Source organism: Peromyscus eremicus, chromosome 4 (assembly GCF_949786415.1).
Source record: "Peromyscus eremicus chromosome 4, PerEre_H2_v1, whole genome shotgun sequence".
NCBI lineage: Eukaryota > Metazoa > Chordata > Mammalia > Rodentia > Cricetidae > Peromyscus > Peromyscus eremicus.
In genome coordinates, this window is record NC_081419.1 from 77201202 (window position 1) to 77323097 (window position 121896).

General features: G+C 43.4%; 1 protein-coding gene across 1 annotated transcript; it reads left to right on the plus strand.

Moving 5' to 3' along the window:
* The first annotated feature begins 22618 nt into the window (after positions 1-22618).
* On the plus strand, positions 22619-120381 carry Pamr1 (peptidase domain containing associated with muscle regeneration 1). Its single transcript, XM_059261006.1, has 11 exons — positions 22619-22822; positions 53018-53194; positions 60044-60172; positions 76953-77067; positions 79121-79338; positions 83191-83298; positions 110812-111024; positions 112700-112766; positions 115787-116019; positions 117437-117729; positions 119346-120381. Exons 1-11 carry the CDS (start codon positions 22750-22752, stop codon positions 119880-119882), a joined length of 2163 nt encoding a protein of 720 aa, XP_059116989.1. The 5' UTR covers positions 22619-22749; the 3' UTR covers positions 119883-120381.
* Positions 120382-121896: the final 1515 nt, after the last annotated feature.

Below are 121896 nucleotides of genomic sequence, written 5' to 3' on the forward strand. Positions count from 1 at the left end.
TTGGGGTCTGTGATTAGGATTCTGGGATCCAAAGAAAGCCAGAATGGAGTCACTGCCTGGCTTTGTTTTACAGAGGCCATAGGAGAAACTGGGAAAGATGTGATCATCATTACAAAATCTAGGACGTACTGTTGGGGTTTTATAGGGTTAAAGTGGTCTAGATACATTGAGAAGAATGCTGAACCTGGTTTTCTTTTCCTTTATTATTATATTGTCATTATCTTTTTTTTGTGTGTGTGATGTGTGAGTGTAGGTACAAGCATGCCACAGTGTGTATGTAAGCAGCTAGAAGACAACTATGTGGAGTCAGTTCTCTCTTTTCATCTTTATGTGAATATAACTCCCAAAGTGGAACTCAGTGGTTAGGCTTGGGTAGGAAGTACCTTTGCCCAATGAGCCATTTCACCAACCCTGAGTCTGTATTTCTGACCCCATGAAATCTACGCAAAGTCTCGGTTTCCACTCTTAATCATCACCACAAGTTTCAGCCTGTGCCCTTCAGTTTCACCATGACTTACCTTGGACCTGCACTTGACCTCCTCCTCCTGGGAGTTGCAGAGATAAATCTGTGACTTCTTGGATGGTGAGCCAAGACTTCTGTCTGGCTGTGGCCCAGCACTGACACAACCCCTGAGCCCAGCAGGGCAGAGGCAGCAGCTTCACCACAGCCTGGAACAGGGTTGAGGTGCTCTGGTTGTGGAAAGAACGTGCAACCTAAGGCAAGAAAGAGAAGGGAATTATATCCCTCCTTCTGGAGTTTTCCCTGACTCCTTAGTTCTCACTCGATGTTGGCCACACATATAGTCACCTTGGACCATGATTATGTTTTATTATCTTTAAAAAAGTGTGTGTGTGTGTGTGTGTGTGTGTGTGTGTGTGTGTGTGTGTGTGTAGACGTGCATGCACCACAGCGCTTGTAGGGGTCACCTGACAACTAGCAAGGAATCACTTCTCTCCTTCCACTGTGAGGGTCCTGAGGATTGAACTCAAGTAATCAGGCTTGGTGGCAGATGTCATTAACCACTGACCCGTCTTGTCAGCTGCTACTGTGATGATGATGAGCATGATCATGATGAAGATGAGGATGAGGATTTTAAAGCTTGCTCCTACCACCATTTTTTTTTTATTTAATTGCCACAGGGAAAATCTAGATCTCCATAATTTTAAAAGTTGCCCTGGTGGTTGAATGTACCACCACAGTTCCGTTAACATCAGGTCTCTCGGACAGGCTGACAAAGGGCCTCAGCTCTGGCTGGCTTTTTTGGGGTTACTTGGGACAAATCAGAGCTTCTTTGAGCTTCCTTTATTTTTTCCTTGGTAAAATCATGTAAAACCAGAAAAGCACCACTCCTGGAGATGGCTGATGGGCCAGGTGCATGATGCTTGCAGTGGGTCCCTAACATCCCTCAAAGGCCCATGTATTAAAAGGTTGGTCCCTTGATTCTAGTGAGAGGTTGTGGAAACTTCAAGTATGGCCTAGTGGGAGGTTTTAGGTCATGGGGGCATGCCTTTAGAGGGTATAGTGGAACCTCTCCCAGCCCCTGTCCCCCTTTCTTCCTAGATAAGAGGTGGATGGGCTCCTCTCACCACTTGCAGAAGGGCAATGGGGCCCAGTGACCATAGTGTAATGGCTAGTGATAATTGTCAACGCCATACAATCTAGAGTCATTGGAAGGGCATTGGAAGTCATGTCTGTGAGGGATTATCTTGATTACATTAGTTGAGGTGGGAAGACCCATTGAACCATTTCCTGACTGGAGTCCTGGACTGATTAAGGATCTGGGATGCAATACCCATGTGTTCCTTGCTGTCTGCTTTCTTGATGAGGGGATGTAACCAGCTACTTCAAGCTCCTGTACCCTTGCCTTCTTGCCCATGGTGGACTGTTACCTGAAACTGTTTCTCCCTTAAGTTGTCCTTATCATGCTATTATTCTTCATAGCAACAGACAAGAAACTAAGACACATAGACTGAAACCTTTGAAGCCATGAACCAAAGTGAATCTTGCCCCTTTATAAGCTGATTATCTTGAGTGTTTATGACAATAACAGAGAGCTGACTAACATGGCGTCCAGACACCAACATCAACTGTTATTTTTCTTCTTATGCTTGTAAGATGGTACTGCCCTCCACCTCCACCTTTGAAATGCAGTTACTTTAATATGAGTTAGACAATCTGAAGAAACATAGAATGAGGAGAAAGGCACAGGGCTAAAGTTTTAAAGAGATGATTACATAGAATAAGTTTGTAGAGACCCCACCTACATTTTCTATGCCCAATTTTTTTTTTTTTTTAAATGGGTAGGATATGAGTCCAGCCAAAGTGCTTCAGGACCAAGCATGTGGTCTAGGAAGATGGAGGGAGAATTATTCCAGAAAATTTTCCTTTCATAAATATCTTCAATACCATTATGCAGTAAGATTTTCCATAGCCTCCCTCTGTGGTGTGTTCTTTGCTCTCTGGCAGCACAGTGTTTCTGGAGGTCTTGGGTGGTCTTTGCCTGCAAAAACTCCCCATCACAACAGCTCGCCTCATTTCTTGTGAATGTGAGTCAAAGGGCTGATGACATCCAGCATGGCCAGGACATGAGTCCTCCCGGTCACAGTCAGGTCTGCAGGGAACTCTGTCCCCTATTCCTGATATTGCAAAGCTGGTATGCAGGGCACAGAGGAGATGCCAGCAGAGGATAGAAAAGCTGATACAAACTCATCCCCACTCTAGGAAAAACAGCTCACCAACACTCTTCATAATGAAGAGAATGACATGTCTCTCGCAAAGGAGTCAAAGAAACAGGCTGAAACACAGTCCACACAGAGGCCCCAACAACCCAGTCGGGATGGGAGAAGTCAGAGCTCTCACCTCAGTGATGATGCAGTTCCAACCCGAAGGCTCTCATGTCACCTTTTCCTAGAGCCCAGCTTGCCACTCAGATGGGACACAAGCAACCTTGTCAAAGATGAGCAATGAATGTGGTATGGCAAAGAGCCTGGCAGCAATTCAATTTCCCAACACGAATGCCATTTTAAGATGCAGATGCACTACAATTATCCCCAGACTTTTAAAATGCCGTGGGAGCACCTGGAAATTCTATGCATTGAGTCACTCAGTTCAGCAAACATCAGTGGTCTCAATCAGCATCTATTTATCCTTCTTCACCACTAATAAGTTACAGGGTAGAACCCCCCCCCAAAAAAAAAAACCTGTAGGCGTTGATTGGTGATTGGATGCTTCCAACACAGGCAACTTTATGTAGCATGAATCAACTGGGGAAAGTAGCTGTGTGGATTTAATGGTGTGTTCTGGTGAAGTGAATGAGCAATTCACCATATAAAGAAGCTTTATTGCCACATGAAAAAGAGAACCATAGTGGCTTGGTATTAATTATTAACAATTATAAAAATATTATGACTTCAACATTAATTTTATTGTCTCCATTAAACTTTATTTAATGGTGGCTAATCATTTCTCCTGACCCAACCTGGCCGTAACACAGTGAGGGAAACAAGAAATGTCAGGTGCTTAACACCGTGTCAAACCCTGAGAGCAGACAAGAAATGATGGCCTTTATTTCATAATGGTGAAATTTTAATTCTCCCCAAAGACAAAGATATTGGAAGAAAAAAACCAGAAATTTTTTCCAAGGAGAAGATAAGGATGGTGCTCCCCAGATGACTGTTCTTCTGATTATGCTTCTAGCCATGAACTTCACATTTTGATACTGACTACTGACACTGGGTTTTTCTTTGTTTGTTTGGCCTCAATATGTATTCCAGACTGGTCCTGAGGTTGCTATGTAGCCCAGGATGTTCTTCCTTCTTCCTGCCTCAGTCTCTCTAATGCTGTGGATACAGGTGTGTGCCACCATATCTGCTGAAACTTACTTTTGATTGGTTTTGTCTTTCCTTGAAGGAACAATAATACCACTAATATTAACAGCCACTACTTTTACTTCTATTTTGTGTGTATGTGAATGGTGTATGTAGGTGTGTTCCTATGGGTGAACATGCACACATGTGCACATGCTTGTGGAGGCCAGATGTTGTGGGATGTCTTTCTGTATGCTGTAAATATGTTTTATTATCATTGGTTAATAACCAAGCTGCTTTGGCCTATAGTGAGGCAGGATATAGCCAGGTTGGGAATCCAAGCAGAGATACAGGGAGAAGAAGGGTGGAGCCAAGAGCAGATGCCAGCGAGCTGCCCAAGAAGCAAGATGTGAAAGTACCAGTAAGCCATTGGCCACATGGTGATACATAGATTAATAGAAATGAGTTAATTTAAGATATAAGAGCTAGCTAGTAATAAGCCTGAGCCATAGATTATTTTATAAGTTGCTGCGGGACAGAGAAAAGGCTCCAGCTACAGCCAGAGGTCAGCCTTGGGTATCATTCCATAGTTGCTGTCCACCCTGGATTTTGAGACTGTCTCTCATAGGTTGACCCAGAGCTCTTCAATCCAGTTGCCTGCCCCTGCCCCTGCCTTCCCAGTGCTGGGGTTACAAATTGGTGGCCCTATGCATGGATTCTGGGGATTGAATTTGGGTCTTTATGCTTGTGTGGCAGGTACTTTCCTGAGTAAGATACCTCACCAGCCCTGTAATTATTAATTCTAGATGCTTTAGTGATAGTATAGTTAGTGTTGACATGAGTTGATTATGCTTACAAAGCCCCCTGCCTTTGCTAACAGCTACATTTTCCTTCAGAGAACTACTCTCCCCTCTTGGACCTGACCTTGATTTTATGTCAAAGCATACACCTTCCTCTGAAGAGAGACTCAAAGTTGGTATCCAGGTGCAGCTAATTCGTCCTGATAACAGCATGTTGATAACATCCTTCCTTTCCATCAGTGATATGTCTCGGCTTTCCTGCTATTGGAACAGTGTGGACATTCATCTTATCCTCTGATTCTGTTATCGATCTCAGACATACTCAATGTGTCCTTTTCTTTTTTCTTAAGTGAAACAAAGGTGATTTGCTCTGCTTACTAATCTAAGAACTTTCAACAATATGTGGCATGTAACAGTGAAAATAGCTGTGATTATTATTGCCATTTTCAAAGTCACCACCATATTCTTAATGCTTTGTGTTTGGAGCACATTCTAAGCATAAGCTCATGACAGTCTCCTAAGAGCTCTGTAAGGTATAAGGTATATACCATTGACACCTACTTTGAAGATGAAAAAAAATGGCTTTGAGTTATTGGATAACTTGCCTGTAGCTAGTAAATAATGGAGGCGAGATTCAAACATGCCATTTCCTATTGTGGTGTCTACACTCTTGATCACTTAGCTGCTTTTCTGTGGAATGACTCAGTAGGATGTACCTGGCTGTGCGCAAATCACTTTACATCACTTACCTTGTTTAACTTTCGCAAGAATACCTTTTTAACATTCTTCATTACATTTTATTTATTCTGTGTTTATGTGTGCCAAGGAGCATGTGTGGAAGTTAGAGGACAACTTGTGGCTGTTCATTCTCTCTTTCTACCATCAAATATGGGTCATCAGACTTAATGAGAGGCACCTTTACCTGCTAAGCCAGAATCTCTTTCTTAAAAATATTTGTTTTCTCTCTCTCTCTCTCTCTCTCTCTCTCTCTCTCTCTCTCTCTCTCTCTCTCTCTCTCTCTCAGTGTGTGTGTGTGTGTGTGTGTGTGTGTGTGTGTGTCTGTCTGTCTGTCTGTCTGTCTGTCTGTGTATACACACACACATGCATGTGTTCTCAGCTGTGCTAGTGCCGCAGTGGGAATGTGGAGGCCAGAGGACAATTTTGGGAGCTGGTTCTCTCATTCCACCATGTGAGTTGGGTCATCCCAAGTTTGTATGACAAGTGCCTTTATCCGCAGAGGCATCACATCTGTCCAAACAGTCAAATTTCTGAAGAGGTCCTGACTGTGTCCTTAGAACAGAAGAAACTCTCAGGCAGGTTTAAATGCCTGTGCAAGGTCGCTGGCCAGCAGCTACCACTCTGGGCAAGCCATCCATCCCGGAAAGGTCTGAGCTTGTCAGGAGAAGGATGAAGAAAAGAAAAAGGCTTGGTCTGCTCATTTCACAGAACAAAAGAAGCTTTTGAGGTTGCGCAGGGCAGGATCACTTCCTTTGGAAGCTCCCCAGGAGGCTTCAGCAGAAAAGGAAAACTTCTCTGCGCAGAGATGACTTTGAAACCCCCAGATTGAGGCCAGTTTGCTCCCGATCTTTCTTCTTTCTTTGTTTCTTCTTTGAGAATTTGAGGCCTGATTAGGTCATGCTCGCACTTGAGCCAGCCCAAGGCCATGCTTTAAATGACCGCACTCCTGGTGACCTTACAGGAACAGCATCTGAGGCCAAATCTATTTGTTTTACCCTGAGATAATGGAAAGTAAAGCCAGCCCTGCTCCTCTCCAGGAGACCTGGCTGGCCAAGCTGGTTTTCATAACACACTTTTACAGTTGATTTAGCATCCCGGAAAACGGCGGCTTAAAAACTGAAAAATGAAGAAGCACTTAGCGGTGCTTGTGCCAAAAAATAAAAGATGAAGGAGCAGGCATCATCACAGACCCTGTCCTAGAATAAGCAACGGGTGAGCTTCCAGACACAAAAAGAAGACCCCGCCTTCCTCTGAGACCGGAGAGGCATTCAGTGGCCGTGTGGCTAGGGTTTTGTCTGGAAGTGCATGCTTGGAAGGCACTTTGCAGACTGATGTGTGGTCTCTTCAGCCACATTACCAAATCCCACTGGTATTTCTGGTCTCTACCTCCAGACTCCTAGGCTTAGTGGGGGTTACAAACTTAGGATTTTTACCCAGTCGGTACCTGGAGCCACTTTGTGTGTGTGCATGCGTGCATGGGGGGGGGGGTGTTAGATGATGGTGAATGGGGGCAGTGTGAGGAGCAGTGAAAATGACAAGACAAAAAAGTCATTTCTGGACCTAAACAACCTTTCAGAAGCGTGATGGGGTGGAACTGTCCTGGCCTTCATGTCTCTGGGCTTCATATTCACTTCTGTGAAATGGGGACAATCTGGTGTCTAAGTCAGTTTAGATGGAAGAATCCCATACAATAGTGTATAGAGGGTGTCTGCCACAGGGAAGTGAAGGACAACAACAGCTTCTTGCATTCTTTACCATGCTCCCAGCTACTTCCACTCTGGGTCTGTATCACTGTCCACTCTTCTGCCTTCAGGGATTTGTGACCCACTAAGGTCCCCATTGAACTCTTCCCTGGATTAATGCTCTATCACCTAAGCCCATTCCTCCACCTTAGAAAACTGATGCTCAGAGAGGTTGAGTGACATGCTTGAATCCACACAGTTAACATTTCCTTCTGTCATCTGTTTTTGGTCTCCTTGATTGTTAATCCTGTCAGCTTGACCAGACCGAGAGGTCTAGGAGATTAGGAAAGCATACCTCAGGGTGGGGACATTTCCAGAGCTGATTTATCATGAGCATTCTGATCTATAGAGTATTGCGATGTGGTAGAATTGAGGAAGGTGAGATAGGAGGAATGACATCATTGGGGTCATGTTGTTGGGGGCTATTTCTTGCCCCCATCCCTTCCCATTGTCACTCTACTCTGTTTCCTGTCCACCACAATAGGCACTGCTCCACCATTCCATCTCCATCATTATGGACTGAGACCCCTGGAGCCATGAGCAAAATAGATCATTCCTCCATCTAAGTCCCTTGGATAGGCATTTTGTCATGGCAACAAGAAAGATGACAGGTGGAGTCACACAGACCCGCTCTCCTACACTGTGAGAGGGGACCATGCAACTTCATGACGGACAGGATGTAGACATCATGGAATATCACCTAAGAGGTCAGTGGCTACACCCTCTTACACGAAGACAAAGTCCTAGCATGTCCAGAGGCCTGTCCATCTTCTCAGGCTGCCCTCATCAGTGACTCCCCAGAAGTCTCAAGCTTCAGTTCGGCTCTGTTTCCAGTTTCTTGCATTCGCCATGCTCTCCTCCAGCTGCCTTCCAAGCCTGCCTCCTTCCTCACTCCCGGCCTAGGACGCTTATGTATCACTTCACTGTCTTGTCAGTTCTTCTTCCTGTAAAGCTGGCTCTGCCAGCACTTCCTCCAGGAAGCCTTCCCGATTCCTGAAAGTTAAGGCTTGTTTTCTAGTTCATGTGTGGTATAAATAATGATGTCATGGTCAACTGTTGAATGCACGTTTCCCTTCCAAGCATCTATAGTCTGGCTTATTCTCTCCAGGTCCCCAGCACAGAGCATACAGCATAGTCTCAGATTCCAGGGGAATTCTGGGTGCAAACTGGTAACCACCTTTTACTCCTCACTCCTAGAGGGAGAAAAGTGGCTGTTATTGTGCCTTGTTCTTCTATAAGGCTCTTTTCATTAGCCCTAAAAATAGAATCATGCGTATTTTCCAGACTGAGCATCCAGCCTGTAGTTTTTCTTTCAAGCTCCCTACATTGACCATTGGATTGAAAGCACTTTATTTACAGTATATTATTGTATTTCCTTACCAATTTGACCTTTTTTGTCACTGAATACAGGGTTTTAAACATCACCTGCAGCTCTACCTGCCACAGGTTTTCTTTGAAGATTAAGACTTGCTTCCAGAATACACGGGGTGAAGGAGTTGGAAGAAAGAATTCTTAGTTTTACTTGGTCTTATGATTTGGCGTATTGAGTGAGCTGTTTAGAGTGCTGTTTTCACACCAGCCCCTCCTTATTTGTTTTCTTTCCCCTCCTCCCACCTCCCACCCCCCACCCCATACTTTACCCTTCAACTCTTGAGACAAGGTCTCATGTATCCTAGGCTATCCTCCAACTTTCTATGTAGCCATGGATAACCTCGAACTTCTTATCTTCCTGCCTCTACCACTGAAATGTCAGGATTACAGGTCATAGACACAGTTTTATGCAGTACCAGGGATGGAATCTGCAGGCCCATGTCAGTGTCCCCGACTGAGATAGGTCCAGCTATCAACTATGCTATGTCCCTGAGTTCCCTAGTCCTCTTTTCTTCCACTGAATGAACACACACACACACACACACACACACACACACACACACACACACTATTCACTCAACTCATTACTGTATTTACTGCAATGGTGTAAAATGCAGGTGTGTGTGTGTGTGTGTGTGTGTGTGTGTGTGTGTGTGTGTGTGTAAGTCTTAGCTTGAACTCACAATGGAATTCACATCTGCAGAAGTGATAGGGGGCCTTAAGGAGGTGAAGGAGGTGATTTGTAGGCAGGGTCTCCACCCAAAGCTGGAAGGAATGAGGGATGGGGAGGACCCCACTTTTGCAGTCCATACCTTGCATTTTGAGCACTTAGAAAGGAGGTACATAAGCACAAGAATTGAGAAAACATCTAAAATATCTGTATTAGACAATCGACTCCATAACACTTGCAGGCACAGCAGGGCCGTTTGCAGGTCTGGATGGCCCTATGTTGTGGAGAGAGACAATTTCCTCCCTTCCGAACAGATCAGAGCAGCTCACTGGCATCTGGAGACCCAGCGGTTGTGTGGATGAGTGGGCAGCACCCTCACTGTGACCGTCGGCTGCAGCAGCTGGAAGCACACACTGAGAGTGCCTGGAGACTTCAGCTGGGGGCAGCAAGACTGGAGTAGGAGAAGGTAAAAACCGGTGGCTGCTTTGTGTCTGTGGTGATGGACTAGATGGCAAGTGCCTGGGAGACCCCTGCTGGGATGCCAGGAGACAAGAGACTGAGCATTTACCAGGTACTGGTATTCTGTAGGATAGCCAGGAGTATGTGGAACGGCTATGAGAAGTGACAGGTTTTTATTCACAGATCACAGAAAACCCCAAAGCACAGATTCCTATACAGAGCAAGTTCACTGATGGGAGAGGCTCGTAGGACTTTGCAGGTGAGTCACCCAACCCCCACCTTACAGGGAGGATGCTGAGTCCTACAGATAAAGGCTAGTTTCCCTACTGCAGACAGCTAGAACAGAGATCTGAACTCTAGGCATCCTGATGTTTCCTTCAGACCACTGAGACCCAGAGAGTGGACGGATGCTAAGGTGTATGCAGGGTACCAGGTTGTGTGACTCCAGACAGTGTGACTGGAATGGAAGAAAGCCAGCCAGCCTCAGGTGCCTCCCCTGATGGTGTACCTTAATCAAAGGCATGCTCCAACAGGATTATCTTTCTCTCTAACTCTATGTACTTAGCAAAGGTGTGTGTGTGTGTGTGTGTGTGTGTGTGTGTGTGTGTGTGTACACATGCATGCAGAGGCCTGAAGTTGTCATCAAGTATCTTTCTTGATGGTTTTCCACCTTATATATTGAAACAGACCTCTCACGTGAACCCAGAGCTCATCAGTTTGGCTCTTCCAGCTAGCTGGATTGCTACGAGGGATCTCCTGTCCTCTGGAGTGCTAGGATTACAGAGATATATGGTTATGATTGCCTAGAATTCATGTGGGTACTAGGGATCCAAACTCCAGTCTCATGCTTGCCTAGCAAGTGCGTTACCCACTGAACTATCTCCCCAGCTCCAGCAATGATGCTTTCAATGGAGCGGTTATCCCAGTAATGATAGACAACCCTGGAGGATCTGGATTCCTTGTGAGAGAGCCTGTGAGAGTCTGTGAGGTGCTAGTTAATGGCTGAAGCACAGGCAGAGATGACTGCAAATCTGTACTATAACAGGACTGGGTGAGACTTGTAGGGGTGGTCTCTGGGGTGCCAGGAAAGGTGAGTAGAAGCTAGAACAGGGAAATAATAGAAGTGGAGGACAATGACACTATGTCTCTTTCAGGCAGAACCCACTGGTTCTAAATGCTCTGCAGGGCATCAATCCTGTTTACAACCCCCTCCCCAGTCAGGAATGTTCCAATATGACCTCATATTTAGGTTCTTGGCCTTGCCTTCCTGCAGGAAGGAGAAGGGGAGAGAAGTGAATGGGAACTAAAGGAAAAGAAGAAAAGAAAAATGGAAGTCGAGAGAATAGAGGAAGGGCAGAAAGACACGTGCACAAGAAAGCGAGAAACAAATGTGTGTATGGAAAAGAGAGGCTTCCAGAGATCCATGATGAGAAAGAGCAGACAAGGCAGTAAATTGTTTCAGGGTGTAAGGAACCCAGTGCACTTGCACAAGGCCCCTGGGGCCACTGTTTAATAGCATCCAGCGGTCCAGCTGCAGGTGGGGCTCTCACCTGGCTCCCAGGAGAGTGCCTGGCCTTTGGAAACCTGTGTGATTTATGGGCCCCTCTGGGCTTCTGGCCAGACTGTCACCCCATCCAACACCTACAGGCTGACCCCAACTTGCCCTCCTTCCTGAACTTGGTCCAGCAGGTGCACTTGACTTTCTAATGACTGCAGATACCTATGTTTCTCTGAAACACTTGCCATGGTGAGGGAGAACAGACACAGGCCATGCGGTGGAGGAAGCCAGACTTGGAGGCATGAAATAACACTGACGGTGTGGACCCTGTTACATTTCATTACCTGTTTACATTTCTCTGGCTGCCCTCCACTGGTTACTGGGCCAGAAACTAACCTCCAATGAGATCAGATTTTCCAATGAAATATGATAAGGAAAAGTGTCCAGAGCCAAATCACAGGTAAATGGGCCTAGTCTGCCAGAGGGACATTCAAGCAGAACTTGGTGTTGACATGGCTCTGGTCCAGCCTGACTGATGGCTGTCCTGAGGCTGTGGGAGGCTCACTGTGAAGCAAAGTGGAGGAGAAGATTTGCAGAGACCGAGGGAGGTATGGACAGACTGGGGTTTATCAGGGCCCCTGCCAGGTGCCTCCTGACCACTAACTCTTTAGGAGAGCAGCATCCTTCCCCCAATGGCAGTTCTGCTGCAGGTCACAGAAACTCAAGACTAAAGGTGTAATACCCATAGTCAGGCCAGCAGGGTGGAGGAAACAGACTGTAGGAATCCTGGGCTGGGGAGATGGCTCAGACCTGAGTTCCATTCCCAGAACACATGTTAAAGAGAGCCAGGCATGGTGGTGTAAGTTTGGAATCCCACTTGAGAGATGGGGAGTTAGGAAGATCCCTGGGGCTTGCTGGTGAGGCAGCTTAGCTTATTTAGGGGGAATTCCAGGTGAGTAAGAGAGCCTGTCAGAAGCCAAAATGGAGAACCAGTGAAGTGATTATCTTCTAGCTTCCATTTACACATATGCACCTGTACACACACACACACACACACACACACACACACACACACACACACACACCACATGAGAGAGAGACAGAGACAGAGAGAGAGAGAGAGAGAGAGAGAGAGAGAGAGAGAGAGAGAGAGAGAGAGAGAGAATGCCAGTCCTAAATCTTCCAAGAGGAAACACAGTTCACAATTGTTCTTTGGTAAGGCACCTGGCTTCATTCCCAAAAGCATACCTGGAAACCATCCTAATCCATCTAAACTCAGCCAACTCCCAAGGGTCAGGCTCTCCCACCGCTGCTTTCCCCTTTTACTCAGAGGAGAAACTATTCCCTGCTAACTTGCTCATGGCTTCTTTAGAGCCTATGACAAGAGCTTTCCTCTGTGACCTTAGATAAGGTGACATCTGTCCATCTCAGTCCTCACCATACAAGTGGCCATCCATGGACCTACGTCACATTGGAATCATTTGGGACCTTGTTAGAAAAGCAACGTCTCTGGTCTCTGTCCCAGCCTCACTTGATCTGAACAGTGCCTCCTAGGAACTCAGCACTGGCCCTGTGACATACACAGACGTTCTAATAGTCAGATTGGCTTCTGTAAGCTATAGCCCAGGGGGCTGTGCCTTGGTTAACCTCTATCTCAGCCACCATCTGTTCATGCATGTATGTCAGATGTCAGTGGCTGATGACCATCTCTGGCTATTACTAACTGGTTGAGCAGTGTGTGTCTATAGCTCTTCTTTGCTTTACTAGGGAGGGCTCCTGATAACCCCATCCTAAGCTGATAATGGAAAAGGTGTTCACGCAGGCAATCCCCTGAAAACTGCAGTTTAGTAGCACAGCACAGGGTGCACTGTCCATTGTTACCCTCTGTGATCCTGTGGCCACTTAGGAGCCGAAGCTCACTGATTCTGCCAGCATCTCATATAATTACCATACTGCGCATCACTAGTCCAGAAGAAAGATCCCACTTCAGCATCACTTTAACATCATCATAAAGTAAAACAGTCTTAAGCTGATCCATTGTGACTTGGGGACTGTCTGCACTTGGCTGTCCAGTGCCTGTTCTTGGTGGCTGCATTCTCATCCACTATTGTCACACTTTACAGTCCCACTTAATGCCCACCACCATATACCTGTCTACATGTGGTGATGTTTTATTTGTGCTCTGGTGATCAGAGGACAGAGCCAGCCAGCCACTAGATTAGACATAGAGGCCAGACAGTGGTGGCACACACCCTTAATCCTATCACTCAGGAGGCAGAGATCTGTTTGGATCTCTGTGAATTCAGGGCCACACTGGAAACAGAACCAGGCATGGTGGCACACACCTTTAATCCCAGCACTTGAGATCTCATGCCTTTGCTTGAAAAGCACATACGTCTTTAATCCCAGGAAGTGACATGGCTGGGTGGAGAACAGTATATAAGGCATGAGGAGACAGGAACTAAGAGCAGTTCAGCTGAGACCCTCAAGGGTAAGGACTCAGAGGCTTTCAGTCTGAGGATTTGTGGAAACAGGATCAGCTGAGGAGTTGGCGAGGTAAGGTTGGCTGTAGCTTGTTCTGTTTCTCTGATCTTTCAGCTTTCATCCCAATATCTGGCTCCAGGTTTTTTTATTAATAAGACTGTTTAGCAATTCGAGTTACAGTCTGCATGCCTCTACTATAGACTTTCCCAACCATTCAGATTCCTGATCAGCCAGCAGGACCCTAAGCCTGTATATGTATGCTCCCATCAGACTACTTTTCCTTACACACTGCAGATGACTAGTAGTGGCCCTCAAGCCATTGCCCATAGTGAAGAATTTCTCTCTTTCAAGTTCACTCCTGAATAAGGCAGCAACACCCACCACCCATCTTCATAGACTATGGTTAGGAGGCTGGCTCACACAACAGGTAATTGATGGTGGTTGCCTCTTCCTTCTCCTCCTTTCCCTCTCCCTCTCTCTTTCTCCTCCTCTCTCTTTGAATATAGGGGTTCCTTCTGCATTCTACCATGCACAATGTAATATCCACTCAGCCCTCAAGCAGGGACATGCCTGTGGCTCCTCTCTCAGTCCTCACACCATCAATCACAGGTCCCGTCTTTCTGACCTCCTTATTGCCTCCTCCATCAAGTCACTTCTCTCCAATTGAATGCAGGGTACAGAGAGCTGTTCTGAGGTTCAATGTGACCCAGTAACTGTCTGGTTTTCAAATTGTTTTCCAATGTCCTTGGAATAAAGTCCATTGTTTTCAAGGTCTCGTCTCCTTATTAAATGGTCCATTCTGGTTTTCTAGACTCTGCTCTCTTTTTTTTCTGGGTCTGAAGTTCGATATCCCTTCCTCGGGAAGGTCTTCTGACCCACAGGGAAGATTGAACTCCTTGTTATTGGCTTCAGGGATATTCTGTCTTTGCTTTTGGCTGTACTCGCCACATTTGCTCGCTGTTTTACCTCTGTATGGTCTGTGTATCTTGAAAGTGCGAACGCACACAGGTTTCACTCACAGCCATACTGCTAGCATCTACGATGATGAACATAACATACAATAACTTGTGTTGAATGAATGAATGAGGACTGTTTATCTAGTATTTGCCATTTATTTCCCTCCGTAGACAGAAGCAGCTTGATTTATATACAAAACCATCTCAACCTAGTAAACAAAGTGATGAAATTCAGGCAGATATTCAAAGCCAGGGTCCTGGCAGGGGTGTTTCTGGGACCTGGGCAGGATCCAATTAGAATAGGCCTCTCATTTTTTTTTTGTCTTCCACTGAATGCATATTCTACCTCTAGACCTCCAACTAAAAACATAATTGTATAAGAAAATACAGTTTTAAAATGTGCTTTTGTCTTGAACCAATAGCAATATAATGTAGCTTAAATTACACATCTGAGGAAAACAGTACCTACTTTTTAATTTCAGCTAACAGTTTGAATGGATTATTGTTTTTGAAAGAGCTATGGTGGGATTTTATAGATAGGTACAGTAATGGGAAATATTGGTTCTTCTGTGTATTATCAGACTCATTTGAAAATTCTTAGCAAATATATAGGGTTGCTACTATATCCATTTAAATTTTATTATCTATTTGTTTATTTATCGTGTGTGTGTGTGTGTGTGTGTGTGTGTGTGTGTGTGTGTGTGTGCATGCCATGAAGGTCAGAGGACAACTTGTGGGAGTCAGTTTTCCTTCTAACACGAGGGTCCCAAGGGTCAAACTCAGGGCATCAGGCTTGGCTGTAAGTGTCTCTTTATCCCCTGAGCTGTCTGAACCAGTCCCCTATTTGCCTTAGAGATGTAGAAACTGAGACCCAGAGGGTTGATGAGCTTTTCTAAGTCCATGCACCCAGTCAGCAGTAGATCCTTGGTGCATATGGGGTCTGCTGCATACAATGCCCTTTTTGTGCACCGAAGTCAGACCCGCCTCCACCCTCTGCTGCCTTCTCATGAAATGGCTTTGTTTTGCGTTCGCACCCCAACTACTTTTAACTCATCAGCTAGCCACTTGGATCACGGCCAGACATTTGCCAGTGTTTCTGTAAAGCTGTGCGTAGCGGCCAACTGTTCTTTTCAGTTGAAGTTCATAAATACACACGCGGAAGTCAGGGCCGCGTCTCTCCAGCTGTTGCAGGAGCACATTGACTGTGAAGCAGAGAGGCTTGTGGGCTTTCAGCAATTTGCACGAATGACATAGAGCCAGAAGAATGTGGCCAGAGAAGAACCACAGAGGCACCTTCTCCTAGCTGACTCCCAGCAGGAAGGGAGTGGAGCTGAGCCAGCCCTAGAGGCAGAAACATGGCTGTTTGCTGTTTAGGAGAACAGCAGGGATTCATTAAGTCTGGAGACTTCCACGATGGGGCCAGTCACAGCAGGCTCCAATGGAAGACTTTTTCCTTTCCACACTGCTTCCCTCTTCTTCTCTTGTCCTGGTCGACTTGAACGTGGTGTTTGTGATACTGATGAAAACCAAGCTTAATTACCCCCACTCTCTTCACAGACCACTCTCCCCTGTCTTCTTTCTTTGGCTTTTCCAGTGTGTAGGTAGTCTGCGGAGACTTCCAGGCTGGAGAATGGGGAACTGCTGGCAGCATTCATAAAGACAGCCAACTGTCTTTATATGCTGGTGTTCCCTGTGTATAGCATGTGTGCAGCCTGAAGATGCCAACAGGGGTTGGGTGTAGGTTTTGTTGGAGCATCTCATCCTTTCATGTAAAACTTAGTGGGTATTGCAAGTGGCTTGACTCTGTGTACTACAGCCCATTGTTGAATTCTGAGTACTGGTTATAAGGAGACAAGACTTTTGTGTTTTTTTCTCCCACCCCCACTTTTTTGAGACAGAGTCTCACTATGTAGCTCTGGCTGTCCAGGAACTCACTATGTGTACCAAGCTGGCCTTGAATTTACAGACATCCACCTGCATCTGCCTCCTGAGTACTGGGATTAAAGGTATGTGCCACCACACTGGGCAAGAGATAATTCTTCATCCTGTCTGTCATTCCTACTTCCTGGCATGTTATTCTGCCTTTTTCATACATAGCCTCTTACTTGGGATTTGTTACTCCTTGGAGCATTGAATAAGAAGCATGGATGTCTGGTGGACAAGATGGCTTGTTGGGTAAAGGCATTTGCTGCCAAGGCTTTAGGATTTCTATTGCTATGAAGAGACACCATGACCACAGTAACTCTTTTAAAGGAAAACACTGAATGGACTTCAGTTTAATTGTCAGAACCCACTTGGTGGAAGGAGAGAGCCAACTCCTGGAAGTTGTCCTCTGATCTACACACACACACACACACACACACACACACACACACACACACACACAATAAATAACTGCAGAAATTTTAGAAAGGAATCATGGATGTTACTATCATACACTGAGTAAATATTAGATTTTAGGTACTGTTCTGAACGATTTGCTCCAATCCTATGGGAGATGGTACCATTATTTTTTCCCATTTAACAAATGGGAGAAGTAAGACCACCTTAAGTCCATAGATCACAAGGGGTCAGTCAGAAGTCAACACTAGGGAGCATGATCCAGGGTGAACGCTAAATCAAGAATATTATTTTCTTTAAGATTATATTTTTAACTATGTGTATATGTGTATGTCTGTGTACATGCCGTGTGTGTGTGTGTGTGTGTGTGTGTGTGTGTGTGTGTGTGTCCATAAGAGGAGAGTGTGTTGGATCCCCTGGATCTGGGGTTTCAGGTAGTTGTGAGACCCTTTATATTCGTGCTGGGATCAGAACTCAGATCCTTTGTAACAGCAGCAAGTACTCTTAACCCCTGACCCATCTCTACATCTCTAGGAATACTCTCCTTTAAAGGTGGGGTATAGGCCTTGTAAACATCTTGTTGTTTATGGCCTGGACTCAACATTTGCTTAGATGTACAGAACCATTTTTCCTAAATCTAAAAAATAATATTTAGTCAAACTTTTAAAAAAATATCAAGATCAATGTCCATGAAAGTTTGTAGATGAGACTTTGAAGAAGGCTATGGATTCCTCTTCCTCCAACAATGGTGGACAAAACACTTGCATTTGGAGACTTTCAAAGCCCCTCTTTAGTCCCCTTTCTCCACGAGACTCCCTGTTGAGAAGGCCGGATTTAGAACAACACAAAACTCTATGTTAAAAATGGTGCTGATATTAATGCAGCACAGGAATCTACACTCGTATCAGAAAAGAGATTTCAGCAGAGCTGCACAGCCTCAGATAAACTACTGATGTTCCCATATCATTGTCACAGCTTTGCAGGTCCCCTCCCAGCCCAGCAGCTCCTGCGAAGTTTAACAGAACATTATCCGATGGGCTCTGCTTTCAATTATCCACATTAATGTTCACACTCCTTTGTACAGCAGAGTTTTGTTTTTTGTTTTTTCAGAATGATTTCCAAGTTCTCTACCCAAGGAAATTTGCAAACTCAAATGACTTAAACTAGCATGTAAACCCCTGTGGGGATTCCAGAAACAAAAGAGGGTGTATTTTCAGTTCTTAGCTCCAGAGAAGCAAGGAGCTGCAACCAGGGACCCCTTGCAGCCAATCAGGCTTATGAAGGAGGGGGGATATCTTTTTTCTCTCTAACCATCTTGTGATCATTGAATGGGGTCCCGTCAATTAGACATTAGAAGACAGATTAATAAAAAGAAAACCAAATATACGTACAATCCATATACCTGGGAATACACATGTGTGTATGTATGTTTGTATGTGTTCCCATGCACATGTGTGTACAGTTCACATACATGTATGTATGTCTGTGTATATAAAGGACAACCTCAGGCCATTCTTCTCAGGAATGCTGTCCACCTGCTTTGAGACAGGATCTCGCATGGGCTAGTCACTCACCTATTAGACTAGACTGGCTGGCTAACAGACCAGGGTGGTCTTCCTGGGGCTGTATTACAAGAATTTACCCCTACACCTAGTGTCTATAGAGCATCTTAGCAGAGTGATGCATTTGTGGGGAAGCATCAAGGGTGATGAGTTTCCTGGGGTGAAATTGAGAGAAGGCATAACTCTACAAGGGCTGTTGGGAGACAAGCACTGGATAGTAGGGTTTGTATATCACTTCCTCCAGGCTCATGAGGGCTATAGTGACTAACTTGTGCATTTCCTCACATAGACAGGAAATGGGGACTCCTTTATAAATGAGGTTTTCCAAATGCAAGGAACACGGAGTTGTTCTTACATCAGTTAGCCTCAGCTCAGTCTTTTTGTCAGAGTGGCGTGCTTGGATGATGTGTTTGCTACTCTTCAGGCTCATCACCCAGAATGCAACCTGTCCAGGGTACGCTGAGTATTGGTGCGGCCCTATGGCCACTGAGTATTGGTGCAGTTTTACCTTTGAAGCCATATAGTATAGTGGTTAGTGCTATAGCCTGTGGATCTGAGAGCCACAGGCCCAAACCCCAGCTGTGCCCCTTACTTGTGTGACCTTAGATGAGTTAACTCTCAAGGGCTCATTTCCCTATTTATGGGAAAGAGGATTGGGCGATGGAGGCAGAGGGAAGAAAGAAATAGTCCTGTCAGCTGTTAGCAGACTCAAGAGGCCTTAATATCCACAATGCTTTGAGTAACAAGAATTTTATTCTTCACGCACAAGCCTATAATAACTCAGATAATCATTGTTAGTCAACATCCACAGGTATTTAGAGATGGAACCACCTCTGTAGTATGAATCTTAAAAGGTCTTATTAATAAAAACAAACCTGGAGCCAGGTACTGGGGTGAACGCTGGAAGATCAGAGAGACAGAACAGGCCACAGCTAACCTCACTTTGCCAACTTCTCAGCCAATCCTGTTTCCTCAAACTGGAAGCCTCTGAGTCCTCATCCGGAATGAGTCTCAGCTGAAATTCTGCTCAAAAGCCTAAAAGCTTAAGCAGGCTCTAGTGCCTGGTCCTCATGCCTTATATACCTTTCTGCCTCCTGCCATCACTTCCTGGAATTAAAGGCGTGTGTCACCATGGCTGGCTGTTTACAGTGTGGCTTTGAACTCATAGAGATCCAGATGGATCTCTGCCTCCGGAAATGCTAGGATTAAAGGTGTGTGCTACCACTGCCTAACCTCTATGTTTAATATTGTGGCTGTTCTGTTTTCTGACCCCAGATAAGTTTATTAGGATGCACAATATATTGGGGGAACACAATATCACCACATTTCTCCTTTTTTTCTAAAATTAAAAAAGCTTATAACTAATACAAGAAAAACTATATCCAATAAGTATATACAATATATACAGTCAAGAATTATATTAACAATGTCTAGTCTATTAACATTTGACAGATTCAGACAAAAAACTCCATTATATATATTAACAATGTCCAGTCCATTAACATTTGACAAATTCAGACAAAAATTTTTTATTACTTATCCTACTTCAAACAAGTAGTTCCTTTTTAAGAGTACATTCAATAATCTCCCTTTTTATCTTATCACACCTCTGTGTGATTTGCCATTACCAAAGGACCAAGAATGGTCCAGAGCAAACATCCTTTCTCTAGTCTCTCTCTGCCTTGCACTCTTTCAGATATTCTGCTTTTTGTCATTTTTCTTCTCTTTAATGCCGTTCTTGATGCTCATTTATACAAATATCTCCTGGACAGAGAAGTTGACAAGGAGGAAGAAAGCCCACATTGTGTGTTTCCTCAAGGACAATGATGATGCCTAACATTTATTTATAACAGTCCGTGTGTGCTAGGTTGTGTAGTATCCTTTCACATATAATCTCATTCCATTTTTCCAAGAGTCTCCAAAACAGGTTTGATCGCTGTATACTAAAGACAAGTTGAGAGAGTTGGTTAGCTCACTCTGTGTGGTGTAGTTTGAAAGTGAAGCAAACTGGGCGGTGGTGGTGCACACCTTTAATCCCAGCACTCAGGAGGCAGAGGCAGGCAGGCAGATCTCTGACAGTTTGAGGCCAGCCTGGTCTACAGAGATCGAGTTCCAGGACAACCAGAACTACACAAAGAAACCTTTTCTCAAAAAAAAAAAAAAAAAAAAAAGAAAAGAAAAAGGAAAAAAAAAAGAATGTGAAACAAGGATTTAGATACAGGTCATTGAATGCTGAGTCTTCCAGCCTCTTCGCTGGCCCTACCCACTCCCCTCCATGGCTGGAGAGTCTGCTCTTCTCCCTAGCTCTGGCCTACAGTGATCACCCATATCTTCCTGAGTGGAGAAAGTGGAGCCCTGTGTCATGGTTCTTGCCTTTTCAAACTGTCCTGAGTTCTGGTGTCCACCTTCCCTTAAGTTGTCTCCGTCATAGAGTTTTTATTGCTGCAAGGAGACACCATGTCCATGGCAACTCTTATAAATGAAACCATTTAACTGAGGCTGGCTTATACCTCAGAGGTTTAGACCCTTATTATCACGGCAGGAAGCATGGTGACACACAGGCAGACATGGTGCTGAAGAAGGAGCCAAAAGTTCTATATCCAAATAGGCAGGCAGCAGGAAGAGAGAGGGAGACATTGGGCCTGGCTTGAGCATCTGAGACCTCAAAGTCCACTCTCAATGATACACCTCGTCCTATAAAGCAATGCCTACTCCAACAAGGCCACACCTCCTAACAGTGCCAGCCCCTATGCTTATGGGGGCCATTTTCATTCAACCCACCATGGTGAATACATACAAGTCTTGAAATTAACTCATAAATACATGTTGTTTCCTAATGGCACTGGCACTGGTTCAGCCTTCCTTCTAGAAAATTCTCTCTACTCTCCTCCATGCATGGAGATCCCACTTTTTTCACTAGTTCTGGCCTGGAAGAATCACCCATGTCTCATAACTTTGTGTTTAATCTGACATCACAAACTAGTACTCTGGCGTAGCTCAGAGCTCCAGGTCAGTACTGGATTTGAGTATATCTTGCTTTGCCATTGGTTCATTGATCGTATGCAAGTCACTTAAAATCTGAATCTTTCTGTTTCCAGAATCTGTAGAAAATGCTACTGATTGTACCTCTTGACTACAATGGTTAAACCTATTTTTATGTGAGTTTTACCTTTGAAGCCATATAGTATAGTGGTTAGGGCTATAGCCTGTAGGTCTGAGAGCCACAGGCCCAAGCCCCAGCTGTGCCTCTTACTTGTGTGACCTTAGCTGAGTTAACTCTCAAGGGCTCATTTCCCTATTTGTGGGAAAGAGGCACTAGAGTCCTGCCTCTATGCACTGGGAAGTACTTCATGCTGCTGAACTCACTGTCATGGGCTTTGTGGGACGATCAGGGTTTCCCCAGTGGCCTGTGTATGCAAAGGGCCGGGTTTCTGAACTGCAATTGCTCAAAGGAGAGAAGGGGAGAGCTTGGAGGGAGAGCTAAGAGAAGAGTACAGGTGGGTTTCCTCTATCGGTCCAACACCTACTGGGGGAGGGAGTACACGGCCTCCCATGGAGGTCAGAGGAGACAGTCTCTCCTTCCTTGGGTTTCAGGGATTAAACTCAGGTCCTAGCGCTCGAACAGTAAACAGTTCTGCCATTGCGCTGCCCCCTACCCCCATGGCAGTTTCTAATCTGGCTCAGCCTGGCAGGTCCAGGGAATCTACAGCCAACACCTGTTCCAGCCCCCCATTCCAACCTTCCATGTCCAGTCTTTCTCAACCTTCCGTCTCAGGCTCCAGTCCCACCCTGCCTTCTCAGTCCCCCATCCCAGACCCCTCCTAGCCTCCTACACCAGCCTTCAACCCTCGCTTCTCAGCTCAGTCTTCTAGCTCAGGGTTTGTGCTGGTGTGGGATGTTTGAGTGAGCATAGTTCCTAACCTCATACGAGAGGTCCCACAACCATTCCAACTTCTGTTCCCAGCCAGGTGCTGCCCGCCACTCATGTCTACCCTCATCCCCACCAGAGGTTAACCACGGAAGTCCAGCGTGAGGGAGCTGACCCTGGTGTCCCATAGCTTTCCCGTGGGTCGCGATGCACCAGCCTCCAGGCGTGGCCACGTTTCCCCCGAGCTTCTCAAGGGTTAAGAGGAGAGCTTCGGGCTGACGTCGCTCTGGCCGAAGGTGGTTCTCCTCTCGGAGGGTGGGAGAGCCCAGCGGGCTGAAACCCGAGCTCCCGCTCAGCTGGGACTTGGGGAGGTCCCGGCAAGAGCAGAGCCTGCTGCCCAGCTCTCACTCAGGCGTCACTCCAGTCATCCGGCACCGGTGCAGCAGCGGGAACGATGGAGCTGGACCGCTGGGTGCAGTTGGGGCTGGCGTTCCTGCAGCTCCTTCTCATCTCATCCTTGCCAAGAGGTACTGTTAGTGACTGGAAGCCCTCCTGGGGGCTCATGGGGAGCCGGATCAGGCTGAGGGTTGTTGCAGTGACAATCTGGGGTGACTGGTGGTGGTTTTGATGCCCCTGTTGTCCTCCTTGAGAACTGGCTAATGCTTCATTCCTAATTGCGGGGCTGGACTATGTCCGGAAAGAAGAGGGCTCCTATGCTATCTGTCTGTCTGTCTGTCTATCTATTTTCTTAAAGTACCACATTGCCCTGGGAAGTCCATTCCCTCTGAGTTACTGGTTCTGATTTACAAAGTCAAAGTTTCCTGGGAAAGCACTCGCGCAGGGATTGGGTGGGAATTTTTCTAATGAACTCCTGCTTGGTTAAGTCTCAAGGTGGGAACTCTTCCTAGCAGATCCCCAGTACAGGAGATGCGCTCACTCAGAAAATACCCCACATCCTGGGAAATGTGAAGCAGAAGCTGGGAGAAAATGGGCAAGCTCTTTCTGGGGGTGCACTGTTTGGTTTGAAAGAGTCCTGGCTCCTTTGTTTCTCACATGTCATATTTCTGACCCACAGTTCCCAGGAGATGGGCTCCTAGGGGCAATAGAGCTTGGTGCAGGACGTGGTTTATAGCAGCCTCTTGATAGATCATGGAGCAAAAGCCAGGGAATGGCAGGTCTCAGAAGAGGTCCCTAGTAGGTGGGAAGCAGGGGCTTCTGTCTGCATCTGTCTTGGGTGGTTGGAAGGGTGAGGTGTGAGAAGGTGAGGCTGGAAGGGGGGATGAAGCCTGAGGGGCGAAGCGTGAAGAGGGCTGAGATGTCAGACAGGAGGGTGGAGGTGTGAGGAAGTGAGGCTGGAGGGACAGGTGTGACTCTCGGAAAGATGAAGTATGGAGTCGGAGAGGTGAGGTGTGAGGAGAGGAGGTAAGACTTCATCAGAGGAGCACAGCTGAGATTTGCCTAGGAGGGGGAACTTGCTTGGGGGAAGGGCACCTGTGAGCCTCTCCTGTAGCCTTTCTGGGGTGGTTGGCTGTACTCCCTGTGCACCATACAAAAGGGGGTGCTTTGCTCTAGCAGGTGGCTGGCAAGTGCCTGAGAAAGACACAGAAGTGGAATGGTGCTGAACGCAGTAGCCTGCTGCAGAAAAAGAGAACACAGCCTCCAGAAGCTTCCCTTTGTGTCAACACAAAGCCTAGAAACACGAGACTTCCCTTCCCATGTTTGGTTAATAATTTCCATGTACAGGAGCCTGCCTGTGTTCAGCTAAATCTTCCTTAATGATTTACTGTCCGAATGGTGGGAGTGTTTGGACTGGGTATATATCTCAGAGGCACGGAGCTTGCCTGAAGATGGTTAGCTTGTCTCCTCCAAATTTCACCTCACTGACATCTTGTGCAGCCTCAATACAGTATTGAAAGAAGGAAGAAGCAGCCCTTTGAGGAAGGCTCATAATCCCAACATCCTAAACACTGAGGATGACTTAAGGACTCTGCATTAAGACCCATCTCCATTTCATCTCTGCCTGTTGGATACAAATCTCTACGGTGTGCTGGGTGGCCTAGACCCACTCTAGAGGATCCCACTCCTCTAAGTTCCTGGGCCCAGTGCACCAGACCCCCAGGGTGCCACCAACATTTCCCTGCTTAGTTTCTGTGCAGTGGCAAGTGAGACAGCATCACCCCATACAAGTTAGGAAACACAGCTCAACTTGCCCAGGGGCTGGCTGAAAAACTCATTTATTGTTGACCTAAGAATCTCTTTTACCTTTCGCTATGGAAAAGCTCGGAGGAGGGTGTGAGGTGAGCTGTCAGCCAAGCTGCTGGCTGAACCGAACAGCAGCTTTATGTGTTTAGCATGATTATCCATTATTGAGCTCAAGGCAGAAGGCAGAGTGGAGAAGGAAAGTATTTCTTCCTGCAGGGAATGAGTCTACACCCTGGGCCTGTCAAGAAAAGCTTGGAAGGACATTTCCTTTAATTGCTTTTCTAAAAAGAGTATCTGGTATGTAAACACCCTGTGGGTTGGTCCGGGGAAGTTGTTGTTGTTCAGGGACATGTGATTCACATTGGAGGAGGAGAATCTAAGCATGGGGCCAAGTGATAAAGCTAACATAAACAGCCTGTGAGGGGGAAACCCAACTCGGCTGACTCCACCAGACAGCAGCAGAGCTGCCAGCCGGACTCTGCCTGAGAGGAAAAACCTCATTGGAAATATGGGGCTCTGGGGAAATGAAATCTTAATACGGATCGCTTCACAAGTGTTGCTTCCAACAGACGTTAGCGTGTAAGGAATGAACACAAGTGCAAGGGGGGAAGAAAATTGGAAGCACAGATACTCAGTGAGCAGCAGCAGCTGGCTGAGAAAGAGAATGTGGAGAGTAAGCAAGGGAGAAGGAGTGGCCAGAAAAAAATTAGAGGTTCTTTATAACGGATACGTTAGCACATTCCGAGGAGAGCTATGGAAGTCAGCCTTCTTAGCGGGGGTGGAGTTGTGTGAGGAGCATGAAGAGGCTGTTCCCCTAACATCTACTCTGAGAATGCCTGGCATCCCAACAGGAAAATAATTTCATGGTGGATGCACTTCAGACCCAGGACCCAGGGGCCCCTGAGCTGAATCTGACCTGAAAGCGTCCTCCCTGAGGACTAGCTCTCATGGTACCATCAGGCACCATGCAAGCTTCCAAAGGAGGGAAGCAACCAGTAGTCCTCCCCAGCAAGGATGCCTGTGAACCACAGCAACCAGCATGGCACAATACTCCCAAAAGTGCAGCAGCGGCCTGCAGACCTTGGTGGTAACCAACAGCTCTCTAATTGTACTTAGACCTGTTCAACGAGAGGGAAAACACTGTGTGACTCCATTTATGAGTGTTATACTTACTTTTCTATTGCTGTGATAAAACACCATGAGCCGGGCAACTAACAGGAGAACTAGTTTAACCGGACTTACAGTTCCTGAGGGGTAGAGTTTTTGATGGCAGAGGAAGGGCATGGAAGTAGGTAGCTGGAGCAGCAGCTGAGAGCTCACACAGGCAGAGAGAAAAAACTGGGAATGGTGCTAGTCTTTTGTAACCTCAAAGCCCTCCCCCCACCCCAAGTGACACACCTCCTCCAACAAGGCCACACCTCTTAATCTTTCCCAAACAGTTCCACCAACTGGAGACCAAGTATTCAAACCTATGAGCCTCAGGGGGCCATTCTCATTCAGACCCCCACAGTGAGGTGCAGTGAAATTCATTAAGATGGAAATGAAGACGTCAGCTGCCAGGGCCTGCAGGAAGTAATTGGAAGTTAGTGTTTAATGAATACTGAGCTGTGTCTTGATCTGATGAAAAGGTTTTGGCAATAAGTGTTGGTGACGGTGTGACATCAACAATGTGAATGTTGATGACAATGAACTATGACATGTGTGTGTGTGCGTGTGCAGTTAGTGAGTTATAAAGATAATCGTGTTACATATATTTTCCTACAATAAAAAATACTTTTGGGGAATGGCAAGTGGTTCACGCCTATTATCTTAGAACTTGGCAGGAGAACAGCAAGTTTGAGGCTAGCCTAGGCTACATCATGAGACTCCCCTGCTTGAAACTAAATAAATAAATAAAAATATCTAAAGATATTAGTGGAGCCTTAGGTAAACTTTAGCTGCATAGTTTTCAAGATCACATTACCTTTGTAACCTTTTATCTAGACCATCTAACATTGGTAAAACTCAAGGTACACAAAACAGAGAGCTTTTGCCATTCTTGTTAGGAGGGTACTATTGCTCTGTCTTGAGTAGTTGGGGTGCTGAGAGAGACCACAGAGCCAAGGACTGTACACTGATCACCCAGAGGCTACATGACCTGAAGTATCTAGTGGGACACAATGGTTAGCAATATTTGAACCTGAGTGTGTTCAGGGAGGCTGGCTCCTCTCTGCAGCTGGCACATACCACCTGCTCATGTTTGATATTGGCTGCCAGCACCTAAGTTTCTGCTCTATGTTCTTAAAGGGTCGGGAACAGAATTGGGAGAGCAGGGGGAGAAAGAATGCAGAAGGCTGGATGCTGGATTGACAGAAGTACACACATATAAAACTGCTAAGAGGACTTTTAAAAGCTCCTGCTCTCTATCTGTATAACCCTCTGCTATGTTCCAACCCACAAGTTTCATAGGACCTGGTCTTGCTTCTCTCTGTGACTCCTTACCCTTTGGTAAAGTATTTAACTCCCATGAATATCCTTGAATGTGAGCTTGTGGTGGAAGCTGAGGGTGAGGCTGGTTCTATGCCTGGACACAAACTGAAATACTTTGGAGCAAAGAATTCAGAAGTGGGAGTGCCACAGAGCATGCAAGGCCCTTGTGAATACTCAGAGTCTTGGGGAGCCTTTTGATGTCACTGGCATAGAATGGGAGTTTGACTCAATCTTGCCTATATTTGGGTTACCCTGGAGAGACAGAACTGGCAGAGACCACAGTGTCTAAGGGACCTATGATTGGCCTCAAGTTAGAAAATTATTTCCATCTGGCCAATTAGGGAACAGAAAATCCCGATGCTGAAGAAAACTTCTCCACCTGCCTCCCCCAAGGCCAACTCTAGACACTGCAACTGATTTGAGGTGTGTGCATGTTGGAAAAAGTGCCATATCCATGATAAATGGGAAAGGGTGTGATCTCTTCCTCAACATGGAGAAGGGACTGTCAGCCTCACTCCATGCCTATTTAGAGTTACAAGCACTCAGCCTCCTCTCCTCTTCTTAGGTTTTCAATGGAAGTGAAATGCAGTGTTTACGTGTTCCAGTTCACAAATTCCAGAATAAAAAACTCAGAGGCCAGCCAAAGTACCCTAGCTACCAGATCAGCAGTGGAAAGCCTACCAGATTCCAAGCCTGGTCCCTGGTGAAGTAATTTGTCAGTCATAGTAAGATGTTGAGCCAAAGCTATAAGTTTATAATGGAGAAAAGGAAGTATTTTTTAAAAATATGACAAGCTAAGCCTCATCTCTGTAAACAGCAGCCTTCAAGGAAGGTGGAAAATTAAAGCTGGCAGAAATGTTTCAGGCTTTGAAGCAATGTGACTCTGTTTACCGCACCCTACTCCACTCCTATCATTTTTCCAGATTGCAATGACCTGTGAGATAGACTGAGGTCCTGTAGGTTGAGAATGGCGTAAATAGGGACTGCATGTCAAATTCTTTACTGTTGGTGAAATACCAAAGTATTTGCAACTTTGGAGACAACTTTGAAGGGGCTTCTGTCATGTTATACCCTACCTGAGGGATTTAATTCCAAATTTGGTTACCTAAACAACTGGCTGTTTATGATGAATACATTATATACATATATACATGTGTATATACACACACACACACACACACACATATTTAATTCTTGCAATAGACATAGGAAGAAATAAGATTGTGAGCCTAAGTTCACATGTGGAAGAACTTAGGCAAAGTTTCAGTCCTGCCCAGGTTGAATGTTGAGTGCCCATCCTGAATGCAGACAGACAGTCTGATTGCACAAGGCATGGACTGTAATGGTACAAACAGTACCACAGTAAGCAGCAGATCCAACTAGAAGAAGTGATGAAAGACCCTGACATTTGACTATCCCTTGGATGCTACAAGTGCTCAGCCTGGTCCAAATGAGGGCATCTGCTCACCTCTGTGGAAGAGGATGTGGAGAAAACAGAAAAATCAGCTTCAGTGGAACCACATGGATTCTGAGAGGAGCCATTCTACAGAGGAAAGGGCTGCTAAGCAGACTCCAAACCTAACCAGTTTTAGGGATGACTGTTCACAGGGTTGCCCACTCTGATTAGATATGGGAAGTGGGAGTGGGAATTTGCCCCATGGTCAGTTTTTGTAATGGGAATCATGTGTATGTTTGCAGGAAGAGAGACTGAACATGAGACGGATTTCACATTTAGCCTCAACACTATGTATTCCTGCTTTCTTATGGATTGGTTCTGTCAGGGTCATCAGTTGAACACTTGTAAGCCATGGGATAGGAGGAGCTGGCCTGTAAGCGTCTTTTCCTTTCTCTTTTGGCATAACGTAGCTGATGGATATTGCAGGAGATGGAGAGTTGGTCCTTCCCCATAAATACTAGGATGCCTTTTACCAAGTCATTTCAACCTGGAGAATCCAGTGCCTGCCAGACACCATCATCCTGGGTTTTGTGCCACATGGAGCAAAGACCCCTATTTCTGCTGCCCTTCAGCCTCCACAGTTGGATAAAAACTTGACTCCTGCAAGCATGGTGTTTTTATTGCTGCCCTCACAGAGCTTCCGGCTGTCTCGGAGGGCTGAGTTAGTGGTTTGGCAGCCTGTGTCTACATAAGTAGACGTCTGGTCAGTTGGTTTTGTGATTGGAAAACCATGGCTACTGCTGTTGCCAAAATGGAGCAAGGAATGTATTTAGCCAACTGGAGCTTACAGGGAGATTCATTGATTTTCTTCATACCCTGAACTTTGGTTTAAAAAAAATCCCAGCCACTTTAATGCAAAACCCTTGAGTGGAGGGGGCAATTTCAGTCCAATATACTTTAATTGATTAAACTGTTTGAGGACTATGAGGAACAAATACTGGTATCTTCAAACCCACTTTCCCTTCCATTACTTCAAAAGATTTCACTAAAGGTGACCAATGAACCCCCTTGATCACATGATCCTTCTTCCAGAATTAACAATAAAGATGGGGAATGTCTTAGGTGTCCTAAGACATGGCACTTGAGCTTAGATTATGGCTGGGAAATTCTCTCATATTTCCAACATACCCTTGTCTTATCTGAATTTAAGCACAAGGGAAGATGTGGCTGGAGGCAAAGTATCTTTGTATCCGGGACTTCTTGGCCTGGCTTTCTGCCTCGAGGGCCTGTACTGCCCTCATCCAAATGGTGCCCAGCATCTCCCCTGGGTAAGATTGGCTTCCTTGGCTCATGTGTCAATGTAATACTAAGTGTCTGGAGCCTTATAGAAATGCGACACAGACTTTAATAGACAGAAATGTCCAGCTTGATGGATATGATGGATCTCCAGACTCCACATAAGGATGGAAATATTGTAGCAAGAGAAGTGTCTAACATCCATCTTTGTCACAAATAGCCTTCACTTCAGCAATTACTCCTGCCTCATATGTCCATACTCATGTATCTATTTAGCAATGTTTAGAGCACCTATCAGGCACCAAGAATGTTTCTAGGTGCTGGGATATCACGATAAATAAGACGAAGCCCTTTTCTTAAAAACATTTGCAACCTGTTGAGAGAATTTGGCGTTCATCCTAGCAATTCCCTCCCAGTGTGACTTTCACAAATTGCAAGTCCAGGTTGATGTTTAATACCAAAAGAGAGAATCCAGGAGGCTGTGATGAGATAAGCCTGGGGATGTAGAGATTAATAATATACAAAGTACAGTATAGAGTCCAACAACAAAGAAAGCCTTCATTAGCAGATCACAAAGTTGTTTTGCCATAGAGCATTATATAATATCCTGGCATAATATCTTATATGCTGGGTAGAATTAGTGCTTCATGGGATACAATTGTAAAAATTCTAGTCCCTCACTCACAATGAGTGAAACATCGGAAGAATATCTTACCTCTACAGAAGAAAGGGTAAAAAAAGGGCATGTTAAAATCCAAAAAAGTATGGGCTTCTCTTCAGACTTTTCTTAAAAAGTGTTGCTACTAGTACTTGCCAAGATATTGAAAGGATCCTATGGAAGATGATGTATCTATGGTACTGCGAGGAAATTCTGGCTAGCATTCATCTGCGTGACTCACTGAGAGAATTCATTTCCTGTGTTCAAGTTGCTTTAAGCAATGTGATTGACCTGGGATCGTTGGGCATTCTGGGGTGGGAGTCTGATTGATTAACACTCACAGTGGTGTGATAGTGCTGAGGAGTGATAAGGCTTGTGACTTGACTTCCCAACTAGATGCATCCCCACTTCAAGAACAATGGGAATAATTGAGCATCCTTTGAATTCATGGGCGCGCTGGAGGCCTATACCCACCCCTCCAAATCCACCTCTGTTCCCCTTGTCCCCAGTCTAGTCTCTTGTTATTTCCTCATTACTTCTGGAATCATTCACACACAATAACTGATTTGTACAGCCTGGAAGTAGTGTGGCTGTTTGCAGCTGGGATCTATTCCATGGAGATGGCACATGCATTTCAGTTGTTCATTGGGACTTTGCTTGCTATTTCTGCGAGCTTGTTTTCTTTCTTTACAAAATATTGTTCTTGCGGCATGCAACACGTTTTCTGTCTTGGCCCTCACACTGCCTGCCTCCTCTCTGCCCAAACTTGTTTCAGATGCAATGACAACAGTGGCCGTGGGGGAGGAACAAAAGCAGCTGTTCCTATAAAAGGCATCTTCATGGGAACGCATGATCTTCTTGGAGATTCAGGTCCCACTCACCATGTATATGAGGTTCATCTTTGACGTAAATGTCTTGGTATGAGTATATTCACATTTTTTTTACGTATACACAGAAGAATAAAAGTATAGATTTGAATGCATATATATATATATATATATACATGTATAGGTGTGATATATGTATACATGGGATCTAGTGTGTTATGATGTAAAACACAAGCTGGTATCAAATCTCAGATCTGTCATTTACCACTATTTTCCTCTTTACTTATTTTACCTCTCTTGGGTGATTGTATCACCTTCTAAGCTATAGACTAAGGATAATGATGGCTACAGTCCAGGTTTGTTGAAAGTTTTAAGTGGAACAATTTAAAGTAGTTAGCACATTGCCTGGAGGATGGGGACTATTCAGGAGATTAAAGTCTCCCACCTGCTCCTTTCTTTTAAAAATATTCATGTATGCCACGCATACTGACCATTCTCACTCTTCTCCTCCCCAGCACCTCATCCATCTCCCCATAGATCTTCCTCTCATGTTCACCCACTTCATTTTGTTTTCTGATTCATTAAGATTAGCCAAAACCATCTGTGCGACCACAGGTTTGAACTACCATATATCCATCAGAGCCTGGTAGATTCAGCAGAGTGCACACAAAAGACAGTGATTTCCTCTTCCCCAGATTCTTTTGACAGCCAATAGCCCTATGATGGCCTCCCCTTCCTTAATTGATTGTTGGCAGGGCTGGTTTTGTGAAGACCCAGTGCCAGCAACCACAATTGTGTGAGTTAATGATAATGATCGTGCTGAGTCTGGAGAATAGCGTTTCATGGCCCTTCATCCTATCCAGTCTTGCTTGTCTCAGTAGCATAAATTTCACAATGGAGAATGGAGAAGCAACAATAACAGGTTTCTTCATCTATAGTAGTAAGGGACTTACATGGTCCTCTTGAGGCTCACTTTATCCATCTTTAGGCTCATTCTATTCATTGGTGATCCTGTTAAAGAAAAAATCCCCAAACACTCAACATATATTTAATCTCATATGAAACATGCTCTCTTCCTTTGGTTTTGCCATCCATGCATTCTCCAGCCTTAGGGAAAATGTTTTCATATTCTGTGCCTTAGTGTCTCTTTATTTGAAATGAGGCCAATGGCAGGAATTTACAGGGACTCAGAAGACAGTGTTTAGCAGAAGAAATGATTCTGGGACAGTTATGTTGTAGCGCAAACACTGGGGTTCCCTTAATAGTATGAAGATGAAATACTGCCAATGACTATTCACTGTGGATTAGCCAGACACGCTCAGTGAGAAGTTCCCTTCATCTTGTTCTAGTTTGCAGAGCTGGAGGAGATTACTGTAGCAAGGGCTAGACTGCCCAAGTTGCCATGAACCTCAGGGTTGGTCAAGAACTGACGGGACTCATCATTGCAATTGCCAACCATCCCCCTTTCTTGTCTTCTTGCACTTGATATCTATTATTAGTCAGCTGTCTCTAGCAGAAGGAGAATCAGGCTTCCACTGGCATTGGTGAACATGGGTATGAAGACAGTAACACTAACTTTATGAGCTCTCGGCAATGATGTGGTGGGTCCAGGCATGTCCAACCTTTTAATTTTGTAATGTATTGTTGTCATATGCAAAGCTTATCTAAAAATGGCTCAATAGAGTAACTAAAAGAATAGCCAAAGCATGATGTACTTTTATGGTTTTGTGTTGGGCTGCATTCATGGCTATCTTTGGGTGGACTGTGAATTGGACACACCTGATTGTAGTCTGTGGAAGATCAACACCCATGGTAACCCTGATAACATCCTCATTCAGAAGACTTTGAAGTGTGGAAGATTTGGAACAAGGAAGTGGTTTGTAGAATGCCTGGGAAATACTGATTGGGTATTAAAGGCATTCCTTAAATTTCATCATTTATTGCCAAGTGCATTTAGATGCATTATTCAACTGTTTTTACAATTTCCTTTTATTACTTTTAATTCTGTGTAGGTGTGTTTGTCCATGTGTGGGTATGTGCACATGAGTGAAGATGTTCACAGAGATCAGAGGTATCAGATCCCCTTTGTAAGTGGGTGTTGGAAACTGTCCTCTGGACTAACAGCAAGTGCTCCCAACCACCTAGCCTTCTTTCTAGCCCACAACATTTTTTCCCAGTAGCCAATGCTAATAAAAAAGAAGAAGAAAATTTGTCCATCTTATATTCTCAAATTCAAAATAAGCAGAAGCAGCTGTCCTTGAAGGACTTTTGCACCACAGTTGTTGAGGATGAAGACAACTGGGGAGTTTCTCCAAGACTGGAGGCTTTGAGTTCCCTTAGGGTGTAGATATGGAATTTCCATTTCTAAAGAAAGGCAGCAGGAGGTGATGTATGCCCTATTAAAAGCTACCCGAATGAGAGGCACTATGGTTTGACTCTATTCCCTAGTTTCATATGTAGGAGAGTTAATCCCCAAGTTCATATATGAAATAGAAGTGGGACTTTGGAAGATGATTAGGTCTATTCATGAATGGTTTAGCCCTTGGGTTTCGGCTTCGTTATATACACGGGTGGCATTCTTCTTTTTTTTTTTTTTTTAAATTTTTATTTATTATGTATACAGTGTTCTGTCTGCATGTATGCATGCAGGCCAGAAGAGGGCACCAGATCTCATTATAGATGGTTGTGAGCCACCATGTGGTTGCTGGGAATTGAACTCAGGACCTCTGGAAGAACAGCTAGTGTTCTTAACCGTTGAGCCACCTCTCCAGCCCTCGGCTTCGTTATATAAAAGTGGAGTTCTGTAGCTTGCTTGCACTATCTAACCTGACAAAGCCCTCCATCCAATATTATGTAGGAAGAAGACCCTCACCAGAAGCTGAGAAAGTTCCCATGGTATGGTTTTAGACTTCCCAGCATCCAGCACCATGAGCTAAATAAAGCTATACTCTTTATAAATTATCCAGTCTTGTGTGTTTTGTTACAGCGACAAAAAATGGACTTAGACAGGATGTGTTAGAGGAAAGAGAATAAGATCTAAAGGCAGGTGGGAAGAACCAAGAATGGTTCAAAGAAAAATGAAGAAATTGCTTGAAATGCTGTGTATGTGTGAACCTGTGGAGAACACACTGTTTTTCACCCTCTTCATTCTCTGGGGTTTAAACAAAGATGTTATTTGAAAAAGAAAAATTAAACAGCAAATAATGGTGAAGTCTGAAAGTTGTGCAAAGTCCTTCATGATCATTGTCATCTTTGAGTGCAATGACATCTTAAACCTCATCCCTTTGTGGCTTCGGGGAAAGCCTGTGGCAAGATGTCCTGTCTATGACTGTCTATCAGTACAAAAGAGGAGTGGGTTCTATGGATGTGGATCCAGAGCGAGGGGTTCCCTTCAAGGCTTTCTTCACTGAGGAGTAAGGGACACCATCCTGGATTTTTAGTCAAGTGGGGAGGGAGAAGCCATATAATTCTAACTTTTCACGGACTGGAAGGAGGCTGGCTGAAGCAGCATAGTAAAGATGCAATTCTAAAAGGAGTGTTTAGTTTGTTTGAAAGGCAGAAATCTCGATTCTATCTGTAGTGATGGTAAAAGAATGGGCTTGAACTGGGGTATTCAGCACAGATGCTGGTGTAGATGAGAATGCTACCTTCTGATGCATACAGACAGAGTCTCAGCTCTGCCAAGTACTGTGTATCTTTGATCAAGGTACTGAACCTTTTGTTGCCTCAATTTCTTCAACTATTAAATGGGAGACCATCATGCCATGGAGAATGAATTAACATGTGGAAACACAAGGGAACAGTCTACCTTGTGCCCAGCTTAGAACAAGCTCCAATATATGGTAAGGCTGTTGCTGCCATTCAGAATCAAAAATAATGTCTGTGAGCCAGATCAGCACTGGTTAAGTGCTCTGATCCTAGAATCAGGCTGCCTGTATTTGAACTCTATTTCTGATATTTGCTACTTATGTGACCTTGGATGTCTTAACTCCACTCCATAAAATGGGTCGTTTCTTCTAAAGTCCTTCATGGCAGCTATCATTTTCAAATGCAGTGACAATGATGTGAGTGGATTGTTGTGAGGTCTAAATGAGTTAATACAGGTGAGTGACTTAAAACTGGGTCAGGTCTAAATGTTACTATCATTAAGCAGGGTACTCACCAATCATTTCTAGAGCTCTAGGGTATACCATTATCTTCCCCGGGCTTACCTTTGTCACTCTTTGAAGCAAAGCTCTCTTTTGGATGGACTACTTACTGATAGGACCCAGAGTATGACTGCTGATCCTCATCCTGAAGATAAGAACACAGAGTATTTCCTGAGTCCTCTGCCTGTCACTTTGTTTTTACATTTCTTGTGTTCCTTCTCATAACCATCAAGTACTATCAATACCTGAATTTTACAGATGAGGGAATTGAGGCACAAGAAAGTTGATGAGTCACCCAAAGCTGCATACTAATGGATAGAGTCAAGAGTAAGTAGTTTTAGTCAAAAGTTGGTAGTCTGAGTCTCAACTGTTTCTATTTTTACCAATAATACTGATGCTCTCTTCTTAAAAGTTATTTTTGTGTTTATGTGTGAATGATATGCATGCTCCTATACGTGTTTGCATGTATATGGATACACATGTATGGCTATGTGTTTGTCAAAGGTTGACATCAGGTGTTGTCCTTGGTCACTTTCCATTTTATTTACTGAGGTAGGGTTTCTTTTTGACCCTGGAACTTATTGATTAGGTCAGTTTAGCTAGTGAGCATGCCCTAGGGATCCACTGTCTCTGCTTTCCAAGTGCTAGGATTACAGGTGGCTGCTATGAGGGGGCCGGGGATCAGAACTCGGATCCTCATACTTGCATGTCAAGCATTTCCTCTATTGATTCCTCTCCCCAGCGCTGCTGCTTTCTTCTTAAATGGTAAAGTCAGAGATTGAGGCTCTGGAGAACCAATATACCACATTGGCAAGACAGAAGCATTGACCCCAGTAAGAGTGGGGTTCTGATCTTCCTTCATTTGTGTAAAGGATGTATAACATGAGACATCTATTTACTGTCTGTTCTTCCCTGTTAAATGAAGAAAACAACACACACTTTGAATGGTGGTTGTGTACACTGATGAGCTGGTGGGTTTCAAAGACTGAGAGTCAGCCACAATGTGTGGTGGCACTTAAATAGGAGCACATGCAGACAGAGCAGCACTGTGGAGCTTTGTGCTAAGAAAGTGAAGAGGAACAGCAAGTGATAAATTCCATTCTTACTGTTCTTCCTTCCCAAACACACATGGATTTAAATATCAGATTCCTGAAGAATTCACTCAACACCGTGGTTTGCAAAGGGAGGTAATGGAGGACTTGGCTTTGTAGTTGCCATTATCTTACCAGCAAAGGGGGAACTGTGAGAAGGGAAGCCTGAGTCATTGAATGTGAGATTCAGCGGGCTAGGCCTGGGGGCTGCTAGGTGACAGAATGGTTCCCAAGTCTCCAGAGGAGTGATGGAGTCACCCAAGGCCCAGGGAACATTTTGTCAGCCTGACTTAGTCTTATTCTTCTACCCTGGTCTCCAGCTGTTGACCAGACCTAACAGCAGGGAGGAAGGTTGTGTGGTGTGAGGTAGCAATATGGGGGGCTCGGTAGCCAGTGTGGAGAGGTGCTGGGAGCAGGGATGAGTGAGCAGCTCAAGCTGCCTAATTAGGTATCTCACGGATTCCTGCACTTATTTCCTTCATTTTTGTCCTGGAATATTTATAAAATGAAATCTGGTTTAAGAAAGAAACCTCAGAAATTTTAGTTAAATGAGGCTAGATGGAATGGCTGTGGAGGTTTTGATGGACGCAAAGTAGGTTCTGACATCTAGAAGAAGGTGCCATCATATGGTAAAAATGCCTTTCCTTGACACTTTCTGGGGTGGTCCTGGCTAGGACCTCTGTTGTAACAAATGATGTGGTGCTTCAGCAGGGTATGAAACAGATGGATTCCTGTTTTCATATGGAGTCCTCAGACCGGGCCTTAATGGCTAGCATGCCCACTTATATCCTTAATAATGTTGAAGACTTTGCACTTGAAGGTTCTGCTAAGGGGACAGGATTCCTCTCTGCCCCTTCGCCTCTGTAAGTGCAAACTGCTGAAGGAATTGTTTGTCCGGTTCATCAGCAATAGAAAGAGACCAGGGCCAGATAACCCTAAAGCAAACTGCCAGCACATTCCAGGACAGTGAAAGTGAGTGCGAAATAATGATGGTGACAGTGATGCCAGCAGCCCACTGCCTTTCCTGTCCTGCTCACGTGTTTCACCAAATGCACGGAAGCTGCGCTGGTTGAGCAGCCTTGTGTAGATCACTGTGGCATTCTCTCTAAGATGTTAGGCAACTCCTGATATTGGTTAACCCCGGTTTTTAAAAAAGGGGGCCATAGAAGATCCCTTGTACATATAGGATAATTACACAGCAATTTCAATGATCAGCAATTGACCATTGACTTTTCCATGTCAAAAGGAAAAGCTTCAGGTAGAAGTAAAGAAGAAAGTTTCTGAGTCAAAGTATGGCATCAATTTTGAGAGGTCGGGGGACTCTGTAGTTACACAACAATCAATACCGACATGTAGATATATATGCGTACTACTATAAGCATGATGTGAAAGATGGTCATGTGAAAGATGTTGAGGCTATTTCAGAATATTTATTATGGTTTATTGATGTTTTCTTAACTCCTCAAAGCATGCACAAGGATATCCCCCTCCTCTTTCTTTTGTACTGAAACATGTATTATTTTGTGTGTGAATGTGGAAGAGAAGAGATGTACATCACAAGAAGTGAACTGGATATAAAAGTGGACTGGGTGATAATTGGTGGATTGTAACAAATTACCACTCTGGAGGGGACTCTTCTCAGTGGGGGACACCGTGAAGGCATGGATGGTCAATCTCTATAACTACCCCCTGAATCTTATTATGAACCTAAAATGGCATCTTAAAAAGTATTTTGGAATGAAAAATTATTTTATCCATTGAAAAAGCAAGTAATGAATGTATATACAGAGAGCCCAGGAGGAAGGGAGATGATTCACTCTGGAGGAGTGTTTGCTTGGCAAGCACTGGGATCTGAGTTTGAGTCCTCAGCATACATGTAAAAAGCCAGGCATGACTATGTATGCCTGTAACCCAACACTGAGGAGGGCAGAGACAAGGGCACCTCCAGAGTTCTTGGGCCAATTGGTAGCTTCTGGTTTAGTGACAGTCCTTGTCTTAAGGCAATAAGGTGGTCAGAGATAGATCAAGACACCTGACTTTTTCCTCTGGCTTCCATACGAGGCCAATGGACACCATACCCACACACTTATGTGTATGCATCACACATGCATAACCTTTCCCCTACATCAACACACCTGAGGTTTGAGAAGACTAGTTTTAGCCATGGGACACAGAGAAAGTAAAGTTGACCCTACCCTAGGAGATTGTTTCCCTTAAGTAGTGAACTTGTTCACCTTCTGCCAGCCCTAGAATTTTTTTCTTTTTAGAATGAATTCCCTAGAAAAGATGCTTGGGTATGTCTTAGTTAGGGGTTTCTATTGCTGTGAAGAGACACCATGACCATGGCCTCTCTGTCTCTCTGTCTTTCTCTGTCTCTCTCTGTCTCTGTCTCTGTCTCTCTCTTTCCCCTCCCTCTCTGCAACTCTTATAAAGGAAAACATTTAATTGGGGCTGGCTTACAGTTTCAGAAGTTTAGTCCATTATTATCATGGCTGGAAGTGTGGTGTGTGCAGTCAGCAGGAAGAGACAGCGAGTTGCTAGCCTGGCTTAAGTGTCTGAGACCTCAAAGCCAGCCCTCTAGTGACAGACATCCTCCAACAAGGCCACATCTACTCCAACAAGGCCACGCATCCTAATAGTGCCACTCCCTATGGGGGCCATTTTTATTCAAATCATCACAGCTGGTTCCCTGGCCCACATAGGCTTGTAGCTATATCATAATGCAAAATACATTTTGTTTAACTTCAAAAGTCCTCATAGTCTGTAATAGTCTTAAACTTGTTTAAAAGTCCAAAGTCTCTTCTGAGAGTCATGGCAATCTCTTAACTGTAATCCCTGTGAAGTCAAAATGAAAAAGCAGATCACATCCTTCCAATATATGTAATGGCACAGGATATATATTACTGTTCCAAAAGGGAGGGAAGGGAATATAATGAGGAAATACTGGACTAAGGAAAGACCGAAACCATTTGGGCAAACTCCAAACACTGCATCTCCATATCTGATATCAAAATGCTCTTTACTTCTCCGACTCTTTCCACCTTTGTCCACTGCAATGCACTTCTTTTTCTGGGGCTGTTTCCACTCCCTGTTGGCAGCTTTCCTCGGCAGGTATCCCACAACTCTGGCACCTCCAACTTCTTGGGATCTCCAACACAATCCAGGCTTTACCTTCACAGCTTCATTCAGTGGCCTCTCTAGGCTTCCATACAGGGACATCCCTGACATATACCTGGTCTTAGAAGCTTTCCTTAGCTGCAGAGGGAGAATCCATAATCCCTTTCTTCTATCCTTGACTCTAAAGCCTGACCACAAGGCTGAAGCTGTCAAGTTCTGATTCTTGCTGAGACTGGAACATTTTTTTTTTTTTTTTAACCAGCTTTCTGTTTTCAATGGTTTCCTTCACTGCCTAAACTTGACTGTCCTGGAACTTGCTCTGTAGACCAGGCTGTCCTTGAACTCTGAATTGTGGATGCCTCAGCCTCCTGAGTGCTGAGACTAAAGGCATGCATGCACCACTACAGAGAGCCCTAAACTTTTTTTTAATTCCTTTTTTACAAGTTGGAAGTTTAGCTGGGTAGGATCTTGTCCTGAGGTCACCACTCTATTCCATTTAACAGCAGGCTTTTCTTTAATCTTTTTATGTCTTTGAACATAGGACTTAGCTCCATTCCACTTCCTGGTGCCCCTGTTCTCCTCAAATTGTACAGTTTGTATTTTTCCTTGTTCAGCTTGCCCCTTTTCATTATATATCTGCATAAGAGTGAACACTAATAACCACATGATAGAGTCAATATTAGGTTGTTTTGAGATTTCCTCTGCCAAAGCAATTAATCCAAAACTCTTCAATTTAGCTTCAGGCAGACTTTTTGGATAAGGGCAAAAAAATAGCTACATTCTTTGCCAGAGCATCACAAAAACAATCTCTAGGCCACATATGTAGATGAATTGCTAAACGGTCTTATAAGTGAAATACACAGAGCAAGGTATTAGGGTAAATTCTCTCTGATGAAAGATCAGAGAGACAGAACAAGTGACAGCTAACCTCACCTCGCCAACTTCTCAGCTGATTCTGTTTCCTCAAACTGGAAGCTTCTGAGTCCTCATCCAAATGGATCTCAGCTGAACTGCTTCTAAAAGCCTAAAAACCTAAAAGCCTAAAAGCCTCTAGTTCCTGGTCCTCATGCCTTATATACCTTTCTGCTTCCTGCATTCACTTCCTGGGGTTAAAGGCGTGTGTCTTTCTCAAGCGAGATGTGAGATCTCAAGTGCTGGAATTAAAGGTGTGTGTCACTATGCCTGGCTGTTTCTAGTGTGGCCTTGAACTCACAGAGATCAGGATGGATCTCTGCCTCTGGGACGCTGGGTTTAAAGGCGTGCGCTACCACGGTCTAACCTCTATGTTTAATATAGTGGCTATTCTGTTCTCTAACCCCCAGATAAGTTTATTGGGCACAATATATCAACCACACACATATTAATATTCTTCTCCTCTGAAACCAGTTGAACCAGGCTCCCACAATTCAAATCACCCTCAGTACCACTGTCTTCCCTGCTCCTACTAGAATGTCCCATTAAACCCTACTTAAAGTCTCTAATCACTTTTCTAGTCCAAAGTGCCAAAGTGTTCCATATTCCTGCAGGCAAAAACATGGTCTGGCCTATCATAACAATACCCCCAGTTCCTGGAACCAACTTCACTTAGTTAGGGTGTCTATTGCTGCAAAGAAACACCATGAACAGAAAGCAAGTTGGGGAGGAAAGGGTTTCTTCAGCTTACACTTCCACATTGCTGTTCAGTTAGGATAGGAACTCAAGTAGGGCAGGAACCTGGGGACAGGAGCTAATGGAGGGATACTGCTTACTTATTCAAACCACCACAGGGTGTTTCTCTGTGCTTCCATTAATAAGGTAACTAAGGTCCCCCCTTAGCTTTTCCTCCCTGGTAAAGTGAAGGCTAGAGTAAATGATTCTGACTTAAGAGAAACACACTATAAACCTCACTGGATCACATTGAAGACATTGCATAAAGAATACAGAAGTGTATTCAAAGCTATGGAAATACTAACATGCCTCAGCATGGTAGTTTAAATGGGATTGGCCCCTATAATGCCATAGGGAGTGGCACTATTAGGAGGTGTGGCTTTGTTGGAGTAGATATGACCTTGTTGGAGGAAGTGTGTCACTGTGGGGGTGGGCTTTGAGGTTTCCTATGCTCAGTAGGATTTCCTGTTGCCTGTAAGATGTAGCAGTCTCAGCTACCACTTCAGCACCATGTCTGCCTGTATACCGCCATACATGATGACATGATGACAATGGAGTGAATCTCTGAAACTGTAATTGAGCCATCCCAATTAAATGTTTTCATTCATAAGAGTTGCTATGGTCATGGTGTCTCTTCACAGTAATAGAAACCCTAGGATGACACTCAGTACCTTAGAGAATACAGACAAAACGTCTACTGCTGCTGTTGTTTCTGTCGGTCTTAGGTTCTGAAACTGGACCTCAGCACCATCCTGAAACTCCTTGAATTTGTATAGCTGAAAACAAGTCGTCAGTGCACTCTTCCCACAATTATAATTCCAGTAAATGGAGAAAACTTCCAAGACACTGCTCTTGTCTGCTTATTACACCTCAGATCTCCTTATCTCATTAACTCAAGCTACCACAGGATATTTTATGTGTCTATTTTTTTTTATTTATTTTGTTTTCAAGTGTTTGTGTGCGCGCACGCATGTGTGCGTGTGTGCGTGCGTGTGTGCGTGAGTGTGTGTGTGTGTGTGTGTGTGTGTGTGTGTGTGTGTGTATTTGTATATGGGGACATGTGCACCTATGTGTAGAAGCTGGGAGAAACATTGTATCTCCTGGAGCTAGAGTTACAGGGGGTTGTGAGTCCCTCATTGTGGGGGCTAGGAACTTAACTCAGGTCCTATGCAAGAACAGCAGGTGATCTTAACTGATGGGCTATCTCTGCAGCCCCATCTGCTTATTTATTACATGTCTATTTCAGAGACCACATTGCTGTCTCTTTCAAGCTGAGAGAATAAGAAGGACTGTGAACTTAGACTGTGGAAAAAAGAGCTTCGTATGAACCTTTGAAGCAATGACCTCTATTTGTCATGTTCCGTCTTCCTGGAAACGGTCTCATCTTTACAAATAGATCATTTTCTTTCTATGATTTTATTTAAATGACCCTAACCCATTTTATTTAAAGGCCTTTTCATGACTACTTATTTTCATAAGTTTCTCCTGTTACAGTTTGTGATCCCATGGGGTCATCTGACCCATATCTATTCCTCTACCAAACTGTGATCTCCTTGAGGTCAGGAATGGTAATTGCTTGTGGAATGAGAGAGTTAATTGTCAGTTCATCCATACTCTTGGTACTCAGCCTCATAGGGAAATGAGTCACAGGATGACCATGTGACTTCCTGTGGGTTAGCCTGTCTCTGCGTGGACCCAGTGTGTTAATCCCTTATTGATTTTCTTAATGACTCAAATGGTCCACATTGATCACCTTCGACTTTTGGAAGTCAGTTAAATCTGAAATGAATCTAACAGGCAAAACCAGGATGTTAGACCCACTGCTTTCTCCTTTCTAGAAATCCTCTCACTCACCACCTGACCCCCTCCTCTATTTTCAAAGACCCTCGCTTCTCCAAACTCTACTCCTGTCTGCACGCCTCCTTTGCTGACTCTCACCCTCCCACTTCCTTCTTACACCTCCTTGTGGTTGCACGGATCACACCTGGACAGTCCAGCACCCTTCGCCCATCCTAGGATTCCTTAATAAGTTGCATCTGCAAAATCCCTTCTGCCGGATTCCCCTGAGGTCATTATGTGGGACTGAGAAGGCTCTATTAATAGAACAGTCTAGCAGGGCAGAGCTGGGCTTGCTCACTGAAGTAGAGACATGCTGGAGAAATTACTTCAGGGAATTAATTCTTGGGTAAAATGGAGGCACCCAGGCTGGAAGTGAACCAATCTGCTGCTTGGCAAACAAGATATGGCAGCTACCGAAGTAGAACAAATCTCATTTGGCCTTCCATGTCAAAATACACAGTCTTAGAAATGCTTTTTAAAATTTGCAAGCAAGTTTCATCTGTGTGGTGACCTGCCTCAAGGAGTTACTAGGATCTAGAAATTTTAGGAAACCAGGGAGGGGATGATGCTCTAGGTTGGAGAGAAAAGGAGTGTTAAGACATGAGCACACACCTTGCTATTGAGAAAGTGCACATTTGCTGTTCGGAAAGGGCAGAAAACATGCAGTCTGACAAGGCAGGGGCTGTACTGGAGGAAGACAGGTCCATAGTGGAGGTAACCTGGACCAACTGCTCTAGGCACTCCCTCAAGGGGAAGGACGTGGCCCTCCCAGCTTTGATACCTCGATGGGGCAAAGCCGACTCTCCTGGATCAGAGGTCCAAGAAGGATCCTGGGAATTTGGCTGGTGAGGGGAAGCTAGCTCTAGAGTTTGATGAGCTTCTATCGACGCTTTCTTCCTCTGCACTTCCTGGCACAGACTTCCCAGCAGCTAAGACTGAGTTAGCTGCAGTTGGGTCATGCAAAGGAGAGAGAAGATAAGCAAGGACAGTCACCCCACCATGGTATCCAAGGAGACTGGCTCAAGCACCCTCATGGTTATGCAAAGTCCATGCATGCTCAAGTCCCTCATATAAAATCTGTCTTTGTGCAGCACCTCACACATTCTCCTGTGTACTTTACAGCATTTCTAGCTTATCAGATGTACATAATATTATATAATAGTTGACGTATTTAGATAATGATTTTACCTTTTTATGAGACTTTTTCCCCTTTGTTTTTAATAAGAAAATTGCTTGAAAAGACAAAAGCCTAACCCTGCCAGGCAGCCTGAGTACCACTGGCTGCAGCAAACCCTGACATTTCAGATCTTTTAAGTTACAGAATTCAAGTTCATTTATCAAATAGGAATGAAAAAAATTAAAATAGTACCCTCAACGGAACACAACAAAACCTGTTTTTAAAAAGTCTATACATGTTGAACATAGGGAAATTTATTTTACAAGATTTGACTAGAAGCTGTTTGAATCTGGGTGTGCCAAGCCTGTAGATAAGGAGGGCTGGCTGTAATAAAACAGCTTTGTGTGCTGAAAGACAACCAGTAGGATGCAGTGTGTGGTAGAGACACCTTGGTGGGATGTGTGTGGAATGTGCTTCTGATGAGAAGGCCAGAGAGCTCCTCCCTGACCAGGTGTGATACAGAGCTGGGACACAAGCCATGGGAAAAGCACAGAGGAAAGTCCCGTGGTGGGCAAGAGCTTGGGGAGGAGGGTTCAGAGAAACTGAAAGATGAGATGCAGTGGCCAAGGACAGACAGCAGGGGGAAGGCCAGAGGAAGGGGAAAGGGGAGGGAGAAGCAGGCTCTTCGCAGTTTGTGGACCACAGCAGAGCTTTTTGTATGGCCGTCTTGACCATTATTTGTGTTTCTTTCTTTTTTTTCCTTTTATTGAAAATGGATTCTTTTCTCATACAATACATCCTGACTACAGTTTCTCCTCCCTCTACTCCTCCCAGGTTCTTTTACTTCCCCTCACTTCTGGATTCACTCCCTTTCTGCCTCTCATTGGAAAAGAACAGGCCTCCAAGAGATAACAACCCAACATGACAAAATAAAATATAATAAGATCAAACAAAAACCATCACATTGAAGTTGGAAAAGGAAACCCAACAGGAGGAAAAGAGTCCCAAGAGCAGGCAAAAGAGTCAGATACCCACGTGGTCTCACACTTAGGAGTCCCGTAAAGATACTAAGCTACACTATATACGAGAGGATCTGGTGCAGACCCGTGTGGGCACCGTCTTTGCCGCTTCAGTCTCTGTGAGCTCATGTGAGCCTTGCACAGTTAATACAGAGGGTCTTGTTCTCCTGGTGCCTTCTGTCCCCTCTGGCTCTTACACTCTTTCTGCTTTCTCTTTACCTGAGCTCTGAGAGAATGATTTGATGGAGATATCCTATTTAGAGCTGTGTGTTCTAAGGACTCACTCTTGTGTAATGTGTGGCTGTGGGTCTCTGCATCTGTTCCCATCTGCTGCAGGAAGAAGCTACTCTGACAATGGCTGAAAAAGGCACTGATCTATGAGTATAGCAGAATATCATTAGGAGTCAATTTATTGATACTTTTTTTTAGAGAGCAGTAATATTTGATTTTACATTAGATTTCTGGGCTATTCCATTTTTGGTTCTTGGTCATGTACGGGTTCAGTCTTGTGGAGGGGGCCTCCAGTCTAATCAGACATTGGTTGGTTACTCCCACATCTTCTATACCACCATTGTCTTAGCATATCTATCAGGCAGGAAGGATTGTAGGTTAAAGGCTTTGTGGCTGGGTTGATGTTTATGGTTCTCTTTTGGTAGCATGCAGAGTACCTTCCCACACCAAAGACATTAGAATGTAGAAGTGAAGGTTCAGTGCATTATGTGAGTGCTGTCCCCAGCAATGGGGCCATGCTGTCAGTTTTTGAAGAGAAACCCACTGTTTTAGCAACAGCCTCAGTTATTTGGGGATTTCCATGGGACCACCTTGGCTGACAACTCAACCAAATACAACCCAGTCATGGTACTAGAAGCCTCATTTGGTAACAAGAGATGGCCAGTTGGGACTCCATATCCCCCATTATTAGAAGATCTCATTGGGATCACTTTCATATATTTTAGGTAGTTTCTACTGTACTAGGTTTCCATGTCATCCTTCAAATGACCCTCAATTCTAGCTGACTCTCCCTGAATTCCCTCCCTCAACCCTATCTCCCCTCTCCATCCCCACCTTATCTTCCTGTTCTCATCCCCACCTGCTCCCATTTCACCCTCAATATCTACTCTAGTGCCCCCTCCCAAGGAGATCCACATGTCCCCCCTAGTCTCTTTTTCTGTACCTAACATCTCTGGAACTATGGATTGTAGGTAGGTTATAATTTATTTAATGGCTAATATCCACACATAAATGAATAATACAATATTTATCTTTCTGGGCCTGGGTTACCTTACTCAGGATGATTTTTTTCTAGTTCCATCCATTTGCCTGAAAATCTCATGATGTCATTTTTTTTTAAACAGCTGAGTGATACTGCACCATATGTTTTTTTTTTTTTTTATCCATTCTTTTGTTGAGGAACATCTATTTTGTTTCCAGCTTCTGGCTATTGTGAATAGAGCAGCAATGAAAAGCAATGGTTGAGCAAGTGTCCTGGTCATAGGATGAAACATCCTTTGGGTATATATCCCAAAGCTGGGTCTTGAGGTAGATCGATTCCCAACTTTCTGAGGAACTGCCATATTGATTTCCATAGTGGCTGCACAAGTTTGCACTCCCACTGGCAATGGATGAGTTATTTATCTTATTCCACATCCTTGCCATCATGAGCTGTCACTTGTGTTACTGATCTTAGCCATTCTGACAGATGTAAGATGAAATCTCAAAGTAGTTTTGATTTGCATTTCCCTGATGGCTAAGGATGTTGAACATTTCTTTAAGTGTTTCTCAGCTATTTGAGATTTCTCTATTGAGAATTCTCTCTCTATATATGTACCCCATTTTAATTGGATTATTTGATTTTTTGATATCTAGTTTCTTGAGTTCTTTATATATTTTGGATAGTAGTCTTCTATTGGATGTGGAGTTGGTAAAAATCTCTTCCCATTCTGTAGGCTGTTGCTTTGTCTGAATGATGGTGTCCTTTGCTTTACAGAAGCTCTTCAGTTTCATGAGGTCCCATTTGTTAATTGTCGATCTTAGTGCCTGTGCTATAGGTGTTCTGTTCAGGAAGTGGTCTCCTGTGCCAATGTGCTCAAGGATATTCCCCACTTTCTCTTCTATTAGGTTCAGTGTATCTGGTTTTATTTTGAGGTCTTTGATCTGCTTGCACTTGAGTTTTGTACAGGGTGATAAATATAGATCTATTTGTATTTTCCTACATGCAGATGCCTGGTTTGACCAGCACCATTTGTTGAAGATACTGTCTGTTTTCCAGTGTGTATTTCTGGCTTCTTTATATAAAATCGCATGCCTATATGTGTTTAGATTTATGTCTGGGCCTTTAATTTGATTTCATTGATCAATATGTCTGTTTTTATGCCAATACCATGTGGTTTTTATTACTATAGCTTTGTAGTATAACTTGAAATCAGGGGTAGTGATACCTCCAGCACTTCTATTATTGTTCAGGATTGTTTTAGCTACCCTGAGTTTTTGTTTTTCCATATAAAGTTGAAAATTGTCCTTTCAAGCTTTGTAAAAAATGGTGTTGGGATTTTGATGGGGATTGCATTGAATCTGTAGAGTGCTTTTGGTAAGATGGCCATTTTTTACTATGTTAATCCTTTTGATCCATGAGCATGGGCCATCTTCCAATCTTCTGATATCTTTTTTAAATTTCTTTCTTCAAAGACTTGAAGTTTTTATCATTCAAGTCTTTCACTTGGTTAGAGTTATCCCAAGATATTTTATATTATTTGAGGCTATTGTGAAAGATGTTGTTTCTCTGATTTCTTTCTCAGTCCATTTGTCATTTATATAAAGGGAGGCTACTGATTTTTTTTTTAAAGTTAATCTTGTATCCAGCCACTTTGCTGAAAGCATTTATTAGCTGTAGGAGTTCCTTGGTGAAACTTTTAAGGTCACTTATGCATCCTATCTTATGAAAATAAAGATACTTTGACTTCTTCCTTTCCAATTTGTATACCCTTGATCTCCTTCAGTTGTCTTATTGCTCTAGCTATAGAACTATTATATTGAATAGATGTGGAGGGAATGGATAACCTTGTCTTGTTCCTGATTTTAGTGGCATTGCTTTGAGTTTCTTTCCATTTAATTTGCTGTAAATTGCCTTTATTATGTTTAGGCATATCCTTTGTATCCCTAAACTTTCTAGGACTTTTATCATGAAGAGGTGTTGGATTTTGTCAAAGGCTCTTTCTACATCTAATGAGATGATCATGGTGGTTTTTTTTTCTTTCTGTTTGTTTATATGGTGGATTAACATTTACTGATTTTCATATACTGAACCATCTTTGCATCTCTGGGATGAAGCCTACTTGTCATGGTGCATGATTTTTTTGAAGTGTTTTTGGATTTAGTTTGCAGGTATTTTATTGAGTATTTTTGTATCTATGCTCATAAGAGAAATTGATCTGTAATTCTCTTTCTTTGTTGGGTCTTTATATGGTTTGGACACCAAGTAACTGTGGCCTCATAAAATGAATTTGTCAATGTTCCTTCAGTTTCAATTTTGTGGAAAACTTTGAGAAGTACTGATGTTAACCTCTTTTTTGAAAGTCTGGTAGAATTATGCACTAAAACCATCTAGCCCTGGGTTGTTTCTTGTTTTTTTTTTTTTGTTTTTTTTTTTTGTTTTTTGTTTTTTGTTTTTGTTTTTGTTTTTGTTTTTTCCTGGTTGGGAGATTTTTAATGACTGCTTCTATTTCACTAGGGTTATGGGTCTATTTAAAATTGCTTATCTGATCTTGATTTAACTTTGATAAGTGGTATCCATCAAGAAAATCGCCCATTTCTTTTAGATTTTCCCAATTTTGTGGAGTACAGGCTTTTTTAAGTATGTCCTTATGATTCTCTGGATGTCCTCAGTGTCTGTTTTTATGTTCCCCATTTTGTTTCCAATTATGTTAATTTGGATAGTCTCTTTCTGTCTTTTAGTTAGTTTGGATAAGGGTTTGTCTATCTTGTTAATTTTCTCAAAGCACCAACTCTTTGTTTCATTGATTCTGTGTTTTGTTCTCTTTGTTCCTATTTTATTGGTTTCAGTCCTCGGTTTGATTGTTTTTTGCAGTCTGCTCTTCTTGGGTGTGCTTACTTCTGTTTGTTCGAGAGATTTCAGGTGTGCTGGTAAGTTGCCAGGGAGATCTCTGTCTCTCTGTCTCTGTCTCTGTCTCTGTCTCTGTCTCTCTCTCTCTTCTTCTAATGTAGGTACTTAGTGCCATGAACTTTCCTCTTAGCACCGCTTTGAATGTATTTCAGTTGGAAAAAATATTTTTACATCTAGGTAATTTTCATCTTTGTGCATTGATAAAAAGGTGGCCAGTTTTCAAGTTCCTAAGCAAAAGAGGCCAGGGCTCAGTGAGTCTAAGAGTGATGCTAATTCATGAAACTTGCTGTGAGTGCATTTCTCTTTCTGTAGCTTAGAGTAAAATTTATGGTTTAACGTCTTTGTCATGAAGGAAGAACTATAAATTAGATGGAAATTCTCAAAAGTATGCATCTATTTCATGTGAGTAATGTCACAAAATCATGGGAGTAATTCACATTGCTATTTCAATACCATTTTTGTAAATTTAAAAAATTTTATGTCCTGAAAAGTTTTTTTTCCTTAATGTTACTTGGGTTAGATTACTGTGACTGAGTAAATTATTACATATCCCTGTATAATATTTATTTTTTTAGCCTCTATCTCTTGTTCTTCTGTAATAAAACTAATTTTATGAGAGGTGTAATTTATTGTATAAAGAATATAAGGACATTCCTTGTACACAGAATCAAATTAGTCAACAAATTATCCTACTATTACAGCTTCAAAACAGATATTGGGAGCAAATAAAACATAATCAGTGTGCTTAGCTTAGAAGGTGGAAAGATCTATGATATAAATATGAATTTGTTTTATAAATCTCAAGAAGATGTGATTACAGGTCTTTCTTTTTTGAGTTTTTTCCCTCCTGATCACAGATATCACAGCAGGTGGCCAATCATGGTTCAAAAGTCTAATTGTTGATAAACAATTAAGGCACAGACAAAAATATTAATATCCATTGTTTACCACCATATTATTCTAAATGTAAATTACCAACTTCTTCTTGAATAAGTTTTTGATGAAAGAATAGCAATAGCCATCATCTGTAGATTTTCTTGTTCTAAAGAAAGCAGTTAAATTCTGTATATAAAAATTGTGTAAATAATAGTAATTTTATACAAAATACCCCTCCTAATGACATATTGCTATACCCATAGATGAGTGCACTCTTCAATCCCCATCAGAGAAACTTTTCTTGCAGTAGATGGTTAACACAGAGACCCACAACTGGACAATGTAGAGAGAATGAGAAACTTTGGAGTGCTCAGCCCTGAATGGGGTGTCTCTATCATGCCCCTCCTCTCAGTGCTCAGGGATCATGTGCAAGAAGGGTCAGAAAGACTGTAAGAACCAGAGGGGGGTGGATGATTTTAGGAAAATCGCATTTCCCAGACACAGCAGGGCAGGTGCACGGAGTTTACAGAGACTGTGACATCATACACAAGACCCGTGCAAGTGTAAGCAAGACATAATCCCAGCAGGAAGAAGGGGATGTAGGCACAAAGTCCCACCCCAGCCAAGAAGCTACTCGCAATTGATAACTGCTGGGAAAGTGAAAGTCAGTTTTCTCCCATGGAGTGACACTGGGTATATCAACCACACTCCAGGACAAGCCCTATGCTCAGGAGTAATTGGCCAACACAGATTGGATTCCATGGCTTTTAGTGGCTCTTTTCTTTCTTTTTTTTTTTTTAAAGAAGATAAAGAACATGAAGCTGGGTGGTAGAGAGGGGAGGATCTGGGAGTAGATGATGTAGAACGTTATCAAAATATACAGTAGGAAATTCTTAAAGAATAAAATCTAATAATAAAAATAAAAGTTCATTGATGAATCTGGAGTCATGGGCTTTGCCCTTGCACATCACCCAGTGTTCACTTTCTCTTTCCATCTAGATTTCAGAAGTTGGGCTAAGAGCATGGAGGCACAGCTGAGCGGAGCATAGAGCTCCCGAAACAAAGTCTCATGTCAATCTAACTCCAAGGCCAGGGTCATTGCTGGTCCATCGATGTTAGTGCAAAAGGATGAAAGAAAGTCAGTCTTTCATAACACTAGACTTACTCAATTTAATGAAGTGTCAAGCAGTTCTTTTGCATGTTTCTAGAATGTTCTTTTAACCTGAGCCTGAGAGTAGATAGTGAATTTTTTCTTTATGGTTCTATTTGGTAAATTAATAGTGACCAATCTTGTGTTGGAATTTCCAAACCTGGGGGAGAAAAACAGAGAGCTAAACTATGAGATTCAAAGGTCTTGAAGTCATCACAGATGCTAGGCATGATGCATGCTAGGGATCCCTGCAGAGAGTTTCTAGGGAAGGCTTCATGGGACCTTGCCCAGACAGATACACTTTCTTCCTCAAATGCCTGACCCACTTCTGCTTTTATCATCTTATGCAACACTTTTGGAAATGGAGAGTGGGGAAAAAGGAAACAAGAAGACTAAATACAAGCTAGCAGGTCTGTGTTTTAGCCTGAGTTTCTCTGTGCAGCCGCCAGCTGATCCCTGTTATAGATTTTGCCAGATGGTTTTCTTTTTTCACTTAAGGTATATTTTTGCATATATAAAAAGGAATGAAGAGAATGAAAGGAAAAATATCGCACCCACAAACAAATACTTTTTCTCCCCGGAAAGAATGCATGGTTGTACTAAGTTGGGGTACTGACTTCACCCTTGACATTCTCCCAAACATTCTAATGAAGGTACTTGTTGTCCTCTCTGTTGCTTTTATATTTGAAGATACTATGACTATGGCATCCTGCAACACTGAAGAACCAAGTTTGGAAGCAACGACAGTCTCCACTTGGCCACAAGCCTTGCATTTGAATGTCCCCATCTAGAGAGTGGTCTCTGGGCTTTTCTGATGGGCCCCACTGCCAGGCTTCTCTCTGTAAACCTGCAGTTGAATGTCCCCATCTAGAGAGTGTTCTCTGGGCTTTTCTGATGAGCCCCATTGCCAGGCTTCCCTCTGTAACCCTGCAGTTGAATGCCCCCATCTAGAGAGTGTTCTCTGGGCTTTTCTGATGGGCCCCATTGCCAGGCTCCCTTATATAACCCTGCATTCGAATTGTCTCTCTTGGTGTTGTGCAGTGAGCAACACATACAGCTATAAACAGTGGCTAGACATATCTCAAGAAAAATAGATATGAGGACCGAGGAGGGCCTGCAGTTTGGTGATGAATGCTTTGGTTTCAATCTTTAACACAGCTGAAACAGCAAATTCAAAACCTAAGTGATTTGCATTGATTATAAAGACATTCTACTGCTTGTCTACTTGCACTTGCTGAAGCACGCTTTTACAATTTATTTGTTTATTTATTTGAGAAAAGGTCACCTGTAGTTCAGGCTGGCCTAGAACTCTCTATGTAGACCAAGGATGGCCCAGAATTCATAACCCTCCTGATTCCACATCCTAAACACTGGAGATTACAGATGTGCACCACCACACCCATTTTTTGTGGTGCTGGGGATCAAAACTATGGCTTCATGAATACTAGATAGGCAAGTACTCTACCAAGTGAGTTACATCAACAGCCCTTGAAACATGATTCTTTAAAGACTAAAAATAGGATGAAAAACAGAACAAATTTCATCTGTATACCAATGACTGGCTTTGAATACCTCTTGGAGTAGGTCACCTCACTTTGGAGACACTGGCTTGGGAAGAGGTTACACCAGTGCCTCTCATTCGGACAAGACGACACTCTGGTAGGGTAAGGTTGCTTCCTCACGGTGGCATGTCTGTGGGTCTTCCCATGCCTGCTAGGCCCTGGCCTCACCTGCTTGCTTCCCATTGCAGAATACACCGTCATTAACGAAGCCTGCCCTGGAGCTGAGTGGAACATCATGTGTAGAGAGTGTTGTGAATACGATCAAATTGAGTGCGTCTGCCCAGGAAAGAAGGAAGTGGTGGGTTACACCATCCCGTGCTGCAGGAATGAGGACAATGAGTGTGACTCCTGCTTGATTCACCCAGGTGAGTGTGCAATGGGACACCACCAGTTGTCTTCCCATTATCAGAGTGAATGCCTGGATTGCAGCAGGCAGCCATCCATCCAGGGCTGTGGGGCTGTGGGAGCCTACAGAGGCTTCTAGTGAGACCTTACTCAGAGTCAGAGAGTCTGGGCTTGCTTTACCTGGCAGGACTGCGTAATGGGATGATTTTTGTCATGGGCGTGGTTACCAGATGTTTGGAAGAGTCGACACTTAGCTGTACGGTGTGCTTTGATCTTATAAGGGGGAGATCTTTTGCTTATTATAAAAAGCCCTTTTGAATAAAGCTCTGGGCATGGCTGGGTATTGACCCAGGGCCCTTCTGAAGCTATCCTGTGTTTTTGTCTTTCTCCTTGTCTCCATCTATATTTCTATCTAATATTTCCTCATTCTTCTCTCCTCCCCCTTTGAAAGGTGAGAGCGGGTCGGAGCTGGACTCCCACATGGCGCCATGGTTATTAGGAGTGACACAACACAGCTAAGTCTGACCACAGGAAAAGGAATCAGAAGAATTAGTATTCTTTTCAGTGATCAAGTTGGAAATCTGAGAGTTTGTCCACTTATTTGTTCACTTAGCAAGCAGAATGAGAAGCTCTTAGGCAGGGATGGAGAAAACAATGTGACAGTTCTGTTGTTTTTTATTTAAAATTTTTATTTATTTATTTGTGCGTATGTATGTGTGTGTGCACATTCCCACAGAGGTCAGAAGATGGTGTCATATCCACTGGAGCCAGAGTTTCACGCAGTTTTGGCATGGGTGCCAGAACTGAACTCAGCAAGAGCAGTGTACATTCTTAACCACTAAGCCATCTCTCCAGGCATTTTGTTTAAAGACACATGCCCAACATTGCCAGAGCTTACAGCCTGGTAGGGAGGGTGGGGAACAGGGAGCTACGATTGGTTCTATGTGAGTACTGTGGTTCTGCTGCACAGGATACCATGGTAACAGGGATGAGAATAGGGTGAGGCAGAAGCAAGATCAATGAAGACTTGTTTAGCAAGGTGATGTGATGTGTATTCTGAGGATGGAAGCAGCAGACTCAAGAGGATCTGGGGGACCAGAGGGGCTCAGCTGTTGATGGAACATGCAAAGAACCTATGTCAAGAGGAAGCATGAGGCTTCGAGAATTCCAGAAAGCTCCCTCTGGCAGTAAAAGCAAGTGTGCGCTGTGAGAAGTGAGCAAAGGGAGACAGACAAGGAGATATTAAGGGAAAGTGATTTGAAAGAAGGAGCAGGAGCCAAATTAGGAAGGGCTGTTCCCAAAGCCCCACTATGAGATTCAGGCTATTGGAGATCTTTTTGTGAAAGGTTAAAAGCAATTTCTCTTTAGCTATAGATGGAGGAAGGACCTGGAGGAGGGCAGGATGAAGGGCAAGAGGGAATTAATGGGGGCTGCAATGAAGGTCAGAGCTGGTGGATAGAGTTAGGGGGAGGGCTGAGAATCATCCGGGAGTGGAACTGGCCATAGTTTGGAATTGGGTGGGAAGAACAGAAATCAAGGACGATGGACACTGAGCCTCTCACCGCGTTTCCATTGTGACCGGCACTGAACGTTTTCCAGCATGAAAAACAGGGAACTGTTGCTGTATTACACTCTGATTCCCCCCACACACCCCAGGAGGCTCATCTTGTCCCTCTGGGAAAGGTCAGATGGGGGACACAGAGACTGCCGGGCAAGCTTTCTGAAGGCTGAAGAATGAAATATCAAAACTGTGCTGGTGAAATTTCTTTCATTTTTGTCTTCCCCCTTCTTTAAGAACATAGAGTAGCTTTGAAAATGAAAACAGGATTGGCTTCAGGAGAACTGCACAACTGAGTTCAGAAAGGAAACTTACCACCCCAACTCCCTGACAGGCGAGAGGGGCCTGTGGAGAAATGGCTGAACAATACCTCAAGATTCCTCTATTATGGGATACTAGCCATGGTCTGCATGACTTTGAATAGTTTGGGAGAGACCTGTATTGGCTGTTGGGCAACCACAGGGTAGCCTCAGCTGTTATGAGGTGATGTGGGGGTCAGTCAGTCACATGATAGGCAAGAAATGTATAACCTACAGGTAGCACCCAGGATCTGCAGTCCCTCCTTCGGAGGTTCTGGGAGTGATCACTGGCTTTGGAGAGAGAAGGACTGTCCCACACGAATCACTCTGCAACCCTGAAAGACAAGCAAGGCAAAGGAAGAAGATTGCTTTGAAACTCCTTTTCAGAGCAGTGAGCTGATTCACTAGCAGCCATCATTGGGGATCCAAGGAGTCTCAGTGTGTGTCCTTGGGAACTGCAGTTTGTTTATATTTGTAGTTTATCAACATCAGGCATTACCTTCTTTAGCATGTACATGATCCCATTTTAGGTCTCTGAGAGTCTCTTTAGTCCTTGTCCTTCAGACATGTCCACCGGTGTGATCACACTAGTTTTAGAACGCTTCTTGGGTTTCTATCATGAACAAGTCTTTCAGATTTTGTAAATATTTCCATCCCAGATCTTTCATTAGCTATTTCTCCAAGAAACTCTTATCCTAAGAGTGCAGCCTGGGTGCTGGGGGTATTCCTGGATTTTGGATTGTCATTGTTGATAGGTGTGGTAATTTTAATGTAATTGGCCTCCATAAGCTCATAGGGAATGGCACTATTGGGAGGTGTGGCTTTGTTGGAGTAGGTATGGCCTTGTTGGAGGAAATGCGTCACTATAGAGGCAGGCTTTGAGATCTCATATAAGCTCAAGCCATGGCCAGTGTCTCAGTCTACTTCCTGTTGGCTGTGGATCAAGATGTAGCAGGTCCTTTTCCAGCACCAAGTCTCCCTGCATGCCATCATACTCTCCGCCATGATGATAATGGACTAAACCTCTAAAACTGTAAGCCTCCACCTTAATTAAATATTTTCCTTTATAAGAGTTGCTGTGGTCATGGTGTCTCTTCACCACAGTAGAAATCCTAAGACAATAAATAATCATTTTTTAGTTTCTTTCTTTGTGAGATATTTGTTAGAGCACACACACACACACACACACACACACACACACAAACACACACACACACACCTGCACTGATAGGAATCAAGCCCAGGATGCCTGGCATGTTACTATTGTGCTACATTCCCAGACCCTGATGCTTTTAAGATAGGATCTCTCCATTAGCTCAGGCTATTCTTGAACAAAATCCACCTCTTGAGTGCTGGATTTAAAGACGTGGTCAGTCTGTAGATCTATCATCTATCTATAAATCAATCAGTCTATCTGTCTATCTACCTACCTATCTGTCATCCCTTTAGTATCTATCCTCACCTACCTTTTTAAAGAAAAACAGAATGCATGCAAATACTCAAGTCCATACATAACAGTACAAGGCTGTTTACTACTTTGATTTTTCTCTCATGGTGAAAAACCATTTCCTACCAATATTAATGTAATTCCTTATTTGCCTCATCTTATAGCATACTATAAATGTGAAAAATAAGAATAGCATTGTCTGTACCACCAATAATCCCACTGCATACAGTTATGATTCTTTATGGTTACCCTTGACTTTAGAATGCATGCCAGTAGATGTGTACAATCAAAATGCTATACTGTAAAATCAATGGATGTGGCTTCCTCTTTGGTGTTATGCTGCCTATCTAATATCTAGATAGGTTAATTGTTTTCTATATCTGAAAATGCAAGGGAATAGACACATGCATTTATTTCTCTTTCCTTATTTCACGCAAAAGACAACATACCATAAACATTGCTAATTATCTTGTAGTATTTTTTCATAGCAATGTGTGCTGGAGATATTTTACATCAGATAGAGCCATTCTCTTCATTTCTTTTCATGGTTGCATATGACTGCATTGTGTGAATTACTATATCTTGTTGGCATTGGGCTGTTTCTAGCCCTTAGCTATTGTAAGTTGAATATTTACTATCTGCAGTGCTTGGGACCCAACATATTTTGGATTTTAGACTCTAGAGAATTTTGCACATATAAGTAATGAGGTGTTTTGGAGGTGGCTAAATGTGAAATTCCCTTATCTCTTATGCAACTTATACCCATAGTTTGAGGTAATTTTATACAGTATTTTTTAATATATCCTTTGTTTTGGATATTATCTGCCTATGGAATTTTTTACTTGAAGTGACATGTTTGCACACACACACACACACACACACACACACACACAAATCCTATTTGAATTAAAAAAAAATCTCAGATTAGGGAAGTCTAACCTGTCCCAAAAACACTACAGTGAATACTCTTAAGCACACATAAATTAGTATTTTTTTCAGTTTATCTTAGAGGTAGATTCCTAGAAGTGAGGTCATGGGTAAAAGGAAAGCAATATGCTGTTTTCTAGCTTTTGCCTAATTCTTTGCTATGAATTTAGCACTCATGCTGAGGGTATGTGAGGGTATTGTTTTAGCAACCTCTGTAACAAAGTATGTCATCTGGATTTTTATCAACCTCATATGTAGAAAATGGAATGCCATTATAGTTTCAGATTACATTTCTGTCATAAAAGAAAGCGATGGTCTTAGTTTTGGGGGGCTGTGGATATAGCTCAGTTGGTTGATTTGACACCCCCCCCCCCCCCGCCCAGTACTGCATAAGCTTGGTGCTGTGACCTATGATCAATCCCTGAACTCTGAAGATCAAGGCAAATAGGATCAGAACATCTTCAGCTACATAGGAAGTCTGAGGGCAGCCTAGGCTTTTTTTTTTTTTTTTTTTATATGATCATCTCTTTGTGGTTGTAAGTGATATAGGGGCAATTGAGATCTGGGGACATCAGTGTCAAAGATGTCAATGATATCCTCCAGTGGCATCCAGCTGAACCTACGCCCTGGATGTGCCGGTGTGAATTCCTTTGATCCTAGGCTGTTCAGCTCTGCGATAGCCCCTTTGGCAACCTATGAGCTTCCTCGCGTATCTCCTGTAGAGCCTGGCTCACCTCCATCTCTAAGATGGGTTTTGTGGCTGGAACCTAAGGACCCCAATGTGTGGCTGTGCCAAGGAACAGAGTTAGCAGGGCTGTCGAGGACAGGTTCTGAGTCCATTTGCCTCTTCAGTGACAAGTGAGTGGAAGGCTCAGGGAGCCCAGTTGTGGGACACAGGATGGGCCAACCACATTCATCATACCAGCAGCTCAGCTTCTTGGGTAGGAGGGAAAGCAAAGTCAGGAGGAAATGGAAAGAGGACTGAGTCCAACTGCTATAGAACACCACACACACACACACACACACATACACACACACACACACACACACATACACACACACAAACACACACACGCATACACATACACACACATACACCACACACACATGCATACACATATACACACACATATAACACACACACACACACACACACACACACACACACACACACGAAGCGAAGAAGCATGTTGTCAACTCGAGCAAACAGTGGCCATCTCCAGCAGTCCATTAGTCATTCATTCTCTGGGATACTTTTTATTCAGCACTAAACTGGGTTCTGGGTGTTCAATGCAGATGAAGATATATCTCCTTGATTGGGTCTGCTGTAGGAGAATGCAATAAGTGGTAACATTAAGCATGGCGTGTACAATGATAAGGATGAGCCAGGTGGAATTATGGGAAACACAATAGTAATAGTTCATAATCTGAGAGTGCTTACTACTATGTGCCAAACACTTTACACATGTTAATGTATTTTTAAACAACTCTGAGAGGTAGATACAATTTAGTCACATCTTGCCATTAGGGCATTAGGGCAGGGCTTAGGTTTTGATAAATGAGAAGGAATTATTTCTACGTTTTCTCACCCTTCCTCAACCCTTCAAGAGACCTTGCTTTTGAGGAGAACCACACACGAACAACACTCAGGTCTCTCTAGGGTGCTTTTCCTCTGGGGGCTCCCTGCCTAACCTTTCCAGGGCAAGACGCTAGCTGGTCATCGGGGCTGATTTCATGCTGTATTTTTGTGATAAAAGTGCATGACGTAGATGAATATTTAATAGAAAGGTATTTACCATTTGTAAATAAAAAGGAATGATTAAAACAAAATGCATAGTACACTGAAGAAACTTAATGTGTGTGTGTGAATATGTATTCAGCTGTATGTGTATGCACACATACATGTATGCTTATGTGTAAGGAGGTCAGAAGACAACATTGGCTGACATTCCTCAGGCATGGCCCAACCTTGTTTTTGAGACATGGTCTCTCACTGGCTTGGAACTTGCCAAATAGTTTGGGCAGACTGACCAGTGAGCTCCAGAGATCTACTTGTCTACACTTCCGCAGAACTGGGATTACAAATTCACACCATTATGCATCAAACCCAGCCTATCTATCTATCTATCTATCTATCTATCTATCTATCTATCTATCTAATAAACCTGGTTCTAGGATTGAACTCAGGTCTGGATTATCTTCCCAGCCACAAGGTATAAGAAACAGTGTTAACAGAATTCTCCATATGATACCATTTTGGGTGTTTTTTTCTTTTTCTTTTTATTAAATAAATTATTTTGTTTGTCTGAATTTTCTATTATACAGTAAACATAAAATAAATTAGCAAAGAGCAAAAACTAGTACCACACTAGCTGAATTCATCCTGCACTTCAAGCTGTTTTGTATGACTTTCTTTCAAACAACAGCCACTAATCAGGAAGATGCTCAAATATCCACACCCCTTGCTGAATCCCAATGACTCTCCTGTTCCTTGGGATGAGCAGGTTCACCTGAGATCTTTGGAGTCTTTCCAGGACCAGGTGCCCCAGGCAGAGATGGGGTTGTGTAGAAAGAGAGACATACAGTTTGTCTCCCGAGAAGACTCAGACGTGTAGACTAATATTTTGGGATGTTTCAGGTTGTACCATCTTTGAAAACTGCAAGAGCTGCCGGAATGGCTCGTGGGGCGGAACTCTGGATGATTTCTACGTGAAGGGATTCTACTGTGCAGAGTGCAGAGCAGGCTGGTACGGAGGAGACTGTATGCGTAAGTAGACACCTTGTGCACACACCAAAGCTCCATCTTGACTTGGATCAGCTTTCAAGTCCCAGTGTACAACACAACTCAAGTTTATCTGGTTAGAATCTGAGTTTTGGAAAGCTTGTAGCTAGAAGGCTCTATAGATAGGTAGGACTATCAAAACAAAGATGTGTTTTCATCTCTTGAGGGTGGATAACAGACATACATTTGGGATTGTTGCTTCCAGAAGCTTCCATATCTGGTCTTCAAGTTGGCCTTTTGCTCAAGTGAAGCGGAAATGTTGCACACACGACATGCCCGGCGTCTGTGCCAGGAGAACATGAGAAGTGGCTTTGGTCAGCAGACAGTGAAGCAGCATCCACTGTTGCCATCTGTAGTGCATTTAAAACAGGAATTTCTTTGATAAATTTCTTAACTCCTGAGTTAAATCCTTGAAACCACAGCAAACTGCCAGCACACCACTTTACCCGGGAAGGGAATTCTTCGGCAAAGTACTTGATCTTGGAGGATTAGTTTTTGTTATTCTTCTGGAAGCTTCAAAGTTCTTTTAAAAGTAGGATAGAAATCCAGCACTTCTCCCAGGCCAGGACACACCTCACCGCTGGCCTTGGATGTCCTCTGAGGGCCTGCATCCACAGCAATGCCTCTGCTGTGCGATTTCAGCAGCTCTGCTTTCCTTATTTGCTTTTTAGTGGAATTAGAGGCAGTTAGGACGGTCAGCTTTCACATCTATGAACAACATTCCCAGTTTACAAAGATGGTTTGGAGTGACGCTGACCCGACCACTGGACCCGATTTGTAGCCAAACACTTGCAGTTTTGAGATGCCACCATAGCCAGGGGAGGAGAGGGGTTTGTCTGTATTCCAGGGTGAACCTAACAGTTCTAGAAGGTGGGTAAATTTTGAAGTGCCAGTCTCTGCTGCAGATTTAAAACTTCCACGCCACTTTAATTGGGTTCTAGGAAATTTAATTTGGGGATTTGTTCATTTTTTTCCCAGGTAGCTCAGCTGCAGGATATAATCCATTCTTCACCCTGGCAGCTATTCTATGAGATAGTATGGGAGGACAATGATCAGGATCCAAGCTCTGCAATGACACAGACCTGGGTTGAAGTAAAAATTGCTTATAACTTCCTATGACTTTGGGCAAGTCATTTAGCCTTGATGATAGTTGCTGTCTCCTCTTAAAAATATGGAAGAATGCTGCCTGCCTTACAGAGCTGATTAAATGAGATAAACACATATGAAGCATTTATTGCTTTGCTTAGAGATAGCGAAATCCCAATGCCAAACATATTGAATGTTTTCCATATGCCTCTAACTGATACGATGGTAAGAAGTCAAAATACAAAACTACTTTCAGTAGTAGATTAGGAAAGACACAGGGTCCTGTAAAGATAGTTCAGTCAGTGAAGAGCCTTGCCTTGTAAGCATGAGGACCCCAGTTTGATCTCTAGCACCTATATAAAATGCTGGGCCTGGTGGTATAGGGGAGGTGGAGACAGGTGGATCACTGGAGATTGCAGACGGCCAAGCTTAATCTACTTGGTGAGTGTCAGGCCAGCCAGAGATAAAAGAGATGGAGAGTACCTGAGAAATGACACCGAAGATCCCCTGATTTCCACATGTGCAAATACATGAGCATTCGAGTGCACGTGCACATGCGCACACACTCCACATGGACACCCACAAAAAGAAAGAAACATCATTATAATGCATGGCTTTAGATTTCTTGTTGGAATTTTTTTGTAAAAAAGATAACTTTAGGGTTTTCACTAGCTTTAGGTTATATTGGGACTGTGTGTGTGTGTGAAATGCCAAATGGAGATTCAATCGCATGTGGTCCTGCGGGTAAGATAGGTAAAGAGTTTAGATGCTATTTAGGTGCCGTGGGAAGCCAAGGATGAGATATGAACTTGAGTTGAACTAAGTGCTCTGAGAACACCATTAAGTGAACAATAGAGAGGCATATAGGGGTCTCTTTTGAAATTATAATTTAATTGCAATTTCTTCCTTCCTTTTATTCCCTCCAAACCCTCTCATATACCCCTCCCTGCTCTTCTTCAAATCGTGGCCCCCTTTTAAAAAAACTAATTATTATTGCATTTAGACACACACACACACACACACACACACACACACACACACACACACACATGTTCTTCCTGTTCAGTCTGTATAATGTTACTTGTATATATGTTTTCAGGGCTGACCATTTGGCATTAGACACTCAGTTGTCTGTAGTTCTTTATGTAGGGTTGAGGCTTCATGGGTTTTTCTCTATCATTTGGTGTGTTCATGTGTGTCATCCTTCTTTAGATCATGTTTGTGCAGTCATGTTGGTGAGACTTAATGGGTGTACCGTCAGACATAGTTAGGAGACACAACTTTAGAGCAAAATTTCTGCTCCTCTGACTCTTACACTCTTTCTGCCTCCTCTTCCGTAACGTTCCTGAGCTTTAGGTGTAGGAATGTTCTGTAGATTTAGCTATTGGAATTGGGCTCTACAGTTCTGCGTTCTGATTGGTTGTGGGTTTTTTTTTTTTGTTTGTTTGTTTGTTTTTGTAGTGACCTCTGTTGCAAAGGAAGGAGACTTTTCTGACAGGTGATGGTTTTGCTCAGGGGTTGGAAAAATAGGACAATACTCTTGGCAGACGGAGTGGAAGGGTCAGGCTATAAAATGCAGTGTATCTTCAGGAAAGCAGTGATGTCAAGTGTAGCTGAATCCATGTGATGCTACTCACCAGAGAGGACTGTGGAGAGCTTTGTGTGGCAGAGCTCAGACAACTGGGTTTGGAGGAGGGTTCTTGGGGTGTATTGATAGTCTGATAGATATGTTAATCTCCTTTCTGTTGCTGTGAAAAACACATAACCCAAATCAACTTTGGGATAGAGAGGAAGGGTTTTATTCAATTCATCACTGAGGGAAGCCAAGGCAGGGACTGAAGCAGGGAACATGGAAGAATGCTGCTTACTGGCTTTCTTTCCCTGGCTTCCACGGCTGCCCTCCTCATACATCCCAGGCTCACTTTCCCATGGATGGTACCCCACACAATGCGCTGAGCTTTTCCACACCAGTAGGAAATCCAGAAAATTTCCCACCGATATGCCCACGGCCCAGTTTGATGGTGGTGATTCCTCAGCTGACATTCCCTCTTCCCAAGTGACTTCAGTTGGTGTTAGTTTAACAAAAATCAACCCACACAGCCAGAAAAGTGACATCTGACAGGTAATTCCAGCAATATATCGAGGGCCCAGTGGAGCAGCGTCAGCACCGTATGCACAGGTCGTGGTTAGGAATGCTAATTCAGTGGCTCAGGTGGGGAGAAAAGAGAGCAAGCTATGAGAGGAGCTTAAAAGGTAAGATGCCACTCACCGACACGCTGGACGGTTAGTGAGGGACCTCGAGTTTGTCTGATTCCCACTCGGAGCAGCTGCACAAGTGGGTGTTGGTAAGTGAGTTGGCGCTCCATTTGAGATCAGTGGACATTTGTGCATCAGTAAGAGACCGTATACCTAATAGGTTCCCGGAACTCAAAGAACTCCAGATATGGAAGCCATTCCATACAGGTATGAGTGTTTACCTGAGGTCGCGCACTGAGGAGTAAGGCCCTGAGAAACCAAGGTCTACAATTCGTCTCTGCCGTTCAATAGGGACCTGCTATGTTATATTGCCCAAGCTGGGCTCTAACTCTGGTTCTTTTGCTTCATCCCTTTCTCCCTCTCTCTCATCACACTATTATCTTACCTTCTACTAAAGAATTCCTGTCTAATAGGTCTGTTGTTTTAGGAAAAGTAGGGACTGGGCACTCTGCTGAGATTAGAGTGGAGTCAGGCTGGGCCTCGAGAGTCCCAAAGGTTTAACATGGCCTTAAAGGAAGCAGGAAAGGGACCACACATGTGGTAAAGGCATGCACAAGTATCTAGAGATGCAGCAGCAGATGGAGCTGTAAGGGTAGTTGAGAGCTCCTATCCAGCTGCACAGGAGCAGAAATGATGTCTGCTGTTTGGCTAAGACATGACTATGGCCTCAGATTGGAAAGGACATGAAAGTAGAAAGAGCCTAGTGGAGGCAGAATGGGGACTGGGGACAGTCATGAGCTAGAATAGTGGTTCTCACCCTTCCTAATGCTGTGGCCATTTAATACAGTTCCTCATGTTGTAGTGACCCCCAAACAGAAAATTATTTTTGTTGCTACTTCATAACTGTAATCTTGCTACTTTTATGAATCCTAATCTAAGTATCTGTGCTTCCTGATGGTGACCCCCATGAAAAAATCATTAGACCCCCAAAGGGGTTGCACCCTACAGGTTGAGAACTGCTGGGCTAGACGATCTGATCTGATGACAGTCAAGCAGTGGAGCCTCATAGACAGCAGAGGTGTTATAGCCAAAGAACGAGATTTCTAAGCTGACATTCCCAAGGTGGTGGTGATGGAGTGTTCAGTGCTGGCCTGGGTAGAGCTCTGGGCTGTAGCCTCAGGCAGAAGGCAGAAGCCATTCAGGACTCCCTTCATTCAGGTACAGAGACACATTGAAGGTTTCTGCTCACATCAACTCATTAACATCTCACCAGCCAAAAATAAGTCACACAGCTAAGTTACAAATCAGCCAGTAGGCACATGTACTTTATGCCAAGGGGAAATGCACTCCACTTACCTCATGTGAGTGTGTTTGGGGTAGAGGGGAGGGAAAGAATATTTGCATCCAGGAGATCAATAAGTCATACTTACAGAATAGCAGGTATCCGGAGATATCCCATAGATGGCCTTTCCTAAAGTCTCTGTTGGTTGGGTCTTGGGATGAGCCACAGTATGAGAGCTGGCTGCAAAGTCTAATGGTAACACTCTAGGAGCCAGGCTCTCTGAAGGACAGCAGCCAGCTCAGAGCTGATAGTGATCCCACTAGACAGGTCAAGCAGATGCCTGCGATGTTGTCCATCAGCTTGCAGATTCATTCAAAAGAATGCACCCGGGGTGCTGGACACAGGACAAGCAAACAGACGTGGATTCTTCTGTTGTAGAGCCGCAAATCAGCAAAGGAAGGTAAAAACAACAACAAAGAGTGAAAATAAACACAGAAAGCAGTTGATTCTGTGAAGTAAACACACAGAATAAGGGCCAGATTCCTCTCTGCCTCTGATTCCGTCTTGGACACATGGGACGGTGTGATTGCATTCTGCCTGTTTTGAAAGTCTCTTTCCGCACATACTGTATGTCATCACAGCTGCCAGCACAAATGGAGCATTTATTACAGAAGCCTGGGCTGGTCATCACAGAATACAGTGAGTCCTCGGGAGGGTAAATTTCATCTGTGGAAAAAGGTCAACCCCAAGAAGATACCAATTTTATGCTATTAGATTCTTACCACCTACACTTCATTCTGTCACTACATAAATTCATAGTGATTCGTGTGTCTGTCTGCTGAATGCCTATCTGGAGCTGGGCATTAAACTGCCTTCTGTGATGAGGGGACTGGGTAGTTGGATGGCCCTGTCCTGGCTGGGGCACAATATGGGAGCTACAAGGCAGTACCAGAATTTCCCCAGTAGATGGCACCCAAACAATCCTTTCTATCTGTCTTTATCTTGAAAGAGAGCTTTTTTCCTGTAGGGCACCTCTTGGGGGGCTCCTGCAGTTTCCCTCCCTGAGTACCACGTACAGCCTTAGCAGGAAAGGGGAAAGGCCGGTCAACATTGAAAGACATCAGGTTATATTAAAGTATTAGAGCATTCAGCACCGCAGAGACGGAATAGCACCTTAATTTGTTAACTGTCTATATTGACGATAATATTAGCCCACCTCCTAACGGTTTTAAAACTTAGTGTGTGATTGTTTCATCCATTGCTATGGTCAGATTCCAGCCTCCAGGAGAATGCTTGAGTCCAGGGACCAGAGAGCTTACTCATTTTCACCTTCCTGTGCAAGAAAGACAGTTTGGTGGTCTCAAACTATCCATGCTGGGAGCCAGGGTGCTTTATTACTAAAGGAAAGATCTGTTTCTTTGTTCTTTCTCTCAACTTTTAAATTAGAATAATTTCAAGTCTACAGAGTTGAAAGAACTCTTTGCATCCATGTTGTCTGTCTGGACTCACCAATTATAGTTTTCCAATATGTGACATTATTTCTCTTTTTCTGTACTATAATCTTTAACATTATAATGTTAGCATAATCTTTCCTTCCTTTGTTTTCTTCTGAGACAGGGTCTCAGGATGTAGCACAGGATGGCCTGGCAGTCTCTGTCCTCCCGCTTCATCCTTCCATGTGCTGGAGTGACAGTCGTATTTCATGATGTCTAACTAATTCTCCTTTCCGAGCCTCAAATTGGCCCAGTGAAGAGCCTTTAAACCGTTTCCACATGTTGGTTTTTGAGCAACCCTTCCCCTTTTCAGTCCTCATAAGTATTGTGTGTTTCTCTTCCGGAGCCCGAAACTGGTCATTTTCTGTGACTCTGGATTCCTTTCAGTGGGCAGTGGTACTCAGGGTTGTCACCAAGTGCTGCCAGTTGAGGTGCCAGCATCTGAAGTTAAGAGCAAGGCTGTCTTCGGAGCTTCTTAGACGGGAAAGGTGGCTTCTTATGTGGAACCACCTGCTGCCCTCCAGGGATGGCTTCTGGAATAGGATTTGTGTGTGTGTGTGTGTGTGTGTGTGTGTGTGTGTGTGTGTGCGCGTGCACGCTTGAGGAAATGGTATGTTTTGTTCTTTTTTTAAAATTTAATTTTCATTGCATATATTCATTATACATGGTACTATGTTGCCTAAGGACAATTTTACACAATATGTATTGGACATTGAACATATTCTCTCCATAGTCCCGCCCCTCTTTTTTTTTTTTTTTAGTTTTTTTGAGACAGGGTTTCTCTGTGCAGCTTTATGCCTGTCCTTGAACTCCCTCTGTAGCCCAGGTTGGCCTCGAACTCACAGAGATCCACCTGCCTTTGTCTCCCGAGTGCTAAGATTAAAGGCATGTGCCACCACTGCCCGTCTTCCCACCCCTCATTTTTTTTTTGGGGGGGGGTTTCGAGACAGGGTTTCTCTTTGTAGCTTTGTGCCTTTCCTGGGACTCACTTGGTAGCCCAGGCTGGCCTCGAACTCACAGAGATCCGCCTGGCTCTGCCTCCCGAGTGCTGGGATTAAAGGTGTGCGCCACCACCGCCCGGCCCCACCCCTCATTCTTAACCCCCACCTCCTATTAGTCCCCTTTCACTTCTACTTCCATGTCATGTATACACACACAATTTTTATATATTTATATAAAATGTAGGGACCACATTTTAGAGAGAGCGTATGATATTTGTCTTTCCAAGGCTGGCTTAATTTTCTTAATATGATCATCTCCAGTTGTAACTATTTTCTTACAAATGACAACTTTGTTCTCCTTTACGGCTGAGAAATTCCATGTGTATGTAGGACATGTTTCTTTATCCATTGCCATGTTGTTGGACACTTAGGTTGGTTCCATAATTTAGACACTGTGAATAATGCTGCAATAAATGTCGATGCACATGTGTCTCTGTTATGTTGTGTTGGCTTGGAGTCCTTTAGGTGAGTACCCAGGAGTGATAGAGCGGGGTCATACCATTCTAGCTTTAGTTTTTTTAAATTTTTTTTTTTTTGAGAAAACCTCATAGTAACTGGACTTATTTCCCTTCTAGCAATCTATAAGGGTTCCCTTTTGTCCACATCCTTGCCAATATTTGTTGTGATTCATTTCTTAGTGACTGCCTTTCTAACTGGGGTGTGATGGAATCCTAATGTAGTTTTAATTTCTATTTCTCTGATGGCCATTAAGCTTGAACATTTTTTTTCATGTGTTTATTGGCTATTTGTGATTTATCTTCTCCAAACTGTCTGTCCATTAGCCCATTTATTTTTTGGGTTGCTTGATTTCTTACTGTTTAGTTTTTTGAGTTCTTTGCGTGTTCTAGATATTAATCCTATCTCAGACATATAGCTGGTGAAGATTTTCCTACCATTTTTGTAGACTTTCCCCTCACTTGATTAACTATTTTCTTTGCTGTGCAGAAACTTTAATTTCACAAGGTCCTGTTTGTCAATTGCTGTCATTATTTCCCAAGTGACTTAGCTTTATTCAGAAAGTCTTTTGCTTATTCCTTATCTTGAATCATTTTCCTACTTTCTGTAACAGATTCCGAGTTTCAGGTCTTATATTAAGACCTTAGATCCATTTGGAGTTGCTTTTATACAGGATGAAAGCTGGGTATCCAGGTTCATCTTAGAACAGAATTTATTTAACTTGACCCTCAGGATGGTCCTTGCTCACCCACACATATGGGCAGCAAGAGGACCTGGGGCCTTGAGGATGTTACCCTGGTGGCCAATGTCACAGCGATCCCAACAATGCAACCGCTGAAGGATATTGGGGATCTAAGAAGGTTAGGAAAGCAACCCAGATGAGAGGATTTATGGGGAGAGATTATGGCCCCCTAATACGTTTATCTTCTTACTTGTGTTTTGGGCAGAGGCAGAGGAGAAGAGGAACTGGCTGTGAGCCATGCCCCCCAAATGTTTGAGGGCTAGGAAATGTGAGATGATTTGTGAAGGATATATCCAGAAGTGATTAAAAGAAAATTTGAGAGGGGAAAGATTAGAGGAACAAGGAAGGGTGGGGTGGGGATTGGAGACAGAGATGAGGAGCAGAGATCACTCATTGAAACTGGATCATCTTGCCACAGCTTTCTGAGTCCTGACTTTTTTTCTTTCCTTTTTTTTTTTTTTTTTGAGATGGGGTTTCTCTGTATAGCTTTGGAGCCTGTCCTGTCCTGGAACTCACTCTGTAGCCCAGGCTGGCCTTGAACTCACAGAGATCCTCCTGCCTCTGCCTTCTGAGTGCTGGGATTAAAGGTATGTGTCACCGCTGCCCAGCATGTCCTGACTTTTCTAGGGAAAGAGTAATGCATGGTTGGGTCTATGGTGAAGAGGGAAGGTATCATGTAGTGGTTAGCAGCCAGAACCTAGACCTGACAAATGTGCAAATCACAGGTTCTTTTTTATGAGTAGAGACAACAGTGGCCCTTGGTCCCTAGAGAATATGTTTATTTATTTATTCTTGTGAGAGTTAAATCAAGTGCTGCCTATAAGTTCCTTAGTCTGAGAAATAATAACTACTCAATAAACAGTTAATGTGTGTGCTGGTTAGTTTCTACTGTCAACTGGATACAACCTAGAATCACCCAGGAGCAAAGCCTTAACGAGAAATTATCTAGGTTGGCCCATAGACACATCTGCAGGGAATTGTTAAGTTGTGCAGGAAAACCCAGCCCACTGTGGGTGGCACCATTCCCCAGGCAGTGGGTCCTGAACAGTATACAGAGGAGGAAGCTAGCAAGCAAGCAAGTGTGCATGCATGCACCACTTTTCTCTGCTTTTGTCTGTGGATGTGAATAGCTGTTCCTAGCTCCCACCACTGTGACTTTCCTGATATGATAGACTGTAACCTGGGACTGTAAGCCAAATAAACAATTCTCCCTTAAGTTGCTTTTTGATATAGTAATAGAAATAAAATCAGAAGAATGCTATTCTTATTACTAACCCAGAGCCATGAACTTAGATTTATTTATTGCTTATTTGTTTGTGAACTTAGATTTATTTATTGCTTATTTGTCTGTGTGTATATATGTGTGTTTGACATGGGCAGAAATTAATATAAAAGAAGTATATTGCAAAAAAAAAAAAATTCCTGAGAGGAAAAAAAAAGGAGGAAGTAGTCATGCCAGCATAAGTGTTCCTTAGTAAATAGAACTTCATGTTTCCTGTCTGATAAGTTTCTTGACACCAGGTTGTTAATGTTTGGACTGCTACAGACAGCTGTCGATGCCTCATCAGCTGGAACTCAGCGTCTGGGGAGGAGGAGAATGCTCGAAGACCCCTTCTTCTCAAACAGGAAAAAATAACTAGGTTAGCAAGAATGCAATCAGGATTGCAGCAGTTATCTGTGACTATAGAACCTGAAAGACTTCGCCCTCCAGAGGTAGGGTTTCTTTCCCACATGAACAAGGACCTAGGATGCTCTGTCCCTGGGGTTGGCTGTTGAAGCAGGCAGAAGACAAGGTTCAGACTTGTCAAGACTGTGCCTGTCAGAGGAAGAACAGAAGCCAGGCCTTTGGTGATCCTATGAGCCAGCCTGTTGGAGCAGAAGCTGAAATAAGGTAAAGTAAGGCTAGACAGCTGATCTCTACAGGGGGTGTCATTACAGAGTCATAAACCTGGTCTCAGGGCCTCATAGCCTCAGAATCCCACAGGGTCTTCATCTTGCATTCTGCAAAGTGGTGGAAGTTGGAAGGAGAAGGACTGGAAGAATCAAAGATTGTATAGGGCTCCTGGTGCTTGGGTTTCAAATCGCTTCTGGTGGGGCTCTAGCCATAGAATGTCCCAATTCTAGTTAGCATGTCCCAGTTACTAACTCCTGATCTGACTGAGTCAAACTGACCAATCTTTATCCCACATGCCTGATAGAGGAGAGCGCATTCCTCGTCAAAAGAAGTGATGTGCTGCTTCCTGTTGTGAAATAAGAAAGAAAGAAAGAACTGCAGTAAAGAGAACAATTAGCAAAATAAAAAAGTTTCTAGATGATCAAATAGTGGAACTTTCAGATTAGAGCTTTGAATAACTTTAAAATAATCATATTAAAGGATCTATAGGAAAATATGTCTCTTATGGACTAATATATGAGAAATATCAGGTGAGATTTAGAAAAATGCAAGAACAAAGTGAGCATCCAAGAATTATCAATACAGTATTTGAAATAAAGAACAACAAGCATCAGCTGAAGGGAACCAAGGAGGAGGTAGAAGCAGAGAATTAGAGGTAGACCAACAAAAGTCAGACAAACGACACCCAGAGACAAGACACACCAAGTCCCCAATGTCATCTTTTAATTAGTGTATTTTAATTGTATAAAACACTGGTTTGTATTGTGATATTTTTACACATGCAAGAAGAAGTGGATGGGGGGGAGGTGATGAGAGAGGAGCAAAGGAGAGTGATGGGACTGAATACAATTAGTGGAGTTTCCTTTTCCACGCTCCTCCAGGGCCTGTCTTTCAGGCCGGATTGGCAAGGTGACTTAATGTGCATTTTTGTGAAAAGATCTAGACAGCTTGGGGAGAAAATACCTCCCGCCTCATAATGCTACATATTTTTGATGCTAAACAGTCATTTTTAACCGAAGGTGTAACACATGCAGTCTAGGGAGAAGGGGCTTTGAAATGCTTTGATTGGGCAGGGAGTTGTTGAACTATTGGGTATGGTCACCCATTTGATTAACAATTCATTGGGCACCAGCTTGATACTCACAAAGAGGTGAACAAGACAATGGCCCTGCTCTCGCACAACTATACTATTAAGTACAAAAGAAAATTCAATCAGCAGTCTTCATAAAGGGCCAGGCTGAGTGGAGTTTCAGGCCAAATCACAGCTTGGAAAGTCACTCCAGGACCCCTAGAGTTCCTGATGAGGACAAGAGTCCCTATCAAAGCAAAGCCTTTGCTTGGCACTTGCTGTGAACTGGGCATTGTTCTAATACTTTCCTGCCCAGCCTCATTTAGCCTTTCCTGCGGCCTCGTCAGAGCTGTTTGATAGAACAGACACTAACGCACCCAGGTCAGGGAAGGGATGGAGGAGAGGGGGTGTTGTCACATAGCTGTGAGCACCTGGGCCGAGACAGGAATCCGGAAGCTTGGCACCAGAGCCTGTCCCCCGTCTTCTCCACTGAACCACCCCGTAGAACTGGGGCAGCTGAGGTCGGCGTTCCCAGGGTCTGTCTGAGGACCTGAATGGCGATGGTAAGATGACTGGAGTCACACACAAGGTTTCGGCTTCCTTTCTGACCCTGGCCTAGTGCACTGGCAGGCTAACATGCCACCATTAGGGCCTCAGCTCTGCCAGCTGTGTGTCCGCTGGGTTTTAACCATTATCACCATGTGACTCTCATGAGATCTAGGGTACAAAGCGGAACCTGAGCTCTCTCTGGAAATCTTAGGCTAAGATAGTGTCTCTAATCCAGACAGGACTTAATAGAAAGAATAAAGTGATTGCTATTTACAGAGTGTTTTTAGGGATCAGTTACTGTATTGAAAACCAGGGCTAGAGTTAGAGCTCAGCTGGTAGAGGACCAGCCCAGTACGAGTGGACCTAGGTTTGATCCCCAGCAATACATAAAATAGGCGTTGAGATGTACCTGTGGAACGCTCTCACTTGGCAGGTGGAAAGAGAAGGATCAAAAGTTCAAGGTCAGCCTCGACCTCAGCTAACGAATTCAACACTAGCATGGATGATGTGAGACCCTGTCTCAAAAAAAAAAAAAAAATCACATTCGATCAAACAAGGAAATAAGAAAAGCCACGATGACAGGTACTATTATCATTCACCTCCAAATGAGAAGCACTGGCTCAGACAATAGGGAACTCTTCTAGGGTTCAAACCCAAGCTGTTTTCACGGACTGAGTCCCACCTCTTGCCTTATCTTTGAAAGAGAAGAGACAGCACCAATGCCTTGCTGTCTGGACCTTTTCTCCAAGGCCCTATCAGGGAAGAGTAAAGAAAAACAAAAGAAGCTGCTTCTCAGAAGTGTGTTGTGTCTCTCTTGCCCCTCACTCCCCACACCTAGTGCTGGAGATGATGAGACTTTTGTGAATGTTGGAGGTGTTCCTTTCTGTGGGGAACCTTCCTGTTCTCTTACTAGTTTGGAAACTGCGGAAGACATCTTTTCGATTCTGTAAAACAGAAGCAGGTCTGTCCACCTATCCCATCCATGTTGAGCTGTAACCTTGGGCAAGAAGAGGGGTGAATCCAGCGTTTGGAAGCCTTGGGGATGGTCTGGACACACACACACACACACACACACACACACACACACACACACACGCTTGTGTGCAGTAAGACATCATTAGGGAACCCACTCATGTCTCCTGGGCCCTGAGCCCGCTCTGCCCTTCTAACTGCGGACCACCTGCCTGGTTGGCCTGTGGCACTTCCTTGGCAGGGACTCTGGCTGGATTCACTGTTCTGTCCTGGACAGAGAGGTGTGTTAGTTTGTCTCTGCACCCAGATCATCCAACTCCAGAGGAGTGGTAGAAGAGGGAGCCCCTAATGTGGGAGGAAGTGGGGTCCCTTCTCTTCCTTTCTGCTCAGTGCCCCCTCTCCAAGCACATTTCCAGAAAGTGGCCTCTTTGTCTTTGGTTGGCTGGAAGTTGTTCCTCCTCTTGGAGCCAAAGATTCCCTCCCCTTCAGAGTGAGAGGGAACCACACCAGGAAGAGCTCAGCCCCTCCATATGCTTTACAGTTTGGGCTACCTCTGGAGGACAGCTCTAAGGCAGGCAGGCATAAATGGTCCAGCCTTCCCTGGGTGGGGCTGGGGGCTCCAAGCCCTCCAGAGGCTGCATGAAACCCTGGAGCTGTCCTGCCTTCGCCAAGGAGACCGGAATGAGGAGGGGCCCACAGACAGGCTGTCTGATTTCAGCTTCCACTGGGAGGAAGAAACCGGAAGTAGGCTGGCAGCCTTCAAGCTGCTTCTAACTTGGGGCTCCCAGCAGGAGTTTTGTAGGGGGAGCTGGGATTTAACACCTTGCAGGCTGGGAAGCTGCCAGGCTCTGGAGGGCTGAGGCTGTGCAGGAAGGCTTCTTTTTCTGTCTCTCACACCCAGTGTAGCACGTAGCACTTCCTCAGCCTTGCAGCAGATGGGCAGATGTGGGCGAGAAAAAGAGTGAGGTGTGCGGGAAGAAAGATTGTGTGCTTCCGGTGGGGGGGACACTTCACTAAAGGCTGTGTGCTCAAAGAGGAGGGAAGCTCTTGTTGCTTCCTAATGCAGCGGAAGAGGGTTAGATCAGAACGTCCCTGAGGCAGTACAATGTATCATCCAAGACCCACTACCTGAATTCGGCAGATCTACACATTCAGATCCCTGCTCGGCCCCCCAGTAGCAACAGCTGATTTTCACTGATTTTTCTCTTACCACTTCCACACACAATCTGTCTGAAGCCTCACAAACCGTAGGACCTAAGTGCTGCTTTACTCACATCTGACTGAGGTTGACTGAGGTTTAGAGAGGTGAAGTAACTTGTGTAAAGCTGCACAGCAAGTGAGCTTGAAGCTGAGCCTCAGAGGACAGTTAGACTTTGAAATTTCTGTCCTAACGTAATGGCGCTCAGAGACTTGCAGGGTCTTCTGTTGGTCGTCTGAGCTCAGGAGCATCACGTTCTTATTCTCAGTGTTCAGCATCCAGGCAGTGGGAAGATGAATGTTCTTTCCCCCAGATTGATGATGAGGGTTATCCTTCTTTCCCTCCTTCCTTCATTTGACATACATTCCAGGTACTAGTCTAACTGTACAAGCTAGCTAAGGGCCCAGCTCTACCAAAGTAGGTAAGGAAGTAAAGTCAAATGATTTCAACTCTGTGTGTGTGTGTGTGTGTGTGTGTGTGTGTGTGTGGTGTTATAAAGAAGACGAAACATGATAAAGTTAGACTGTAGAGTGGGGGTGGACATTTCCATGGATGCTTGAGGAAGGGTCTTTGAGTAAGTGGCCCCTGAGGTTAGTTATCTGAGACAGGAAGAGGATGAACTTCCTAGGTTGAAGGAGGAGCCAGTTGAAGGCCTAGTGTTAGGAAGGAAGGCTGCTGTGGTTGGAGCAGAGTGGGCAGGCAGAAGGGGATTAAGAGGCGATGTCACATGGTCAACAAGGCAAGGCTGTGAATGTCACTGTGTTATGTGACTTTCCCTGGGGAGATGTGAAGGAATGTCTGTCCACTCTAGATAGGACACTGATGTCTAGCATGGTGAATCACTGAGTTTACCTGGGTTATTTACAGGAGGAGTTCATGTGTGGAGTTACTGATAGGCGCATGGAAGGTTCAAAGACAGCTACATCACAATAAACAAACAAACAAATAAATTTCCTTTAGGCGACCATGCAATGCACACATTACAGACTGCTTAGCCCACCAGCGTCTCCTCTCCCCAGCAATTGTTACTACTTTTAAATCATTGAGGAGGGGCCTTGTGAACCTTGTAAGTTTCTGGAGCATCCTCAGCCTTATAGGTTTCATTAACTTCTTGCATCTTACAAGCTTTTTTACTTCATTAGTCTTACCAGCCTCCTCTTCTTTCTGGAAGGAATGTTTCAATGCAGAGGAAATAACTATCTAACACATGGGAAGGTGCTCCCATGGGGTGAACTTCGGCAAGCTTAAATCGAGAGTGATACTATCTGATTTATTTATTCATTTAAGATAAATAAGGACAGGTCTGGGGTCCCTGTGGAGAATAGAATGCTGGGTGTTAAGGACATATGCAGGACAGCTTAGAGGAGGCTGGACTGTCGCAGGGGTCCACAGTGGACAGCAGCAAATGACATTCTCATGGTGGAGCAGGGCAGCAGCCACACATCTCAGTGAAGAGACAGACTAGACATCTTAGGCAGTCACAAAAGTCTTGGGTCTCATGCTCTTTCCCTAAGACCATACCCGTGCTTCTACTATCATTTTGCCATGGACGAACACCCACTGATACTACTATTTTTCTTATTAGCTTTGAGATTAGCTTTTCTGAGGACTGGCTCTGGAATGGAACTACTGTATATCTAGAATTTATGATACCTCAATTTCTGTATAGAACCAGAGTAGATCAGTTTCCCTTAGGATGGTCTAGATGGTAAATATTTTCATTTGCTGAGATCCAACTGTCTCTGTGACTTCTCAACTCTGCTACTATTGGGCTGAAGAGCCAAAGACAGTATCCCAGTGGATGGGCACTGCTGTGAGCAAGTAAACTTGGTTGTTATTGTTATTTAATAATGTCTTGCTCTGTAACCTGGGCTATCCTTAAACTTACAATCTTCCTGCCTCAGCCTCCTTGGGTGTTGGGATTATAGATGTGCATCGCCACACTCAGCCCAGTGAACCTTCATTTACAGCAACAGAGAATAGACTCCGTTTGGCTCTTTGGGTCACAATTCGCCAAGGTCAGGTAAAGAAAACCATTTATTTATATTACTCAAGTGAATTTTTTTTCAAATAAATCACCTGAAGATGTTTACTACAAACCCTTTTACAAAAATAGAGTGTACATTGCCATGGATAAACATACAATTCAAAGAACTTCTCTGTTAGGGGTGTCTTTGGACACAGTTTATGGGACCAGCGAAGCAGGGATTGGAATGCTTCTGGCTCTTCAGCGAAGAAATTGTCTTGTATCCATGGTTTGCATTTTTAGTGGACAGACCTAATAAAAGCTTGAACAGGAGGACATGGGGGTAAGAGAAAAAGCGATAACCATTAATCTAGCTCACCTCATGGAAGATCATTCGTCTTTTCCAGCGTCATGGGTTAAGGAAGCATTTATCAGTTTGTCACAGAACAAATCTCACAACTGGTCACAGAACAGATGAACACATCCATTGTCTAAGCGGGTGGGAAGGAGGGAGAAGAGTGATGCTGGAGAGTCCCAGCCTTCTGCAGGAGGCAGCAGGAGAGGGAATGAAGTCACAGAGAGGCAGATGACAGATGTCGTGGACTTTACATCAGGCACTGGTCTCTCAGGAACAAGACTGGAAAACTGAGATAGTCCCACTCTGTCCCACATGACTGGGCAGAATAAAGGAACTAAGTTATGCAAATTCCCTAGATTAAGAATTATTTACACCCTTCTTCCTTTTCCGCTTTCATTTGGTTCTTGGGGATGTGACTGAAGCAAAAGGCCCTGTCGGAATCTCTCCCGTATCTCTTCTCTTGACCCTGTTGTCCGTGTCTCCATCTTTTCTTCTCTTCTCAGGGTGTGGCCAGGTTCTTCGAGCCTCAAAGGGTCAGATTCTGCTGGAGAGCTACCCCTTAAATGCGCACTGTGAGTGGACCATTCACGCCAGACCTGGGTTTATCATCCAGCTGAGGTAGGAGTAAGAGCGTATAAGGAAACTGAGATGGGATGGAGGGTCCTGTGTCTGGGTGGCCAGGGATGAAACACTGACACCGTTCTTCCCTCCAGCGTAGTCTCACCTCCTCAAAGCACGGCTCCTCTTCCTTTCCAGCAGGATGGAATGATTCCATCACTCACAAGATTTCCGGGGCTATTGTTCTTCTCTAACTAGCGGTGAGGGGGAGGTGATTAAAACCCCTGGTTCTCTGGGTTACAAGCTTTCAGTAAGTATTTTCTGAGTGAACCAATTCATGCCAATGTTGCCATGTGCCATCTGGCTCCTTAAATGGCTTCCTGCCCTTCAAAAGGGGTAACATGTCGCCAAAACTGACAGGGAGAAGCAAACTAGACCCCTTCCTAAATCCTGCTGTGCCAAACCAGACTTGATTTCTGGTGCCCCCACAACCTGAGGACCTGGGCTTGGGAACGAGACTTGATGGTTGGATTTTCTGATCCAAGGAGCCAGTGAAGGGCCATCGTCTTCCTGCTTAATGGACTCTGGTCTGCATCTGTGGTGTTAAATATTACAAGTTAATATTTCAGCAGTTCAGGGACCAAGACAAATGGTTTTTTTTTGAGTCTCTGAGAGTGTCTCCAAGACTCAGGGCACAAAAATAAACCTCTCCTAAAATAAAATGGAAGAAACATGTCAGCTATTCAAGAGTCCCAGAGAAGCACAGAAACACGGGATTTCATTCCACTTATTTAGATACGGGCTTCCTGGCCAGGGACAGCTAAAATGGTGGGAACATTGGGAGGCACACGTAGAATGTGTTGCCCAAAGCTCAATGGTCATCCCCAGTGCTCCTTTTGCAGCACTAATCACATCCATGCTGTTATGCAAATCTGTCTTCTCGCCTGTAAAATAATCTCAAAGCCATCTACATCCCTTTTTACCCGTTTAGTGTAAGGATCACCCATCCTCCCCGAGACAGGTCCTGGATCTGGCCACATCTCTCTGCTTCCACTTTGACCACTTTAGACTGATCTTTGTGCAGTGGAAATCCAACCATCAGCCCATTGTTGAAACCTGCCAATCAATGGCTGCCTACTGGACTTATAGTGAAATCTGAACTCCCCAGAATGCAGGATGACACTCTGGCTCTCCTTGTTGGCCTTAGCTCTCATGTCCCTCCCTCACTGATAGCATGTCCTCCCTTTATTCACAGCCTAGCTCTCACTGACCCTCCCTTTATTCACAGCCTAGCTCCCACTGACCCTCCCTTATTCACAGCCTAGCTCCCACTGACCCTCCCTTATTCACAGCCTAGCTCTCACTGACCCTCCCTCACAGCCTAGCTCCCACTGACCCTCCCTTTATTCACAGCCTAGCTCTCACTGACCCTCCCTTATTCACAGCCTAGCTCTCACTGACCCTCCCTCACAGCCTAGCTCTCACTGACCCTCCCTCACAGCCTAGCTCTCACTGACCCTCCCTTTATCCACAGCCTAGCTCTCACTGACCCTCCCTCACAGCCTAGCTCTCACTGACCCTCCCTTATTCACAGCCTAGCTCTCACTGACCCTCCCTCACAGTCTAGCTCTCACTGACTCTCTCTTTATTCACAGCCTAGCTCTCACTGACCCTCCCTTTATTCACAGTCTAGCTCTCACTGACTCTCTCTTTATTCACAGCCTTGCAGTAACTTTGACTTTCTTTCAGGTCCTCATACATGCCACACTCATTACAGTCACTAGGACTTCTGCACTTACACATTCTCCTCCCTAGACCACTCTTACCCATGACCTTCTCAAGTCTGACTCCATTGCATTACTTAAATCTTGGCTCAGATATCAGGCTTTTGGAGATGTCTTAGTAACCTGACAGCAGCCTTTTCCCCTCCAACTTTCCCCCCCCCCCTACTCTTATATGGTTTATTCTGCACCTGTCCCGAGTCCCGTTCTTTATTATCTGTTTTCTATATTAAAGTTTATCTCCATGAAGTCATCTGATCTTGAGTTCACCCGCAGGGTCTCAGGACAGACCTGGGCCCACCTGCTCCTTCTGTCACTCTTCCCCCACGCAGGTTTGGCATGCTGAGCCTGGAGTTTGACTACATGTGCCAGTACGACTACGTTGAGGTTCGCGATGGGGATAACAGTGACAGCCCCATCATCAAGCGTTTCTGTGGCAACGAGCGGCCAGCTCCCATCAGGAGCACGGGTTCTTCCCTCCATGTCCTTTTCCGCTCTGATGGCTCCAAGAACTTCGATGGATTCCATGCTGTCTTTGAGGAGATCACAGGTAAAAAGCACAGTGACCAACGTTGCAGTGGAGGACTTGCTCCGCAAAAGCACCTTTCTGGTCTCCTTGTTCATCTTTATTCAGAGTTAGGATGCCCAGATCTCAGAAGCAGCCTACATAATGCATAATACATGCAGCCGGAGCTGGCTGGCAAGGTAGCCAGGGTGGACAGTGGCAGGTCATTAGCTTGTGGCCCTGTGACTAAAGAAGCATCTTCTTCCTCTGAGGAGCGCTGGTGAACAGCAGTTGTTGTATATTGAGGGTCACACAGGAGCCTAGGGTTTGTATTAAAGCTTTTGACTCTAGCAGTCATGTGAAGAGGCCACTCATGGTTAAGAGTTCTGGCTTTATGAGTGCTGGCTTTGTGACCAAGTTATGTGACTTTGGGAAAATTCTTCTGCCTTTCTGGGCCTCAATTTTCTAAGAAATAACAAAAGAAAGAAAAGATGGGCTGATCCTTAAAGACACTCTGGAAGAAGAAGCTTCCACAGTCTAAGCAGTCATGACCACCTCAGCCAGGAGTCTGCAAACAGGCATTACAAGTCTTAAGTACAAGCCCATGCTCCACTAAAAACTCCCACTTGTGTTCAGGCAAGTGACCCCAGTTAAACTCAGTGGGTCACAAAAATAAACAAACGAAACCAAGAAAGACAGGAAAGCAGGAAGGGGCTTAGCAGGAGGAGGAAGGGGCGTGAAAGGCTGAGAGCAGATGTAAAAGTGATCAAAATGCACAATATCCATGTGTAGAACTGTCGAAAAGTTAGAATTAAAAAAATGTATTTTATGTGTATGTGTGTTTGGTCTGCATGTAAGTCTGTGTACAGTGTGCATGCCTGGTGCCCACCGAGGCCATCAGATCACCTGGGACTGGAGTTACAGACAGTTGTGAACTGTCATGTGGGGTCTGGAACTTGAACCTGGGTTCTCTAGAAGAGCAGCCAGTGCTCTTAACCTCCAAGTCATCTTTGCAGGCCCAGAAATATATTTTTTAAAGTCTTAAACTTAAATGCCATTTACTTGATTACTCCAAGGCCAACTTCAATCCTGCCCTATCTGGTCATATCTGGAGGTAGGCTTGACCATCTGGACAGAACACTGAATTCTAAGGAGTCACTTCAGCTCTCTTTATTGTGAGTCTGGATTTCTCATGTTTTACACAACAAGCTTCTGCTTTAAGGTCAGTTTCGAAAGCCACTGCGTAAGTAATGAAGAAAGAACAAGCGTGCAGTGGCGATCTGGATATCAGAAGGCTGTGGGAGGAGGGCTAAGGTGAGAGTCTCAGGGAAGGAGGAGACAAGAGGTCCCCGAATCAGGCTTCTTCAGCCATGCCCTTTGTTCAAGACCAGCATCCTGACTCCGAGTCTTCCCCTCTTTGAAGATGGTACTCACAGCAGCTCTCTGTAGTTGTTCTTTATTGTCCAAGGGTCTGGTTCCTTCTCATGCTGTGCCCTACGGTGCTGTACAGGGAAAGATGCAGTGTTGCTGGAGTGGAGTGTGGTCAGTCTGTGGCTAGCCCCTCATTCCACAACGGCACCCTGCAGAGTAGACTGAGGAGATGCAGTGAGAAGCATCGGTGGATGTTTGGAACATGCAGCCGGAGCTGGCTGGCAAGGTAGCCAGGGTGGACAGTGGCAGGTCATTAGCTTGTGGCCCTGTGACTGAAGAAGCGTCTTCCTCCTCTGAGGAGCGCTGGTGAACAGCGGGCAGCACCACTTCTTGTCCCTCAAACACTCCCTCCCAGCTGTCGGCTTACCTTTGAGTTATTCCCTCTGGCTAAGGTCACTTGTCCCAAACTTGTACTTTGAAATCTGTCCTGCAGGCCTTTCCCACAATCTCTCTTCTCTGCTACCTTTCTCTTTCTCTATTGAGTTATGACTTTACCCTGTAGCACTTCTTTTGTCCACCGTAAACGACCTACATTATGCTTCAGGCTGTAGTCATTGTGTATTCTCCTTTACATAGCCTTGAGCTGGTAAATAGGAAGTCCTGTGTGCCTCTGTCTTTCCAGGGCCCTCACTACGATTTCACTGAACTGTGCCCAGGGATAGAATTCTACATAAGCATACACAGATTTAGGAATGAGGGCTAACACATACACTAATGTTTTCCATTGGCCTTTGCAGAAAAAAAAAAAAAGCCCCTTAGATGCTCAGGAAGCCACAGGTTCTGAGCTTCAGTAAGATTTGAAAAGACTGAATACTATGTGTGTTCTTGGAACTTCACGAGTACATTAGGCCACTGAACTGAGAAGTTCTGCAGCAAAGAGATCTGACCTATTACCTGTTGAGTGGCATTTCTTGGGGAGTCTAAAAAGCACCCCATCTAATCCTGGTTTAATGAAGCAGTGGTTTATCAGGGGTTCTTGCAGGAACCTGGGTGAGGGGTTCCTTACAGGAACTGTGCCACTCAGGAAGCATATCTCAGCACAGTGATGACTCCTGAAGGCCGGATTGCGGGAGCTGCCTGTGCAGTTTACAGGCAGCTGCACTATGGAAGAGTCTCCTTTTCCCCAGCATTTGCTCGCTGATTTTATGACCTTGAGGAGGAACCTGCCGAGTCCCTGTGGGAGAGATACTGCATGATGCTGCTTTCATTGGTGCAATGCCCCTGTGTGTTTGCCTTCTGTATGTGGGTGGTGTTGGTTATTTTTACTCTTTACTCTTTGGCTCTTTGGGAACCCACCACCTGGCTCCCAAATAAATCCACACGGAGACTTATTCTTACTTATAAATGCCTGGCCTTAGCTTGGCTTATTTCTAGTCAGTGTTCCTTAATTTGAATTATCTTTTTACCATCTACCTTTTACCTCTGGGTTTTTTCCTTTTCTTACTTCTGTGTATCTTACTTTCACTCTTACTCCATGGTTGGCTGTGTGGCTGTGTGGCTGGCCCTTAGTATCCTCCTCTCTGAGTTCTTTTGCTCCTCAATCTTGCTTCTCTCTTTTTCTCCTTCTGTTTATTCTCTCTGCCTGCCAGTCTCACCTATCCTTTCTACTGCCTTACTATTGGCAATTCAGCTCTTTATTAGACCAATCAGGTGTTTTAGACAGGCACAGTAACACAGCTTCACAGAGTTAAACACATGCAACATAAAAGAATGCAACACATCTTTGCATCATTTAAACAAATGTTCCACAGCATAAGCAAAGGTAACACATCTTAAAATAATATTCCACAACATGTGGGTACCATGAACACAGTTAGGTGCTTCAGACACCATTTGACACTTAATGTCATTGTGCTTTCTGCATTCTCAAATTACAGCATCATGAATTCAGTAGAATGAACAATAACATTGTAAGAAGTTGGGGCAAACACATTGGCTCAGATTACAGGCTTGAGAGTGGTGGTACTGTGTTCCCCGAAATATTGTGCACGCTGATAAACTTATCTGGGGTCAGAGAACAGAACAGCCACAATATTAAACATAGAGGTTAGGCAGTGGCAGCACACACCTTTAATCCTAGCATTCCAGAGGTAGAGATCTACCTGGATCTCTGTGTTCAAGGATACAGCCAAGCATGGGGACTCACACCTTTAATCCCAGGAAGTGATGGCAGAAAGCAGAAAGGTATATAAGGCATGAGGACCAGGAACTAGAGCTGGTTAAGCTTTTCAGCTTTTAGCAGCAGCTCAGCTGAGATTCATTCTGGATGAGGACTCAGAGACTTCCAGTCTGAGGAAAGAGGATCAGCTGAGGAACTGGCAAGGTGAGGTGGCTGTGGCTTTTTCTGCTTTTCTGATCTTCCAGAATTCACCATTTGATTTTATTAAGAACTTTTAAGATCCTGCTACACTTGGGGAGGTGGATTCACTGTTGGTAGTGACATTCACAGATGCCTTTCTCTTTCAGCGTGTTCCTCATCCCCTTGTTTCCACGATGGCACATGCCTCCTTGATGCAACTGGGTCTTACAAATGTGCCTGCCTGGCTGGCTACACTGGGCAGCGCTGTGAAAACCGTGAGTATGCCTCCTGGTGCGTTTTAAGGTATTAGTGGGGGCATCCATAGGGACTTGGAGGCTTACAGTGCTCTGGTTACTTGGTGTCTCCAGTGGTCTGTCGGAGATGGCACATCATAGGGGCCTCTGAGTCATAGTTGTTGCCATCATTATTGTCATCATAGTATGTGTATGTGTGTGTGTGTAAGTGTGTGTGTGTGTGTGTGTGTGTGTAAGTGTGTGCCTATGGAGGCCAGAGTTTGATGTTGGGCGTTTTCCTCTATCGCTCTCCCCCTTGTTTTTCTCCATTGAACTTGGGACTCATTGACTGGCTAGCCTGTCCAGACAGCAAGGCCATCTTCTTGTTTGCTTCTCACGGTGCTTAGACTGCATGTGTGTACTGTCATAATGACTTTTAAATAAATGGATGCTAGGAATCTAGTCTTAGACCATCATGCCTTCACAGCAAGCATTTTACCCACTGAGTCATCGCCACAGTCCCCTAAGCCACATTCTCTTTTCCTTCTTCCTCTCTCTTTCTATGCCTCTTTCTTGGTTTGGGTGCTAGGGACTGAACTCAGGGTTTCCTTCATGCTAAACACAAGTCTTTCCACTGAGCTACGACTTTCTTCCTTGTGTCATGGATTGACTCTACTGTTAAATCGCTCGCTCTTTGGTTCTTATGGACAGTCAAAAGCAGAGCAATAGCAGCCTTGAGGAACCTGGAGCCCTTAAAAAAGGAAACCAGGAGAAACTCAAACAAATGACCCACACCAAAAGCAGCAGAAATTTCTAAATTATGTCCTTGAAAAGGCAGGACATGATTCTCTTCTGATACTAGATTTGAGCTTTAGCCGGAGAGAGAAATTTGAATCGACTGAGTTTAAGCATACATATAACAGGGCGTATCCTTTGGCCTTGGGAAGTATGTGTCCCACGACACCACAACTTCCCAGCTCTGCTGTGTGGTGCTGAGGACCATGCCGTTGGCAAAAAGGAACTTCACCGTCATGACCAGAAATCATTTATTATGGCGTCTGGTAACCAAGATTCTATGTATAATGCGTGTCCTAGCAGACATTTGAGACCTAAAATTCGTGCCACTTTCTCCAGCTATTGCTCGGCAATGAAGTGTGCAGAATGAGGTGTGCAGAACAAGAACGAAGGTTTGAAGACAAGTGGAGGAAGAGAATGTCCTGAGCAGGGCTCCTCAAAATAGATCCAGAGATGCGGTGTGTGGAAGTAAGGCTGTAAGGACAAGCTCCCCAGAGGTGCTCTTAGGGCTTGGGAGAACTGACCTAGAAATGGAAAGAAGTCAAGCAAAAAGCAATTTCAAGAAAAATCCTGGGCCCACTACTTGGCGATAGCGAAATATGGAATGCTAATGAAGTGCACGCAAGGGTACTGGGTTCTTCTATCCACACAGCAGCTGGTCACTAGCCAAGGCTGCCCTGGGGGAGAAGGGAAATGTGAACTCAGGCACGCTGTCTTAGTTAGCTTAACTGTCAACTTGACACCACCTAGAGTCACCTGAGAAGGGCCTCTCGGTTGAGGTATTGCCCAGGTCAGACAGGCCTATGAGCTGCCTGTCGGGGATCGTCTCTCTTGTTAATTGATTATAGCAGGACCCAGCGTGGCACCATTCTCTGGACCTGTGTTCCTGGGCTGTAGAAGAAGGCTAGCTAAGCATGAGCCTGCAAACGAGCCAGCGAGTAGCCTTCTTCCATCATTTCTGACGCACTTCCTGGGCTAGGAGTGCGTTCCCCGCTTGGAGGTAATGCTGTGTGGAATAGCAAGCCTCCCTGCCTTCAGGTTCCTGATTTGAGTTCCTGTCTTGACTTTCCTCAATGGTGCACTGTGACCCGGAGGTGTAAGAGAGATAAACCCTTTCCTCCCTAAGTTATTTTTGGTCAGAGTGTTTTATCTCGGCAACAGAAAGGAAACTAGAACATATGCCTAGCTTCCTGAGCAGATGCTCAGTGTGGTTCCAGGAACCGAGGATCAGTTTCCTGAAATCATACCAGCCACAGGATTCAGTGGGGGAGGAAAAGGAGAGCATGGGAACAGGAGGAATGACTTCAAGGGCAGAGCACCAACCATGTCTTCTCCAGTCATTCTGGACTAGCACACACACACACACACACACACACACACACACACACACACACACACACACACACGTTCTGTGCGCCTCTGCTGTCTGAGAGTCGTCTGGGAAGTTGATGTGTTTTTCAGGCACATGTTTCCTAGCATTCCTTACGAACTGTGCATTTCAACAGTGGGTCTCTGAGGATGCCACTGTGCTCTGCTAAAATCTGGTTCGGCACAGCGGCCGGAGTGTGTAGGAGGCTTAGAAAATGATGCTGAGATTCATGGACCCTTCCTGATTTGAGGCTTCTGTGTTATGTGTAAGGCAGATGAGAGCAATGTTGTTTCAAGGATTTGTATGTGTTGTCTAGAGTCTGAGCAACAGCAAGCTCTGGGATTCAGAAGGGAAATGAAGGGAAGGAAGGCTTCATTTCTGGATGACTAGCCACAGTTCTGATAAACAGAGGTAACACTGGATGAAAGCAAAACATGACCACATAAGCCAGACACCTTCAAGAACGGTTTCACATCAGGAGAGAAAAGTAGATTGCTCCAGACGTTATGACTAAACTATGTATGGGTGGCGTGCAAGTCCAAAGTGGATTTTTCTGTAAAGTTATTCTATCAAAAGAAAAACAAGCATCATGAAGAAAGAATGTAGCATAAGGCACGTGGATTGTAGCTTGATTCATAAACGGTCTCAAATCATTTTAAATACCAGGCAAGGTTGGGATGTGGCTTTGTGATGGTGTGTTTGCATAGCATGTATCCTCAGCACTGCAAACAACAACAACAACCAAAAAAAAGGCCACAGACAAATGAAAACAAACAAACAAACAACCATCATGACCCCCTAGGGAGATGGTCAAGGGAATTAGTTCTCCATTTCCAGCTTTCAATATACAGTTCAGAAACTGTAAGCCCCGGTACTGCATACTTGCAGATGGGTGAAGAGTTGGGCATGGGCATATCGTCCGTTGTTTGCTGACAGCAGTCTGGGAAATTATATTTTTATTTATTTTTTTTTGTAAGATCTAGGTCTGCTTTTCCTCATAAGAAGTTCAGGGTGAATTCTAACTCACTCACTCGGTGAGACATCACAAAAATCCAGCCATGTAGTTTACCTGGTTATTTCTGAACAGATCTTAGCCATTGTTCATAGCAGTCTTTCCATGAAGAGAGTAAAACTGAGCAGGTGTGTGTGTGTGTGTGTGTGTGTGTGTGTGCTCACGTGCACATGCACTTTTGTTTTTCTTCCGAGGATATTAATGGGCTAGAGCAATATCCCCAGAGGGAATTCTTTCAAAATTAGCAAGAAATGTAGGCAAGCATTTGGAGAATCTCCAAACTCCAAAATACCCAAATTGGACCTGACACTTGTTTTAAAAGCAGCTTCAAGAGCACCAAAGCCAGCATGAATGAGAGTCCTATCCTTTAGGGATGTGCCTTTAAACCTGGTCCCCAGCAAATTCAGAGCTAGGAGATACACACATTCCTCGTAGTTTATGATATCTCAGATGCAGATCTTACCATGTAGTGCCATGAGAGTCCAGGTGACTGACGACCTCTGCTCAACATTGAGTCCTTCCCCCCTGGTAAGGCTCATCTGCCACTCTGTTCCAAACAGTCCTTGACATTAAATTTTCTTCTCATTTCTCATGCCTGCGAAGGGGAGTGGAACAGGAATAGATTTTTCCACTTAATTCCTGAAGAAACATACCTTTAAAAAAGTCAAATAGAGGTTTGAGAGGTCGCTCCATGGGTAAAATGTTTGCCACACAAGTGTAAGGACCTTAGGCCAAACCTCCAGAACTCACATAAAGCCAGATGTATTACTGAGCACATCTGTAATCTCCATGCTCCTAAGGGAAAAGGGAAGGCAGAGACAGAAGACTTTCGGAAAGCTGGTGGTCCTGGTGCATGCAGTGTGTGGACAGGGGTGGAAGGCAAGAACCAGAACTGGAGGTTGTCCTCTGTCTTCCATATATGCACCATGGCCTGTGCATATGCACAGCATTAACACACACAAATGTACATACACACACATATATGTACATCACACGTGACTATTTTTATTGAGCAATATCAGGTATATAAAATAAAAATGAAATATTATTTTTCTTGACCCATTTTTGTTCTCAGAGGAACCACTTTGAGGAATGCTAGGTCTATGTTTCTCAGACTTTTTCTAAGTTAGTTATCTAAATCTTACTTTAAACCAGTGATTCTCAGCTCTGCCTTCCATATCCACACATACATGGCATTTGGAAATATTGGAAGATGATTTGGGTGAAAACTGGGTGGTGATGCATCCTGTGGACTGAGGGATGCTGCTGAGCATCCTTCAAGGCACAGGACAGGCTCTGCTGCTGTTATCCAGCCTCAGTGTCAGCAGTGACAAGGTGGGGAGACTCTATTTTAAACAAAAGTAGATGAAAGCACGCTTACAAATTTTCAATGTGTTGTCAATGTCCACGGCATAGACTTTTTCCCAGACAAAATGATTATTGACTATTCTATGGTGAATGTGAAAATATGCATTCATCTAATTCCTTAAGATGGACTTGTTACTGTTCTAAATATTTTGTTATTCTGAAGAGAGCAGCAATCAGATCCTTACATTATTTTGTTGTTCACATGGAAACTGAATTCCCAGATGCTGTACTGTTCGTTCAGAGGGCACACATGATTATATTTTTGAGAGCCATTGCTGAAAGGGCACGGGAAGATTTGCTTTTAAGCAATCTGATACCATCTAGGGTTGCAGGAATCGGTTCCTTTTCTCTGCTGATTAAAGGATTAAAAATGCAGGAAAAGTTGGAAAGTCATCAAAGTCAATGTTTATTCAAAGAGGACAATTTTACTAGAGTTTAAAAGAAAAAAAAATCTCCGGTCAGGCGAGCTGTAAATCTCAGCAGCTGTACGGAGGAGAAGAATGGAGGAGAGAAGGGGAAAAAAAGCCACACCATTTGAGTTATGGCAGCGTGGAGGGCAGTCGTGCACCAGCAGACACATGGTGGGGGGTGAGTTTTAGAGGGGGAATGAGTGTCAGGGAAAGCATGGTTGGAAAAGGCATAGGAGAAAAAAAAAGTTAGACTTTTCTAAGTGATTTGGAAAAGTGTATAGATTGTGCTCCTTAACAGAGTATACTGGGGCAAGAATTCTGGGAAGGGAAAATATTGACACTCATCAAAGGAGTAATTGATCTGCCTTTCTCTTTAGCACCGTTTAAAGTGAGCCTGCCTCTAGGAGTGGTCCTGCCTTCCAGAGAAGGGCGGTCCCTTGGCCAGGTGATTGAGCAGTCCATCTGATCAATTTCTTTATACTTAGGGTAGCTTGGAATAGTAGGGCTTGTCCCGGCCTGATATTTCACTGCCTTGACCGTAAGGAACTAGTTTTCCTTTAGGTGGGTCTTTATCACCTTTGCATCAAATCTGCAGGATGATCCTTAATATAACTGCTGCTCTTCAAAATAAGAACTGAACCTGTACTTCAGAAACTAGAGGCGATCCTCATGAATCTGGAAATGGATTTCTACTCAAAGGAACCCATCGGTCTGAAGAGAGAGTTCCTGATTGGATTCAGGTGGTTTGACTTCATTCCGGTGGTCAGGAGGATTGCTGAAGCCCCTGACAGAACAGCCCGAAGATGTTAGCTCTCAGCCTCGCCTTCCCTCAATCCTTTCCCAAGGTGGAAACCTTCCCTCTACTCTTGAGTGACCTTCTCAGAAACCTAACTAGGGGGAAATGGCCCCTCCTCAGCCCTCAGGCTCAGCTAGTCTCCTGCCAACACCCTCAGCGACCTCCAGGATCCCCGGGCCACCATGTGAGAAAACGGGGCCCTTTCTTTCCTCTGAGGGTTCCTGTTTCATTGTATGGAGCACAAGGACAAAGCGGGTCTTCTAGTAAATGGTCCGAATCTTGTTTTGAAAGAGTGGAGAGTGAGAGATTCATCGCCTGCTCCAATTTCCATGTTGTCTTTGTTCCTCTGGCCCAGTTGACAGAGCTGGGCTTTCCCTCTGCATCCTAATGAAGGCCGATGAAATGGGCTAAATCTTCAGTCACAGTGTTCACACTGCAGGCTCTGACGCTCCTTGGAACAAAACAAATCAGTCCTCACCAATTAAAGGAAAACAGTGAATCTAGACTTACTGGGGTTTTTGGAGTCTCAGAAGGTTTCCCACTGGTCTGTCCCAAGGACCAGGGAGAAAGAGCAGGATAAGAGGCACACTTTATTCTTGAGCTTCAAAGCGGCAGCCCAAGTTTCTCATCCGAATGAACCATTGGGAACTTTGGGAGGGTCCATGGAAACATGACGCAAAGAGAATGTAGGAGACACCTAGTGGGCGGCAGCCATGTCCCATCATAGATGGGTAAATGAAATGGAGTGGGGTTGATGTAAACTCTCCTGAGATCTGACAGGTGAGGCATTTTAAAAATAGACTCATTGCCTTTTTTTCTCAGTTCCAAAGGCTTCTTTTATCCTGAACATATGGGAGATGGATACATCTTTGTTTAATGGGAGGTGGTGCATGCCAGGGTGAAGGTCTTGGAATTCAAGGCTGGATGACTTTGGGTTGACTGTGAGTCTGCATTTCCCAGTTTGTCAGCCTCGAATGAGTGATTTAACATGTTTGGGCCTCCATTTTCCTGTTAGAAATTTCAGAAAAATAATAGGTAGTTCTCACGGTGTTTGTGGGGATGAAGGTTAGTGATTCATATAAGACAGAGTTGAGTATTAGGAGCTATTACTTTAAAATTATGATTATTAATGCCTCTTTTAAAATAAAATTCCATTTAAAATTTATTATAAAGTTTCAGTGAATAAACCACTAAAATATTCCATATTATTTATAATAATGACTGACAGTAATGTAAATGATACATTAGGATAGAATCTCACTAAGATATGGTACATGAAAGAAAAAAAATGACTATATTTTTTACCTTTCTTTTTTCATTTTATAATAATCTAATCTCATTCATAAAATAATCTTAATTTATTTTCAAATTCCTTTTCTTCTTTCCTACATAGCTACAAGATTTTTTAAAATTTTTATTGAAAATAGATTCTTCTCTCCTACAATACATCCCGAGCACAGTTTCCCCTCCCTCCACTCCTCCCTCTGAATGTATAATTAATGGACTTTGATGTGATATTTCTACACATGTATATGGCATTCATGGATCATGCCCGACTACTCTTCATCCCTTTTCTTCCTACTCTGTCTCTTGTTTCATGTTGGGTATGTAATGGGGGTGAGTGTTTTCCTAGTCAGAGATTAACAAACAGTGTTCTCCCCGAATAGTGGGGAAATAGGTGAAGACATAGAAGTTACTCACCAGCTGAACTGCTCCCCCACACATAGGATGGAGCCGACCATGTGGTAAGGGACACCTGCTGTAGGGGTGCTCAGGCTCTGTGTCCATTGACCTGCTCTTGTCCTGGCCCTCCTGGCTTTTGTTTTGGCGGATGAGGTCACTGAGGCAGGACTTAATGCAGGAGGCAGAGTTTATGTAGGTCCTGGGTTCACCGGTAATCCATTAGAGCTGGAATGGGCTGTGTGCCCACCGAGAGTGGGGACACCAAAGAATTAACCTGAAATGGACCAGGTGTTGGTGGCATACGACTTTAATCTCAGCACTTAGGCGGTAGAGGCAGGCGGATCTCAGTGAGTTCAAGGCCAGCCTGGTCTACAAAGGAAGTTCCAGGATAGCCAGGGCTGTTACACAGAGAAACCAATAAGTGAGTGAGTGAGTGAGTGAACGAACAAACGAACGAACGAACAAACAAACAAACAAACAAATAAATAAATAAAATTAACCTGAAATAAAAACAAGCATTCCTGAGGCCACAACCCCAGAGGAACTCCGGCCCCAGACATAGGTCATAAAACTCCCATCTTTTTTAAATCCTGCCTTGCAGAACACTTTTTACCTGGTCTCTACCAACTTCAAAAGGTGAAAATATCCTCTTTGTAAATTCCAAGGCATTCTTGTGGGCACCCATGTACTAAAAAACAACAGTATTTTTCTTGAGACAAGTTCTCACTATTGTCACCTAGGTTGACCTCAACCCTGCAGTCTTCCTGTCCCAATCTCCAACTCCTGATATTCCAGGCATGCACCATTGTGCCCAGCTCCTCTTGTGTGTGTGCGCGCACACACACATGTCCAGATGTGCGTGTAGAAGCCAGAGTCAACCTTGGGCATCTTTCCTGGAGGCCATCTGTCTTGTTATTCAGAGTGTCTCTCCCTGACCTGAAGTTTCTCCATTCAGCTAGCCTGACTAGTTAGAAAGCCACAGGGTTCCTCCTGTCCCTTCTTCTCCAGTGCTGGAATTCCATGTAGGTTCTGGGGTTCAAACTCAGGTCCTCATGCTTGTGTGCCAAACACTTTACTTCCTGAGCTGTCTCTCCAGACCTATATCCATCTTGATGATGACTCAAAAACAAACCCTGAAGTGTTGGGAAAAACCGAAGAAGACTATTCTATCGGAGCAGAGCCAGAAGCAGAACCACCGAGCTTCTCATATCACATAAGTGGCCCACTTACTCCATCACCGTAATATTCCAGGTTGATTTTGAACAAAAACTTTAAACAATTCTGACTTTCTGAACAATGGTCACTGTTGACCGTCTCTTGGACACAGGCAGTTTTAAATAAATAGGCCATCCAAGCACCGGAAAGTGGTGTTTGAAAGACACAGTGTACCAGAGGCCCAAGACAATACTGATTAAGATCAAATAGCCAATTAAGCCCCAGTCTCCAAATTGCTGCCGGATGAATAAATAGCAGTGTGTGCCATCCAAGCCAACCTCACATGGGTAGCACCTCATTCACACCCACAGAGGGCTGGAAAACATCAGGGAAGCCGAATTCTACCCGCTGGAAAGGGATAAAACGAGATTTTGGTGAAGATTATATCATCAGCTGGCGCCATTATTTCTGATCGGTGATGACCTTCAAGAAAGTAAAACACATTTGCTTCAGTCCAGAAGCACCAAATTCAAGCATGAACCCGACAAGAGAAGGCATGGAAGAGAAAGGGGCCACCGTTCGCTTGTCTCTGAGCACGGCCTTTGTGCTGAGTTGGATTTTAGAACAACAAAACCTCAGTGAGGAGGCAAATGCCTTGTCCAAACAGAACCCAAACTGTCCCAAGTTCTTTCCTTGATTTTGGTGATGAGTGAGGTTGGGCGGATGTAAAGAGTACACTAAGAATTGAAACTAACACCCTCCACCCCAGCTCCCACCACAGCTGGATCATAGGTTGACACTGTGTAGACTTCCGGCTGTGTCCTTTGTTACAGTGCTCAGAAACTGCTTTAGGGAGAATACCAAACCCAACTTTTGCTCAGTGGATAACTCAGCTTTCACAAACATTTCATGACTAAAATTTGCCAAAAGGCAGACATACTTCTTCATTCATCATTTTGTGATTCGTTATAGACCATTTGTGAAATCAAGAAGGATATTAATAATAATAATTAATTAAAAATAATAAGGAGCAGAGTAAGAACAATAAAAAAATAGAAGCTGTTATGATTAGAGAAAGGTCACCTCAAGTTTATCTATGGTACAAACACTTGCTTTTATTCTGACCAGAACTCCTTTCTTCTCTATATCATGTGTATATGTGTGCGTGTGTACACACACACGCACACACACACACACACACACACACACACACACACACACACGATTCTATGACTATGAGGCTGAGAAGCCCCCCTGCCTGCTGTCTGTAAAGTAGGGACCCAGAATATCTAGTGATGAAGCTTGAAGGTCGGAGAGCCAATGATGCGACCATGTGAGCTGTGAAATGGAAAGCCGCAGAGCCAGGGTTTCCCAAGCTTCTTGGAGCTCAGGAAGGGCAGCATTTTCCCCAGAAGCTGGGCATGGAACTATAGCGTTTGACTTTTGCTGTGCTGTGTTTGGGGCTCGCTCTGGTGTCACCCCTCTTTTCTATGGGAATGTTTACTTTGTGCCAATATTGGAAGTATGGAAGTTTGTTGTTTTTATTCTACAGTGGTTCATATGTCTCCGAGTTTGCTTTGAGTCTCAAAAAAAATCCTTTGAGCTTTTGAGCAATCATGAGAATATGATGATTAATGGGACTTACGGAATGAAGTGAATTTATTTTGCATTATGAGATAAACAAGAACTTTGTAGGGTGGCATGGTATGTTTTAAAAAGTGATGTTTGTGTGTCAAGTTGACAAGGGATGAACTTGTGGCAGTCAGTCAATTAGATCCTCATCCGTTTGTACTTCTAAAATATTGGTTAAGCTTTCAATCAATGTCAAGTGGCATGTATTTTAGGGCTTTGTTATTTGAAGGATGCTCAAAATATGAAATATCCATTTTGTTGATTTATAAAGTGTTAAACTTGAGAATTTAGGATCCTCTTAAAGATTTATTCAAACTGCTACCTAGCATTTTCCAGGCAGTGTGGTACATAGATGCTCCTATCATGAAGAAGCATTTCTGAGTCTCTTCTCAATGTCTCATCCTTTATAATTTATGGACTTGTGCCTGATATACTGGCTGCATTGCACTGACTACAACATGTGCCCTGACTAAGTGGCAGTCACTGTGTGGTACTTTAAAGATGGCACAAATGTGATAAAACTGAGACCTCTAATTACAAGTCCCCAATAGTTGCTCTGGGCAGAACATCTGACTTAGAATCTGGGTCCATTTCACTTGGCTTTCTACCTGTAGAGTAAGAGGCTTTCTTTCGGACCACACAGCTGCCTAAGTGGTCTCAAGGCAGTTCCAGCATTTGACCTCATGGGACCTGTGCTGCCAGCCACCCATCCTCCAGCCAGCTTCTGCTGTAAGCTAGTGTTTGCTGAGGTCCTTCACAACCTATTCAAATTCGCTGAAAGCCCCATGGTTACCTTCCTTATTCCTTGGTTAGCACGCTCTCTTTTGATGTGATTTTAGAATAGAGGCATTAGTCACAGGCAAGCTGATGTTAATGAAAAGGATGTGTGTATTTATTTATCCCTACACCCTAACGAGTTCCATCGTATTTTTCTCCATCAGAATGAGTTGAATCAGTTAATCTAAAGAAATTAAATGGAGTTTCTTACATTGACATCTAATTTGAACTCCTAAGATTCTTCTTTTTCTTCATTTTTGTAGGGCAGGAGGTTGAACATAGGGTGTCACATGTGCTTGGGAAGCGCCCTGCTACTGAGCCACATCCCAGACCTCTTTATTTTGAGACAGGGCCTGACTAAGTTGGGCTGACATTGAACCCACTCTGTAGTCCAGGCTGGCCTTGAACTTGCAGCATTCGCCTACTCAGCTTCCTGAGTCCCTGGGATAACAGGTCTGTGCCACCAGGCCTGGCTAAGGGTTTTCTTCATTCAGAAAGATTTAGTGTGGTAGAAACCAGACCCAAAGAATAGATAACTTGATGGAATGTCATGAGTCCTTTTCATTTGTAAGTACTTAAGTGAGGCCGAGGAAAGGCTGGGCACACAAGCATCTTAGAATAAGCCAGAAATGCCGGGCAGTGGTGGCACACGCCTTTAATCCCAGCATTTGGGAGGCAGAGGCAGGCTGATCTCTGTGAGTTCGAGGCCAGCCTGGTCTCCAAAGTGAGTTCCAGGAAAGGCGCAAAGCTACACAGAGAAACCCTGTCTCGAAAAACCAAAAAAAAAAAAAAGAAAAAAGAAAAAAAAAAAAAAGAAAAAAGAATAAGCCAGAACTAACATCACTTGTCTTTCTGGTTTTGATATGGAAAAACCACTCTGTCTACTTATATGAACTCACAGCAGCTGCACAAGACTCACACAAAATCAAGCCAGCCAGTTCCAGCATGGATGGGGGAAGGGCTCATCAAGTCCTACCCACCCCTAGCTGAGAAGATATTGGCAACTGATGGCTGCCGGGAGGAAGGAGAATAAGTTTTCTTTGGGGATGCAGTCCCTGAAAGGCTACCCACACTCCAATAGATCGTCCCATACCTGTGCAACCAGATAGAGAGAGAGAGAGAGAGAGAGAGAGAGAGAGAGAGAGAGAGAGAGAGAGAGAGAGAGAACAAAGTTAAGAGGGAAAGGTGGTAGTGGTGGGAATAGGGAAGGAATTAGAGGTGAGGGAAGAGGGAGGAGACTGGGTCAAAATGCATTATATTCATGTATATATTTCTCAAACAATAAAAAATGTTTTTAAAAGATACAGAAAAATATCTGCCAATGCCTTTTTCTGCTTGGCATGGGTGGGGGTCATTTGTTAAATATGTAGTGATCGATCCCCATCACCCCAGTCCGCCAACAAGTGACGTGTTAGATTTTGGAAAGACAAAGTAAGTTGGTTCTTTGTTCCCAGGCATTTTTTTTTAACCCATCTTGTCTACAAATCTGAGCTTAGAGCTTAGAGATCTAAACAAAAGAAAATTGATAAATATTCATAGAAGATTAGTGTATCACATTAAAATTCTAGATTCATTCATAAAATACATTTCTTTTGTGAACAGGAATATTATATGGATAACGACATAAGGGAAGAGAGAGCAGGCTGTTTTTCCATGGCTAGGCTCTGCCCCAGGGCCTACTAACTGTCAGAGAACAGTGAGGCAGCTCCAGTATGAACTTCCTTCTGTGATAGTCAGTGTTACTTATTTGGATGCCGGAAAGTGGTGTTATCAGTGTGCACAAATGAACCACTCTTCCTGAAGACAATGTCACGGGGTCCTGACGTGTTGCATAATGCCGCCATCTTCATGTCCACTTCTTATAGATCTCTGACCTTGGTCATTTCAGCTGTCGGTAGTGATTCTTAGTGGATCAATCAGGAGGAAGAAAAACAGTATAACTTTATTTGCTCTAAATCAACTTAAATCCAGCTCTCAGATCTATAATTGAGAATCCAGTTTGGGTCATTGCAGGGGCCTTCTTCATGTACAGGCTGTATAGAATCAGGTTATGTAGACAGCAGTGAGTCATCAAGGAGAGTCCTGAGCAAGTCTTCATTATTCATCCTGAGAAGTCCCAGTGTCTACACCACCTGACCACTTTGGGTACGATAGCTTGGAGCATGAAAGTGTTTGTGGAAGCTGGAAGCCTTTCTTTCTCTAAGGGCGTATTCTCTAACTTCCTGTTCACCCTCCTCCAAGAGCTCATTACCCAGTCACGCTGATGGCTCTGACAATTGCCTCACTAGGTTCCCATCATTGTCTGTAGAATCAAGAAGGGAAGGCAGGAGAGGTTCTGGTGCCTCAGGCTAAGAAAACAGGACTGCTGTCTTAGGCTAGTTTCTCCTGGCTCCAGCTTTAGAGACTAGGTTTTTGTTAAAGCAAGCACTCCTAGAATCAGACAGTCAGGGAACTGGAGAAGACATAAACGAGGAGGAAATCAGTCAAGATGTTTTCTACTGAATTCCCAAATGCAGCCTGATCCTGAAGGTTTCTGGAAAGTGAAAAATTACAGCTCACAAAACATGCCCATCCCATTGGCAACCCTTGGTTGTATAAAGGGTAAGACAACATCAAGGTTGGGCAAGTTAGCTTTCATACCCAAGGGCAGTCCTCTGAAGGATGCAGGTGCCAACTCCAAGCAGCAAGACACACCTGGAGAAGTAGAGGGCAGATATCTTGTGTTGGTGTAGAGATATGAGGAACCTGATGGAGGTTCCTGTAGAATTCACGGTAAGAACAGTTTAACATCATCACATGCGTGTAGATGTAACCAACCGTCTTATTAAATAAGAAACACAGAGCCGATTCAGAGAAGAAAGCCAAGAGGTCAGAACTAAGAGCCTTACCCTTCCTGCTTCAGCTATCCTGCTTCAGCCAAGAGAGCTCTCCGAAAAAGAGGCCTACTTCCTGTGTGTATGTCTTTAAATAGTCTAGATGTTCTGCCTTCTCATTGGTTGTAAACTAAACACGTGACTGCCTTGTCATTGCCTGTATGTACCGCCCTCCAGGTCCTTAAAGGCGTGCGCCACCACCGCCACGCACTTGCTATGGCTCTATAACTCTGACCCCCAGGCAACTTTATTTATTAACATACAATTAAAATCACATTTCAGTACAAGTAAAATACCACCACATTTCCCCTTTTCTATTTTAATAAAAAGAGAAAAAAAAAAGAAAAAGGTTATAACTAACAAAAGAAAAACTATATACAAAAGTACAATAACTATATACAATATATACAAATAATAGATGTCTAAACAGTGTCTAGTCCATTTGTATTTGACAAATTCAGAGATGATAATTTCATTATCCTATTTTGTTAAGTCCAAAATGTATCTAATTCACTTTCTATCCTAATTAATCTTCAACTAACTAACCTTCAACTATAACTAACTAATCTTCAACTCCCTCAGAGACCCAAGAAGGAAATAATATTAGCTAACAAAAATAAAAACAGAAAGTGCATGCAAGCAACTTCCAAAAAATTTGTGAGTTGACAGAAACAGCCAACTGCCTGGACAGTCACCTGAGGTTTCTCCGCAATGCTGGGGCATCATCTTCAGCCTATATAGGCTTAGCATATCTGACAGACTCATTTGTGAAGTAGGATGTACACAAGGTCAACAGTTCAACCTCACATTGGGTGAGAGCAGTCCATGCACCAGAAACACCTGAATTCCACTAATGTCATGTCATGATTCAGGATTTTAAATTCTGGAAAATGTTGATGGTTTTTTAGTTCAGCTCTCCATTCTTCTTGGCTGTGTACATATGGCTTCATCTCAGCATCCCGTTCTTCTCCACATCTCTCTATCAAATGCCAGTCTACTATTGAGAGGCGTGAGCTTAGTTACTCTTCAAGAATAACTGTTTCAGCTGCTGTTCCATAGCACATCAGAAGCCATCGGCCCACTGCCTGTTCAGCTGCCTTGGAAGAAAAGGGCACTGTACCTTTTCCGAGTTGCGAAGGCCACGTCAGGGATGGTGCCATATTGTCCTGGCCTCAGAAGATGCCTTTTGATAAAGCCATAACCACGCTTGTTTAGGCAAGAATCAGTAGTCCTTTGTTTCATGTCCTGTCTGTCCATTTTGTCATCAGTTGATTCGAGGATACTTTGTTGTCCAGTGGCTAACTTTTGCCACAATGAAAGCTAACTCCATACGCAGTTTCTTCAATGCCCATATTTTCTCTGAAGTAGATTGGTACTGCCAGGAGCCGACATGTCTCATAGTCATAACAAAAAAGAAAAATTTTCTAAGTTATTAAAACATTTTAAATGCCATATTCTGTAGATCTCTGAAGGGTTTGAAGATGACCTATCTAAAATATATCTGCTCAATTTTTAAAACATATCTAATATGACTACAAGTTCTATTGTAATGTCTAACTACTAACTATCATTTCTTTATATCCTAATGGTAATAATAACATTCAAGGATCAGAAAATTGCATTGTTAAATGAACGATATAAGTACAATTAGAAATATACATATAGCATTTTCTAACAATATCAATTTCAATATATATAATTTGTATATAATATAAAACAATCCAATCCAATGTAAAGTATTTAAAACTAGTAATTGTCTTTTTCTTCTTCTTCCTTTCTCTCTCTTTTTTTTTAAATAAGAACCTTAAATCTAATCTGCTTAGTCTTTTTCCTAACCCTTGACAACTTGTAACCAACCCCCCTAAACAATGAAAATTATCCCAGACCCAAAACCCATTAAAAAGACCAAAAAACCACCCACCCCACACCACCTCTTTGGGAATGTGGGCGTCGTATTCTTAAAATTGCTTCCTTCTGGGTATGGGCGAAGTTATCTTTATCCTGAAAGAAAAATTTTAGGTTAATTGTCAAATTCTAGGAAAGGTAACTATATTCAATTGTCAAATTCTAGGAAAGGTAACTATATCCTTCATTATCCATTCTGTGTATAATGCCAAAGTTCAGGGTTTATCTCAAGTCCTTATTCAAGTAGTCTTTGAGACTGGATCATCTCAGCTAGTCATCTCAAAATTGCTCTGAGCACCTTGTAGTTCAAAGCTGATCTGTAGATGATGTTTGTCAGCTTAGTGATGTTATTATTGTCCACGTGGAATTGTTGTTGTTGTGGGGCCCCAACTTCTTCCTGGAGACTTCAGTTGATGTTAGGCCTGGCCGTGAATTCCTGCTAAGAGACTCGAACACAAAGACATATATATGCAGCTAATTGAAGCCTTTTTTTTTAGAATTAATCAGTACTCTATATGACCATTCACATCTTAGCAAAGTTTAAAATGTATATATATCTATATATCTATATATATTAATCTTGTAAGTTTTGATATAAAATTTATACTTTAAGAAAAGTTTAAAGAATCAGAATAGAATAAAAGAGTTGAGATTAGTAATAGAATAGTCCCTTAATTAATTTGGCTTTTCTCCTGTCTCATAGCAGAAGATGGCTCTTTTATTCTGGCATGATACAGGGAGTTTGCATTTTCTTTTTAACAACATGCTTGAGTTTAAAGAAGGAGAGAGCCATTCTCCAACTCCAAAGTCAGCTTTAAATTTTAATTGGACTGGGACTATTAGAAGACCAATAGTGTTAAATCTTTAGAGAAAAGCAGAAACAAACATTTAGGAAGACATAAAATTTTTTAGATAATATATACCCATACGCCATTTCACTCTGCTTCCTGGGATAGATGATTTGTCCCTTTTCTTCAGTTGTCTTATTTGTCCAGTGTTCTTCAGATTCCTTAACCTTCATTCTCCTAAAAGACAAAAACAAAAACCTTTCCCCAAGACTAATTCTGGGGATGTTCCTTTTTGGCAAGTTATTATCTGATTAAATGAAAAGACATGTGTTACTGGTATAAGTTAGTTTAAATTGGATGTTCATGTTGGTTGATGAGCTATCACCTCCTCTAATTAAGAGGTTTATCTTGTTCAAATCGAACCTTTATCAATTTTGATGGTACCCACAACTTATCTTCTCCTGTAGAAACAAAAGCAAAACCTCGTCCCCAATGTAACACATACCCTGGTTTTCATTCTGAGGTCAGCACATCCTTAAAATATATAGGTTGATTTAATTCTGTAGTTTTTTCTATTATCCAATGTCTCTCTGCAGCTGTTGTTCCTTTCTCATTGGCATTAAGAAAATTCAAAGTTAATAGAGCATTATGCAGTCTATTTCTGGGGGTTTTTGTTGCCCCTTTCTGTTTATTTAGCATATTCTTTAGAGTTCTGTTTGATCTTTCTATAACTGCTTGACCTGTAGGATTATGTGGTATGCCTGTAATATGCTTTATATTGTAATAAGCAAAAAACTGTTTCATTTTAACAGAGACATATGATGGAGCATTGTCAGTTTTGATCTGTGCAGGTATACCCATGATGGCCATAACTTCTAGCAAATGAGTGATTACAGAATCAGCTTTTTCAGAACTCAAAGCAGTTGCCCACTGAAATCCTGAATAAGTATCAATAGTGTGGTGTACATATTTCAGTTTTCCAAATTCTGCAAAGTGAAACACGTCCATCTGCCAGATTTCATTCCTTTGAGTACCCTTTGGGTTACATCCTGCTGGTAATGGTGTTTGATTGTAGAAGGAACAAGTAGGACATTTCTTTACTATTTCTTTGGCTTGTTGCCAGGTTATGGAAAAATCCTTTTTTAAACCTTTACTATTGACATGATGTTTTTTATGACATTCTGAGGCCTCCAGCACATTTCCTATTAATAACTTATCAATCTCATCATTGCCTTGTGCTAGAGGGCCTGGCAGACCAGTATGGGATCGAATGTGAGTTATATATAAAGGATGACTCCTTTTCCTGATTGTATCTTGTAATTGAATAAATAATGAAGTTAATTCTGAAGCATCAGGAATAAATTCTGCAGTCTCAATATGTAATACTACTCTTTCAGCATACTGAGAGTCAGTTACTATGTTGAGAGGTTCTGAAAAATCCATTAATACCAACAGAATAGCATATAATTCTGATTTTTGAACTGAATTATAAGGACTTTGAACCACTTTACTTAAATTTTCTGATTTGTAACCTGCCTTTCCTTGTTTGTTGGCATCTGTATAAAATGTACGAACTCCAGATATGGGCTTTACCCATACAATTCGAGGCAAGATCCAATCAGCTCTCTTTATAAGATCAATTCTATCGCTTTTGGGATATTTGCTGTTAATTTCTCCCAAAAAATTACTGCAAGCTCTTTGCCAAGGTTCACTTTCTGTCCATAATTTTTCAATGTCCTCCTTAGTTAAAGGTACAACAATTTCTGCTGGGTCTATTCCTGCTAATTGGCGAAGTCTCAATTTTCCTTTCCAAATCAAGTCAGAGATTTTTTCCACATAAGTTTTTAATTTTTTGTTTGGTTTATTTGGTAAAAATATCCATTCTAATATAATATCTTCCCTCTGCATTAATATTCCTGTAGGAGAATGCCTAGAAGGTAAAATAACCAAAATGCAATCCAGCTTTGGATCAATACGATCGATGTGCCCTTCATGTACTTTCTTTTCTACCAAGGCCAATTCTTTCTCAGCTTCAGGTGATAACTCTCTTGGACTATTTAGGTCCTTGTCACCTTCTAAGGTTTTGAACAAATTATGCAGTTCATCATTTTTTACCCCAACAATAGTTCGTAGATGAGAAATATTTCCAAATAATCTTTGAAAGTCATTAAGAGTCTGTAGTCTATCTCTCCTAATTTGCACCTTTTGGTGTCTAATTTTTTGTAGCTCTATTTTATATCCTAAATAATTAATAGAATCTCCTCTTTGTATCTTTTCAGGAGCAATTTGTAATCCCCAGCAAGGCAAAATTTTCTTTACGTCTTCAAACATTCTTTCTAAAGTATCTGCATTTGAGTCAGCTAGTAAAATATCATCCATATAATGATAAATTATAGATTTAGGAAATTTTTTACGTATCACTTCCAATGGCTGTTGTACAAAATATTGGCACAGAGTTGGGCTATTCAACATTCCCTGTGGGAGGACCCTCCATTGAAATCTTTTAACCGGTTGAGAATTATTATAAGTAGGCACTGTGAAAGCAAATCTTTCTCTGTCTTTTTCTTGTAACGGTATTGAAAAGAAACAGTCTTTTAAATCAATAACTATGAGAGGCCATCCTTTTGGTAACAGAGTAGGCAGAGGAATTCCAGATTGTAGAGAGCCCATTGGCTGAATTACTTTGTTAATTGCTCTAAGGTCTGTTACCATTCTCCATTTACCAGATTTCTTTTTAATAACAAATACAGGAGAATTTCAAGGGCTGGTTGATTCCTCAATATGCTGAGCATTTAACTGTTCTTCTACCAGCTCTTCTAAAGCCTGGAGTTTCTCTGTTGTTAAAGGCCATTGCTGGACCCATACAGGCTTGTCTGTTAACCATTTTAAAGGTAGAGCTGTTGGTGTTTTTGGAAGATCATCAGTTGTTGTGCCCTGTTCTTGTATAATATGGATGGCTGGTGACCACTCAGAATAATGCTTTATAATATTTCTCTCAGAAACATGTGCTAATTTATGATTTGTTTCTGAGATTGGAGGGATGTTAATCTGAGTATTCCATTGTTGCAACAAGTCTCGACCCCACAAGTTCATAGCTATGTTAGCTACATATGGTTTCAATTTTCCTCTCTGTCCTTCTGGACCTATACACTCGAGCCATCTTGCACTCTGTTTCACCTGAGATAATGTCCCAATTCCTAACAGTTGAACATTTACCTCCTGAAGAGGCCAAGTTGGATGCCAAAATTCTGGTGCAATTATGGTAATGTCCGCACCTGTGTCTACCAGACCAGACAACAAAACACCATTTATTTTTATCGATAATTTTGGTCTTTGTTCATTAATAAAAGTTTGCCAAAAAATTTTCTTTATATTTGCTCCTGAATTTTCTATTCTCTCTGTTTCATCATCCTGACCAGCATGACTTATTCCAATAGGCATTTGGTTATTTAATTGCTCTGGGTAGGGGTTTCCTCTACGACTGCAGGAAAGGTTTGAACTGGATTTGCTATTGGGGCCTGCATGAGGCCCCTCTGGGAGTTTCCCGAAGACTGAGGCAAAGGATTACCCTGTCTGTCCCTTGTTGATCTACATTCGTTGGTCCAGTGTTTTCCCTTACCACACCTTCTGCATACTCCAGAAGGAAGGGGCTTTCTGTTGCCATTGTTCCTTGAAGAAACATTGTTTCTAGGAATGACCTGTTTACAGTCCCTTTTCAAATGTCCTTGCTTTCCACATCCAAAACATCTAACATTCCTCAAACCTTTTGAAATTGCTTCTCCTACCCACGTATCATCATGCTCATGAGCTTCAACATTAACCGTATCTCTAATCCAATCTTCCAAAGGTGCAGATCTTGCCTTTAACGGCCTGATTATTGTTTTACATGCTGCATTCGCATTCTCAGAGGCCAAAGATTCAATTATTATCTTACTAGCTTCTGAATCCGGGACCATTCTCTTTACTGCTGAAGCCAGTCTTTGTAAAAAATCTGTGAAAGATTCTTTTGGGCCTTGTACAACCTTTGTAAATGACTCAGTTTTTTTTCCTGGTTCCTCAACTCTGTCCCATGCATTCAAGGCTGCTGTTCGACATAAAATTAGGGTTTGGACATCATATAAACATTGTGTTTGTGCTGAAGCATATTGACCTTCTCCAATAAGCTGATCCTGGCAGACTTGTATTCCTTTATCCCTCCACTGCTTTTCTATGTTTTTAGCTTCATCCTTGAACCAAGTTAGCCACTGAAGCCTTTGACTGGGTTCAAGAACAGCTTGTGCCAGCTCCCGCCAGTCCTGTGGTACAATCCTATTATATGTTGACCAAGAGTTTAACATTTGCTTTACATACGGGGAATGCATACCATAAGATACTATTGCCTCCTTAAACCTTCGTAAATCTATCATTTCAATTGGAGCCCAAATATTTTGTGTAGTCATTTGATCAGGCGACTGCTGTACGGTTACTGGACAAACTAAGGGTGACTGTGTGAAAACAGGCTTTCTTTCTGTAACCCTATGATCCAATCTTGAAGCAGCTTCACTGTTAGTTTCTTCTGTCTGAGTTTTTACAGGTTTAATAGGTTTTTCTAAAGCTGTCATCCTGGCACTTAAATTGACTATCTTTTTAAATAGTAAAATGAGGATAAACATAGTAATAAAATGCATAATTCGATCAACAGTAATCTTCTCATATAGCTGTTCCATTGTCAGACTGTCTAAAATTGCAAACAAATTTTCTTCCAATGTACACAGAAAACCCATTTTTTTTTTAATGTGGAAAAAAATTTTTTCTTTTAAATAGTTTCCTTTAAAATATCTGATATGTTAAGTGACTTACCAAGTCCTTGTAGAACAGTACCAATCCGAGGGAATTTCAAACAGCCACCTAGTGTCCGAGGTGTGAGTCCAGAGAGAGAGAGAGAGAGAGAGAGAGAGAGAGAGAGAGAGAGAGAGAGCAAGCATAGCCACAAGTTCTGCCTTGTTTGTAGCACTGGCTTTAAGCAAGTAGCTCAAGGTCAGTCCGGCCTGAGGCCAAGCCGACCTGGGCCCGGGCTAGGGAGCCGGCCGCCCTGGCGGGAAACCAGACCTGCCGGCCGCCCTGGCGGGAACCCGGACCTGCCGCCAAGCCAAGTTAAGCGGTTTTAATGGATTCTTGTCACGTTGGGCGCCAAATGTAGATGTAACCAACCGTCTTATTAAATAAGAAACACAGAGCCGATTCAGAGAAGAAAGCCAAGAGGTCAGAACTAAGAGCCTTACCCTTCCTGCTTCAGCTATCCTGCTTCAGCCAAGAGAGCTCTCCGAAAAAGAGGCCTACTTCCTGTGTGTATGTCTTTAAATAGTCTAGATGTTCTGCCTTCTCATTGGTTGTAAACTAAACACGTGACTGCCTTGTCATTGCCTGTATGTACCACCCTCCAGGTCCTTAAAGGCGTGCGCCACCACCGCCACGCACTTGCTATGGCTCTATAACTCTGACCCCCAGGCAACTTTATTTATTAACATACAATTAAAATCACATTTCAGTACAAGTAAAATACCACCACACATGCGTGCCTGTAAATGGAATCATAATGAACCACCTCATACAGTGCCCTGCAGGGAGAGAGGAACTAAGGATATGGAAGACCTTTAACTGTTCATCTGAAGCAATATTCCATAAAGATGGCCCTCTGGTGACTGTTTTGTTCATGCACTAGCATATAAGGGCATGCTGCATTTAATGGGTTTGTGTCCCCAGGCTGAGGATCAACAGGAACAAGGCAATGTGCTATCTTTTATTAATCATGGGTGTTCTACTTAGCCAAGTAGGGGCTCTAGCTCCTTTAAGCCAGAGATAGAGATATTTTAAATTCTCTATTGGCTGTGTCTGAAATATCCATTCCACTGAGGTGAAATGAGACATAAAGCCCTTGAAAAAAAAATCAAACAGAAAAGAATCATGAATCTTTCCAATGGGGAGATACAAAGGTTTCTAAAAAGAGAATACATGGAGGATTGGGAATTGCTTTGAAACCTGTGGGAAGGACCTCTGATGAGATTCGAATGATCTGTATACCCACCAGGGAGATATCTAAATGAGGAGAAACAACAGTGGGTGGACCATGTCTTAGAGTTCCCTTCAAAGGCATCATAAGTGGGTATGCAGCTTTGGAAGATATGGAAATTGGAGAGAAGAGACAATAATGTCCAGGTGCTGTTTGCTATAGGAGCAAAATTTTACAGTTTTACTATGCAGGATTAAAATGAGAAAGTAAAGACACTGCACTTGGTACCCAGAAGTCTGAGTCAACTTGAACTTGGAAGCTCGTCATTGGTAAACTACCCAAAGTTCAGAAAATGGAGAGGAACACTGCATTATGCCCTAGAGCAGTGGTTCTCAACCTTCCTAATGCTGAGACCCTTTAATGCAGTTCCTCATGTTGTGGTGACCTCCAACCATAAAATTATTTTTGTTGCTACTTAATAACTGTGATTTTGCTACTGTTATGAATAGTAATGTAAATAATTTTGGAGATTGAGGCTTGCCAGAGGGGTTATGACCCACAGGTTGAGAACTGCTGCTCTAGTAGTGCTAATAATGGCCTTTTAAGGCTTCTCTTTGGGATGTTCTGTAATGTGTTTTAAATTTGGGAAAATGGATTTTAAAAGTAATTGACTACTTTGTAAACAAATGCAAACATTGGAAATAAAACTTTTTTTTTTAACATTTTCAGCCCAAGAACATACATGTTATAGTCCTACTTTACACACAACACAAATAAGGTTTGGAGACATAAATTTCCAATTATTGTTCATTCAGTAGAAAAATGAATGAATTCTACCTCTTTGGTGGATTTTGTGCTTGTTTGAACTCTCATGCTAGAAGGCCTCTGCTTTCCACCAGTGCCCAGTGGCTGAAGAGATTTAATGGAAAAACTTGTATAGGTCAATGATTATGCAAGATATTAAAGAGATTTTTCTTGGGATGGAGAGCCTATGGGACATTTAACAAAGGGCACAGAACAGCAAATGTTGGCTTCAGATACTTACCAGAGAGGATCCAGGCTATCTTGCCTGATCCTTGAGAGCCTATCAATAGAAACAGCATACAAAATAATAAAAAAGAAACTTTTGTCTGTTGACATTGTATGACTGCAAAATTTGAAAACAAAATATAAAGAAACAAAAAGCTATTCTCAGTGTTATAAGCCATAGATAATGACTATTTTACATCATTCCACACCCCCTCATTTATTTATATATATATGAGTTTCTTCGTGTTTGGGGGGATTTGAGACTATGAATCTGTAGGATATTTTAGCACATTGCTTTTGTCTCATTCTCCTCCTCTCATCCAGGGACACCAATTTACATACATATTTATTCATTTTTCTATACATATTTATTTTCATATACATTTTCACCTTTTTGGCCATTTAGGCTTAGTTATGATTCTTTTCTTGTAAGTGTTCTTTCAGCTTATTAGTACTCTTCAGTCTCATTAGATTTCCTATTAAATTATCCACTGAATTTTTTACTTTATCATTGTACTTTTCCATTTTAGATTTTTTCCTGTGGTTATATTTCAAGGCTTACAGTTTCCTGCTAAAATTATCAGTCTTGTCTTTGGTTTCCTTGAGCATATTCAAAATAGTTACTTTTTAAAGTGGTATCACAAAACTACGTTCTCTAGATCTTTAATGAAGCTCCTTCTGTTTCTCTTGATATTCAGTAATGTGGTCTTGTCTTCCATCTTGGTCAGTTGTGACTACTACAACAGAACGGCAGAGATCGAGTGATTTAACATTTATTTCTCATAGTTACAGAGGCTAGGGCATTCAACATCAAGACACTGGAAGATGACTTGCCTAGAAAAGACCTGCTTCCCACTTCCTAGGTGTTGGAATCTTGCTGAGTCCTCAAATGAAGGAAGGCAGGAGCGAGAATTCTCTGGATTCCGTTTTATAAAGGCAGTAATATCATTCACGAGGGCTCTATCTTCATGATTTAAGTACTTCCCAAACATTCTACCTTGAATGCTAGTTAGGATTTCAACACAAGGCTTTTGAGGGAGCCATTGAGTATTCCATTGGCTCCTCACTTAGAAGTATGCTTGGATTTGTCTTGGGGACATTATATGTGCAATAACTTCAAACCACTACATGTTCTCAGAATTCTCTGTCCTAATTTCTCACCAAATTTCGCTCTGTTGATTTAACTGTGGCTTTTCTTAGCTCAGAAGTAAGATGTGCTATATGAAAAGTTTACATATGACCTGATTTGACAAATATCATGTTGTAAAGTATACACATTGAAGAATTGTGAAAATAGACTCATATCCTCACAGCTTGGGTAGAGATGGTGATGTATTCCAGATTACCTTCTCTTCCATTCTTATTTTAAAGCCTTCCCAGTGAGAGAAATGAATGACTTCAATATTCTAAATCTATTTCCTCCAAAGGTTCAAGAACTCTGCAGTGTTCAAACCCACAGTAAATGTAGCAGATTTATGATCCCTGAGGGTCTAGCCCATGCTAAATCATAGTGTGGTAGTCTATCATACTATGAAAGTGCCTCCTTCCAAGGAAAGAAAAACTCAGCTCTCAGGTTTTCCTGTCTGAACCATCAGCAGAAAGGATTTCTTCCCTCTGCTGAAGCTGATGTGGCTACAGTTTATTACTCAGTTCTCACTTTCAGGACTGCTTTGAATACCACCATGAGCCATGAGCAAAGCTCAAAATTCATGAAGAACAACACTTGTATTACACAATCTTCAGCTCCTAGACTAATTGGCCACAGATTTAAGAAAAAGCCATAGCTAGGCAGTCTAGTTGAGGGTCACGGCCAAGTGAGTAACTCTGCCCCATGTAGACAAAATGCTACTTATCAACTCCGAACTCCAGTTGATTGTTACTATATGGGAGCATAGATCCAGACATTTCAGTCTTGAATCATATTAAAGGCCAGTAACTTGACTTAAAATCTCCCAGTTACTATGTTATGACTAGTTCCACAGTTATAAACATGCAGGTGGGATACGCTGTGCTTTTTATTGTAGTCTCTAGGTTCCGGTAGTGGCCTTCCTGCTGTGTGTTCAGAACTGAATACATCTGTACTAGATGAAGGCTACAGCATTGGCTGCTTCCTCTGCCTGTTTCTCCCACGCCATATTCATTCCTGAAAACATAGCACTGAGGTTTTCTGAGTCCATTTGAGGTGGAATGCTTTGTTATGCCATCTCAGTATTTTTGAACAGCTTGCTCAGTGAGGTCCTTTTTCTTACACTTAAAATAGGAGCTTAGGATTCACTCACAAGAGGAGCTGCTTATATTACATAACCCCAAGGCACACAGATTATGATTGATCTATTGCCATATGGCCTGGACCGTCTCCAAGTAGAGTCAAGCCACTCATTTGGCTGGTTCTAGCAATCTTCCCAAGTGGCACATAGAAACAATTTTTTTTTATTTTTGAATATTTTAAAGGTATTATCTGAGTGGAAATTCTCTTCTTGCCTGGGAGCAAGTAAAGAAATTGCTGGGAAGGTGATTGTGGCAGTTATAGGAAGAAAGGCATGTAGAATGTACAATTGTATTACTTGGGGACTGTTCCAGAGGAATGAGTCTATGCCTTGGAAGAAATGACTGCAAGAAATCAGGTATCGATAGGCACTGGAGAAATAGCTCACTTTTTGCTCTTGCAGAGAATCCAGGTTCCATTCCCAGCACCCACATGGTGGGTCACAACCATCCAGTTCAAAGAATCTGATCCCTTCTTCTGGCCTCTGCAGGCACCAGGTATATAAGTGGTACACACATATATATGCAAGCAAACACTCATACACATAAAATAAAGTAAATACTAAATAAAAAGAAATAAGGGAAGCTGGGAGAGCTTGGTCCCAAATTCAATAATTAAAGGTTGGATTCTTCAGGAGACTTGCTGTTTTTCCCTAGGCTGGTCAGAGTCATTACTGTGTCATAATCTGTTTCAGACAATAATGCTGCTTATCCAACAGTGTATTTCCAGGCCGTGGCTGAAATGCTCAGAATAGCTGCTGATGCCATTTGACTTTAAGTCTCTGTCAGACAGGAATTAAAGAATAGAAATTTCTTCATAATGAATGTTAGCTGCGCAGATGGAGGTTCTATTTGGAGATCAGGGAAGTCTGCTAGATCTACAATTATATTACATAGTGCCATTTTGCTTTACTTTAGTTTGTGCATATGGGTGTTTTGCCTGCATCTGTGTCTGTGAACCACTTACACACCTGATGTCTGAAGGCCAGAAGACAGCGTTAGAGCCTCCTGGAACTGGGGTTATAGGCAGTTGTGAGCTACTGTGGATGCTGGGAATTGAACCCCAGTCTTCTGGAAGAGCAGCTGGTGCTCTCAATTGCTGAGCCATCTCTCCAGCATGCCCCCAACACCCTGTTTTCTTTGTTTGTTTGTTTTTGACTAAAAGTTTCAGCATACTGTTTTCTTCCGGGAGATGAAAACTAAAGTCTAAATCCATTTTAGATATGCACTCTTGTTTCAAGTCAATTCTACTTTTGGAGTACACAACCTAAGTAGGAAACCGGTAGAGTCTGGTTTAATTGCTTGAGTGTTAGGAAATGAAACATATAAGACAGTATCACCCAAAAGTAAAACCATGATATATTAATTGAAAAATCTAGGTGAAATAGTGACATTGTCCAGGCTTCCCCAGCTTCCGCAGTTTGAGAAAGAAATGAACAATATCATCTAAGGCCCAAATTTAGTGCCCAACTGATTTATATTTAGAATGAATGATTTCTTGATTTAAGAATAAGTCATAAAACAAGCCGAAGACACGTTTAACACATGCTTCTCTACGATAAAGTTCCTCTTGGAGTTTCTTCTAAGCACTGCTCTTAGCAGGCACTCTATCACTGTATTTTTAATTCAACGAAATGTGGGAAGAGTCTATTCTAAAATCGGATGACTCAGACTTTTAACAGTTTTTTTTTTCCTTCTTCCACTTCTAGTTCTTGAAGAAAGAAACTGCTCAGACCTTGGGGGCCCAGTCAATGGGTACAAGAAAATCACAGGAGGTCCTGGGCTTCTCAATGGGCACCATGTCAAAATTGGCACAATTGTGTCATTCTTCTGTAATGGCTCATACGTTCTCAGTGGCAATGAGAAAAGAACCTGCCAGCAGGATGGAGAGTGGTCAGGGAAGCAGCCCGTCTGCATAAAAGGTAACTCAGGGATGTTTCTGGATCCTGTACATGTGCATAGAGTCGCTGTAATTCTTTGACAGCTCCCATGCCTGCCTTTAAGTCCCTGGAATAATGTTTCCTTGTAGACTCACCCTCAAACCGTTTGTGACTCTTGTCTTGGAGAGTATCTTGTAAAACTTTCACTTCTTTTTTTCTGGACTCCAAGAAGACCTGACTCTTCTTCTCTAAGGTGATGGAGAAGAGCAGTTTGGGAAACATGACAAGGCTAGTCTTAGATATCTAAATCCAAGGATAGAATTTGTAAGCCTTTGCCTAGCTGCTTTTATCACATTTCTAATAAAAGAGTCAATAAGCGCGTGTTCCTGGCCCCCTCTAAGGGGAGACTTCAGATGTGGATGGCTAAAAACTAAGAGAGCAGACCTTGAAACATCTAATGGACAAGATGTTAGAAGAACAAATGAGTAGTTCAGGAAAAAAAAGGGAGAGAGTGAGATTAGTATTCCTGAAATGGAGTAGATAGTGTGAGGTAGGTAGGATCTGTAGCCGTTAGGAGAGATTTAAGGATGCTAGGAGGAGCTGGGATGGTATACCGGATGAAAGACAGGAGAAGAAGTGGGTGTAGATGGAAATGCAAGCATCTGTCTTATGGTAAGCTCAAAGAAAGCCAGTCTAGAAAGGAGCATTTAAAATATAGATTGGGAACAGAAAACCCTGGACTGTTGTATAGGGAGGCTGGAGCCCCCCGCCCCCCAAATCCCAGCGGAGATGCAGTTTCTTCCTGACTTTACCCATTAGTTGTTTTTGGCTGACACCTCCTTAACTGAGAAGAAAAGTGTGTTCATGTCCTAGATTGTCAAGATCATTGCCCCCACTCTCCACTCTCTCTGCTGGGTGTTTGTCAACACCCCAAATCATGGGGAAAGGAATAAAAGAGAAAAAAAGGGATAAATGTGAAAAGGATAAATCACTTTAGACTTTCGCCAGAAGCGACTTTCATCCTCCAAGCACAGGGCCTGATGTTTTATTTCATTAAGTATGGGAACGGTGTTGCATATGTCCTTGGAGGTTTTTGTCAACTTTTCTCTTACAAATTAATACAACCAAAGTACTCTAAGTTGCTAATTAGACAAATGTTGGCTGCTAGATTGGGAAAGTGAGATGGGAAGGATTCGTTTTCCCTGGAAGAAAAAAAGAATGAAAGATTTCAGTGAATTGAAACTGGGCTCTGAGTTGTCCTCTGGTGACTGCTAAGGACCTTCATTGCAGAGACAGGACAAGGAATGGTTGGTTCCTCGGGACTTATTTATTGGCACTGTGGTCTGGTTTTAAACAAGGACTTCTGAATTCCCTCTGTGGGCCTTCACTGTGAGTTTTATCCCATTATGATCTAGTTTGCTAACACCATTCCCAGGAACAGATGGCTCTAATCTATGAAGTGCCACTGTCCCAAGACACCTCAGCAGAACAGTTCTTTTTCAGAGGGAACTACTGGATTCTCCAGAGACAGCTTCCAGGTTATGTCAAAAGCAGTTGACATCTTTGCTAAGCACACACACTGTTGAAGTTTTCCTAATACATCCAGGCTCTGAGACCGGGAATGAGTGCAAGTGTCTGGAAGGGTGGGAATCTGGATGACGTGGCATGCACGGTGAAGATGGGAAAGGATCATACAGCATGGTCTATCTGTTTTTAGCCTGCCGGGAACCGAAGATCTCAGACCTGGTGAGAAGGAGGGTCCTTCCGATGCAGGTTCAGTCAAGGTGAGACCAAGCCCCTGAACGCCACTTTCAAGGCTAATGACTATCTCCCTTCTCCAGTTGTAGTTGGCCAAAGGCAGCCTGGCATTTCTTAGGGACATTTAGTGCTAACGGGTCATGAAAGAATGGGGCTTGTTAGATGGAGGCTCATTAGCCAGCTGCTTTTGGCCAAGAAGTAGCTCCTACTGGAAGAGGTACAAGTTTTACTGGATCGTGGGAAAGCAGATGGCTGATGAGAAGAAGCAAGGCTTCCCTGATGATCTTTGAGGAGCTGAATTTTAGTATTTTAGTCTTCCAGAAATGACTGCTTCTTTATTACGGCAGCTTCTAGGAGTTGGCAATCCTGCTAAACACTGCAGCCAGCTAGGGTTTGGGAAGATGGTCTTGATGATGACCAACCAGCTGAGGCAAACTGATGGATGTGGGACATGAACTCTTGTGTGTATACCCAATGCTTCTCTTGGGAAGACAGATGAGACCCACCTTGTGGCGAGAAAGACCATTCCTACTCTCTTCCTTCTTCCTCTTCCTCACTCTCTCGGCTGCAGTTGCACAGACATCTTTGGTTTTCTTCTACCAGTCCAAGCATAATTCTATGTCAGAAACATGAAACTTGTTGCTTGTTTAGTCTAGAAACTGTTCCTACTGGATCTCACCGAGGCTTAGCCCCCTCCACCCTTTTAATACCCGGCTTGTTTTCACCTAGCAGAGAGACCATCTCTGACTGTTCTTTTATGATTATTTAAAAAAAAACATTTTATGGTATTGAGGAATGCATCCAGAACTTCATACATGCTAGATAAATACTTTACGACTATACCCCAAGCTCGCAGCTGTCATTTCAAACAAAACCAGCAACCACATATGTGTCCTGATACCACATCAGGCAGTTTCCATTACCTGGTCTCCTCTGACCTTCCCCATGATTCTGATTTCATTTGGCATTCCTGTCTTTCTCCCCCACCTCTCTCTCTCTCTCTCCCTTCCCTCTCTCTCCCTTCCCCTTTCCCCTTCAAATATACAACTTACAAGTAAAGGAATATTGCTTGCTTTGTTTATGCTGAAGTTTTCTTGCTTGATACTGCCTCTGCCACATAGAAGCCGTTCAATAAGTAGTTCTTGAATGAGTAAATCTGATTGACAGTCAAGGGTTCAAAAATCTGCTTCTGCCTCTCTTCAATCCTAGTTATGTCTAAGCAACTTCCTGAAGTTACTGGGCCTTCACTTTCTCTTTTGAAAACCAGAGGTGATTAATAATGGTCCCGGAGGATTGCTGTAAGGATTAAAACCACACTGATAGATGACACAGACAGCACCCTTGCTGTATGCCACATGCTCTTGTCATGTGACATGTTAGTTTATTTAGTGCTAACTTCTGAAGCTGGGCATTTTTTATTATTATTTGCATCTTATTAATATTTCCTTGCATACGTGGAAACTGGGGTTCAGAGAAGTTAAGTCACTTCCTCAAAGGCCCAGACAAGATGCCTCTTTAAAGCAGAACTGCTTGGGTTACCCTTCAGGGAAGATCACCATTTACATCTCACACCTGCTCAGCCTCTCCTCCATATTTGTCTTTCTCCTGGCAAGGCATTCCCTTGGGAACAATGGCCATTGAATGTAGACTGCCTCGTTTCTGATCTTGCCCTGGTTTCCCTGGTTTCGGCTCTCTGCTAAGTGCCATCCACCAGCTTCCAAGAAGACACCCTGCTTAGGTGATGATGCCTGTACAGGGGTCCTGAGCTACTCAGAGAGACAGCAGGGCTTCCTACTGTTACAGAAATTGTCGTGGAAGATTAGGAGAAGGCACTAGGTGACTCCTGCAATTGAGAAAGCAAGCCTAACATTCAGTGAACTGGGGGTGTTCTTAGGTTCTGCAGCATCCTGAAACAAACAGTAGCTTCAGCTTGCATGTTTAGAAGCCCCCACACCTGGCTGTAAACATAGAATGGATATTTACTGAATGAAGTCAATGTAGACTGAATATTCCTGAGCCAAACACCATAGAGGTACAAGAAGTAGATTTCATTTTCAACATCATCAGATTGATATGGCAGAGCCTCTAGAGTGGACATGGTGACTGCTAAATACCACCTTGGGTGTCATCTTCTTTTTCTGCATTCCCAAGGCACTGCTCCCCCCAGGTAGCTCTCCGGGCTTCCCGTTCATTATTACATAGGGATGAGGACATCAGTTCCTGAAGGAATCTCAGTTTGCTGACTGACAGCCATTATGCACCAATGTAAAACAAGCACAATCTGCAGGAAACGTGCATCTCTCTCTAAAGGGTGTCTCTAGGGGCCTCGACTTCAGGGCTCATTTAATGCCCCTTCTCACATTTACATGCAAGTTTTTGTATTTCTCCCAAGCAGTGTTGCCTGAGAGAAAGTTCACGTCTCTGAGGTGAACTAATTACATTTGCTAATTGCCAAATCAAGCTACTGTATCAACACAGTTTAGTTCAAGTCAGTTTCTAATATTGCCCGTTATGATAATGTTTAGAGAAAAGAATGTGCCTGGCTTTCTCTCATTCAAATTAACTTCTTTTCCTATTTAATTTTGCAATTAAATGTTCTCTCTCTCTCTCTCTCTCTCTCTCTCTCTCTCTCTCTCTCTCTCTCTCTCACACACACACACACACACACACACACACACACCATGTACCTCTGCATAGCAATATTATGTCAGACTTTATTCTGTTTGATTAAAACCCTACGTACTTGGAAGCATGCCAAGAACAAAGGACTACAATATTGAGTGACATAAGAGAATGTCTTCAGTAGCAAAGGGAGAGAGAGTGAGAAGGGAGGGAAGAAGGGCGAGAGGGAGGAAGGGAGAGAAAGAGAGGAAGAAGAAACAAGAGGGGAGGGAAAGAGGAAGTGGGTAGACAAAGATAGGGAGAAAAGGACGAAGACAGAAAATGGGAAACGGGAGGAGTATTCTTCTTGTGTAACCAATAGTGACATGGGAACTGGATGCTAATGTCTTGCTCTTCTTCTCTGGTCCTGTGTGCCTTGATCCAGGGAGACACCATTACACCAGCTTTATTCCTCAGCCTTCAGCAAGCAGAAACTGCAGGATGCCTCTACCCAGAAGAAGGTCCTTCCATTTGGAGACCTCCCTCCTGGGTACCAACATTTGCACACCCAGCTGCAGTATGAGTGCATCTCACCCTTCTACCGCCGCCTGGGAAGCAGCAGGAGAACATGCCTGAGGACTGGGAAGTGGAGTGGACGGGCCCCATCCTGTATCCCAAGTGAGTCAAGTCTCATCTTTGAGTTTGAGCCTCTGTCCATTTCCAACACCATTTGTGAAGAATTGCTGACCGTTGAAGGCTTTTATGGAACGTTTAATTGAGCAAGGGATAGTCTTCCTCGGCTTCCCCTAGTTTGGTGACGTCTGGAATTCCACAATGAGAGCTCCCTCCTTTTGGCTTAAACTTACTGGTCAGGAGAAATTGACTCATTAGCTCTGAGAGGAATATTTTCTTTTTTTCTTTTTTTTTTTTTTTTGGTTTTTCGAGACAGGGTTTCTCTGTGTAGCTTTGCGCCTTTCCTGGAACTCATTTGGTAGCCCAGGCTGGCCTCGAACTCACAGAGATCCGCCTGGCTCTGCCTCCCGAGTGCTGGGATTACAGGCGTGCGCCACCACCGCCCGGCGAGGAATATTTTCTTGTAGAGGATTTATCACATCTAGAAAAAGGAAAGAGCCACAATTAAATACCAACTGAGGAGAGAGTTAAAACTGTGAGAGCATCTCTGCTTATGTCACCTTGACTGCCTTGCTAAGGCTCACTTTTCACACTCATTATCGAATGACTGTAAGTAATTGCCATTAATTAAATGAGGTGATAGGAGATAATGTAAGATAAAATGTGGAAGTTCTAGATTCGAGGCTTGCACATTCTCGCCTACCACCTTCATCCTCTTTGTGAAAAGAGAATAGTATGGCTGAGTTTGTTGTGGTCATGCTTATGAAGACAGTCAAGGGATTTTGTCTGTTACATCATCCCATTCAGTCTTCTCAAAAAGCCCCTAAAGTCGTAGATATTTCTCAGTATATTTTCTAGGCAAAGAAACCAAGGATCTAAGGGGCCAACAATTTGTCCAAAGTCCTATTGTTTCAGTGAACTACAAAACCTCCACTTTTAACTCTAGACTTTATAGCCAACTACATGTCGATAGTTGATTAATAACAAGGGGAGGGAGGCTCAGGAGATAGCTTGGTAGGTAAGCAATTTCTGTGCAAGCATTAGGGACATGAGTTTGGCTGGGCACAGTGGCATGCACCTGTGATCACAGTTCTGAGTGGCAGAGACAGAAAGATCCCTGGGGTTTCCTGGCTAGCCAGTTGGGCCAAATTGCTGAGGTCCTGTCTCAAAGAATAATGTGGAGAGAAATGAAGATGGCATTAATACCTGACATTCACACATATATGCACACGTGTGTCTGTGTGCTAACACATACACACACACACACACACACACACACACACACACACACATCTGTACATTAAATTAAATGAAAAGGAAGAGAAAACCAGGTTGGTTTACTTAATGCTTCTCACCTCCTTTGGATCCTTCCTTTCAGATTTGTGCTGTCATGGTTGAGTGACCTGTTTGCCTTCAGGTGTCAATGGTCTGAGTTGATCCTATTAAACTGTTTTCCCCACAGTCTGTGGAAAAATCGAGAATGTTGCTTCTGCGAAGACCCAAGGGACCCGCTGGCCATGGCAGGCAGCCATCTACCGGAGGACCAGTGGTGTGCATGATGGTGGGCTGCACAAAGGCGCATGGTTCTTGGTCTGCAGTGGTGCCCTGGTGAACGAGCGTACCGTGGTTGTGGCTGCCCACTGTGTGACTGACCTAGGGAAGGTCACCATCCTCAAGACAGCAGACCTCAAGGTTGTCTTGGGAAAATTCTACAGGGACGATGAGCGGGATGAGAAGACCATCCAGAATTTACGGGTGAGAGAGGGCTTTCTTGGAAATTGGAGCTTTGACTTAACCAGCTATGAGCACAGGAGAACAGGGCCTGTGTCAGCCCCATCCTTTAGCACATTAATATCCATCCCAAAGCCTAGCATGCAACAGGGGCTCAGAGGTTCATACTGACAGACTCTCAATAGAGAAAGTTAGCAAACCATGCGGCTGTCCTCCACAACTTTGCTTGTTTTGAAAACAAGGTAGAGCCAGGTACCATCTATTACTCTAGTCCTCAAAAGTCATTCATATTACAGTAAAATATACATGTACTTTGTCTAGTAGCATGTACTATAAATTATAGTACACTAAACGTTGATGAAGCTATTTGTTTAATGGCTATCTCTGTTTCAAATGATTTGTTCCAGAGATGTTGTGACTTGTCACAGTGCCCTGACTACTCAGATCAAGATAAATTAATAGGTGTTTCTTGAATAAAAAAGAGAACTAATTATCTATCATATTTGAATTTGGGAATTATTTCAAGTAGGCTTTGAGGACGCAGGTTTTTATCCAGGATACTCCTAACTATAATACTTTTCACTTGTTCTGAACCCTCCTTCCATTCATCCATCTGTCCATCTGTCCTATCCTACCCTTCTTTTCACCTGTCCATTCATTCTTTTACCCATCCTTCTGTATATGCCTCAGTTCATCCATCTATCCAGCTATCTATCTATCTATCTATCTATCTATCTATCTATCTATCTATCTATCTATCTATCTATCTATCTATTCATTATTGAGCCCCTACAACATGTTATCCATGGAAAATAGAGAGAGAAAAATAAAACATGGCTATTTTCTCTAGTCTAATGGGAGGGACAGACCAGTATGTCATGAACAGCATTTCATAAGAGAAGCCTCCAAGGAAATAGTATCAAGTAATAGAACTATACATTTAAAAATTGAAAGATAGGAATATGAATTTTTAGAAGCTCCAGTCAAAAACATTGACTAGGAAGGCATAAAATACTTAGGAAATATCCTGTGGAAAAGTGCTATAGAGTATTCTGAGAACATCTTTATAGACAAAGACTTAGGGACCGTTGTTAGGAAACATAGCTCTATCTTACTGGTTTGAAGGTACATGAAATGCTTACAGTGGGCCAGAGATTGTAAATCCATAACTTATGGGGCTTACACATGGATAGTGCTAACATGTAAGGCTTATACATGGGTAGTACTAACATATGTGTTCCTAATCAGTTGATTGAACATTAAATGATTGAGATGTTTCAAAGGAAGACTTAGTGTCCTTCTCTGGTAAAAATAAGAATGCTTATCACATCTTTGTGCAGCAGTGATCATCTGGAACAAACATCGGCTGCCCACTTCAGATGGGACGTGGACACCCACTTCTACAGCCTTGCTTGCAGACTCCACTTATGTACTATCACCTTCCAGACCCCAGTAGGCATTTGAGTTGACAACTCCAAAAATACCACAATTATTTTTTATGATTCCTTGAGGACTGTATCTTCAATAATTGTAGTTGTCACTTAGGCAGTTTCTTTTAATAATTTGACCCCCAACTGGCCTCTTCCTGTCTACACTAGAGCGGGCTGTTCACCACTGCTGTCTCTTCCTTCCTTTTGTAGATTTCTGCCATCATTCTGCATCCCAACTACGATCCTATCCTGCTGGACGCTGACATCGCCATTCTGAAGCTCCTAGACAAGGCCCGCATCAGTACCCGTGTCCAACCTATCTGCTTGGCTACCACTCGGGACCTCAGCACCTCCTTCCAGGAGTCGCACATCACTGTGGCTGGCTGGAACATCCTGGCGGATGTGAGGAGCCCTGGTTTTAAGAATGACACACTGCATTCTGGAATGGTCAGGGTGGTAGATTCACTGCTCTGTGAAGAACAACACGAAGACCATGGCATTCCTGTTAGTGTCACTGACAACATGTTCTGTGCCAGCCAAGACCCCAGCACCCCTTCTGACATCTGTACTGCAGAGACAGGGGGCATCGCTGCTTTGTCCTTCCCAGGCCGAGCATCCCCTGAGCCCCGTTGGCATCTGGTGGGACTGGTCAGCTGGAGCTATGACAAGACATGCAGCAATGGCCTGTCCACAGCCTTCATAAAGGTGCTGCCTTTCAAAGACTGGATTGAGAGGAACATGAAATGAACCAGCTGCAAGGCCACGGAGAAGCTTTTCCTAGCATCCATCTGTATATATGGTATATGGCTCAGTGTGGACCTGAAGTATGATTTTTGCCCATGACCTTGGCTACAGAAAGGTTTCTGGTTTCAGGGATATACCTCAGTAGAGGGTGAGTAGTGTTTGCTTCCTGGTAGGGAACTGTCTTTCTGACTGCTTGGAAACCATCCAAAAGATGCCAGGGCTTGCAAGAACTGAATTTCATCAAAGAAAGCCAGGTGACTAGAAAAGAAAATCTCCCAGACACTGTAAACCTCACAGTTACATGAATGTATAGTCAGTTCTGGTTGAAAGAGGGGAACTCTGGGCTGCACCAGGCTTTGGTCAAAGTTCCAAAGAACAGCCTGCATGGCAGTCCAAGGCAAAGGAGCTTAGATGTGGCACATGTTCCTGTGTACATTGTCACAAGATTTTCTGATCCTTTTCCTCTCCAATCTTCTGTACACATTTCAATAAAACAAGGGTTGGCTCCAAGATAAAAGTCCCTCTCTTGTTTTTGCATGCTGTTTTTATAAGTTACATGGATTTGGTGAGGGCGCTTTAACATAGAGCCGAGGGGTATAATTTCCCAATGTGTCCATCAAAGGCTGTTTTCTATACCAGTCATTGGAGTTTGGAGGGGCATGGGGCACGCAAGTCAGAGAAGACAGAGAGGACAGTATGAGTGACATGCTAGTTGATCCTGTCTGTGTGCTCAGTTGGATGGAGAGGTGTCTAGATGAGTAACGCACAGTTCGGTGTCTGCGAGGCTGTTTCCAGGGAGGATTAGTCAAGAAGAGAAGGCGTACCCTGAATGTGGGAAGCTTCCCACATTCCATCCTAGTAGCTGTGGGCTCAGAGAGAGTAAAAGGGAGGAAGGAGAAAGCAAGCCAGTGCAGGCATTTTCTCTCTGCTTCCTGGCTGCCATGATACAAGCTGCTCCCCTCCTCCACGCCCTTCCCATTACGATGAAGTGAAATCTCTGAGACCATGACCAAAAGGCTCTTTCTTCTCAGGTCACAGTAACAGAAAAGTTAAATGTGGAGCAGCCGATTCCAAGTGTCTCCCTGATACTGTGTTCCAGACTCTGTAAAAGTGCCTTGAACCCCCACAAATCTTTTTTTTTTTTTTAATTACGGTTATGTATTTAGTTTGTGCGTGCGTGCGTGCGTGCGTGCGTGCGTGTGTGTGTGTGTGTGTGTGTGTGTGTGTGTTTGTGTGTATGGGTGTGTGTGTATGTGTATGGGTGTGAGTGTGTGTGTGTGTGTGTGTGTGTGTGTGTGTGTGTGTGTATGTGTACTGCATGCTTTCCACCATGCAAGTGTGGAGGCCAGAGGACAGCTTTTAGAGTTAGTGCTTTCCTCTCACCATGTGGGCCCCGGAATCAAACTCAAATCATCAGGCATGGTGGCAAGTACATACTGAGCTATGTGACCAGTCTGTACCTCCACAGGTCTGTGTTTCCAAAACAGTAGAATCAGAATCATGTGTTTGCTTACACCAGATTTGATCTGCCAAGAACCCAAGGCTTCGAGGTTCCTTACAATGTATATGAGTGTCCTTGGAAGCCCCCTTTTCCCTTCCCACTAGAATGGAGGAAAAAGCAAATTCAACCTGATAAATACTTTCTATGATATTTCCAGTACATTCTCTCCTGGGGCTTGACAAACACTTCTAATATTTTCCTCTCTTTTCTCATCACAAGTTTTCTTGTGTCCTATGAGCATTGAGGCAATGGGGGAACTCCTGAATTCATGCTGGGTCTTGGGCATGTGTGATGGGTCTTTCCAATTCCTCAGTGTTTTCCTAATGGGTCTGTCTGGTTTCCATGTGACTCTGTGGTCCTTCCTGCTGACCAGGCTTCTCTTCAGCTCTTGTGGGGACTGGCATTCCTAAATCTGGTATTATTATTTGACCCTGGTCTGGGTCACTCAACCTACTGGCCAGAGGCACCTTCTCTAGAGACTGCCGAGCCACATTCCCAGTGGTACCCTCTTCTTAC

Coding starts and splice junctions, on each gene's coding strand:
- Pamr1 (XM_059261006.1), top strand. CDS start 22,750: ATGGAGCTGGACCGCTGGGTGCAGTTGGGGCTGGCGTTCCTGCAGCTC. Junction 77,068..79,120: donor GGGTTTATCATCCAGCTGAG/GTAGGAGTAAGA, acceptor TCCCCCACGCAG/GTTTGGCATGCTGAGCCTGG. Junction 79,339..83,190: donor TGTCTTTGAGGAGATCACAG/GTAAAAAGCACA, acceptor TTTCTCTTTCAG/CGTGTTCCTCATCCCCTTGT.